General features: G+C 38.3%; 5 protein-coding genes across 33 annotated transcripts; 2 read left to right on the top strand and 3 right to left on the bottom strand.

Moving 5' to 3' along the window:
- Positions 1-264: 264 nt before the first annotated feature.
- arl14ep (ADP-ribosylation factor-like 14 effector protein) lies at positions 265-4,700 on the bottom strand. Its single transcript, XM_086071598.1, has 5 exons — positions 4,530-4,700; positions 3,565-3,760; positions 3,329-3,463; positions 2,274-2,314; positions 265-1,006 (listed from the first exon to the last, which is right to left on the bottom strand). The coding sequence occupies exons 1-5, from the start codon at positions 4,598-4,600 to the stop codon at positions 778-780; spliced, it is 672 nt and encodes a 223-aa protein (XP_085927724.1). The 5' UTR covers positions 4,601-4,700; the 3' UTR covers positions 265-777.
- Positions 4,701-5,923: 1,223 nt separating this feature from the next.
- On the top strand, positions 5,924-24,225 carry nr1h3 (nuclear receptor subfamily 1, group H, member 3). 4 transcript variants are annotated; one of them, XM_086071318.1, is made up of 12 exons: positions 5,924-6,092; positions 8,713-8,881; positions 11,943-12,023; positions 12,216-12,452; positions 13,764-13,784; positions 13,899-14,165; positions 14,275-14,480; positions 17,288-17,467; positions 17,766-17,865; positions 19,795-19,908; positions 20,025-20,119; positions 21,609-24,225. In XM_086071318.1, the coding sequence occupies exons 3-12, from the start codon at positions 11,981-11,983 to the stop codon at positions 21,753-21,755; spliced, it is 1,410 nt and encodes a 469-aa protein (XP_085927444.1). In that variant the 5' UTR covers positions 5,924-6,092; positions 8,713-8,881; positions 11,943-11,980; the 3' UTR covers positions 21,756-24,225. The 4 variants fall into 4 exon arrangements, with proteins under 4 accessions (XP_085927444.1, XP_085927443.1, XP_085927446.1 ...); XM_086071317.1 differs by having other exon boundaries at positions 8,713-8,908; XM_086071320.1 differs by lacking the exon at positions 13,764-13,784 and having other exon boundaries at positions 8,713-8,908.
- A 1,088-nt stretch (positions 24,226-25,313) lies between these two features.
- madd (MAP-kinase activating death domain) lies at positions 25,314-73,995 on the top strand. Of its 26 annotated transcripts, none has more exons than XM_086071856.1 (39): positions 25,314-25,646; positions 31,072-31,285; positions 34,384-35,025; positions 36,924-37,227; positions 39,097-39,228; positions 39,453-39,566; positions 39,669-39,749; positions 42,231-42,287; positions 43,005-43,177; positions 44,018-44,253; positions 44,346-44,502; positions 44,632-44,735; positions 44,824-44,996; positions 45,184-45,320; positions 45,676-45,806; positions 46,086-46,187; positions 46,517-46,558; positions 47,329-47,346; positions 49,185-49,244; positions 50,655-50,763; positions 52,449-52,635; positions 53,863-54,013; positions 54,229-54,432; positions 55,708-55,758; positions 57,554-57,657; positions 57,803-57,886; positions 58,132-58,290; positions 59,083-59,203; positions 59,396-59,458; positions 61,486-61,606; positions 61,899-62,004; positions 62,099-62,209; positions 62,279-62,386; positions 62,613-62,777; positions 63,373-63,445; positions 63,890-63,996; positions 68,418-68,487; positions 71,261-71,307; positions 72,611-73,995. In XM_086071856.1, the coding sequence occupies exons 2-39, from the start codon at positions 31,227-31,229 to the stop codon at positions 72,722-72,724; spliced, it is 4,977 nt and encodes a 1,658-aa protein (XP_085927982.1). In that variant the 5' UTR covers positions 25,314-25,646; positions 31,072-31,226; the 3' UTR covers positions 72,725-73,995. The 26 variants fall into 26 exon arrangements, with proteins under 26 accessions (XP_085927982.1, XP_085927972.1, XP_085927971.1 ...); XM_086071846.1 differs by having other exon boundaries at positions 45,184-45,437; positions 57,803-57,874; XM_086071845.1 differs by having other exon boundaries at positions 45,184-45,437; positions 57,803-57,883.
- A 45-nt stretch (positions 73,996-74,040) lies between these two features.
- bbox1 (butyrobetaine (gamma), 2-oxoglutarate dioxygenase (gamma-butyrobetaine hydroxylase) 1) lies at positions 74,041-106,986 on the bottom strand. Its single transcript, XM_086071872.1, has 7 exons — positions 106,547-106,986; positions 100,029-100,143; positions 79,236-79,434; positions 76,715-76,820; positions 76,425-76,621; positions 74,848-75,014; positions 74,041-74,771 (listed from the first exon to the last, which is right to left on the bottom strand). The coding sequence occupies exons 1-7, from the start codon at positions 106,946-106,948 to the stop codon at positions 74,620-74,622; spliced, it is 1,338 nt and encodes a 445-aa protein (XP_085927998.1). The 5' UTR covers positions 106,949-106,986; the 3' UTR covers positions 74,041-74,619.
- Positions 106,987-109,614: 2,628 nt separating this feature from the next.
- fibinb (fin bud initiation factor b) lies at positions 109,615-111,797 on the bottom strand. Its single transcript, XM_086071873.1, has one exon. The coding sequence runs from the start codon at positions 111,473-111,475 to the stop codon at positions 110,840-110,842; it is 636 nt and encodes a 211-aa protein (XP_085927999.1). The 5' UTR covers positions 111,476-111,797; the 3' UTR covers positions 109,615-110,839.
- Positions 111,798-112,810: the final 1,013 nt, after the last annotated feature.

Raw genomic sequence — 112,810 nt, 5'->3', positions numbered from 1 at the left:
ATCCAAACTGTGAAACACAGGTGTACATTGAAATGGCTGAATTATTCAGTATTTGCCACATCGAGGACTTTCCTGTGTCACAGTCTTATTACAAATTCTATTATTATGATCTTAGATTACAATACTATAATACTGTAGTACTGTACTGTACTATTCAAGAGCCAGGGAAGCTCAGATGGGGTTTGGATTTGTAATTGACATCTCTCATCTATTTATGTTATCATTTAAGCATCTTAAGAGAATGGACAGTGCCACCATCACTAATTTAAAAGTGGTGATAAAGTTTATTGACATGAATTGGCACAACAATAGACAGTAAACAAAACAGGCTTAAAAGTAAGAGAAGGCAAACCCAAATGAATCAAAATTCTCACTATATAATGAATACGCTTCCGTCCTGGGCATGATGTATCATGATGTCAAGTTGTATTAAAAAAAAAAAAAAAGTCCTTCGTACTCCCACGTGGGTAAAAGCTGCATTGGTAAAAGGAACGTGATTTGGTTCCGAGCATCCTTTCAGAATGAGTCCATCAATGAGATCCAATGCGACCCTGTCATGTAGCTAAATAATGTAAAAACTCCTATGTATGATGTAATGCAGTTCTACAGCACTGTAGGCCACAGCCATTAAGCATATGCAGTGTATACTTCTCTTTCGGTGGTGCCTTTGAAAATAATGACTTTTTGTACGTGTAGAATTGTTCATAACGCTCCATTGGATCTCATTAGATTGCGGCCAACTAGCGTAGTACAGTATAAACAGTTCACTTTGCTTTATTAAAAAGCAAACTTGTTGCGGATGATCTCTCCTCCCTCCACCTCCATCTGTTCATAAAGCCACTTCCTGTCACAGCGGCACTCGGATCCACACTTGCGTGAGCTGCAGTCGGGGCAGGGATAAAAACAACCCATGCAGTCCACATCCAAACAGTCGCACATGTCCTTGCCGTTGGACAACAGTCGACCTTTGCTGTCGTAAACTCTGTTCTTGCCTCCAAAGCTCTGCCTGCATGAGAGATAGAAAAGACATAAGTAACTGGACCGGGACTCTGTGATATAGCCTCTTGATTGCTCTTTTGAACTAAAGTACCGGTACTATTAATTTAGTTACAAGCACTCTTTCTACAATACAAAATATATTATCTAAAGGAATCAAGAAAAAACAAACAATAAAAAAAACAAAATATGAAAAGTACCGGTACTATTAATTTAGTTACAAGCACTCTTTCTACAATACAAAATATATTATCTAAAGGAATCAAGAAAAAACAAACAATAAAAAAAACAAAATATGAAAAGTACCGGTACTATTAATTTAGTTACAAGCACTCTTTCTACAATACAAAATATATTATCTAAAGGAATCAAGAAAAAACAAACAACAAAAAAAACAAAATATGAAAAGTACCGGTACTATTAATTTAGTTACAAGCACTCTTTCTACAATACAAAATATATTATCTAAAGGAATCAAGAAAAAACAAACAATAAAAAAACCAAAATATGAAAAGTACCGGTACTATTAATTTAGTTACAAGCACTCTTTCTACAATACAAAATATATTATCTAAAGGAATCAAGAAAAACCAAAATATGATTGCCTGTGATTGGCTGGCAGCGTGTACCCAGCATGCCTACGAATGAATGAAATTACTTCAACTTTTTCTACTTTTGTATGCTAAACTGAATTACACAGATTTCTGTCAATGTTCCCCACACAACAGACTCAAATTTTATTTTCAAAAAGCACTGAATTGCTCAAAAACATATTCATTTAGACTTGGATAGTTCATACTTTAGCGACAGTGGTGATGCAATAACATAGCAGTTTAGTAAACATTCTATTATCAAACAAAAATGTTACTTATGATATGTAACTTACGTTTTTATGTTTGTATGCACATTACAAAATGGGAATCCTTATGGGCAATCATCAAAATTGACTTTTAAATGTTAACACTGGTTTTATGATTGTTTGACCATGGATCAGGCGACTGTATTTGTTGGAGACATTTGAACATTTTAAAGGGATGATTTCAGATCAGGTGGTAAAATTAGTTAACCCCTGGGGAAATCTTCATAAACAAAAGAATGTCACATTTTGTGTGAGTTGAACTGAAAACATTGTAATTGGAGAAAATACATTGGCATTTTTTTATTTATTTTTTTACATTTCAGAAAGCTATATTTATTTGATGAGAAGAAGTGTATTTAAAAAAAACAACAACTCTGTTTTGGCAATAGTTGCATTATCTAAACCCAAAGAGTCTCACCTGTCAGACAGATGTTTTGCACCGCGGCCACCTCGTCCACCCTGGAACAATAATAAGCATCATTAAACATGAAATCATGAAATAAAAGACCGTGATTTGGCTCTAAACAGATGAAGCCAGATACAGCACACACGCCATCCTATTTTTTATTTTATTTTTTAAATAACAGCTCAGTGGCCTAGTGGTAGAGTGTCCGCCCTGAAACTGGGAGCCTGGGAGGTCATAGGTTCAATCCCTGGCCGGGTCATACCAACGACTCTAAAATTGGGACCCATTTGCCTCTCTGCTTGACACTCAACATTAAGGGTTGGAATTATCAAGTTATTCCCATATATATATATATATATATATATATATATATATATATATATATATATATATATATATATATATATATATATATATATATATATATATATATATATATATATATATATATATATATATATATATATATATATATATATATATATATATATATATATATATATATATATATACATATTTATATCAGCCGTTTATTTAAAAATAAAACTCAATCAAAATATGTGTATATTTTGATTGAGTTTTATTTTTAAATAAACGGCTGATTAATCGGTAATCAGTATTTTTTTCTGCCAAAAATCGGTATCAACATCGGCCTAAAAAAAAAAGCATATCGGTCGGGCTCTACTCGGGAGCATTGTAATAAATTACATGGGAGCCTAGTAGAGCACCTGTACCAAAGATGATATATTAAAAAAAAAATAATAACCAAAACAAAATCCAGCAGAGGAGAATTTTTTTTTCTGTAGAGTTGCAAATGCTAGAACATCTTCACAGTACTCCATATTACAGACATTAGATGACAGAGCTTCTCACCCCTTCTCACACTATCTCTAATAGACGAAAAATCTCCAACACTTACTTAAAAGCACACTGACATGGTTTTGAATAATAAATCTTCTGTTTTGGCTGTAAATCTGGGTCCATATGGGACAAATTATTGGTCCAGTGACCTCGCCTCAGCAATAGAGAAAGCTAGATGGCACCAGTAAACAAAATAGAAAACTTACTCTTCCGCCGCCTCTTTTTTCTTTGCGTAGACCAACAATCTCTCTCGGTTTGTCCCTCTCTGCCTGTGGTCCTATGTTATTTGTGATGCTGGTATCTTTAGGTAGTGGCAATGTTGCTCGTTTCCGTAGTTCAATCTGTCAAACATTTTAAAGAGGTCATTCATTTGACCGTAATAGAGAGGATGACTTGTTTGAACATTGTGAGTGAGTGAGGAAATAATATATTGAACCCGGACCTTTGAAGAGTCTTGCCCATGAGGGAACAAGGACGGCACAGCATCCTCCCTCAGAAACTGTTTCCCATTGTAGTCCCTGAAGCAGTCAGGTGAAAAATGCTCTGAACACAGGCAGGTGTTGGCAGTTGGGATGAAGTTTCTCAACCCCAGACTTTGAACCCATCTGGCAGAAAGTGAAGGTTTGCTCAATGGGAACCTGACAGGTAGAAAATTGAAAAGGTGGTTTTAAGAATATTGAAGCATTGCATCAGGGATTGTGATTCAATAAACTGTATTACAACAGGGAAATGAAGCAAACCTACGCAGGTAGTACGATTTAAAAGTATTTGTATAATTTCTATCAATCATTTCATGAGCTACATGGTGAAAATGTTACTTTTGATAATTGTTTAAAAAAATAAAACAATTTGTGCCTACATGAAACCGTTATCTAGCATGTTTATTTCAGTAGATATGTCATATATTATTACCTTGAATTTAAGATAGATATAGGAAGATAAGCTTTACTGTACTGATAAAACTGGCAATCATCTTCATGATCAATATTTAATTTGTTAAAAACAACACCTTACGTAACATTCCTTTTGGACAGTGAGCTATGCTCCTGTTTCGCAGAAAAACATTTAATGTCAGTTGGGCAACATAAAATTGATACGATCATTGAGGTCTGTCACATACGTTTATTACTCAATTCAAAGCAAATGGGATAAAGTACGTATGTATGCAGTCCTGAAGTTGTGATCATTGTACACACGACCAGATGATGACGTACGTCGTTGTTATGATAACACCTACTGATGTTAGCGTTACATGGCTACGTAGCTGTCATCTCAGGTGGAACTAGTAAAATCATAGCGATTACGTGAAAAGATAATGGACCGATATTCCCCTTTATATAGTAGCGACGCTGACGTTGAAACAAGGTGTGCGATTAATGCCTCATTAATGTCATGATACAGACTTACCTATAAAATCGTATGTCCGATCCCTTCACAAACTTATTATTGCATCCCAATGACGCACAAGTGACGGGCATGGTTTCGCTGTACCCTAAACGATGTCAAACAAACGGGTTTGTTTGTGCACAGAGACTCGTGTTTTCAAATCACCGGGTGACGCAGGAGTGATGTTGCTTTCTTCCTGTTTCCGCCTGCAATAAAGGTGTGTAAACCATGCAACAGTGACCTCTAGAGGCGTTTTTACTTGTCTGCCATCTGTATCAGTAGGCCTGTGTATAGTTTTGTACTTGTAGTCTTGTACTGTCTGTACTTTTCATTTCTAATGCCAACTCAAAGTACTAATTAACATTGTTACGAGTTGCAAGGAGCCAATCTCAGTTGACAAAGAGCAAGGAGGTTCACCCTGAACTGAACACCAGTCAATCGCAGTGCACATATAGACATTTCATATACTATGTAGACTTTAACCTAAAATGCATGTTTTGTTATGTGGGAGAGAGCCATATTATCCCAAATGAATCCACACAGTGGGAGTCTGGGAGAACATGCAATCTCCTCAGAAGGCTGGAACCCAGATTGGATTCCATATACGTGCTTAATTACCAGTACCACTTGCCCACATAGGCCTACGTGCCGCCGTCTTGTGTTCACTCACTGCACACCTGGATATGGCTGTGGCCGCCATGCTGGACAAACATTGTGTTGGTCCAGAACATATTGCGTGTCTAATGAAATAAAGTAATAAATTCTCCCTTTCTTGGGGGCTGAGACGATCATTAGTGGAGCTGGTTGATCAGCAGCTGCGTCCCTGGGTGTGGGCAGTGTCCTCTCAACTGGATGAAGATGTTGAAGCCTTGCAAAACCTCGTGATCTTAACCTCCAACATGGCAGGCTAACAAATTCTTTACCATGACTGAAAAGTCTATACGGTATATGTATATGGGAAATTGCAAATTGTTTCAAGAAACAGTGAAGACCGATGGATTTGTATCATAGGCTATAATGTACAGCAGGTTTGAAACATTTGATGTATTATTTATTAATTTTTAAGTGGGATCCATAAACTGGTATATGACATTTTACTAAATTAGAATATTGAGCAAATTATTATTACAGCAGTTCAATTCACAGAATAAAACTCATGTAATACATTTTAGAAGGCCAAATCCTACCTAATGTCCATATTGCAAATGCTTTTGATTGTTTATGTGATATTGTCAATATGGCTTTTACGTGATAATTATCATTACATTGGGAATTTTATAGGTTTCACTTTTTGAATTGAACTCCTTAATTACGATTTCCACGATATTCAAATATTTTCAGATTAGTTGTTTTCATACGAACAGGTGTTGAACCATGTGTTCTCTGTTGTTGTACCCGTTGAATATAAACGAGTTTTCTGCACTTCCTGTGTCGGCTGCGGGGCCTCTGCTGCATCATATGATGCAACTACGATGTTTAGCTAGCATGCTAACTAGCTCGCTTCGGTTGTCAAAACCGCTGTCAGTAGACATAAACGTCCAGTGCAATCTCAGTAAAAGAGGCGACAGATTCGCAAACTAACAGGCAAGTTTACAAATTTCCGCTTGAATCGGGGTTGCCCTTTGTCGTATTGGGAGCACGAAGTTAAAGGGGTTACAAGAGAGTTCATTTCGAATGCGGCTCGCTAATGTAGATGTTGGCGTTGGTCAGATTACCCATCAAACAAAACTCGCTCGCTTTGTGTATCTCATTTAGACAAATAATCGAACGTTTTAAGGCCAGTGTCAAAATTCCTTATAGTGCCTATGACAGTCATTATATTTGCCAGCATTTAGTTGCACTACATTTAAAGCTAACGCCCCAACAGTGTTTTTGTTTACTGTTATGACTTCTTGTTAACTTTGCTAGAGTTGTCAACATGTGGTCGCACAAAGATCGACACGTTCTATGGGAATATTATAGAATTGTCTAGCTCTTCAAAACACGTACAACTTAGTCGGAGTTTTGTCAGGTAACTACTGTATTTACCAAGGCCTACGCTCACTCTGCACGGTTACCTCTGCGCGATTGCGAAATAGCGCTAATGTTCCAAACAATATATCATCTAAGAGGCTGTAGGATAACTGTTAAATCAACTTATAACTGCAGCACAATCGAGCGACAGTCTTGTCTTAAATTGGACCCAAAATGCTTTGGTCCGTTTAAGTTCGAATCCGTTTGGTCCTTATAAGAATTAGCACCTGCTAAGTTGAATAATATGGAAGCAATACGTCTCCCCATCTTGAAAATATTTTCGGAGTTATTTTTTTTGTCAAACTTTTGTAATTACTCACACAGGGAAGTATTTTGTTGATTTTTGACTCCGAACAGTCAGGCACAACAAATTCTGTAAAATTTGGGTCAAGACAGATACGTTGCTATACAATAATAAACAGAACAGAAACAGAGCCAGGTCACTGTCAAATGAATCACCTTGGCTTGCCATTCAGTACGTTTTTTTGTACAAATGTATTAAAATGATGTAATTTGTTATGTAAATTGTGTATAATTATGTCTATAAGTACTGAATTTGGAATTTAACTTTATACCTCACCACCAAAGTAGATGTAATAAAAACAAATATTAACTGTTAACTTTTATAGGTTTAATTCAATAAAAATAATTTTTGTATCAGAAAGTGGATGGTTACATATCTCAATTTTATATTATTTTTATTATATTCTCTCACAAAAAAGGTTTGTTTGTTGGCCAGGTTGCAGTCCTTGTGATTGTCCAAATTCTGGCCTGCACCTCTGGTCTGAACTGACTGCACAGCCGTTTTTTATTTCGTACCTATTTGTGTGTGTACTAGTTTGTCACTTGAGGCATAATGTCAACAATTCCCTAAAACTGCTATATTCATTTAGATAGTGAATCATCATCCAGAAATATTTGAAGTTATTATTTTGTTTGTTACTCAAGCCTCTGTTTCTGGTCAGAGAAGTGAAAACGTTTTAGGAGTGTGTGAAATGGTGTGTAACAACGATGCACTTCTTCTTCCAGGCGTATTTGTGGGAACTTTGATTATTTTGTTGACAGCCCCTCCCTGTGAAAGCACTGATTCTTTGCTTTCGCACCAAGATGTTGCTGAGTATGGTTGTCCACTTTTGCTTCATCAAAGGGTGTGCCAGCCGAAACCATAAAAAAATAGCAATACTGTAATTTTCTTTTGCAGACTTACACTTTTTTTCCACAGAGTCATTGATAGTTCCGGACCATCCTCAAATTTCAAATGTAAAACACTGATTGACTTGTGATGCTGGTTGACCTGGCCCAATTTACTTAGTGATGAGACAACATCCTACTCAAAATACCTCTGACATTTTGACACAGTTAATTGTGTTCACAAAATGCAGAAATCTCTGAATAAAACATTACAATTGTGATAAAAAGACTTTGTTATGTCAACTCCAGGATATTAAATTTGGACATGGTTTAAATATTTGCAGTTGATACAAGCGCTGAAATAATCTGACAGTTACCCCCCCAAAAACAACTGCCAATGAACACTGGTGGATTGGATATAATGCTCCAGTATTTGAAATTAAAAATCCGTTATTATTTGTGGTTGTAGTGACTAGAGTAGATCACAATAATGTCACGTTTGACATTTAATACAGTCTGTCTTTTGTTTATTTCTTTCATTTTTAAATGCTTAATTCCCAGCACTCGATGAAAACAAAAGGTGACTGACCGATAAGATGGAGTGGACATTGGACTTGAACAGAAAAATCAGGGTGGGGATGACATAAGGTCACGGCAGTAGAAAGGTTTTATAAGCAAAAACAGAATTTTTCCAATGAACTTCATTTATTGGTTAACATAGGTATTGTGCGTGAACTATCAATATTTTCAAATGTATCACATCCAAGTGAGGTTAGTTGTTGTGAGAGTTAACACTGTCAGACATTTTATGAGCGAACCGGCTTTCAGGCAGGTGAGCTTTGTTTTCGTGTGTCAGTGGAACTCATGTCGCTGTGAGCGGGTTCGTGGGGGTGCTCATCATTTGTTGTCTGCTATGTTGTGTGTCTTTGTAAAATAAGCTGCTCGAACAGGAAAGGACTGGAGCACTGCTGGGGATTGAAGAGCTGTGCAAGTGACCAATAGTGACCTCTTGTGTTCCCTCCCCCTTCTTTTACCCTGTTTTCTTTCTTGTCTCCCACAGAGCTTTGGAGGAAGGAACTCATCTTCACCCCTTCTCTTAGCAAGTCAGCAAACTTGGGCCCAATAAGTCACAAAGTATTGGCACCCTCAAGCCTCATCAAGTCAAGCAGGTCCTCCATTGGCACAATGATATCGGCAGACTGAGACCGTGATGGACTAGCATGCATGAGGCGAGAAATAAGATATCAGCATCAGAGGTAAGCTTAGTCTGGAGCCATTGCTAACTTAAGCAAAAGGTGTTGTGATTGTCAAAATTTACACTTTCTTTTTTTTCTACAAAATCACAGTTTGATTTAATGCTACAATTTGCTAGACGCTTAACTTGATAGTTGTTGATGCTATTTTGTCCGAATGCTAAACTTGAATACTTTATGAATGAAGAGGTTCACAGCACAATTTGCACGCTTGCTTTTACTTTAATCATGGCTGAAAAGGCATTCTGCTTTCTGGCGTCACTGGTAAAACATGTTGACATATTTAATGTAAATATAAAATGAAAAATAAATAAAAGCAGGTATTCATGCTTTAATCCAAATAATGACATTTTTGACTGCCGGCAATTCTAATGTGGCCTATTGCTCATAACGATTTGTTTAGTTTTGTGAATAGAAATGACAAAAATGTTGACTTTTGTGAAGCCTTCAAGTGAATTTGAGCAGTGTATATTTAAATGATTTTCTTTGACGTCATAGGCCCGTGAATTAAAAAAAAAAACAGTCTTGCATAATATGGATTTTAATTCAGCAAAAAGTTGTTTCCATTCCTCCAAATAAGACTGTCTATATTGTAATATTATTTCAAGATTGATTTGCATGTTAAAAACTGCCCTATTAGTGTAATTTTTGGAAGTGATAGAAATGAAGATGAACTGAACTCTTAAGGAGATTTTTCAGGTGTCTTTCTACCCAAATTGTTTCATGTGAGGCCACCACGCAAATGTCGCAGATGCAGTTTATACTGTATTTTTTATCATAATATTTAAACATGTTTATAATTTAAGATACTTTAAACCCATATTCTTACAAGCTTGGTTCAGCAAAGCAAAGATCATGTCTGGGTCTGCTGGTTTCCTGAAAGCATCTACACGCGGCACATGACCAACTTTCATTTCTGCTTTTCTGCCTTTCTTTTTATAATTGTGGTCAAAGATTATTTAAAATTGGGTTGTGGTTAGTGTAGTGGTCCCTAGCCACCGGAACAATTTGCATATAATATTATTGATATTTAATAAAAACAATTTTTTTAGTAGCGGAAGACCCAACTCTTCTCACACAATCTTAGTGATCATCCCCCACCCCACCGCCTCTGGTGTCAAACAGTGACATGACATTAGTTTCCTTTCTTCTTGTGTAGGAGTCGATGTCGGTTGTCAAACTAGCTCATTAGTGCGTTATTGCCCACAACTGAGCTAGGTTGGTCAGCAAAATTCAACCCCCCAAAAAAGTATTCAAGAATAACAGAAAAAAACAAATGTAACTAGAATGAGTGAAATTTCTGCAGAAATTGCATGGGAATTCTAGTAGCTGAATGCTAATAGCTGATTGCAAAGATGAATGCTTATAAAGTAAATTGAAAGATAAATTATGTGAAAATTACAAATTATTAATTGTAGTTGAAAAATAAATGAATAAAAAGAACACTTGAACCCGGAAGGCGTGAAATTTTTAAGTTTATCAGAAAGTACCCTTCCATTCATTGAGATGGAAAAGTTAATGAAGCTAATATCCAATTGAAAAATGCAACAACAACAAAAATCACTCAATAGCGCCTCCAAGGCATGCAGTACCCTCCATTCATTTAGATAAAAAAGTACAACTAATGATATCCAATTGAAAAATGCAAAAAATAAATAAATCACTCAATAGCGCCACCTAGGCAATGCAGTACTCTCCATTCATTTGGTTGGAAAAGTGGAACTAATGATATTGATTCAATGTTGCAAAACGTTAAATAAAAAGAAGTTCCATCATGATTAACAATTTTGTCAATGAGGTGAAATTTCTCCAGTCTTAAAATATAACATCAAGGTTATGTTGTCTTCACCATCGCCAAGCAAGCTACTTCCAAATTGAAACGCATTATAAATACTAGTTACTAGGCGTGTTTAAAAAAAATAAATCAATTTGCCGATATATTGCGATATTACAGTGTGCAATTCTTGTATCGATTCAATATGCGGCCGAATCGATGTTTAAACATCCATTTTTTATGTAAATATTCAACAAAACGTCTTACTTAGGCTTCACACTTAAAGCATGGAACAATGTTATATATAACATTAAGCCTTAATATTTTTATTTCAATGCAGATTACAACCTGTTTGTTAAAAACAGTGTCTCACAGTTTCAGTTAAAGAAATAATCGTACAGTGTCCATGTACAAGTTTACTAATAAGCATTTTCTAAATTTGAGTAAATCGCAATAATCGACTTACTGATTCGTATCGGGATTAATCGTTATCGTTACGGGCTTTATAGTCTTATAAGGCTACATGGTAATTAGTAGGGGTGTGAATTGCAAAGTACCTGACGATTCGATCCGTACTACGATTCATGGGTCACGATTGGATTCGATACCGATTAATCCCGATACGAATCAGTAAGTCGATTATTGCGATTTACTCAAATTTAGAAAATGCTTATTAGTAAACTTGTACATGGACACTGTACGATTATTTCTTTAACTGAAACTGTGAGACACTGTATTTAACAAACAGGTTGTAATCTGCATTGAAATAAAAATATTAAGGCTTAATGTTATATATAACATTGTTCCATGCTTTAAGTGTGAAGCCTAAGTAAGACGTTTTGTTGAATATTTACATAAAAAATGGATGTTTAAACATCGATTCGGCCGCATATTGAATCGATACAAGAATTGCACACTGTAATATCGCAATATATCGGCAAATCTATATATATTTTTTTAAACACCCCCAGTAACTAGTATTTATAATGCGTTTCAATTTGGAAGTAGCTTGCTTGGCGATGGTGAAGACAACATAACCTTGCTGTTATAATTTTAAGACTGGAGAAATTTCACCTCATTGACAAATTTGTTAATCATGATGGAACTTCTTTTTATTCATTTATTTTTATAATAAAGAGAATGAAAATGACTTAACCCATTGAGCAACTATCACAATACATTGTACTACCATCATCATTGAGTCTTGCCACCTTTTGCACCCCCTCTTTACTTGTTTATTTTTTTATTTTATTTTTTACATAGGTACATAGATTTCGTTATGACAACCAGCTGTACAGAAGATGTCAGCGCTGCCTGTGACTGATGTCCCAGATGTTGGTCATGGTAAGATGTTTGTCCTTAATTATTTGACTAAGATAAAATGTCATCATGGTCTTTTTCAAAACATTATAAACCTAATTTAACTGTATTATGCTTGACATGTAGTATGACGGTTCCCTAAATTGACAGGCTCAAACATAAAAATGAGTTATTTGATGTGTGGAAAAGTAGTGACAGTTTTGTCCCACTGGCCAGATGAGAGTAAAGTTTTCGATGGGGCTGGGGAGCTGCAACTTAATTGCATGGTGGAGGAGAGCAACTGCAGCACCACAATGAAGCAAGAAAGTCTACTATCTCTTGGCGACCTGTCCCAGCCAGATGACTTCCCTGCCACCCCTCATAATGGCCCTTCTGCCACTGGGATGAGCAGCCCTTTACCAGTTGAGCTGAGTGATACCAAGCCCGATGTAGGCGATACATCCAACGGCACAGGTGACTGATCACTTAAGAAAATAGTTCCACTATACGGATTTTATTTGTGTAGTCGATATTTGCTCAAGTTTGATTGTTTTGGACATTAATTTGAATTTAGAGCCTTTATCTTTTTTATTTATTTAATTGAATTGAATAGCTAACCTGTATTCGTGCTGTGAAATGGTAGTAATATGTCATGTCACTGAAGTGTGAAATTAGTAATACGTTCTTCACAGAAGACTTACCTTTGTTTCATAGGGATTATTTAAAGGTGGCCGGCCTTACTTTATGATTAGGGGTGTCAGGTAATTAAAAATGTTAGTCGTAATTAATCGCATGACTTCAATAGTTACCTCACGATTAATCACACATTTTATATTATAAATGTACAGTAAAAAAAAAAAATCCCTAAGTTTTCATACTCTTGTTAACATAAAAGTGGAAACAAAAATGTTAAACTAATAGAAATATGGCAGCATCTTTTAGTCATTGATACAGTAATTTCATAATTCATAAAGTTGAGTTAAAATTAAAAACATGTACTATAAAAAAATGAGCGTGATATTGATTTGTGTTGAGGTCACAAGCTGGCATAATTGCATTTTGTAAGTCTGTGACAGCGCAGTGTATTTTTCTTTTCATATTAAGAGCTTTCTAATCTTTAACATGAAGTAGCTTTTGAAATTCTGCACATTTCTAAAATTGTAAAACACAACTTTACCCCAGTCTCTCCAAATATATGCATTATTATTAAATTTATTGCTGCTAATTTTTGACGTGGAAATGTCTGCTGCATTGCGACTGGAATTCCCCCATTACAGGCTTTCCAGGTAAGGGCTGGTCATTAATCGTGCGTTTGAAAAATTTGTGGCGTTGTCGTTGAATGAACTTTAAATCAACTCAAAATTAACACACTCATTTTGACACCCCTAATTATAATCTTATCTTTTTCCCCATTTTTATTCATGTTAAAATGAGTCTGTGGCCTGTTTTAAATGTGGCATCTGTGGTTTGTGGATTGGATGCAGTAGTAGTTGTTTTAGTTACTAAAGCATCACTTCACTTAAACATTGTTTTTGCGAATGCAATGCAACAGAAAAAAACATAGGTGTATCTGGTCTCATTCTTGTTTTTAAATATTGAGTTTGTTAATCGTACAGTGTGTGATCTTAGCAGAATCTGCAATGGCCGAGATCGGTTTCTCCTCCACCCTGTATTTTGACACTGTTGATATCATATGTCCAATATACTGTTTAGTTTTAGAAGTCACAGCGACAGTCTCTGTGGTGTTCTGATTAGTGTCTAATCAATTGTTACGACTATTGTCAGTTGACCATAAGAGAAGGAGGGGTGAGTTTCTTTCTTTTCTGGAATTTTCAATTTCCCATAAAATAGATGTTTTGTTTGTTAAAATGACATTTAATTGCCTTAACACCTCTTTTTTTTAATTGACGTGTTATGTAGATGGACAGCCAGTGAAGAGAAAGAAGGGTCCTGCCCCGAAGATGCTGGGAAATGAGGTGTGCAGTGTATGCGGTGACAAGGCCTCTGGATTCCACTACAATGTACTCAGCTGTGAGGGCTGCAAGGGCTTTTTTCGACGTAGTGTCATTAAAAGTGCCCAGTACTCCTGCAAGAACAATGGACGTTGTGAAATGGACATGTACATGCGACGCAAGTGCCAGCAGTGCCGCCTGCGCAAGTGTCGCGAGGCAGGCATGCTAGAGCAGTGTGAGTGTGTGAAATCTCACTGTTATTGTGTATATTAGCAATGTAGTATAGTAGTTATTCACTTTTTGACGTTGCATTAGTTGCAAACTCTGTCCCCTTTGGCACACAGGTGTGCTTTCTGAAGAGCAAATCCGTCTGAAGAAGATGAAGAAGCAGCAGGATGAGGAAACGGCGCGCTCGTCCACAGTGGTCACTCCCACTCCTCCACAGGAAGTCTCTTCACTGGATCCACAGCAGCAGGAAATGATTGAGAAGCTGGTGGCCATGCAGAAGCAATGCAACAAGAGATCTTTTCTCGATCGACCAAAAGTGACGGTAAGTTCATATCTCTGTATTTTATTGTAACAATGTCATTTGTTATTGTTTTGTTTCCTTAAGCTTCACTCACATCCCACCATACATGTTTCTATGTGCGACGTATCGTGGAAAATTCGGATAAATAGTGACACTTAGTTGCATGTTGTCATCGATGTTGATGGTCACAGACAGACTGTTGGTTCTGCACATGCAAATTCATAAAATCAAAAATGCATACTGCACCCTACGCCTTTTGTATCAGCACGGTTAACAGGAGCTTTCGTCTGACCGTAAAAGGAAATGGTTGACATGGTCGTCGTATGATTGGTGTGCCACAGGAGTCACACTCAAGTACTTCACATTTCGTACTATTTATGTGGCCTCCATGATAGAATTATGTCTCGCTATCGTGTGACATGCGTGTTCTGGGGAACAACGTCCTTGTAGCATTTTAGAAGAGAAGACAGTGGCTGTCATTAAACCAATGCATCAATTAAGGGGGTTGGACTTCTTCCGGCAGATACTGCAAGACGAGAATAGGCACAAAGTGTTATTTTGCTTTGCTTGTAATATATCATGATGTGCCAAGCTTGTACATCACCAGTACAACTTGTTCCTCCTAGCGGGGAAAACAAAAAGATTAATTGCAATATACATTTGTGATACACTGTCCTAAAGTCAGATGTACAATTTCCCTGGGTTAATGTAGAGCTGACAAATGTTATGAATCTGTATTTTGTTACGGAAATTGCTGAGCACTAAGTTGTTACTGCTAACACTGATTGTTCCGGATGTTTAAAGCTGCAATATGGAACTTTTTTTCCCCCAAAAAATAACTTTACAAGAAGCTTTTTATTTGACCATTTATGACTGAAATGCCTTCTAATTAGTAGATTGAGCTGTTCACCATGGGTACTCCTGCAAGCCTCTGGCCAATAGTTTTCAGACTGGATTCGGGTTAGAATTTCCCGCGCCCTGTCTGAGGATGTGACTTAATGTGCGTGGTGTGTATGTGAAGAACGGTATGTGCAGTTTCATTTTTCGTCAGCAGGTGGCAGTAGCGATTTGAAATGGAATATTCTACGTTCAGTAGCTTTAAAAAACAGACAGACAAACACACAAACTTCCGGAATGGCTACAAGACGTGGCTACTGTGACCTACAAGCTTAAAAGTATATTAACATAGTAGTATATTTAGTATTTATGATATCATTAATGTTATATGGTTGTTTCAGAGTCCTTAGTTTTGGTTTTGACTTTTGAGATCTGCACAATGCATGTTCTTGAATTAAAATAAATAAATAAATAAATCATTTTAGCTTTGCTAAAATACGACAGCGTATTAGGGCCACGTATAAATATATATTTTTAGAGGGCAGGGGCAATATTCTGAGAAGAAAACTGCAAATGTGGCAAATTTGCGAGAAAAAAAATCGTAAATTTGTGAGTTTATAAAGTGACAGATTTGCGAGAAAAAAACTCAGAAACGTACGAGAAATACACGTGGCGTAGCTATAGTCTAATCATGTGAGCATTTGTTGGTGATTAATGGGACACTGTTTATAAAATGAAAAGGCAGGCTGGAGACTGATTCATTCTTAAATTTAAACTTTACTCGTCATTGACCGCAGCTAGAGCGACAACACTTCCTGATCCCCTATCAGCTGACTAACACTAACCAATCAGATGCTAGCATACTTAAGGTAAATGCTAGTGAATGACGGAGAGCAGCAGATTGGACACATCAATTTATATACTTGCACACAAAAAATACTCAAATGTATGAATGTGTAATAATTCTGGAAACAAATGTACAAGTAAATATGCATTTTAGCAAATTAACTTAAATGTTTGATCGTACGGGTGTGGACCTTCACAAAGTGAGGCATCTGTCGCTGGCCAGTGGCCTTACACAACGCTTCAAAGAGCATCATATGGTTCATCTCTGCTAAAGCAATTACTATCTCCTTATATGGAAATCCAACCGAAAAGTACTGGCACGAATTTCTATAGTTTGGCAGCTCTACTAATGGATTATTTTTCCTTGCATCGTGGACGTCAGGCAAGATACCTAAATGTGACAAGTACTCTTAAATCCAACTTTCCTCTGGGTTCACTGTGTATCGTGCATTGCAGCTATGGGCTACCAAATTTTGCGACACCTGTTAATCCAAAACAGTTTTGTCAGATTGTGAGTGAGGCTTAACCTGATATGTGTCTTCAGTCTAAGAAAAAGTACCCCATCCTGGACGAGTAGTACTATTTCCACTTACAGTACAGATTGTGACAATCAGTGGTACTTCAACTTTATGTATCTCAGTTGATTCAAATGTCATACTCTGAGCATCACACTGTTGCTGTCCAACCAAAATTTGAGCTGTAATACTGTATAACGGGATGCCAAATTTTATGCTGAAGAAACAATGTATGTACAGTGGACCCCACTATTTGCGGTGGATAGGGACCGGATCAGCGAAAATCTGCATTTAATTTATGCTTGTTGACATGCATGTAGGGGTAGGAGGTAAATAATAATAGTAGTTATAATAATAGAAACATTTTTTAAATCCCTCAAATTCTTGAAAAAAATAAGATCATAGGCATTCAATATGTATTTCCCACAAAAAATGGGGAGAATGTGGGCGGGCAACCCAAAACCCAAGTAAACACCCCCCAAAAATGTAACAATTTTAAAATGAAAATACCTGAATCCGTGGGTGCCGTACCCCCGAATATGTGAGGTTCATTGTATCAGCCTTGTGGGTGTGCATATGACTAATCATTTGTGACTCTGTGTTTAAAAACAAAAAACAAAACAACCACAGCCATGGCCGCAGAATCAGGATCTACAGAATCGAGAAGTGCGTCAGCAGCGTTTCGCCCACTTCACTGAGCTGGCGATCATGTCGGTCCAGGAGATTGTGGATTTTGCCAAGCAGCTTCCTGGATTTTTAGAGCTGACAAGAGAAGACCAGATTGCTCTATTGAAGACCTCAACCATAGAAGTTTGTCATATTTCTATTTTAGATTTGTTGTTGTGGCTTTAAGTTATGAAATGTCTGTTTTGCTCTGTCTACAAAGCATTATTTTAAATCATCTCTTAGTTTCTCATGCACAATTATAATCATTTGCAGATTTTTGCAAACACATATGAAACATACTGCACTTCATAACATACATAGGCTTTTATAGGATAATTGTTGAGCTCAGTTATGCTATGAAATCTGTGTTATTCCCGATATATTAACTTTGTGTTTGTCTTCATTACAATAAGAAATTAACAATGATGTTTGTCTTCATCAGATTATGCTGCTGGAGACGTCTCGTCGATACAACCCTGCCATTGACAGCATTACATTTCTGAAGGATTTTAGCTATAATAAGGAGGATTTCGCAAAAGCAGGTACTTTTTAAATGGGTTGTTATGGACAATGAGTGATTACTAGTCTTTATGTCTATGATTTCATTCCTCTCATAAACAGTTCATAATGTAAGAAAAGTGCAAATAGCAATAGGTTCTAGTATAAATTAAGCCATTACTCTATTAATTGAAAAGTATACAAATTAAGAGACTTTTGTGTAACTTCGCTCAGACAGGTGCTTCCCTACAGAAATGTTAATATCATGCATATGTAATTGTAAGCAACGGTTATTTTATATATATATATATATATATATATATATATATATATATATATATATATATATACAGTGCTGCTCAAAAGTTTGTGAACCTCTTGAGCAATTTGGACTTTCCAATTGTTTTAATCTGATTTTGTTGTCCAATCGGAACCATTACATTTTATATGAAATATCACGTTGTAGGTGTATCAATTCAATGCATTGTTCTTTTTTTTTCTTTCTTTTTTTTAATCAGTTGTGTAGTCAAAATTTAATTAAAAAGAGTTTTTGGTCAATTCATGTAGGTGCAAAAGTAAGTGAACCCTGAGCTGCATTGCTTAAAACAAGCAGTCAAGTAGGATCAGGTAGGACAAATTGGTAGCTAAACTAGCCACTGAAATGAGAGGTTTAGCAAAGAAATTGTGTATCACTGAAACAGACACAAAACCACATCACTTTAGTCTCACCCAGGTGAACCCATACAGGTGGTCATGCTGAGAGGAAGAGAAATCTCAGGGGACCTCAGGAAGTGGGTAGCTATAAGCTATAGTCATCTAAAAAATTGAGCTTCATCATTCCACTGTGAAGCAGATCATCTGCAACTAGAGAACACTGAAAATTACTACAATCCTGCCTAAAAGTGGACGACCTTCTAAAATATCAGCAAGAACCACAAGAGAAATGATAATTCGGGTAAAAAGCCAACTCGAACGTCACATCAAGGGATTTGCAGACCTCTTTTGCTGCATCTGGGACACATGTGCATGCTTCAACAATAAGAAGAAAAGTCAATCGACAAGGCTTACATGGAAGGCTTGCTAGGTAGAAGCCTCTGCTCACAAAAAAGATCAAAGCTGCCCATTTCAACTTTGCCAGAGATTACCTGGACAAACCAGCTTTTTGGAAGTCCCTTCTGTGGACAGATGAGTCCAAAATTGAACTGTTTGGTCACAACTAAAACACTCATGTTTGGTGAAAAGTCAACACTGCATACCAGCAAAAGAACCTTCTCCCTACAGTGAAGCACGGTGGTGAGAATGGTAAATTCTGGTCTGGCTTTTCATCCTCAGGACCTGGACAACTCCACATAGTCCAGGGAATCATGAATTCAGAGGGATATTGTGAAATCCTGGAACATAACCTGAAGCCGTCCTTTGTGAAGTTACAGCCTGGTAGAAGATCATGCAACATGACAATAATCCAAAGCATTCCAGCAATACAACCAAGGAATGGCTGAAGAACAACAAGATTCATGTTCTGAATGTGCCCAGTCAAAATCCTGACTTAAATTCTTTCAAAATACGGTGGCGGGACGCCCATCCAACCTCTCTCAATTGGCTGCATTTTGCAAGGAAGAGTGGCAAAAAATAGTAAGTAAGTAGATGTGAAAGACTGATAAATCACTAAAGAAAGTGTTTGGATGAAGTTCTCATTGAAAAAAGAGGTGCAATGTCTGATTAAGTGAGAAGTTCACATACTTTTGCACCCATGAAATCTGAGTTTTTTCTTAAATCAACAACTTTTGCTCAAGAATGAATGACAATATTATCATTCTTTTTGTTCAAGTACATTATTTTCAATGTCAGCATTATAGATTGGGGTATGACTAAACATTTAATAAGGTTATTTTAATATTTCATAGAAAATATCTGACCATGCCTGCAGGGTTCACAAACTTATATATCTCCATATATCCCCCTGTTCTCAACAGGCCTCCAGTTCGAGTTCATTAATCCCATATTTGAGTTTTCTAAAGGAATGAATGACCTGCAGCTGGACGAGGCTGAATACGCTCTGCTTATTGCCATCAACATATTTTCTGCAGGTCAGATTTCATCCTGTCTGGCAGACATTGTGAATCTTTTAAGTTATTGAAAGGACATTGGATATGTTGTTGCCCTTTTGTTAAAGACATGTTTGTTGTGCTTTACAATTTTTTAGATCGTCCAAATGTGCAAGATCATGATCTTGTGGAGAGGCTGCAACAACCTTATGTTGACGCTTTGCGCTCTTACATCACGATAAAGAGACCAAATGTAAGTGCCCACTAGTTTATGTAACCTCTTCTCTTGTTACCCACAGTGTGTCAACATGACCTTGTTGTTGTCATCACAAGCACATTGGGTCATGACCGGGGTAACTTTTGGCTGCATGGGATGAAACCATAAAATCTTCTCTTACACAGCAACATACAGTAACAAAAGACAAGCAATACAGTAAATTTCGCGGAGAAATTTGGAACATGTTCAAAATGTGATTGCGACAAGAAAAACGGTATGGGAAAGTGTGCAAGTGGCTTTGCAATGTTTTGGAACACTGAAAGAAGCCTGCCGAAAAAGCAACACTCGCCACTTGCTCACACCCTCGCGAGAAGCCTGCGCCGCTCAGTGAGATAAAGGTTTGAAGGCTCAGGTGACAACTGTCATGGCTCACCTGTTTTCTGGGTTTGGTCATGTGGCAGACACAAGCTGCGTCCATAGGTACTGTTATGTCATTTTTGGTCAACATCAAATGGCAAAATGGCCGCCACTTGACATGGATACAAAAGAGTGCATTTTGTTGCTTAGTTTGTATTCCACAAACACATAATCAAAATACCGTGCAGAGATAATATTATTGTAACACAATTTTTTACTCGACTTTCCCTTTAATGTTCCACCACAGTCCTATAAATTGTGGTAAAGTGCCTAACAATGTGATTAACAAGTGTATGATATAGTGGTAAATCTGAAAATTCTGCATCCACTCTGGAGCTAATATGTCAATTTTGAATTGTTAGTTAGTTGGCCTATCACACACCTCACCCACAAATGTTCCTAATTTATGAGATACTGTATGCTATTAATGACTGTGTAAAAGTACAGGTAACCGTTTTCTGAGTTACGTAATAGTAGGAATGTAACAATATCCAAACGTCGCTATATGATATTATCACGATATGAAGCTCACGATACAATAATTATCACGGTATTGTGGGGAGGTTGGCGATATTAAAAAAACAAAAAAAAAGGTCACAATATTTTTTTTTTAATTAGCTCATATCCCCAAAAATGGCTTTGTACATAACAGAATGCATATAAACCACCTACAATCTCTAATACTAATAATCACTTAATATTGAGGCACTTCCTTGCTAATTTATGCACACATTGAGTTCCTCCACATATTGACTCTGTTCACAACGATATTGCGTTACCCTTCAACTGACGATTAGCGTGGATTTTAAACATAGAAGGGCCAAAACATACCTTATGAAAATGTAACTGCACTAAACAAACTTGCCACCAGGGGGTGGTAGAACTGCACAAATGGAAATCAACCTGACTTTTTTTAACAGATGTGCTGCTTTTAATATCGTGACATGACGCTGCCGATGACATTGTGGCAGTTTTAATATCACGATATTGCCATTCTCGTTACATCACTACATAATAGCTGAGTTCCTGGTTTTACACAAAAAAATGTGTCTGGATTTTGTTGACTTTTTCCGGTTGTAAAAGTATGCCTTTTGATTCATTTTCTCAGGATCACTTGATGTTTCCACGCATGCTGATGAAGCTGGTGAGCCTTCGTACACTGAGCAGCGTGCACTCTGAACAGGTGTTTGCCCTTCGTCTTCAGGACAAGAAGCTCCCCCCGCTGCTCTCTGAAATATGGGATGTCACTGAATGACTGCAGTCTCAATATCACACTCCTTAGCATGTTGAATCTTAAGACAGGCATGGCATCAGGCATGTTCTTGAACCGGTCTCATCTGCTCATGGACTACTTCCAGCATTGTGCTGTTGGGCTTTTTGCGGGAGTGTCTCAATGCCTTTTTGCTGTCAGACTCTGAAATGGTTTGTGTTCAGGAGGAGTTTTTTTTGTTCTTCCTTTTTTGTGGATGGAATGCTAGCTCATGGTTTTGAATTATTTTTCTGATTCAACGTGTTAAAAGTTGAGTGCAGTTCTATTTTCTATCCCGAATGCTCTTGGCATATAGCTGCTATTGCTTCATGTCATGATTCTTGCTATGCTTTCAAATTAATTTATTCCGTAGTCTTGCCATAGGTGAATTGGAAACTTGGTTAGGCGTGACTTTCAGCTGCAGTTTACGTTGTTAGGTCATTCTGCTGAATCCAGTCATGGAAAATGTTTTGAGGACGTACAGTGCAGAGAAAGAACAAAGTTGTAGGGTGTAGTTACTCAGGTAAACTAATGTGATTTAGAGGCATCCTTTTTTAGATCACTTGAGTGCCCAAAGGGATCGTTTTTATCAAGACTGATGCACACAAATTATTTATTTTCATAAGACATGTGTGGAGTGCACAAGTATCCACAAGATTGTACAAATAAATACTAACCCTTAATAATAGCAATCTATATACAGTAAGTGGTGTCGTCTAAGGGAAGAAGGGTGTGGAAAAAGATCTCCCAATATGTTGGATGGGTGGTACTACTGCCTAAAATTAACTTTATGTTAACATCGTTATAAATGTAAAAAGATAAGACATATGTAGAATACAGTTAAATTACCACTTCACACATCAAAAATGAGATATGCCACTTCCTTACAGAGGAACGCAACCGGTTTAAGACTTACTTTGAAATTTTATTCCACATACTCGAGAATAAGGTGGATGTACTAACACATTGTCAACACCTACTGGTAAGATCTTCATTAACCGTGTGACATGATAGCAGTGGCCAACAACCGGAATTTAGTTAGTTTAGAATGTTTAATAATGAAGAGATACTGACTTGCATGTATTTTGTTTCTCCTACGCAGTAAAGAATTGAAATTAAAATAAATAACAGCCTATACATTTAAACATTTGTTCATTTTTACATTATCTATGGGTTCCACATGCTTCAGGAAACTGAGCGGGAGATCATCTCACTGCACTGTTTCAATAGTATATATTTTTTAATTTATTAAAAAAAAAAATTGGGGGGGAGGTTACCAAATGGTGACGTATGAGGTTTTGGCCCGACAACAGCAATACAGAGCTACAGTTCCTGGCGATTTTTAAATGATGGAACGTCTGTACAGATGGAAATGTTCAAGGAAGAAAAAAAAAGACATTCATTTTTCACATAAGCACATAATGTATTGCACCACTTGCAGTAAAAGAGGCACTGTATTTCTCAATTGTAACAGGCAGGCCTGCTTTGGCTTGGTGATTAAGCCAATTAACATGATTTTTGAATTACTTCTTTGTTTGTTTTATAATGATGTCCTGGATGGTTAAAATGTGTTTATAGCTTTTTTTCCATAGACGTGTGCTTACCATAGTGGGAAAAGCATAGATGTTTCAAATATTATAAATTAAAAAACAAATTGATGGTTATGCTTTATTCAGGTTCATAGGCAAACAGGCATCGTAATTAAATGTAATTTAGGTGGCTTAGTCAAATTTTCCATTTGCAGTAATGCACTTCACAAGCCGACTATGATAAAGGTCTTAAATTGTATCTGTCCACTACTGAAGGGGGGTGGGGGGGGGGATTTCTTGTGCCACAAACTTAAACAAATCAAAATAAATTAGCAGTACTACTTAACTAACATAACACTTGAAAGTGAAAGTATTCACTGTCGACTTAACCTCCTAGAATGTATTTGACATTTAATTGATATGTAAAACAAATCCTTGTATTAAGCAAATGCTTGATTTAAGACAGTGGATAAGAATAGCTAAATTCCTGATGTCTTAGGTGTTAAAGTAGTCTTCAAGTTAGTCTGTGTGCTGTATGCACGCATTGACCCAATTGTACGCACAAAAGCACGTCTGTTTGGCTAAAGTACTGACTGTGCATAGCAAATTGTGTTGTTTAAAAATGTCATCTCTAATCTTGTAATGGTTCTTCTGTCTTCAAAAGATGTGGTTGTAAAGATATATATATATATATAGTATACATATACATACAGAGGGGTGCAAAAGTAGGTATGGAGCTATATAAAGAAAAAACATGTTGAATGCTTAATTTTGCTTATGTAAAGTAAAAATAAACAGGAAAAAATACATCCATCATATATTATGTACAATTTTATACCTACTTTTGCACCCCCTGCATATACACAATTATATTTTAATACATGTAAAACTTGAGAATTGTCTGTTTTGTATGTAAATTAAATTAAAAGTGTAGTAAGAATCTGGAACTGGAATCACATTTTTGGTATAGTAATCATACAATTCAAATTAATGAAGTACAGTATTGTCTTATATTATTTTGAAACCTTTCCATGTACAGTTTACCTCTAAATTATTTTATCTCGTACAGATACATAATGAGTCCAATACATACACTGATGTGGACTAACCCCCCATAAAAACAATGACTTGATAATGCTGAGGTTATTGCTTATTTTAACTAGAGACATTTGAAGGATCGATGGTAGGCCCAATGCAAGTGAGCATGAAAGACAGTTTTATGGCGTAGCAAAATGTATTTTTACTGCATGTACTTTTAAGATTTATGCACTTGCTAAAGCCCGGCAGGCGAAGTCTGGCCCACCATGGACCACATATGGTGCTCCATTCTTTATCCAACACACTGGGCATTCAAGAGTCAGAAAACATTTGATACAAACAATCCGCCACACCCCCAACCGGCCACCACACATACACACCTGAAATTGGTTATTAAATGTATATCTTATGAATTTAAAAAATGTATATTATTCTTTTAGCTCAACAATTTGTAAATTGGAATAATGCAAAAAATAAATAAAAGTTAAGCTGTAATAATTTAGCATTTTTTTTGGCTATTAAATGTATATTTTATGAATTGTTTTATTTATGTATTATTATTTGGAAATTGGAATAATGAAAAAAAAGGTAAGCTGCAATAATGTAGCATTTTTTTGGCTATTAAATGTATATCTTATGAATAGTTTTTTTAATTATTATTCTTTTAGCTCAACAATTTGTAAATTGGAATAATGCAAAAAAAAAAGTAAGCTGCAATAATTTAGCATCCCCCTAAAATTAATAAATTAAAATTATTTTGACTTGATTTCATATATTCATATTAGTTAATTGAACGATTGTAAAAATAAACAAACACTAAACCATTTTACATATATTATTTTACCATTTGTATGTACGAAATAAAATATAAAACAAGATTATATACATGTGTTATTTTATCGCGTATTTTTTTCGACATTGAATTTCAAATAATATCGTTTGAATGGGGCTGAGCTAGTTCCTTAAGGCTTGCTGTTGCTTCCGTTCAAGGACTCAACCTCGCAATATGCGGATTGCGGAACTCGCCACTCGGATGAGGATGAAGAGGAGGATGTTGTGAAGGAAGGTTGAAGCTGACCGAATAGGGAGGTGTGAACGCGCACTTGGCATCCATTTAACTATGCCGCCTCCGTATCGCTCGACGAAGCCGAGCGCTTCAAACGACGTCTGTTCCTTATTTCTTTAAATGCATTGAACGAGGCAGAGGACGATTGAGACACTCGACTGCTCCTCTTTGCTTGCCCGAGGAGGGCACCTAGTACGCAGGCCGTCTGTCACCAGCAGCTGGCGTCGCAGCCGCCGTTAGCAGCTAGCCGGCTAATGTAAGCAGGTAAGGATGTAACTTGTCAACGATGTACTTCATATTGCCAACGTTTGCGGTAACGGTGTGTTTTCACCACATTGCCCTCGTTGTACGGTTTGCACAAGTATTGCAGATACTCAACGATAACGCTACTAGTAGCAGCTAACTAGCTAATCCATTGGTGACGTCGGTAACCACCAAGCTAGCAGTGGGGGCGAGAGAGGCGAACACAAGTCAAGACACGAGACCTGTCAAATATGTTGTTATTGCTCTTTTAATATTATGATTGATAACACCCGTAAAAGCTGCACTCGTTATTCCATCAGAACATCTTATTAAAATGTGACAACTGCCCCCTCGGTGTTTTTACCGCAGTCTATTTCATTCGACATAATACATACATACGTGTACTGTGTTTTGCGTTCAGATACTTTAAGTTAAGTGGCATTTGCAGCTTTAATAGACATGTCATCATGACTGGTCGATTATTTTTAGATGATCGATTTCAAGAGCAAATTCTCTTCAGTGCTGTTGGGAGTTATCGTCTTACATAAACTGCATACTGGGTGATTTAACTGTAATTTAATAAAGAGGAATAAACAGACCTATGATTTGCCTGGATAATTATTTTGGACTTTTTTCTTGAGGAAATCATTGATGTAGAAATGATCTGTACCGCCAACTGTCACTTTCATAAAACATTTACCAAGACCAACATTATTCTGTCTTCTAATTACTAGTTGCTGATTGTAAAACGGCCACAAAAGGGCTACCAACGGCGCGAGTATCGATAGTACCTTGAAACTAGAAAAATTCCCGCGGAAATTTTGAATGGGCCTGCTAACTCTTTTCAATGAGCCGAACAGTTTAAACTTTCAACCATTGAAATCGGTCAAGAAATGTGGAAGTTAACCATAATCAAGATCAAATAAAGTATCTTACTGTCCCTTTAAGAAATATGCACATTCACGCACACACATTTGATTTTAACCAACATTTCAATGAGCTGAACAGTTTAAAATTCAAACCATTGAAATCGCTCAAGAAATGTAAAAGTTAACCATAATCTACTAAAAGTATTACTGCCCCTTTAAGAAACATGCACATTCACGCACACACATTTGATTTTAACTAACATTTCAATGAGCTGAACAGTTTAAACTTTCAACCATTGAAATCGGTCAAGAAATGTGGAAGTTAACCATAATCAACAGTATGTTACTGGCCCTTTAAGAAACATGCACATTCACGCACACACATTTGATTTTAAGTAACATTTCAATGAGCTGAACAGTTTAAAATTCAAACCATTGAAATCGGTCAAGAAATGTGGAATCTACCATAATTAACAGTATCTCACTGCCCCTTTACAAAACATGCACATTCACGCACACACATTTGATTTTAAGTTGTGAGGAGACGTCACGCACCAACACTCCATTGATTTGTATAGGATTACGCTCACCTCAAACAAAAGCCTCTCGCGACTTAACGGTTGAAGATGCAGATTCCAGAAATGGCTCGTTAGAACGGCAAGGGTTTGGGGAACGCGAGCATGTTCTCAGTTTTTTAATCGGATGAAAAATGACCAAATGAGAGCAGGTTGAAAACTTATGATTGATCGAAAATGAAGAGGCAAAAACGGCGAAAATTACATTGAAAAGAGATCAAAAATGTGCGACTTCTCCTCGCTTAAAGTGAAAATAAAGGTACTAAATGGCACCTTAGCCAAATAAAACTTAGTTCTTCAGAAAGCAGAGGCTTGTGGCTACAAAATGTGCGAATTTGATGTCTAGTGAGCAAAGATTGTGGCCATGGTGACGAGTTGAAGTGAAACTTTTGGAAATATATTTTTTGGTTCCCAGCACTCAGACCTTAATTAGTCACACTCTAAATAGGCGACTTTCACCCTTTGCTCACTGTCTTTGAACCCGCACAGGGGGGAGAGCTTTCATTCCTTAATTTTTTTTTTGACACTGAGCTAAAGATGACAAAAATTCCAACAAAATGAGCTAATTTTCATATCGGTCGGCTAATGTATGCGCGCGCAGCGTGTCTTTGAAAAAGGTGCTTGATTGGAGTTGATCTCTTTCGGATTCCCATTCATTCCTATGGGACTTTATTTGGGAGTTTTTTGGGAATAGCGTCGCCATGGTAACTGGGAATTCTTATAAAAATAATAGCGCAGCGAGTCAGATCGAGCCGCATCGTTTGATACCTCTTTTGTCCCGGTGCGATCTACGGTTCGGGCCCTATTTTTGCGGAAAAGTCGCTGGAAAATGATATAAAAACTAGAAAAATTCCCGCGGAAATTTTGAATGGGCCTGCTAACTCTTGCAACTCTTTTCAATGAGCTGAACAGTTTAAAATTTCAACCGTTGAAATCGCTCAAGAAATGTGCAAGTTAACCATAATCAAGATCAAATAAAGTATCTTACTGTCCCTTTAAGAAACATGCACATTCACGCACACACATTTGATTTTAACTAACATTTCAATGAGCTGAACAGTTTAAAATTTCAACCACTGAAATCGCTCAAGAAATGTAAAAGTTAACCATAATCAAGATCAAATAAAGTATCTTACTGTCCCTTTAAGAAATATGCACATTCACGCACACACATTTGATTTTAACCAACATTTCAATGAGCTGAACAGTTTAAAATTTAAACCATTGAAATCGCTCAAGAAATGTAAAAGTTAACCATAATCAACAGTATGTTACTGCCCCTTTAAGAAACATGCACATTCACGCACACACATTTGATTTTAAGTAACATTTCAATGAGCTGAACAGTTTAAAATTTAAACCATTGAAATCGGTCAAGAAATATGGAATCTACCATAATCAAGTCTCTCATTGCCCCTTTACAAAACATGCACATTCACGCACACACATTTGATTTTAAGTTGTGAGGAGACGTCACGCACCAACACTCCATTGATTTGTATAGGATTACGCTCACCTCAAACAAAAGCCTCTCGCGACTTAACGGTTGAAGATGCAGATTCCAGAAATGGCTCGTTAGAACGGCAAGGGTTTGGGGAACGCGAGCATGTTCTCAGTTTTTTAATCGGATGAAAAATGACCAAATGAGAGCAGGTTGAAAACTTATGATTGATCGAAAATGAAGAGGCAAAAACGGCGAAAATTACATTGAAAAGAGATCAAAAATGTGCGACTTCTCCTCGCTTAAAGTGAAAATAAAGGTACTAAATGACACCTTAGCCAAATAAAACTTAGTTCTTCAGAAAGCAGAGGCTTGTGGCTACAAAATGTGCGAATTTGATGTCTAGTGAGCAAAGATTGTGGCCATGGTGACGAGTTGAAGTGAAACTTTTGGAAATATATTTTTTGGTTCCCACCACTCAGACCTTAATTAGTCACGCTCTAACTGATGCAAGAAAGGCGACTTTCACCCCTTTGCTCACTGTCTTTGAACCCGCACAGGGGGGAGAGCTTTCATTCCTTAATTTTTTTTTGACACTGAGCTAAAGATGACAAAAATTCCAACAAAATGAGCTAATTTTCATATCGGTCGGTTAACGTATGCGCGCGCAGCGTGTCTTGGAAAAAGGTGCTTGATTGGAGTTGATCTCTTTCGGATTCCCATTCATTCCTATGGGACTTTATTTGGGAGTTTTTTGGGAATAGCGTCGCCATGGTAACTGGGAATTCTTATAAAAATAATAGCGCAGCGAGTCAGAGCGAGCCGCATCGTTTGATACCTCTTTTGTCCCGGTGCGATCTACGGTTCGGGCCGCATTTTTGCGGAAAAGTCGGTGGAAGAATAAAAAAGAAAAAAAATAATAAACCCTTTTCTAGGGTGGATAGTAATATGTGCCTGCTTGCTCCGCAAGCAGCAGCTTCGCTGCTGCTTGCTCCGCTTAGCAGGCCCATAATAAGAAAAATATTAAACCCTTTTTTCTAGGATAGTAATATGTGCCTGCTTGCTCCGCAAGCAGCAGCTTCGCTGCTGCTTGCTCCGCTTAGCAGGCCCATAATAATGCCTTGAATTGGCCCCATACCGAGTACTACTACTTGGCCATCAATAAGTATAATGCACCCAATATGCATGAAACTATCTTGGCATCCAGTATTGTCAGGCCAAAGAATGTTGCACCACTTGAGCTGGGGTGGTGGGTGATGCTTTGCTGAAGGGCATCTTTCTTGACAGTAGCTAGCAAGCAGACTAGCATCTCTCCAACACAACAACTATTATCTATTTTTACATGTTTGTCAGCAGTGGGACTCAAACCCGTGTCTTCCAATTCCTGGTTGACACGTCCTTCTGTTTATCAGATCCAGCCCTCATAAATCGGAGACTGACACGCCCACTTTATATCATAATTCATTGGAATGGATGAGCGAGCTGTCATTTTTGTGTGTCCCCCTATCACTTGTGTTTTCTGTGCCTTCTGCCTTGTATTCCCAGATGTGGCTGGTCAGACTAGTGGCAGGGTTATTTTTAATATTAATTTGGGACACTTATTTGGTGAATGGGGAAAGCTGGTTGGCTTTGCTGTATGTGCATTACTGTACACTACATGCTAAATGCAACCATTCTTGCACACAGCTTTCCAAAATATAGGACAGCTAATCATGTTGAGTGTCTTTTTGAAAATTAATGTCGATTTTGCTGCGTGCCTTTTGCAGTACTGTAAAGTACTCTGTGATCTCAGTTGTCCATTTTTTTGTGTGTAGTTTAGCAATGAGTTCTGTAATTGGTTGCTGATAGCCATGGAGACGAGTTTTGTTTGTACAGCTGCCCCATTGTAAGTGTTTAACAACCATAACGTCTGTTCTACAAGAAACACAAAGGTTAACATGCTTACAACACAATAGAAAAATTAAAATCATTTTGCAATTTAGAGGTCTGCTGTGTCTAGGTAACGCATCGTCAGTTATGTGTTTGTAGTGTAGACTTAAAGGAGCGCAAAACTCCACAAAGGCCTCTAAGCAGCTCACATTATCACTTAATCTCAGAAAATCCCTCAAAACACGTGCTTATATGGTCAAAACTGAAAACTTCTTTGAAATACAAACAGCAACAGGCTGAAGGACAGATTTCCATCTCGTCTTTAGTACAGCTACAATATTTTAGTTGTGTGGATTTATATAGTTTCAGCAAAATCCAGGCCATATTTACTAAAATGCCCACTGATCTCTCTCTCGCTCTCTCGCTCTCTCTCTCTCTCTCTCTCTCTCTCTCTCTCTCTCTCTCTCTCTCTCTCTCTCTCTCTCTCTCTCTCTCTCTCTCTCTCTCTCTCTCTCTCTCTCTCTCTCTCTCTCTCTCTCTCTCTCTCTCTCTCTCTCTCTCTCTCTCTCTCTCTCTCTTTCTCTCTCTTTCTCTCTAGATATATAGATATTTATTTACTGTATAGTGTTGTGGCCAAAGAAGGCCAAAATAGCCAAATATAATAATGTAATTTTACCCGTTTTATTTTACAGGTCCGACCAAGGATTTCCAGAACCTTCAAAATGATTCTAACAACACACTGTCTCATAATACAATTGAAATCTCAACTTGGATTGAAATCCACTACTAACCAACAAGTGACCATTCGTCACGGATGACGTGAAATACAAGACGTGGTCGATCCAATATGGAGAAAAAGAAACCGTGCCCGCGACTCCTTGACTACTTGGTGGTCGTTGGTGCAAGGTGAGGATTTTCTTTGTCTTTTGTTGATAACTGGGTCCAAAGAAAACATGGACTACAATTAAAAAAACGAGAGCATTTTGCCCTTAAATAAAATACAATAATTTACAGGACATGCTCAAATTAGTTTTTTGTTACACAGCATTTAGATGCGTTAGCTGAAGAAAAACTGTAATTGGAAAGCTGACATGAGTTAGATTAGTAATGTGACAAGGGGCCACCATCTTGGTGGAATTTTCTTGAAAAAAATAAAACATCTTATTTGCACTTTAAACTCCTCTCATAATTCCATAAGAAAATAGCTGTGTCTGAAGTGCAGGACCTATTCTTCTGCCAACACTGCTCTTCTCACGGATGTTTAATTTGCAATATTTTAGTTGAGTTTTTTTGTTGTTGTTTTTTTTTAAGAGTAAGTGACACAATTTAAAACAAAACAGTAATTTTTAATGAGCCTATTCTAAGGACACAGGAATTTCGGCCCTTTTGGATATTTTTATCTGATACTTGTCAGCTAATTGAAAAAGGAGCTCGCTGAGTAGTAGATATTTTTAGTAGTCACATCTTTTGCATGATACTTTCCTTAATGCTAATAACAGTTTTCAACCATTTATAATTACTATTTTCCAAGATGTTTTTGTCAAGGCTACGAAAGATCAGCTTTATAGTAAAGTAAATATAGTATCAAATAGAATTAACTATGTAGCACCAAACTTAATAGTTGCACACAATTTATTTGCAAATTTCAGCCAAATCCAGCCAGTTGTTCCTGTTCTGTGTTATTAGTGAAATCTTGTAATTCTATTACAAATTGCCATGTTAACCAAATGCTGACATTGTCAGCTATTCTATATTTTTCAAATTATGGGTTCATTTGTCAAATATTTGAGTAGCTTAGCATAATTGTTTTCTAAAAAAAAAAAGAACTTAAAAAAAGCAATTTATGCTAATTAGAGCCTTTCAATGAGCATGTTCATAAGAAATAAGTTCAAAATAACATTCAGCATTGCCAACTACACAAATGTGTGAATTTTCTCAGATATGTGCTGAGAAATAATGCAGTAGTAGTACTGTTTTATTGCAGTTTGAAGGTGCTTTTCTCATCAGATTTTCACTCGGTAAATAACACCGAAAAGTGTTCCCCAAAAATGTGTTTTTACCCACACATAAAAAGCTCAAATTTGTTCAGAATCCTTTATCCCAATTTCAAAATTCTTGCTGCATTGTACTCCGGTTGAAGTAGTCTTCCCTACCAGACTGCATTTGTAAATCCTGTCACAATGCTAATTCTATACATTTGTCATTCTTGTTGCTGATATATGCCTTCTATAACCAAAGAAAGACAGATTGAGTTTTCACATTAGACTGTTCCATAATTTCACCCCACATAATGATATACAGAACCTTCTCCTGTTTGTTCGAATAATGTTAATTTTTAGATTGTATTTCCCTCTCAATTTATAACCCCCATCTTTCTCTCTAAACATTTTTTGAATATTTTGTGGTAACATATTATTTTTAACTTTATACATAACTGTGTTGTCTGAAAACTCACTATATCAACACATTTTAAGAGTTTTGACTGAAAATAGTGAGCGTGTGTAATCAACATACTCAACCTTATGTATGATTCTTATTGCCCTTTTTTGTAAAGTTATTAATGAACTGATTGAATGTATGTAATTATTAATTTTCAACGCAGTAACTGAAATATGGCAGATTTATGTAACAGTACAAAATGCGGAGCGAATTGTAATCAAGTATCCATTTGACTTTATTCAATACTGCAATGTTTTTTGATAATTTGATATGTATTTGTTTGTGTGGCTTCCAACTAATTTTCTCATCTATTATGACACCCAAACATTTATTTTCTTGAACCTTGTCAATCTGCAGCCCATCAATCTTTATGTTTAATATTACTTTTTTGTTCTGCAATTCCCAAACAACATTAATTTGGTTTTATGTTAATTTGTTGATAGTTGTTCAATGATAAACTGTTCATTGTACCAACTATCTATAGTATGTTCACTGTAACGTTTGGGGTTAAGCGTTAAGTTCATGCAAATGATGTTTGATGTTCTGTGTTTAAATCGGCAATAATTCCTTACGTCCCTTGACCACATCATAGCTCTCCTTTGATGTCACTACCATTTTTGAATGAATGCCTAACTCCACACAAATGTTAGTTTTAACAGAGTCAAAGTCACAAGTGCTCAACCTGACCCACTCTACTGCATACTGTGCTAATGCTTTTGTTAATATGAGCACAGCTCGGGTGCCTTGTTGTACAGTTTGTTGAGCCTCGTGTCTAAAAAATGTGTGGGTGAACTTTGAACTGTGAACATATGCAAGCTCCCATAAAGGGCTAACCCTTTAAAGCCAAACATACCATATTAAATACAAGACATTTTGAACCCTCTATTTCATGAGTATAATATTTTTCCCCTATTAAAACCCTGACGTATATGATCTAACACATGCATTGCACGGATAATCCATTAGAGGGCAGTATCACCCAGCTGATGGCTTTTCCAGCGACCTTGCAAGATCGCCCCAATTGAGAAAGGAGAGACACCCATACTAATTAATAGTGGGAAATGTTCTTACTGATTTTTGAAAATATATGTTTGATACGTCTGTTTATTAGTATATTTTTGGCAAGTTATAAATACACGAATTTAAAGCATTGTGACTGGATGTATCAAATATGACACAAATCAAAAGTCATATGTGGAAGTTGATTTTCCGAAAAAATTAATAAATAATTGTTTGTTTAAAAGGACCCATATTCAACTGAATTTTCTCTCTTATATTTGATGGTTCCGGCTTTATAGGGTTAAAGAATGGATTGTATTGTACTTAACATATTTTCAGTTGTGAAAGCAGCACTTCATCACCAAGGCGGCAAAAATATTCTTGTCAATTACTGTGGCCGACCTGTGCATGTAGCACATGCAGTGGACACATTGCCAAGACTTAGACTTTTTCCTCTCTAATGTATTTATGTATGTATTAAATATGCTCATGCACCAGTTAGGGTGAAGTCCAGTAATTGTGTTATGATACATTACAAATCTTTTGTTTATCCATGTCTCCTCTAGGCAACCAAGTAGCGATAGTGTGGCCCAGACCCCTCAGCTTCTCCGCCGATATCCACTGGAGGACCACCATGGCTTTCCACTCCCACCAGATGTGGTCTTCTTTTGCCAACCAGAAGGCTGCCTTAGTATACGTCAGCGTAGGGTTAGCCTTCGTGACGACTCTTCGTTTGTCTTTACACTGACTGACAAGGACTCGGGAATTACCCGCTACGGAATCTGTGTCAACTTCTACCGATCTTTTCAGCGCGGGCATCACCGTACCCGAACGGACAAGAATGGCCAGACAGAAAGCGCAACACAAGGAGGGGACACCACAAGTGAGGGGTCTGACGGCAGCACTGGAGGCCAGTCTTCTGGGTTATCACCATCTAACAAAGCTGAGTTAGCTCCTCAATCTACTTCTGGAGAGGAGATTGAACCACCAACTACTGAGCAAAACACTGGGAAGGCTGCACAGCTCAAGCAAAATGCCGCAAAGATGGCTGCCAGGAATCGTAACAGTACACTGACCTCATTGTGTATACTCAGCCATTACCCCTTCTTCTCCACCTTCAGGGAATGCTTATATATTCTTAAGAGGATGGTAGACTGCTGCAGTCAAAGGCTAACACAGCGTGCTGGAATGCCTCATACTTTTCAAAGGTGAGAAATGTTTGATTCCATGCTGTGATTTTGGTTTCTAAGTAGGGCTATCAAAATCAGTTGCCCAGTGACGACTACGTTGATGATCAAAATCACCGACAATTAGTTTGATAGTCATCGTTTTTTTATATTTTTTACTCTCAAAACTGCTTTGTTTCACGCTGCTCGTGCTGGGAGTCTGTAAAGCACATGCACAGTAGTGGTAATCCGGGTCATCCGTGATGTCTGCAGAAGCACTGTGGTGTAATGCAGTGGCTAATGCATAGCTAACCGGCATTAGCGTTTAGAGACTCTTTTAAGTTGGGGCACATTTTACTAAAAATGCTTCATGTGATACACATCTGCCTTTCATGGCACGGCAGTGAAAAACGAGCATCTAAAAAGGAAGCACGTTGTGGCTGATGCACAGGGGTGGTGGCTATCAGGAATTTCGTGAGTTTCCCAAAGCCAGAGAAGAGTTATAAATGTGTAAAAGTATTTAGTTTTCGTATTTATAGTGCAACTACTATATGCATACTAGTGTAGTCTTCATTTATAAACATGTCAGGATTCAGGAATGTTGGTATAAGCTGCAAAGTTTAATAAGAGTTGAATCATGTACCTCTATTTTGTCTTTACGTTTTAATACATTAAACTATTCAAGCTGTAAGATAATAATGGTTATATAAGAGCATCTGCTTCCAAAGGCTATATGCTGCCAATTATATATGAACCAATTAGTTAACTAATTGTGACTACTATTGGTGACTATTTGAGTAGCAAATTAATCGTTTGTGGCAGCCCGATTTCTAAGCTACGAGGATTTCAAGTTTGTCAATTTGTTTTGGCGAAAATATATTCATTGTTAGAATGACTTCCATGTCCACATCTGAACAGAGTTTGCCTTCATCTTACAGCGTGTTGATATCACTTTAGCAAGTGCATACATCCGCATCCTCAATCTACAAGTAGTTTTTTATTTTTTTATCCGTTTTGTCAGGACATACAGGTATATCTAACTGTGGTATTGAAAATTGTGTTTTTATGTTGTTGTTTTTTGAAAGGCAGACTTAGTATGGGAATCTAATGGTGTGTTTAATTTTTGTCTATTTTTACTTAATATATCATAATTGAATGATTTTCCACAAATGAAATGAATTGAATCAGTTGACTTGAGTATCATTTACCCTCTTGAAAGGGATTTTATTACTGGAATCATCATGCATAATGGACTGCAGCATTTGTGGTACTCCTATTTAGCTCACAAGTGATAGCAATTTTTGAGTGACATAGTGTTAATTATCCTGTGTGACTGTTTCCTCCCAATACATTTTACTCTACAGTCTTCATTAGTGGTAAAACCACCAAATATTTATTTAGAGGATAGCTGATGGTTGGATGAAATGTCAGGCAATGACAGAGGAGGAGAAGAGCCATCATATTATGGCTGCAAGCGTTTTTTGCAGTGATGCCACTAATAGATTGAGGTTTCTGGTTGCCTTTGGTGAAGCTAATGATATTTCTCTCGCTGCCACAGACACAATAACAACATGCTAGAACGTGCTTATTGACATGCTTAGTGCTTAATATATGCTGTACGTACACATGAATGCATGCACGTATACACACACATGAAGATGAAGACTATCAGTGAAATCATGTGCATCTTCACTTCTTGTTTAATTTTCTCCATCAGATACACTCGTGTAAAAACATGCAAAGCCAAGCACAGGATAGAAAATTGTCACTGTTGCAATACTGTACTGATTAACTAAAACACAAATATGGGTTTTGAATCTAGAGATGTTCGTGTGGCAATAATTGTACATCAAAACGCCGTCATCTCCTTGGGCCATGTGCTTCAATTTGCTTAGCTGACATACTCATATTTCTCAAAAATACTATCATGCCTTCCACAGAGACACCATGTGGCGGGTGTTCACTGGAGCACTCTCAGTGGAAGAGAAGGGGAGCCAGCTGTTGGCTGACCTTCGGGACATTGAATCCTGGATATACCGGTTGCAACGTTCCCCCGTGCCAGTGGCAAGCCAGAGGCGTGTGGATGTGGAAGTACTGCCTCATGAAATGAAATTGCCCCTCACCTTCGCACTGCCTGACAACTCCCGCTTCTCGATGGTGGATTTTCCGTTGCACTTACCTTTGGAGTTACTGGGTGTGGATGCCTGTCTTCAGGTTCTCTCTTGTGTCCTGCTGGAGCACAAGGTAAGAGCAGATCATTTGGTCCAGGATTTTCAAAACAATATGGCGTTCTCAAAATGTATATTCCCTTTTCCCCGTTAAAGTCCACTTGCACGTAACAGTTCTTGGATGTAAATAATTTGTCTCAACCCACAGGGCTTAAGACTACGACCAAACTAGTAGCATGTGCGACCTTTTTTTTTTAAGTGAGAGTAAGAATTTCATATTTTCACACTGGCGCAATTACATACGTTATAATGCTCACACCAACACAGTCACAGACATTTTGGTTAAAAGTCACCCTCTTTTTCAGTCTTCTGTAGTTTCCACATTTTGCTTACATTGATCACTTGTCAGTGCAACTTCAAGGTTCTCCAGCTAACTTAGCTTAGCATAGCTTGTTTCAATGCTAAGCGGACAGTGTGAGTGTAAAGTGACGTGATTATTTTGGGACGTGTATGAAAAATTGATTAAGAGCAGGAGAGCGTGACAGTCACGGCCATATAATTTTTTCAGGTCAGCGGAGAGGTGATTACTCGAGAAATCGCTAGTGCTTTTAGCAAATCAATCAATAAGCAGGCTTGGGGACATTTACTGGTGTTTTGTAATGAGGATACAAAAAAATGTAAGTGGGTTCTGTTACAATCACTGCTCCACCGCTAAGGTCAGCTTTACCTGCCGTTCCCAATCAGCCACAGATTTACTATTTTAACGCCGTGCTAACAAGAAAAACAGCTAAACTTGTCACCAGGAATAAATAAAAAAAGTTTACATTTTTTCACGTTGACATAATGTATCATGATGATCATCGTATTGTCATCATATCATATTGGTTCGTGTGTGCGTGTGTGTACTTGTACATACTACATTGTGAGGACCAAAATATGTCTTTAACCAACAGATTGAGGACATTTTTGTGAAGTGAGGACATTTTGGCCGGTCCTCACAACTCAAGACCTCTTTTTGAGGGTTAAGACTTGGTTTTAGAGTTTAGGTTTGAATTGGGTTGTGGTTGAGGTTAGGGTAAGGAATGGGGGTAGGCAATCATTTTTTATGGTTGGGGTTGGGGTTAGGTGAAGGGGCTAGGATTATGTCTATGGATGTCCTCACAATTATATAAGTACAAGTGTGTGTGTGTGTGTGTGTGTATCTGTCTATCTAGCTGTCTGTCTGAGGTGTTGTCTTAAGGGACAGTTTGAAAACAGCTGATCTCATGCAACTAAGCAGCTGTTTTAAATGGCCTTAAATCCATCCATCCATCCATCCATCCATCCATCCATCCATCCATTTGAATTGCCTACCATTTAATAAACCCAGAATGATCAAAATTGGATTGTAAAGATGACAGGCCTTAAATAAAGAAGGTATTTTTGGTTAACTTGGGCTGTTGCATGTTCACGTCATAATCAGTGAGTACATTCTCCATTAAACTATGACCTATGCGGACTTCATGTTAAATGTTGATTTGCTGATATTGTATGCTTTTTCAGTATTGTACATGTTGTGTTTATTATCCCTGTTATTACAAGCTGAAATGAACTGAAAAGTGACTCCTAGGAAATCGTGATTTATTTTTCCTTGCCCAATGCCCACTCATTGTGACAATTTAAAACAAACTGAAATAGGACTTGACTCGTAGGAAGTTGAGATTTATTTATCCTTGCCCACCATGACACAAAAATGGTGAAGTAGGTCCATTAATGTAAATTACATGCATTAGTTAAGGTCTCTGAAAACTTGTCATTTGTGGCTTGTTTTCATGAATTATGATTAGCAAAACTTTTTTTATTTTATTTAAACGGTTGTTTTTGCAGAAGATCTATTTATGAGCTATTGTAGGCTATTGAGCTGTGCATTGAGATGATGTTATTCTTTTATTCTGTTCTTCTTCAGGTTATTCTCCAGTCAAGAGATTACAATGCTTTATCCATGAGTGTAATGGCATTTGTGGCCATGATCTATCCTCTGGAGTACATGTTCCCGGTTATTCCCCTACTGCCAACATGCATGGCCTCAGCTGAACAGGTACAACACACACAGTAGTTACGCTATTGGTATTTGAAATGATAGGAAATTAAATAAGAAAGAGCATTATTTGATTCAGATCGTCTCATACACACCATTCCAACAGCAGTTTTATGCACATGTGCATGCAAATGTTGACAGTTAAAAAAAAAAAAGAAGAAGGAAATATTGTATACTGTATTCTCTCTGTCAACTTTATTTTTTATTTTTTTTATTCTGCACAGCTTCTTCTTGCCCCTACTCCCTACATCATTGGTGTACCAGCTAGCTTTTTCCTTTACAAAGCTGACTTCAAAATTCCAGATGATGTGTGGCTTGTGGATCTGGACAGCAGCAAAGTAACTACATTAACAATAGGCATTCTCTTTTGATGCCTAATGACATTTTGATTTAAAACTATCTAAAGAAATGGCATTGCTACAACTGCAACTGTTTTTCAGGTTAAAGCCCCTACAAATGCAGAAATTCTACCACCTCTTCCAGAGCCTGAAGCTGGCGAGCTCAAGAAACATCTGAAGCAGGTACTTTACTTGGGACATGCCCTAAATTTACCAGCATCACTGTGGAACCCATATATTTCTTATGAGCCAACCAATGTTGTTGTTTTTTTAATTGTACCTAATTTATTGATTTGTTGCTATATAAGTCAATAAAAAAAACTCTCTTCCAGCCGTATGAAGAGTAGGGGCTTCCTTCCCCAACAGACTTGTATGTATTTTGTCTAAAGTGTGAAAGCAATGGAAATAGGTTATGTTGTGCACTAACAAAAGCAAAACAAAAAACTGTTTTCCGTTCTTTTTCTGTTTTCTTTGCATGCTGTAGCTTTTGAAGGTAAATTCATTTCTTAGAAACGTGTTATCCAAGAAAAAAATGGTATTGCTGTTAAGAGTGGTTGTGAGATGATCCCTCTAACCCCTCTAACAAAACACATCATCAGAATTTGGTTCTGATTCATGGAAACAGACACTTTGTATTCCTAGATCAACCTTATGAGCACACAATTAACCCATTAAGGCCGGGAGAGCAGATATCTCATTTTGTTGTGTTTTGAACAATTCTTGGTCTCTTAGCTGATGAAATGCATTCGAATATGCACACGATAGAGTGACGTGGGCCTCATATTATGTCCTGGAATTTTATTCGAGCGTTCATGGTTGACGCAGATTCACGGGAGTTATTAAATAAATGACGCGATTGACGACGGCGGGGGAGAGATTCGAATCAGTCTAACGAGTCGACAGTGACATACTGTTAAGAAATATGTTTGTAGATAATGAGGATGTTGAAAATTTTGACGGCTTTGTAACGGAATGGACGACGAATAATTACTCCAATTCCCCGAGTTTATTACAACTGCGCTCCAGTGTTGAAGGTAATACACCCGCAGATGCGACATTTGTTTGTTGATTTTTAATAATATATATATTGAGGGTTTATAATAATAAACTTGGGTTTGTGTGAACACCACAAGTGTAAGCTCTAAAATGTTTTTGAAATTATGTTTCTATCTGTTTCAGGAGCTGAGATAGCAATTATTTTTAATAATGTAGAATTTCCAGGAAAACGCCAGGTTTTCGGGGGTGACTCAAAAGTCACCCATAAGTTTTAGAGGCATGTTTTGCCAGGCACTTTAGGCCTTAATGGGTTAACTTAACTCAACTCACATAAGTGTCCCTTCACATCCTTTTTTGATTTGAACAATCATAGAAATCATGCTCAAGGAAGACCTCTTCATAACTTCGGTCAGAACATTTCTATTTAAAGTGATGTTAACAGAGGAATTGTGGTCTAACGCTGCATACCAACCACAAGTTATTCAGCACATTTTACAAAATGAACATAATGTATTCTTGAAAATGATGTGGAATTATTAATTCAGAACTTGAACTCGTTAAGAGAATGCTTACAGAGGTTATTCAAAGCATGTAGGTTTAGGACTTTTGACTTAACTTTCCACATTACTTTTTTTTCATTACACAGTCAGTCAGTATTGACAATCCATGTTATGATGAGTAACATAAGAGATTATTGAAAGATTATTAAGACAAGCATCACTTGACACGTTCCATTCATGTTGATTTTGGCCCAATGCGAGCGATGTACAATATCTACCTTGAATCAGAGCCAGTTTGATTGCTTTGTGTTTTTCCTTGGTCTTTCCTTGTGTGTGGATGTGTGATTGAGGCAGGTGTCTGTAGGTGTGTGAAGCCTCTGTTAGAAAGAAGGAACACTGATTATGGTTAGAGATTTTGTAAAATTTAGGACACCAAAGCAGAAATAGCTTTTGATGTAAATGACACAAATATTTGCACCATATACTCCAATTATTTTCATTTCAGATGAGAATCTTTAATGTGTTCTTGTTATACTAGCTCTTACATATATTTTGGAACATGCTATGAGGTAACCTTTGAAGATCTCTTTTGAACAGGTATGACCTATTTCTAAAAAGATCTGGTGGTGTCTCATCATCCCATCATAACCAAGGGTCAATCCGCTTAGTCACTATTCACATCACACTACCTTTTCACCAAATTAGTGCATCCGAGGTGTATCAATAAGTAATTTTATTTGCCTGTGCGCATTCATACAGTTGTTGAGGCCCGGTCATTCAGATAATTCGATACGTGGCCAGCCTTTAGCACAGTAACAGTGACTTTCAAAGTGCCTTAGGCAGTCATTGTTGTGTTAAAACCGTACACTCTGTTGCCCATTTTTGTGTCAAACGCGAGACGTCTGTGTATGATAACGGCAGAACTATATCTTCAGTATCACATTGCAAAAATACAATTGTTTCATTAGTTTTACCAAGATTTATTGGCCCTTTTTGTCACCAAAAAGTAAAAATAAATATCACGAAACAGTGTTTGACTGCTGAATGGCGGCACGGAAAAGAAATGAAAAGGGCCATGATTTTGTCATGTGCTGTTCGAGTGACACACACTTATCACCTCAGGCCTTCTTGTGATTCTCCCAACATCTCTCTTATATCCCCTTCCTAGTGTCTGGTTGGGTTGACCGTGATCACCCAAAAGCAGATCTTCTCCTGTGAAAATAAGGTTACTTATTTATTGTCCTGCGGAATGCTTCTGCATCTTCTTTCACATTACTTTGCTCATGACGATTACTTTTCTCCTTTCTCAAGAATTGAGTTAAATGCCTTAGAATGTTTTCCGGACCTCTTAACGTGCTTTTTAGCCCTGGCTTGAGCATGACTGAATATGCGTGCCTTGATTCTTGCATCAGTGAGTGTCCTGGTAACCAAAAGCAGAAAAGGTGAAGCAGATACCTTTTAACAGACATTTCAGCAGATCCAGCAACTAAATATGCCATTAATGCTTAGCTATAATACTGACAACTCTGCAGCAGGACATTCAGTACATTCTGTCCTCCTAACCCTCCCCCCTCCTCCCTATTAATGACACACCCACCGCAGGCATCAACATGCACAGATATAAGAGGGGGGTTCCTTTATTTGGTATTATTTGTTATCAAAAACATTTGCTTTTGTAGAGATCCTAGTAAGAGCAGTTGTTACAATTTCCATCCATTACTTACATCCATTTTCTTAAAGAGCTATCCAAATGATCTGTTAAAGAAAGTTAGTTTCTCAAATTAATAGATTTGCTTTTGTAGTGGGTAGATGGTTGTGGAGAAACAATTGTAGTGTTGATGCCTAACGTGGGAGTGGCTCATCAAACTGTTAGTTTTTTTTTCTTCTTTTTTTTATTTTATTCTTGATCTCTCACTCTTTATCTCTCTGTCACTTGTTCCAGGCCTTGGCGAGCATGAGTTTGAACACCCAGCCCATTTTGAACCTGGAGAAGTTCCAGGAAGGTCAGGAAATGCCACTGCTCCCCCCTGGACGTGATAAAGCATCACCATCATCCACTGAGTTTAACCCCCTCATTTATGGCAATGATGTGGATTCTGTGGATGTAGCCACCAGGCAAGCCTTTTTTTTTTTGGGTTAATGTTGGTTTCACATATTTGTTAAAGGTATTATATCACGGTATTTTAAGTCCTTCCACAGTTAAAACCCCTTATTGTGCGGACTTAAAAAAACAACAAAAAACTATGCTGATACTCCAAATGTTTTAAGAACAGCTTCAAATTTACTTTGGGTGCACCTTATTTAGGCGTTTTTGGAAAAATTGCCCTAATGATAAGGGGTTAACTATAGGCAATGGCATATAATGATTAAATCTTACCTTTGACACCATGGTGATGTAATTCTATATGAAATATTCGGTAGTTTGTTGGCAATTTTATAAAAAAAAATGTATATATTAATTTTTTTACAAATGTCAACAATTACCTTATTTTTTATAACTATATATATATATAACTTTGCATTTATGAATTTATTTAAATTTTCATTTTACTTTATAAAAGATTATTTACAGTAGAAAACTTTAGGGAGCTATTTATTTGCTTAGTTTTTAATTTAGCTCCCTGCAATTTTTGTTACATTTAAATAAAGCTGTCTGTTCTTCATATGTTCAAAATTAAAAGAAAAACCTTCAAAGTGTTGAAAATTTTAAAAGTGGTTTTAACAAACAAGCTTAATGGCATTTCAACATATATTATATATATATAATACAATATTGATGCTAATATTTTCTTTTTTACTGCAAATTAATATTGGCTTGAAATATCAGTTATTGGCCTTCTTGACTACTAATAATCACTATTGGTATCGGCCCTGAAACTAATGTACTTCATTTTGAAAGAAATAGCTACAATATACTGAAATACTTTAATCCATACATTTCATCTTTTTTAACAGGGTGGCCATGGTACGGTTCTTCAACTCTCCGAATGTTCTCCATTGTTTTCAAATGCACACGCGGACCTTGCGCCTCTTCCCCCGTCCTGTGGTGGCTTTTCAGTCGTCGTCTTTTCTTGCATCTCGGCCAAGGCGATCTAATTTTGCTGACAAGCTTTCCCACACCCAGGCAGTGGAGTTCTATGGCGAGTGGGCTCTCAATCCCACTAATCTAGCATTTCAGAGAATACATAATAGTAAGATGATCTACAATTTTATAGCTTGTTTTTCCTTGTTCATTGCATTGAAAAAGACGGTTAACTGTACACCCTGCAAACTTTGGTTTCAGATGTTTTTGACCCGTCCTTAATTGGTGATAAACCTAAGTGGTATGCTCATCAGCTACAGCCAGTAGTTTACAGAGTTTTTGATGGGGGATCCCAGCTGGTTGAGGCCATGGCAAGTCCATTTGAGGATGAGAGCAATGACTCTGACCCCACCGACAGGTAAGGATGAACATATTTATTTTTGGTTTACATTGAGACAGTCTGGAGTTCTTTGTCATAGATTACAATACATAGAATTTGATAATTTGATAGTATTATGCTTTAACAGATAATGATTTTTTTCATCAGTGGTAGTGACAGTGAGGCATATGATGACTCCAGCTCATCCTATTCCTCACTTGGAGACCTTGTGAGCGAGATGATTCAAGGAGATATTCAGGGAGACACACCAAGTATGTTTTTAAGTTTATTAAAATTTCTAAAGCTTAAAGTCCATCCAGCAATTGGTTTTCTATATCACCATTTTATTTCCCAATGTAGGCCAACAACCACATACCCATGCTGCTCTGGGTGATGCAAGCGAGGTAGAGATTCAAGAATTCCAGTCCAGCGGAGATGGTCCCGGCGAAACATCCGATGGCCAGCCCCTTCGCTCAAGCTCCAGCACAACTGCAAGCTCCAGTCCCAGCACAATCATCCAGGGAGTCAACCATGTATGTTATCACTACTATTGATAAGTTCCTACCTATTATTTGTGCAAACCTTTTCCCAACTCCTGCTTTATTCAGTAATCATGTTGCAAGCAAGGTCTATCTAAATTTATTTTATGTTTTTTTCTGTAATTCACATTTTGGGATTTAATCCATTTTTGCAATTATTTTTTTCTTCTTATTAAAACAGGAACAAGGGGAAGCACCTGATAGTGAGGTACCAGCCGGTTCTGTCCCACAGAACCCAGTCCTCGGAGTCAGCAGCCAGCTACCTCTCAGATCGACAATTGAAACTGGCCTGGTGGACCCAACTATAAAAAAACGAGAGTATGACAACCCCTATTTTGAGCCTCAGTATGGCTTCCCCTCTGAAGATGGTCCTGAAGCGGAAGAGCAAGTGGAGTCATACACCCCTCGATTCAACCAGAACCTCAATGGCAACAAGTGTGTTAAACTTGTTCATCACTTGAATGAACTAACTCTTCATTCAAATGGGCTCTCTGACCAACCATGCAATGTCAAAACCCAGCATGTCCAACTAGTTCTCCATTCATGGTGGTCTTGAATCTCTGGCGGTGTGATTTTGTGATAGTTATTTTGTTTTATTATGTTTTTCCATATTGCATGTAATTGTGCTTTGCTGAGGAGATGTAAAGAGTGTTTAATGTATTTTTTTTTAAAGGGCACAGCGTCCTTCACGTCCGAGTAGTCTGAGGCTGCCTGGAGAGTCTGATGGAGAAGGTGACAGCTCACCAAACTCAACCATTTCCAACAGCAGTAATGATGGATTAGGGGGACTGATGTCTTTTGCAAGTGAGAATATTTTCATTCATATAATTTGTGCTATTTTCATATGTTTTAATGCTTTTTTAAAATGCATGTTTTGACATTTTGGTGCCTTCTCATATTCTGGAAATTTTTACAAGGAAGATCACTTTTCCCTCGCCTCACCCCTCAAGTCCAGTGGAAAGAATGACTTGATTGTGATCTGATAAAAGATGGCCAACTACCACAACAGTGAACACTTTTGATGGGAATAGTTTAAAACATTTAATAGTTGTTGATGACAACGCCTTCATCTATCCATTTTAGGTAACCTTTACAAGAATCATGGCACCAGTTTCAGCCTGTCCCATCTCGCGCTACCAAACAAAGCTGCAAGGGAGAAATCGACACCTTTCCCCAGCCTCAAAGGTAGAGTAGCACAGCCAAACACTTTTTTTTAAACACTCTGAGCCAACAGAAAAATATTTTTCTTAGGCAGTATAATGATCAGTTGATTTTCTGAGCCCACCCCATGTAGTATTTTTTTCATACTTTGCTTAAATCACATACCAAGGATGACAGAATAATGATTTAATTTTAATAGGTATGACAGTATAGCTATAGTACACACATGGTTTACTATACTATTGCTTTTAAACTTGAGCTATATGAAAGTGGAGGTTTTTCATCATTTGAATGACAGTTTTTTTTTCTTTCTGCTTTTTTTCCATCTAAATTATTTTTTCTTATTATAAAAGAATATTTAAATTTTGACATTGAGGAGGAGCTGGACCAAGCAGGTCTGTAGAGATTTTATTTTTATAGCCTGACTTTTCTGTCCTCCCTCTGATTGCTAACAGTTATGGCGCTATTTTAAGGAGGGTATTGAGAATTTTAAACACAGTTTTTCTCTCCAGTCTGTTAATGGAAGAATTCGCAAAACAACTCAATTTGTTGTTGCTTTCAAAATCCGTGCATGTCTGGTGGTTTTCAATTTTATCATTACTGGGTCACTCGTAAAATCAAAACATAGCTACTGAATTTGCAATAATTCATCTTGCTACCATTAGAAGTAGGATCTGATCGTGATCACTTGTATGCACTCGTTTCTTAATGCAAGATTTGATATCAAGAGAATCATTCATTTTTATAGAAATGATGCACAGTTGTGCTTAAATCACATCACAAAGTTAAGCAAGTACAAAAAAAAATATTTCAAATTTTTTTTAAAAAGTTGTTTGAATAAAAGATTTAAAAGGGTGTTTATTGTAAATAATTTATTTTTATATTATGAGTTTTATTTGGATCTGTGGTTAAATAGTTGTTTGCCTCAATAGCCATTCGTTGGCCATTATGATTGGACAAAGCCAACTGATAATGTATTTTCTGTCCCAAAGATGAAATTACTTTTAGAAGAATATAAATTCTGTTGAGGTTGGGTTTTCCAACTGAGAGAAAAAACAGGTGTAGCATGGTGCTCAATAGCTCCAATTCATGTGGAATAGCTGCCATAGAAAATGCTTTGTTCCTTTTCATTATGGTGTGTTTGTGTTTTATCTTTGTTGTCCAGATGCACCTGACAGCCCGGGTATGTCATGTCTGTAGTGTTAGTTTGCATTTTCCCTTTCCTCTTAGAAGGCCCATACCTATCTTGGTTTGTCAGTGTAGGACTAAGATAGAAGACCCTGTGGTGTGCTGATTATCCACACCTTCCTATTCCTTCCATATTGACTGGTGGTGGTGGTCTACTGGTCTTATTGATAACAGTTAACCCTCAACATAGCCATTTAGAGGTGCACATAGTCAAGGCATTTATTTTGTGAATGGCACTATTTATGCTGAGACAGTTAGATATTTGCCAGCTACATTATTCCCCCACATATTGGTGATTGGCTGCTTGCATAATTTTTTTTTTAATGTCCTACAATCACTACAAAACTCACCTATTCACTGTTTTTTGTGCTCAGGCAAAAGGCATAGAAATATTGCTTTGGCGACATCTTTGTGTCAAATAGTTAAGGGAGAATTATGGATTGCTTATTAGCTTTGCCCGCATCTTGGCGCCAAGGAACTACCGGTATATGAAAGTGAATTGAGGAGCTTCATATAGTGCTTTGTGCCCATATCGTAGCATCTGTAGGCAATTATACCGGTGTCGGTGCCAGATGGGATCGGGCTGCTGTAAATTATCCGGTTGACGTCAAACATTGAAAAGAAAATATTAAAGATGTAATTTAAATAACAAAAGGTATGGACTGAAATTGTAAAAACGTAAATACACCTAAGAATATAAAAACAATGTATATTGAATAAATAATAAAATAGATTAAATAAATGATAAATACACAAATTAATTTACGGAGATGGGACAAATATTATCAGTTTAGATTGCTAATGTGTTCCTGTTATAATTAAGACTGTTTTGTGATGTATTGTGATTTGTGAACAGCTAAAAAAGAAACCAAGCCAAAGTGAACACATCAGAGTGCGCATTTCTTTAGCGCTGCTGTACTGATGTCATCGGCAAGTGCGAAAGCGCGTCAATCTATTTTATTATTTCATCAATCTTAAAGTATTCTGCTTTTATATTCTTAGGTTTCTTTACGTTTTTACAATTTCAGTCCATACATTTTGTTATTTAAATGACATCTTTAATATTTTCTTTCCAATGTTTTGACGTTAACAGCATAATTTCCAGCCAATCCTGTAGCGTGACGTCATCGGTTGGCGACCCCAATAAAATCTGGCAGCCCAATCACATCTGGTACAGACACCGGTAAACCATTTTCAGGTCTTAGCCGATTATTGCTTTTTGGCAGGGTTCAAGCCTATCCTCCGCAAATAGCAGCGGAACACTGTACATCATCCGGCTAAGCTCCATTTGCCTTTGAATGACATTCATATTTTGGGAATTCACAGCGATTTGCCTATCAATACCACCTGAGACTATTCTTGTGTTTTGTCTTCCTGTGTTTTGTATGTGGCTCCCTAATATTTAGTGTTTCATCTTCATTTTAAGGTCACACTACATATTTGTCAAGATGACAAGTTAAATAATAAAGCTATTTTGAGTTTCCGGATGCTTTAGAGTTTTGTTCAATAGAGCATTAAATTGTAATTATCATCCAGTGTGTGCATACAGGTTTATACTGTAGTTTACACTTTACACCACATGTACAACACGTACATTGTGCAAATTCTACTTGCTGTGTTATCGAACATTTTCTGGGATGATATCATCATCAAGACATCATGGGCTATCTTGTATTTTTGTGGTTTTTTTTGCTAGTTTTCTTCTGTTTGGACTCATCTTATGTGTGCATGCATAATGTTTGTATGGGTTGATGTTCAGACTGGTTGTGACTGGGCCGGTATCCCCGTCTCTGTCCACACTTGGCAGTAACTAATTCTGGGTTTTGTGTGCAGTATTTGGGCTAAATTCTCTAATGGAGATAATATCAGAGGCCGGCCCAGGGAGCGGAGAAGGTGGGTTCTGCCCTTTTCCAGAGTGAGCCGCATGCTTCTCTAAGCCAGTCAACTACATCTCTCCACATCCTTTGCTCGTTTTTCCCCCTGTGTGCACCATCAAGGTTTCACTTTGTTGTCCCTTAGACTATTTTCACTTCACGCTGTGTATTTTATTTACTTAGCCATCAATCACAAACAGTTTAAAATTGTGGGGCGGATTGAAGCGAAGTACTCTGCAATAGATAACCACAGAGTACCAGCACCAAACACAGAACAGGATAGCGCAAAAACAACTTCACTACTCGCATGGTTCGTTCCCCCCGCCCCCCTGATTCTACTAACTCGATGAGGTTGGGCCTAATCATGCACATAGTAGCTACATTGTTATGCAGTTGCTAAACCTCGGGTACAGGACCACAGGTATTTAACAAAAAATAGAAACCTAGATTTTGCTTAGTTCAAGGTTGTTGAGCTATTTTGTATTTATTTCAGGAATATCATACTACTGATGCATTTTTTTGTTTATTGTGAGATTTTATGTACCGGTCCACACGAAAGCAAAGTCAATATACAGTTTGTGTTTTATATATTTATTCAGTTGATTTTGTGTTGGTTGTCTGGACTCATAGTTAGATATTTACTAATTGGAACATTATAAATTCCATCTTCTAAAATCAAATCAGTAAGATAAAACATGCAAACAGACACACATAATTCGCCATATCTACATACTTCACATTATGTAATCTTAAAGATGCATATATGCATAGCAGAAGCACAATTACACAAATATTTATTTTGGCTGATGTGGTATTCTGTATTGTATGAACAAATAATATGAGCTATGACTCACGGCTCACGCTTGATGCTTGCCTTTGTCAATTCTGCAGTGGTTTGTACTCAAAGCATGATTGACAACCCTTTGAAAGACATCAACCACATTGCGGCAGTTCAATTGACTCAGCTTGTGCTCTTTTGTTTTCTAGCTGTATTGAATTTAGCAGTCCATCCTCCTTTTCTGTTGGGCATGTAATTGCTGACATCGTTTCTACACAGAATAGCTTTGGTCTCATATACACATACAGTATGCTCCAATCCAATGTAATGCCACCACCCAAAGCAGAATTTAGCTCTCCTCCTCCTGTGCGCGTGTCTATTTTATGCTTGTTTGTTTTACCCTTCCACTCTCCTGTTGTAGTGTTGCTCTTGCAGCTTCAGTTGTAGACAATAGTTGACAGCAGATTACTAGTTGTGTTGCTTCTCTAGTGATGGAGTGGAAAAAATCAGCTACTTAAAAACGCTGCTGTTCTGGTACAAATGTGCCTACCCCGACTTCCTTTGAGTTTGACCTTCTGTGCAAGTTTGTGGTCCTATTTTGATGGTTAACTTTAGTGTTTCAAGATTGAATTGTGTTCCTTTCCTTAATAGGCGCACGGGCACCTCGGGCACTTGTGGACCAGAAGTCTTCTGTAATCAAGCACAGCCCAACGGTGAAGAGAGAATCACCCTCTCCTCAGGGTCGAATCAATAATACGAGGTATTCTTTAAAATATGCACACTTCATCATAAAAGTATTACAAACCCACTTTCAATATTGTTATGTTTGTTAATGAACAAGATCCTTTACATACAATGGTGTTCAAAATTATCAACCCCAACTGTGGTGAAGTGTTTTAGCAAGTTAGACATTTTTTTTATTATTATCTTGTTTCTAATCAGATTAAATAAGGGTCTGTACAACGAACAAATGCAACTTAAATGAACACAATGCTTTTTGTAATATACCAATAAATGTTGTTTTTGTGATTTCCTCATTGACAAAATTATTCAACCTTTAGTCACATTTGTACTTAAGTTGTACAACCCACTTTGGGATTAGTAACATATTTCAGATGTGAAACATATCTTGACGCCAAGGTTCTTGCAGCCATTTACAGGTATGGGCAAAGGTCTCCAGATCTTTCATCTTATTGGGGCTTGTGTGCTTCAACTGTCTTCTTCACGTCCCGCCAGAGATTCACTGTTGTTGTATTTATGTGGGGCGATGGCCACTTACGATAGATTTGGAGGTATGATTAATGGAATTGTTGTCCTGTTGAAAGGTCCAACATCTCCCAAGCTTCAACTTTATCATTGACTGACTAAACACATTTACACCCAAGATCTCCTGATAGATCATTGAATTCATGGTACCGTGCAAGCGGTCGAGATTCCCTATATCCAAAGAAGCAGAACAGCCACAGATGATGACTGTTCCCACGCTTTGGGTCACAGTTGGTCGGGTGCACTTTTCTAAGTTTTCTCAGTTGGTCAGGTGCACTTTTCTTTATAAGCCTTGTTCTACCTTCTCCAGACAAGTTGTTGATGCATAGGCCCAAAGAGTTCAAATTTTGTCTGGTCGCCCCAGAGAATAGTTTTTCACAACCTTTGTGGTTTGTCCATGTGGTTGTTGGCCTACTGAAGTTGACTCTTCTTGTAATTTGAAGTCAGTAGGGTGAGCACCTGCGAGTTCTAGCATGGAAGCCTTGAGCTCACACTGTACACCTTTTGGTTTGGGTAGAAAACTGAGTACCTCCCTCTGACAAGTGCTATCATAGTTCCTCAGATGTCATCCGGGATATTTTTTCCCAACAATGGGTTTCAGATATTGAACAGCAGTCACGGACAGCATCCACTTTCTGCCATGCCCAGGTAGCGTTTCTACTTTTATCTATAAAATTGCCAATTATGCTTCTAGTTTTCTCTTGAAATATTTAATGTATTTCTTATCATTTTATTCATATCATTGCTTATGAAGAGAAATAAGTTATATGGCCTCTTCTCTTGACCATTCCCTGGACTTCTGTCTGGAAAGAGGAAGAGTATCACAGTCCTTTTAAATTTGCTTAATTGTTGACCATTAAGGTTCTGTTGGCACCTACTGGTGTTCTCAATACTTGATTAAATACAATTGCTTGAAACTCTGTTTTAAGTGCCAAGTGGTAATATTTAAGGGGTTGAATAATTTTTTCAGTAAGCAAATAACTTAAAAGGACATTTGTTTATTGCACATCCTATTGTTGTAATTTATGTTGTGTATTTGACAAGTTCTTATTTGATTTGATTATAAACAAGAAAAAAAGCAAATGTCAACATGCCTAAACCACTTTACTGCAGAGGGTACTGAATAATTTTGAACAACTGTATCTGTTGAATACATCTGAGCCTGTGCTATCAATACAGTGAAAACCAGCAGTTTTTGAAGGAGGTTGTGCAGAGTGTGCTGGATGGACAAGGTGTCGGCTGGCTCAACATGAAAAAAGTGCGCCGCCTGCTGGAGAATGAGCAGCTCCGCATCTTTGTGCTGAGTAAACTTAACAAAGCCAGCCAGACTGAGGAAGACTCCAGACAGGAGATCATACGAGATGTGGTAAGAAGATTGTTTCAACACCATCATGGGGTTTTTGTTGGTGTGATACCATTTAACAAAAATTGCTTCTTTTTTTTTCATTACTAGATTTCTATATTTCATGTTTCATCACAATATTGGTTGTTGATGCTTTCTTTTTCTTTCTTTCTTTCTCTTTCCTTCTTTCTTTCTTTCTTTTTTCTTATTTATTTATTTTTTATTTTTCTTATTTCTTTATTAATTTTTAAAGTTTTTGGCTGATTTCAGTTTGCCAGGATATAAATATATATTTTAGCCTTAGACGCTTGTAATTAATACTATGATCGACGCCATTTAAATGTTAATCAACTCTACAAAACACTTTTTTTGTTCGTTTAACCCATTAAGGTCTAAAACCTGGCAAAACATGCCTCCAAAAACGAAAACCTGAAGTTTTCCTAAAAATTCTATAAAATTGTCTATGCCTACTAAATAATTGATATCTCAGCTCCTGAAGCAGATAGAAGCATAATTCCAAAAAAAATTCAGCGCTTACACCTGTGGCATTCACACAAACCTAAGTTTATTATTGTAAACCTTCAATATATATATATATATATATATATAATTATTATTATTTTTTTAAATCAACAAACAACTGTCGCATCTGCGGGTATATTTACCTTCACACTGGAGCGCAGTTGTAATAACCTCGGGAGATCGAGTGGTAATTATTCGTCATCTATTCCATTAGAAAGCCGTAAAAAAATGTCAACATCCTCATTGTCTATAAACATATTTCTTAATTGTATGTCACTGTCGACTCGTTACAATGACTCAAATTACTCCCGCGCCGTCGTCAATCGCGTCATTTATTTAATAACTCCCGCAATCCTGTGTCAGCCATAAATGCTCAAACAAATTCCAGGACAACCTACGTCACCCTCCCATGTATATTCTGATGCCTTTCATCGGCTAAAAGACCAAAAATGGGTCAAGATAAAACAAAATGACATATCTGCTCTCCCAGCTTTAAAGGGAGAAGAGCGCTGGAGTGCTCCCAGCTCTAAGGGTAGAAACGCAGTCATGCGCTCTTAATGATAAACATTTATCACCTTATTTATTTCAAGGTATTTTACTGAAAACCAACATAAAAACAGTATAACACACTGTAATGTGAATCATCTGTAATCACATCTCTTTTTGTTATGTTAAGAAGCAGTTCTTGCATGTGCTTGTGTATTTAATATGAATCATCTTTGTTTTTAGGAAGTGAACAGGAAGGTGTACAAGGGCATGCTGGACATATTGAAATGTACAGTATCCAGTTTGGAGCATTCCTACACAAATGCAGGCCTTGGAGGAATGGCCAGTGTTTTCAGTTTATTGGAGATAGCACGCACACATTATCAAACCAAAGGTAAGTATCACAGAGAATTGTTGTGGTTTTTCTTTGGATATTTTACTGGTAAATACAATTGATGTTCTAATTCTTAAAGATGTTTTGGCTAAAAAGCATGGATTTGTGCCATTAACAGCAACCAAAGCTTTTCACTTATCTAGCTAAACTAATAAACATTCCTCTAACTTTGGTGAACTTCGTTTGTGGCCCCTTTAATTTTGATAACTTGTTAGACCCTGAAAAGCGCAAGCGAAGCCCCACAGATAGCGCTGGCAGCCCGGGGAGTAAAGAGAGTCCTTCTGGTCGAATGGAGGCAGCCAGACCGCAAGGTCTTCTGACCATTCCTCACCTACAGCTGCCACATCACACAACGGGCAGAGGTTCCCGCCATTTTGACTCCCGGAGCCTGAACGAAGAGAACTTTATTGCCTCGATTGGTGTGTACACCACTCCAGCTTGGTTGCATGTGCACAGTGAGATTCCCCGAAAAGCTCATCAATCCCAGAACAAATTCCTCTCCCGTCTCCAACCATTCCCCCAAAAAGTTACATTCACGACAATGCAGGAGTTGCAATATTCCACACATTATTGTTAATTAAATTGGCTTTCAGGTTATTTGGACAATTCTATAAGCACCTAAGATTATGCAAATAGTGCTTTTTCACATTCATATGTCGACATGTATAAAAATAAACTTCAACATAAAATAACCATAAAAGTGTGCAATAGTAAAAGCAAATAATGTTTGGAATAGTGTGTAGCTCTGTGTCCCTGCTCGGATTGCGTTTGTCTTGCCTTCCCAAAACATTTGTGTCCCTGTTTGCCACCTCTCGAGGTCTGTCGTCAGCCTCTCAGCACCTTGAACGCATGTCTTTTGATTTTGTTTTTTCAATACCTAAATCTGCAGTAGTGGCCAAGGTCAACCAGTCATGGGCATCACTAGAAAAACGGCGGCTTGCTTGTGCCTTTACTGCAGATTCCTACAACACAAAAAAAAAAAAAGGAAGTTCCTTTTGCTCTCAGCATGGATTGTGGAAACAAACTCCCAGGAAACAGTCCCAGTTAACAACAAAATGGATGTATTTGAGTTTTCCAATGGCCAAAGCACAAAGTACAGTAATTGGTTTGAAATACGATTTTGTGGCAATTTTTTTTCTGGGCCTGTATACCGGGGACACAAGTAGCTTGACACCTCTTGCAACCTTGCAACCCTTCTCTTCCTGTTTAGAAGTTGCACCCTCAATTCTACAGAATGCTGTGAGATGTGCATCCCAGCTTTTGCGACTGCTTCCATTTCACCTTGTGGCTCGTCAGCCCCATCAACTACATTCCATGCTCTTCTCCAGTTAGACAATGTCTCGCTCTAATCTGTTTACTGGCGAGCCAGACCACTTCAGTTTATGTGAGCCAGAGCACATTCAGACGTTGGTGTGGCTCTCCAGGTGCTCTGCGTGTGTTGTAATGTTACCATTGTAGCTATCTCACATTATGGACACAACTTGAAAAGCTATGGCTGTTTTCATGTTGTTACGCAGCTACGTGCAAACATTACAAACATTATACTGACGTCATTCAATAGTGTCATATTTTTTCAAGTTTTATGTTTAACTTTATTTTATTTTGCTTTCAATGCTCATCCACCATACATACTTTTTCAACCTGCTCTCTGACTATCTGTCTTTCTCTCCTTGCTTGCAATGCATCTTGGGTAGAATTGTGGAGCAAGCACCAGGATAAGCAAAAATCTATGGAAAAACCACAGAGTAAGAAACTTCACACATCAAAAAAAGATTGGGGTATTAAGTTGTTGACTCTTTTCCCACCCCTCTCTGTCTTTTTATAGTCAACTATGTCTTTATCTCGGCATATAAAAGGGACTTAAAAGATGATGCATAGGCCATTAGTGTGATATAATATTGACTCGTAAAGTCATGCAGCACAACAGTTTATATACAGTGCGTTATTGAGACCATTTTAGTCAATTTCTTATGGTTTATTGTCTATAGTCTAGGCTTCATAAATCACATTGATGGTCTGAGCAATAGATATATTTGAATTCAAATTGAAGCCTGTTTTTCGCCACAATAATGGCAAATTCTATGCTATAGTTTCCAGGCTTAAGACACTTGAAGGCATTTATAATCTAAGACCTTGCATCAAAATTAGCATAAATACACATGCTGACCTTTCCTTCTCTTTATTCTTTCCAATGTCTTGCTTTTTTTTTCATTTTATTTTTTAGATATTACCGAAGCCGTTTGTAAATGTTTCATTTTTTAAAATTACTAAATGTGTCATATTTCGCTGAAGGTGACAGACTAATTACACTTATTGTTTCTCAGTTTGTCGGCATGCCTAACTGCCTGTGTCTGTGTGTTTTTGAGCCACATCGGCAGCACTGACAAGAGTTAATGTTGCGGTCTGTGATGGAGTGTTACACTGCTTCACGCTGTTGCAGTTTTGTTTTCATTTGTGATTGTTTTTCACAATTTACTGCACTTTGGGCCTGCTCCCTCCTTGCTTCAGTGTCTGAGCCTCTTGAAATTTCTTAATTTACACTTGAATGAATCTGTCAGTTTATGTACATTCACCAGTCACGTGAATTCACAATTACACAATTTAAGGAAGGGGTAGGGAACCCTGGTCCTCGAGAGCTACTGTCCTACCTGTTTTTGATGTCCCCCGCCTCCAAAACACCTGATTTAATGAACAGGATCGTTATCGGGCTTCTACAGAGCTTGCTGACGAGCTGATCATTTGGGTCAGCTGTGTTGGAGGAGGGAGACATCAAAAGCAGGCAGGACAGTGGCTCTCTAGGATTTGGGTTCCCTATCCCTGATTTAGTGCTTTCAATGATATCCATTTATTTTTTTTCGAGGGTGCTGTTCTTTTAAAAACAGCACCAAAAAAAAAATCATGTGTAAATGGAATTTATTTTGAGATTTCAGCTGAGTTCATAATTGAGCACAAATCACTGTAGCAAAAAATGGGAAGGAGGATTTAAATGATTGGCATCCTTTTATTTTTTACTTTGTATCAAATATTGTCCTCCTATTTCTCTAGAATGTTTGTACATTTTTTCACCATCTAACTCACTGATGCAACCCTGCACAGATTAATAAGCACCATAGAACATGGATGGTTGTGTAATTTTAAAAACAGTTTTAATTCAAGAAAAACAAATAGATCTAAAATCATGTATACATACATTTACCAAGTAAAGACCTATATTATACAAATATTTTGTGCCAAGAATATCCTTGAAATCCTAATATTGCCATGACATTCATGTCCCTGGTGAATGTAATAAAAACTCTGGACTCAAACAAAATAATGATGAACAGTGGAAGTTTTCATACCAGGTCAGCTTTATGTTCTGACCAGTAGCAGTTTATGCACCATAAAGTGCCAAAAGTTTGCATAAATGAAATGAAGAATTTCTATATTTTTGCTTGTGTTGTTGATGTGCAGTGCTGGCTTTTAATCGGGTGACTCGCAACAAGGTAAGATTGAGAAAGACTAATTGACCAAAAGTCTGACAGTTGTATTTGTCCTCAGGGGCTGAAGGAGCAAAGCAGCAGCGCCCCCAGGTGGCTGATGCAGAGGAGAAGAAATCTCAGATGAGTGCTGATAGTGGTCTCAGTGTCACCTCCGGATCTCAGGTTAGTGTATGCGGTGTACATAAACTTGAGTGAATAGAATCTATAATGATCGATAATAGAATGTTAGCCGGTGTAATCTGTGATGTTGCCTGACTGAAGTACACTGCTGTCATGACTGCTGATTTTTGTCTCCTCGTCTTTCTAGAAGAGTGACACAGAGTCTGTAACAAGTTCCGAACCTCCCATCTTAACAAGGAGTACCAGCCAAGACTCTGAGGCGAGCACAGTGGTAGGGCAGGACCAACTCAAATAGTGCATTTTGCCTTTGTCTTGTTTAGCTCTGTTTACTTTACATCCTAGATGACAGTTATGGATCAGCTGATCATTTATCCTATTTTGAGTAGTTGTCTACAAAATCTCTGATTTTGGAATGTTAAAAGAGTCATATGTAAAGATGGTAAACCCACACTAATCAATAACTAATAAAGTTGTCAACTACAGCATTTGAATGAATTTATTTTTGTGTGTCTGTAGATAAGTAATAGCTCTGGAGAGACTCTGGGTGCTGACAGTGACCTGAGCAGCACAGTGGGAGATGGCTTGGGTGGGAGAAGTGCTTTACATTTAGCCCAGTCCAGAGGGACCCTCTCTGACAGCGAGATTGAAACAAACCCTGCTACCAGCTCTGTGTTTGTAAGTTCAGGAATGATGGCTCAAATTCATTTTTGAGTCAAACATTTTGCCTTAATTTATTTTGATGTTTCTTCATTTTATGTGTATGTGTATTGTGTATGTTTGTGTAAAACCAAGATTGCAGTTAATGTAGTGCGAGCAGTTAGTCTTGCCCTCTGTAACAAAGAGTTGATTCTAGAAGACATCACTAATGGAAGTGGCTGGGATTACAGTACATTTGTTTTTATATATGCAAGGAAAATAGGAAGTAACCCACAAGTTTTGCATTTCTGTCAAACATTTGAAATCTTGGCAGAAACAGAGTTTAACAGTCTGGAAACTATTTTGATGTTATAGTATGAAATAGCGCCTGCCCATTTTTATTAGTAGTCATTTTTAACACATTACAACATATTTGTAAGAAATATGACATTAAAACAAATGGTCTGATTTCTGTTGAGTTAAATACCGAAGGACAACGTATTGTAAAACAGTCAAACAGTCTGTATCTTATATCTTTAATATTTTAAGCACATTTACTGTATGTACTGTGTATATTTTTGAGTCATTGGTTATCAGAATTTTATTTTGCAGAATATTAGAATCCGCCTCAAAGAAATTAATTTCAGTCATACCCTAGTTTGAAGCGAGTTCGGAAATCTAAATTTCCTCCCAATTCAATAAATTCTACCTCATCATAAAAACTGCTTTCAGTAACATCTGCAAGTATGATGCAAAACGATTAAAAAATAATAATAAATTAATGCAACCCACTTAAAATGACATTATTTTTGATAAAATGTGTTTTACCAGGGAAAGACACACACACTAAAACCCGGCGCTAAAGAACACGCATCTGCAACAGCAAAAGGGATGCCGACTCAGCCAATGGAGGACATCAGTATGAGGATCTATCTTTGTGAAGGGCTGATGGGTATGTTCAGTGTGTGTTGGAATCACTTCTTTCAATCTGATCATCCCTGTCCCTGTTTGTGTTCTCGTTGTTTGGTCTATACTCTTTTTGTTTAGTTTTTTTCCCTTTTCCATTAACACTTTTCAATAATGGCCTAACACCCTCCGCTTGTCTTCCCTCCCGCTTCTTTTTCCTCCTGGGAAAATCTTCCAGGCCGTGATAAGAGCTCCGTTTGGGATCAACTAGAGGATGCTGCCATGGAAACCTTTTCGCTAAGTAGGGCTTATCTCTGTGTGGCCGTTTTTCCTTTGTATAGGGTGCAAATGTTGTTGACCAAGTCTAGTGCTTAATTTAATAGCTGGTGTTCTGTGGCTTTCTCCACTTGATCACTTATCTTTAAATCAAAGCCATATGTTGTTTTTGATAAGGAACAGAAAGCTGTGAAGTATGATTGTCCTTTATACCTGTAGTTGTTGCACTCTAGCAATCCATATGTTCTCTTTCTCCTCCTTCTTACCCCTTAAGCTTCACTATGACAGATGCAAATTAATAATGTTGTAAAATGATTATTAAATCAATAATGAAAAACGTAAACTAATACAGTGGATCCCAGCAAACTTGTGGTTTCGGACCCGCAGATTTTCTTTCAACTTACAGTGCTGCTCAAAAGTTTGTGAACCTCCTTAAGCAATTTGGCCTTTCCAATTGTTTCAACCTGATTTTGTTGTTCAATCTGAACCATTACATTTTATATGAAATAACAGGTGTAGGTTTATCAATTCAATGCATTTTTTTTTTTTGTTTTTTTTTTTTATCAATTGTGTAGTCAAAACTTAATTAAAAAGAGTTTTTGGTCAATTCATGTCGGGGCAAAAGTAAGTAAACCCTGAGCTGCATTGCTTAAAACAAGCAGTCAAGTAGGATCAGGTAGGACAAATTGGTAGCTAAACTAACCACTGAAATGGACCAATGAAATGAGAGCTTTAGCGAAGAAACAAAACCACATCACCTTAGTCTCACCCAGGTGAACCCATACAAGTGAGGTCAGTCATGCTGAGAGGAAGAGAAATCTCAGGGGACCTCAGGAAGTGGGTAGCGACAGCACGTCTATCTGGGGAAAGCTATAAAGTCATCTAAAAAAATTGAGCTTCATCATTCCACTGTGAAGCAGATCATCTGCAACTAGAGAACACTGAAAATTACTACAATCCTGCCTAAAAGTGGACGACCTTCTAAAATATCAGCAAGAACCACAAGAAAAATGATAATTCGGGTAAAAAGCCAACTCGAACGTCACATCAAGGGATTTGCAGACCTCTTTTACTGCATCTGGGACACATGTGCATGCTTCAACAATAAGAAGAAAAGTCAATCGACAAGGCTTACATGGAAGGCTTGCTAGGTAGAAGCCTCTGCTTACAAAAAAGATCAAAGCTGCCCATCTCAACTTTGCAGAGATTACCTGGACAAACCAGCGTTTTTGGAAGTCCCTTCTGTGGACAGATGAGTTAAAAATTGAACTGTTTGGTCACAACTAAAACAGTCATGTTTGGTGAAAAGTCAACACTGCATACCAGCAAAAGAACCTTCACCCTACAGTGAAGCACGGGGGTGAGAATGTTAAGTTCTGGGCTGGCTTTTCATCCTCAGGACCTGGACAACTCCACATAGTCCAGGGAATCATGAATTCAGAGGAATATTGTGAAATCCTGGAACATAATGACAGAATGCTTATGCTTAGGCATCCACATATTTGCCTATGATATTGAAACATTCTGCAAAGTTTTTTCTGCTGAGTGAGAATGTGCATCTGCTTCCTCTACAGTAACTTCCAGAGGATACATGGGGTCGTTTGGTCACATGGTGTTCTGTTCTTACAACTCTATTACATGAATGTGTACATACATTGGAACACAGTCATTGTTACATTAAATAATTGTATGAAAAGTACCTTTAGGCTATAGTTATAAAATAAGCAGATGAGCAATAACTAAACGAGAGAACACATTTAAGACCTTTCCCTGTATGGTTGGCTTGCACACTGATAGGGGTGCAAATGAGTCTGTTGTGCGCCGTTCATAACCACAAAACATAGCCTATAGGTAAAAGGAAACTCCCCTGTATTCTCTTACCACCAGCCACCTATCCGAGCCACTTCGCAAAAAGCCAAAGGGTTAGACATGACACATAAAATGAGTTATTTGAACTTTGAACCGAGCCATGTGATTATCCATTGGTGACCATCCTGGAGAATGTGTCAGCATGGAGCTATGCATATTCTGAATGATGTGATGCTTTCGTAGGTAAGGAACGCTCCACGCTGTGGGATCAGGTGCAGTTCTGGGAGGATGCCTATTTGGATGCTGTCATGTTGGAGCGTGAGGGGATGGGATTGGACCAGGGACCTCAAGAGATGATTGACAGGTTTGAAAAGTTGAATACGGTATATAAGTTTTTGGCTTTTTGTTTTCTCCCCCAAGCTTGAATCAGGATTGATTTATGTTTTGATTGCTGATTATTTGTAGTTTGGTTAGCTAGTGAGCATGTTTCCAAATACCGCATAGCTGACTAGTTAAACCTTTGTGGAGGACTGCACTTCTGTGACTGCTATTTCACTACTGAATATAATTCTTGATAGAATTGCTGTGAGACATTAAACCAAATTTAGCAATCTTTCACAGTGAAGCAAAAGTATGTTACTGCTCTGTTTCAATAGATACTTGTCACTGGGAGAACATGACCGCAAGCGTCTGGAGGACGATGAGGACAAACTCCTGGCTACACTACTGCACAATATGATTGCATTCATGCTCATGATGAAAGTAAGAAACTATGCAGTATTTGCATCAGCGTGCATAATAGGTACGTTGATACCGTCTTACATTAAACATTTATTCCCCTTAAATGTTTTTCTAGGTGAGCAAAACTGACATCCGGAAGAAAGTGAGGCGCTTGATGGGCAAGTCCCACATTGGCCTTACTTACAGCCAAGAGATCAATGAGTTGCTGGACAAATTGACTCAAATGGTCAGCATTTGTCTCTTTTAATCTACTTTTTGAACTGTTGTGCATCACTTTTTCATGTTGTACTCTCAGAATGGCCGTGAGCTGTCTATCAGGCCCTGTGGAAGCCGTCATATTAAGAAGCAAACATTTGTTGTACATGCTGGTACTGATACCACTGGGGACATTTTTTTCATGGAGGTTTGCAAAGTCTTTAATGTTATGGTCTAATATTACATATCGTCGCTGCTATGTGAAAAACACTTATTTTTACGTTGTTGGGATGTCTGCATTCAGTTTCATCCCAAAAATAAAAAAATGAGGAAAAAAATGGACATAAGTGTTTTTTCACATAGCAGCGACGATATTGAACTTTTGCCTTGATTGTAAAGTATTATGTTTTACATTTCACTCATGAATGTCTCAGGTATGTGATGACTGCATAGTCCTTCGCAGCAACATTGGCACAGTGTACGAGCGCTGGTGGTACGAGAAACTTATCAACATGACTTACTGCCCCAAGACCAAGGTCTTATGTCTGTGGAGACGTAACGGCCAAGAGACTCAACTCAATAAGTTCTATACCAAAAAGGTAAATACAAGACGTTTTGAGCCCTCTATTTCATGTGTATAATATTTTTTCCCATTAAAACCCTGACGTATATGATCTGACACATGCATTGCACGGATAATCCATTAGAGGGCAGTATCACCCAGCTGATGGCTTTTCCAGCAACCTTGCAAGATCGCCCCAATAAGCAAAGTGCGCATTACGTTTGCGCTTGCATGAAAATCCAGTAAAACATTTTTTTACTTGCCCTCATTTGAATGGGGGAGATTAGAGTGATGAACGTGTTTGCGTAACTGAACACCTTAAAGCTTGCAAGCATTGTTTAAATGACTTTCAGCCTTAAATGACAAAACGACATGTGCACTTGGTGTCATTTTTAACTGTTCTAATTGAGTTTATAGGCAAAAACACCAAAGCTCCAGAAGACGGAAGTGTGAAAGTTGATTTAAATGAAAAAATATATATATATTATTTTGTTTGTTCAAAAGGACCAGTAAATACTCTTATTTACAAATAATCATAATTTTCTTTCATACATTTCATGGTTCAGGCTTTATTTAAGGATTTTTTTTTTTGTCTCCCCTTAAGATAAACTACTTTCCTCTCTGCTTTCTAGTGTCGTGAACTCTACTACTGTGTTAAAGATAGTATGGAAAGAGCTGCAGCCAGACAGCAAAGCTCCAAACCAGGTATGGGTATGTGTTTTCATAGTAGCTTGGATTTATGTGTGTGAGATGGCCCAGGTAGTACAGAAAAGAAGCATAGTTTGCACTAGTTTTTGTAAAAAAGCTCCCACTAGCTAGTCAATTCAGAAACAATCACCTAGTCCATGCAGAATAATGAACACACACAACAGTGTTTCCCACACCATGTTAATACTTGGGCGGGCCACACAAGTAAACTGGCCACCACCCAAGTAGATTTTAAGAAAATGTAATAAATAAAAATAAAATATATATACACTCAAGTAGATTTCAAATATGTGGGAAACACTGAACAATCTCAGATTCAGCTCATGAATCTTTGTTTTATGGTCAACATTTACAACCAGCCAAATGCAACTAAGCCTCTTAATTTTGTCTTTAAAACGTTTGAGTCCTAAATAGCTTTCAACTTTGTACTGATTTTGTTAGGTCCAGAGCTTGGTGGAGAGTTTCCTGTCCAAGATATGAAAACTGGTGAGGGAGGGTTGCTGCAGGTCACATTGGAAGGAATCAACCTGAAGTTCATGCACAGTCAGGTAAGTAGCACGTACCACCGCAGAAAGAGGCTTCATACCTCACTCAAGGGCATGAAAAGAAAACTCACTCATGGTAATGGAGTTTTCATCCCATCTTACTCAATGCCTTTCTGCTCACTACTTTGCATTTCCTTTCACGTTGTGACCGTCTTCCTCTAGTGTTACATGCTAACTAGCTAGCTAGTAGTCCAAAGGTAGTAATGTCTGGTAGAATGTTTGATTGGCCTCTTGTCATAGTAAGTCGATATTTTCCTTAGAGGAAGAACTTGTCTCTTGCGTTTTTTATTTATTTAGCTGTTTTCTTTTATGTTAGTGTGTTTGCCTGCATGCTTGCATTTCCCAAACAATATCAAGTATAAACACATCCCTCCTCATGTTTCTTTTCACATTTGGGAGATAAAACTTGTTCATTTACTGTGTGGGAGGAAATTAAGTGTTGATGTGTATGTTGTGCATCAGTGGTAAGACTGATGACCTTGATCAAAGACTTTTCATTAATAATTGGCTATTCAGTAGCAACCTGGACATTTTAAGTTTGGACCCTTAAACATTGTCATGTGTTGTCTTCATATCTACACAGATAGTGAGTTACAAATTAAAGGAGAAGCTTTCATAAAGCGCAATCAAAAAATATGGCGGCCTCTGCTACTTTTGCACCTGTTGCCAACGTCATGTGCAATTTGTTATAATGATTCACTATGCAATTTAGCTCCCGCTATTTGGGATTTAATAAAACAATCCTCCAATGACAGAACAAAGACAACGAAAACATCTTCATTTATAACAGCATCGTATCATATCTAGGGTGTTCTACATCATTAATATAGTTTAGTGTTATAATCCTGCATTCATTTTAAATACCAACTAATGCACATTTGGAAGGAACTACAATTTCTCGCTTATTCAGGCTGATTGATGCATTACCAATATTGACATTTTAAGTGGATGACTAGCTCTTTTGATTCGTCTCATAGATTATTACATAATCATTCATTCCGTGTCACTCTACACAAATGACCAGAACTTCCCCAGTGACACCTCTCCAATTTGCCTGGTTTTTATTCCATTAGTGCTTTATAATGTCAAAAGAAAGATTCCGGAGTTTGAGCCTCGTAGCGCAAACGGTTTTCGAGTTATATCCCTTAAAAGTTTGGGTGACACGCACACTTTTGGGATCTGGGAAAAAGGAAGGGGGGGGGGGGGGCAAGAAAAGGTTTCCCCCAGGTTTCAAGTGCTCGGGACACCATGGGGATAGTAAGTCTAGTGTATAATGGACTGCTGGTATTGTGTACAATGTACAAAAGGTTAATTTGCATGTAATTACACTGCGTTTTACATTGATATTATGCTTGTTTTAATCTGTATTTAATAATGTGGGTCTGTTTTTACTACCAGAAACATAATCAAAAGTTTTTATTGGATCCAAATGTTGATGAAAGGCAACTGTTGATGGGGTAAAAAAAAAAAAGAAGCTCATTCCGAACCTCTTGTGCCAACATGGCCAACCAGTGGCCTGAAGTCGGAGATCCGAAATTGTCATTTTGTCCCGTAGCTATATTTGGAGCCCACCTGTACCCCCACTAAAGGCCTGAGTGCCTTGAAACTCTCTAAATACATAGTAGAGTTCCCAAATATGATGATACATTAGTTGAAACCCCACCAGCACAAAACATTCCCAAGAAATAGACAGCCAAAATGTCATCAAAGTGTATTGCGTCATTTAAAAAAAATCCACTTTTAAAGGGTTCATATCCCTATAATATGCTATTTTAAGTGCAGATTCTGATAGGCAGGGCTAGAATACATACATATAGCAATTTGCAGGTCTGTACCTACCTTAAAACAAAAGATACGGGCCTCCAAATATGGTCCAAAATGTAGTATAATTCCCGGATCCCAAATTTGGGCGTCACCCAAACTTTTGAAGTAAACTCAAAAACCATTTGAGCTAAGAGGCTCAAACTCCGGATTATTCATTTTTTTTTTTTTTTTACATCATAAGGCACAATTGAACAGATGCCACTGGGGAGGGTGTGTGAATTGACCCATGTGTGTACTTACTACTGACATTCCAACAGTAAAAGCATTTCACAGATGAGATTGGAAAATGGGCATTTAAAAAAAAAAAAGATCTTTCTACATTATTTGAACTTTGAATTCAGTCTTTCAAATCGTTTGCTCTAGTTTTTTTCCCTCTAATTTGTCACTTGTTTTTTGTACCCAATGCTGATTTATCACAACAATTTTAAGGCTATGTTCACACTGCAGCTCAATTCCAATTCGTATGCCCGTTTGCGACATGTATCTTTTTTCATGCAGTGTGATCAGTACAATTCAATTTTTTTTTTTTCAAAATCCGACCCAGGCTTCTTTTGTATGTGGATATGAATCAGATATGTATGCGATGCGTCTGCACTGTGAACGCTCATTTGCACGCATCCGACCTATACATCATCAAAAGGCCAATATGCGCTCTGTCCTTTTTATTATTATTATTACCAATTGTTTGACTTTAGGGAATCTTAAAACCGAAATTTAATTCAGTTATACCTGCCCGTGTTCACATAACTTCACTCTGTCAATTGCGGGTGTTTTGTTTTTCACATTTAACGTCAATTTGTGAGTTGTACTATACGACGGCGTAATAGAGCCATGTATAAATTATTTTATTTTTTTAAAGGGCGGGGGAAATATTCTGAGAAAAAAACGTGTAAATTTGCCACTTTATAAAATGGCAAATTTGCAAGTTTAGAAAGTGGCAAATTTGCGAGAGAAAAAACTCAGAAAGTTACGAAAACTACACGTAACATACTACTCGACGGTTTGTGCCAGTACTTTTCGGTCGAGTTTCCAAATGAGATAGTGATTGCTCTAGCAGAGATTAACCATATGATGTTAAGCATTCGCTCTATGTAGCGTTTTGTACGGCCACTGGCCAGCGACAAAGACGCCTCACTTTGCGAAGGTCCACACCCGTACGATCAAACATTTAAGGTAATTTGCTAAAATGTATATTTACTTGTACATTTATGTTTCCAGAATTATTACACATTCATACATTTTAGTATTTTTTTTTGTACAAGTAGTTAAGTTAATGTGTCCAAGCTGCTGCTCTCCGTCATTCACTAGCATTTACCTAAAGCATGCTCGCATCTGATTGGTTAGTGTTGGTCAGCTGATAGGGGATTAGGAAGTGTTGTCGCTCTAGCTGTGGTCAATGACAAGTAAAGTTTAAATTTAAGAATGAATCCGTCTCCATCCTGCCATTACATTTTATAGACAGCGTCCCATTAACCACCAATGAATCCTCACATGATTAGCTACGCTACGTGTATTTCTCGTAAGTTTCTGAGTTTTTTTATCGCAATTTTGCCACTAAAAATATATATTTATACGTAGCCATAATACACAGTCGTAGTATTAAGTCCCTCCTTTACCGAACCATCATGTAAACAAAAATTTTAAAAAAATAAAAATATCTATAAATACACATGAAAATACGCCGCTCGCATTGAATGTTGAAACATGAAACAATTTGAGCAAGCACAGGCTGTTGCTCTTTGACCGTCAGAGGTGAAGCAAGCGGCGGTCAATGAGTGCCCTCATGAATTTGTTGTGCTTGTGTGAGCGTGCGGTGCCAGCCCTTGTTGCTGGAGGAGGAGGCATGGAGGGCTCTGGGGGATGCAAAGCAAAAGGTGAAGCCAGCTTTTTAACAGCCCAGTCAAATGGTTGCTCCGTTTTTTGTCTCCATAACAGTTAGGGTGCCGCCTTGGCTGCGTTCTTGACTAGGTTCTGTATGAATCTCCTGTGGACAATGCCCCACCCAGAGTGTCGTCGAGTGTTTGTGCTCTTCTGTCCGATAATAATCCAAACCATTTCTCTCCCATGCTTTCTCCCCCTGCAAGGAGCGGAAGGTACACAACCTCTGCTGTGTTTGCTTCTTAGCAGTAACATTTTATGGGTTCCTTTTTCTTTTCTATTGTTGTTGTTGTTGTTTTTCTATCCTGTGTCCTTTTCTCTTTGATATGAAAATTCCATGTATGCATCAATGGGCCACATTGCTTCTAATGAATACCGTTCTGTTACCTTTTCAACCCGATTGATGATTTGATCTCTGATGTGACTTGCAATTCCATCATCAAGTCGTTTTTAGCTTTGAACAGTCCCATTGCATTTAACCGTTGCCCATGTATCATGGAAACTTCTCATATTGTGCTTCATTATTATTTTTCTCTTCTGTTGCTGTTAAAAGCTTTGCATTCCACATGTAGCTTTTTTAATTTACCTTTCATACTGAATAAGGCAAGTTTTAACCTGTTTTTTATTTATTTATATGAACTTTGAACTTTCATCCAGCCAGTATTGTTAAGTTAATAATGTTCTGTCTTGTGTTGTTTTTTTGTTTGTTGTTGTTTTTTTAGGTTTTCATAGAGCTGAGTCACATAAAAAAGTGCAATACAGTGAAGGGAGTCTTTGTCCTGGAGGAATTTGGTAATTACACCATCTATTGATTGTAGGCCTGTACTTGGCGCGGCAGTAACTCAGCTTCATGGCAAAAAGCTAATAAGGTTTCACTAAGCTGAATGTGAGCAGTGGACTCGTGGACACAAAAATGGTGCGCAACTGGACTAGGGAGCAAAATAGGATTCATTCTGAATTATTATTAGAAATAAACAATGTATTATCAATCAATACTTGATCAATGCTAAATGGTTCATTGTAAAAGTGCACAGTAGATGTGGTAGAGTACATTTTACTCTATAAAGAGTCTATTTTGTCTCACTCTAAAAAGAGTCAAATTTACACTTGGAAGAGTGTAAAATTTACTCAAAGTTGTTTTTAATGTGTATGAGAGAATTTGCCTATCCCGTGAAAAAATCCTATTAAAGATTTTTCACTCCAAAAAATTGCACGGAAGAGGATTAGGGCCTGTGAAGAGAAAAAAAGGTTGGCAGGATTCTGACTATCTCAGAATTCTGACTTTAAAGTCAAAATCCTGCCAACCCTTTTCCCCTCCCTCTTCACGGGCTCTAATCATCTTCCGTGATTTTGAAAGGAGAAATTTTGACTACATTTGAAGTAACATCACTTAAGGGTTGAGGAACAAACCCACAATTTTGGGTTGGGATCTACTCCCTGTGTCTCCTACTGTGTGTTAGTATATCGCTCGTGTCAGCTGGAGTCTTCATACCAAAAACGATGGTCTGATTTTGGATATTAGCAAGCAGTAATAGCTCAGGTGGTAGAGTGGCCGTCTCCCAAACTGAAGGTCGTGAGTTTGTTCATCAAACCCTGTGTAACTTTTTTTTTTTAAATAAACTAGTAAACTGTACTCCCAAAAAATCATTTTAAAATGTACTATGAAAAAAAAAAACGTTACTATGTTTTTATCATAGAATAGGACAATTCTCTTGTGCATAGTAAAAAAGGCTTTAAGTAAAATTTACGCTGAATATTTTTACTCTCTTCCAAGTGTAAATTTTACTCTGTTTAGAGTGGGACCAAATAGACTCTGTTTATAGTAAAATGTACTCTGCAAAGTTTACTGTGTACTTACATATAAAATATATTGATTTTGTGGTAAGATTACTATTTAATCTATTTTAGGCTGTGATAAACGCTGCACAAAAAAAAAAAAAGTACCCTTAATTAAAACTCCAGCAGATGTTTCTAAGAATGGGAAAGCAGGGAGTTAGCATATACACAGTAAATTTCGTAGAGTAGGTTTTACTCTAGAGAGACTATATTCGGTCCCACTCTAAACAGAGTAAAAAACTTTTACACTTGGAAGAGAGTAAAATACTAAAAAAAAAACATCAACAATCAAACGCTCAAGAGTTGAGGATCGATCCCACAACCTTCAGCATGGAAGACTATGGCTATGGCTAAGGCTATGCTAGACTTATTGGTAGCTAACATATTGCCGATGTGTCCCAAAAATGGAGGTAACGAGGATTCCACCTGACACCTGCGATATATTGACACCAAATAGGAGTGGCCTGTGTCAGTGGTTAGGTTGGCTGTTCTGTGATTGTTCCTCAACTGCTGAGTTTTTTTCTTTTTTGTGTGAATATTTGACTCTTTTCCGAGTATGACGTTTAGACTTGGACGAATATAGTCTTTTCCAGAGAAAAATGTACTGCGTGTTAGTATTTAGTACTGAAATGAATGACTGTAGTTATAAAGACGTCTCTTTAGTCTTTACGTCTTCCACCCCAATTGATTGAATACGGCATTTAGCTTAATTCCTGCGCCTCAACGCAGACGTAAGTGGAAACGATGTAGTTTCCCGATTTTAGTTCGAGGATAGTATTGTCTGAATGTCAGCGAATGGTGGAGTAAACCACATATGAGTTGCCCTTATTATTGATATGGGTCCAGGTTTACTGAACGCACGAAGAGGCTACTACGTAGGTTAGTGTTGTGAGCAGCAGGCAGAGAAATAGGAAATCGTTTGCGACGGTTGAACTGAAGCGCCAGGCTGAGTTACTGCTGTGTCTCTGTGCTGATTTTGTAATGTTGCCCTCATCTTTGCCACTATGAAAACCTTCATTCTCCAGCAGGTAAAGTGTTGTCACCTTTTTATATCCCGACAATTTATGCACACACCATCTGTGTTCTTTCGACTCCTTCATTTTCCTGTCCTGTGCTGCCCTCATGAGTTGTGTTTCATTTTTGGGAGATGGCCCCCGGACTCCGTCTCTCATTGGCCATTTACACCGCAGCAAGGGCAGAGCGTCCTAAGCTGTGTTTTGTTGTTTTGGTTTTGATTTTGAGGGGGCCGGGAGAAGAGGTTTAACATGTCCTTCATTTGTTCAGCCTCCTCTTCTCTGCTATGGGTTCAGTTACTAATGAAAAGTCAAAATGTGTTGGGCACCGCGTAGCTGCTTCTTCGTCATGTCCTGTCACATTCATTTCATTGGGGTAGAGAGAAAAGTTGGCTTATTGAAGTAGCTCTTTGCAAAGTCACATTATTTTGGGGGGGCTGTGTTTTGTCCTTAACAGTCAAAAGTGGAGATTTATTATAGTTTATATTTAATTACACGTACACACACACAAAGCACATTTACGGTAATTGGTTAAAAAAAAAAAAAAAGTTTTTTTATTTTTGTTCATTTTTGACTGATGAGGGGACATCACAACCTATTTTGAAGCCATGTTCAGATTTGACTTCTTTAACACCCCCCAAAAAAAAACATACAAAGAAAGTGACTCAAGTTCTTGCTGCCCTTGAATTTCTCTTCTGTCTCTTGCATCGGCATAGTTCCTGAAACTAAAGAAGTGGTGATCCATAAGTACAAGACCCCCATGGTGAGTGAGTCTTCATCAGTGTGCCAGCGCAACACTGCGCCTCTCAAGTCACACGATACTGAAAGTAAACCTTGAAGATTACAATGTCAATTAGTCGTGGCCAGTCACACTTGCGCCTTTTGCAGTGGAGCCCAGCTATTTGCGGGCGGGCGGCCCGGCCCGTGAATAGTATAATTGATGCCCGTTGAATTGCATTGAAGGAATTTAATGACATTTTTTCAACCCCCCAAATTCTTCATAAAACGGTCATAAACCTCCAATATGTGCTTTCACTGAATTAGGGTTGTTGTTTTTTTTTTTTTTTACAATTTATCTACATGTTATTTAATTTATTTATTTTTTGAGCATCTAGGGGCTATATTAAGCATTTCTTCCCCATGTGAAATTGTCTTTCTTTTTTTCTTTTCCTTTTTGTCTTTCTTTTTGTCTTTCTTTCTTTTTGTCTTTTTTTCCCTTCTTTTTGTCTTTTTTTCCCTTCTTTTTGTCTTTCTTTCTATCTTTTTTCTTTGTCTTTCTTTCTTCTTTTGTTTTCTTTTTTCCTTCTTTTTGTCTTTTTTTCTTTCTTTCTGTTTCTTTTTGTCTTTCTTTCTATCTTTTTTTCTTTGTCTTTCTTTCTTCTTTTGTTGTATTTTTTCCTTCTTTTTTTCTTTCTTTCTTTCTATCTGTCTTTTTGTCTTTTTTCCTTCTTTTTTCTGTCTTTCTATCTTTTTTTCTTTGTCTTTCTTTCTTCTTTTGTTTTCTTTTTTCCTTCTTTTTGTCTTTTTTCCTTCTTTTTTCTTTCTTTCTTTCTATCTTTCTATCTTTTTTTCTTTATTTTTTGAGCATGGATTGGGGCATTATTAAGCATTTCCTCCCCATGTGAAATTAGGAATTTTCTTTTCTTTTTCTTTTTTTGAGCACGTATAAGGGCATTATTAAGCATGGCCTAGAATAGAATTTAATCCAATAGTGTTTCATTCATTTTAATTAGATTTAATTCTGTCATTAAAGTATGTTTATGAAGTATATATAGTGTAATATTTTTTTATGTAAAAAAATGGGGGCGGGGGGTGTTCAGGAAACAAATTAAACTCTCATCTCAAGGCACAACTGTAATCATTTTTATTGTCGCATAAAACGACTTTGAGTTAAAGAACGGAGGAATGTCACCGTTTGTTGATGTCAACAAGAGCCCATTTCCTTGAAAAGGATTCTCATCAGAGTAGTAAAAATGATGATTTCCATTTCCAAGGATGTCAGCTGTGATTCCTGATTGGGCAGGTGTCTTATTTCCACCTAACCTGCTCCTCCTGATGTTGTGCAGGCACATCAGATCTGTTACTCGGTCCTCTGCCTTTTCTCCTACGTGGCAGCTGTGAAGGGGAAGGAGACGGACGGAAAAGCCAAGATTCTATCGCCACGACCCCTCCCGAGCTAATGCACCCCCATGTAACCCCCCCCCCCCCCAATGTGCCTCTACTTGAGTTCCAACCCTACAGACAATCCCTCAGTGACATGGAAGCACACCAATCAGTGTAAATATATTGGCTTGTTTTCGCTCCTCAGTGCTCTGTGATGTCGTGTAAATACTCGTCCACAAGGAGGTTTGTCCTCGCCTTGTCTTCTTCTGCTCCGCCATCAGGTGTTCTTTAGAACCGAGTGCATGCGGGTCCCATGCGCACAGCCCTCCCCCCCTTCGAAACTTATTGTGATCGTGTGCTTATTTACTGTGACGTGTGACGAACGTGTTCTCGTTCCTAGCTCAGTCGGTCGGACTGATTTGCTGTTCTAGTTCCACCTCATTTGTGCTCTGCTGTTGATCAATAGCATGCTACTATGACCATTCAGGAATAAATATTATATATATTTACATATATAGTATTTATTTAATATATGCATATTGCTGTATTTTTCTGAAAATAAATGCCCCTAAATGTTGAATTGCCTAAATGTGCAATGCTAAGTTGTTAGCCATTTCTTATCTGGCTTTCACAGGGTGAACAATGTCAGTGAGAACGAAAAAATTGTTTTTCTTCTTTTCTGTCGATTGACTGTGATACGATGTCAGCGTGACGTGATTGTTTGTCTCGTCAGTGTGAACTGTGTAATCATTCATGTAGAAAAGCGCTCCATAAAATGATGAATGTGACCCTCAAAGTCGACTCGCATCAACCCCCGTTAGTTAGTGTGTCGACGCAAGCCATTAGAATTCAGGCAGACCTCAGTAGTAGATTTGCAATTTTGGCCTTGGAGTTAAGGGTTATCACGTGGCCACATTGCAGCCGAGAGAGCGATCGATACTTCATTTCATTCTTCCACAAAGGAAGTTCACTCATCGCTAATCATAAATACTGATGGAAGTGTGACAGCGTTTTCTGAAATGTGTTCATAGTAAGGATTCTGATTGCTCAACTTCAATTTTTTGTGTGTGCGTGTTCAGTTGTCCACATCCAGCAATACATTGGTCCAAGCCTGTATTTTTAGCCATAAAGTGTATACAAGTGAATAAATTCCACTAATTCCACCTCATCTATCACAATAAAGCCTGAGTCCAAAATTCAGTGTGGGACTTGGACGCCGCTGTTTGGCATCGCGTTGACTGGCTACTGTCTTGTGAGGAAAGAAATGCCAAGTGTGCGTATTGTAGTAATTGGCGTATTTATGAACTATGTACAGCTTTAGCCATCTAATAAAGTGGTCCAAAACGGAGCCCCGTCTTTTTGATTCTTTGGAAAAACGTCATTGGACGCAAAGTGCTGAAATATTGTTTTATTGTAGATGCAGTAAAACAAACACTTGGTGTTGATTTACTTACAACTTTGGCTCCACAGTGAGCATGTCTTTGATTTAAGACAAGTGGAAAAGGATCAAAGGCACATCATACATCCAAAAATGATCAACCAAATTCATCATTGAGCTTAATTTACTGTATTACATAAAAATAAATAACATGTCAGGCGGAAGGGAAAGGCTCTTTGCATTTGATTGGAAGAACAGATTTTATATACATTAAAAATGAGTAGAAAACCCCACCTGGTGGGATATGGCAAAACGTGGTTGGAGATTTAAGCTCTGTGGTGATTAGTTTAATGTTCATGTGAAGCCTCCAGAGGGAGAACCATTTCAAAAGGAAAAACAAATACTTGGAATAAAAAATCGCTTCATACTTGAACAAATTATTCACTTTGAAAATATTTTTCTAGACGTCCTTTTAAAAGTTTGATAAAATCTGAGTTTATAAATAATTGCATTGGCATGTTGCACTGAAGTTTAGAGAATGAAACTCAAAGCTCCTTTTAACTGTCATTATTCGTGGCGTGACCGTGGGTCGGCCTAGTTGACGGAGCTGCGGAGTACTCTGAGGCGGGACATGACTTCATCCCAGTCCAGGTAGGCGCCCTCCAGGTGTCGCACCCTTTCCGTGTTGCTGACGTAGCTCTTCCGGCCGTGCAACAGGCGCCAGTTGTCGAACGTCACCATGTCGCCTGGAATGCAAACACAAGCCAAATGAAATGTTTTGTGAAGCAGAAGCAGAGCTCGGTGAAGACGGTTGACGCTGACCTGGCTCCATCTTGTAGGTGACCACATTCTCGGGTCGCTTCGTGATGTTCACGTAGGCCTTGAGCGCTCTGTAGAAGGGCTGGACTTGATGGAGCGGGAGGTCCAGCACTGAATCTCTGGTGGCGTTGTTGAAGTTTACCCTCACAACTTGACCCTGATCATTAATGCTGATCACAAAGACAGACACGGGAGATGACTTGAACAACTACAATATTCAGTAGTCACCCCTTATTTAGCTTACACGATAGGGGTGGACGATTAACCGAAAATGTTATCGCAATTTCGATTGTAGGTTCTCTCGAAACTAACGACTCATGTGCGTTTACAAGTTCCCTACGTTGTCCTACGTTGTGAAAGGACAATGAATGCACCATAAAATTAAACGCACACATGATAATTGCACAGGATAATTACATGCAGTGTGTATTTAAATCCAAAACATGCTTCGTTTATAACATCGCGAGCCTAGCGCTAATGCTAATGCAAGCGAATGGAGGATGCAATTCAAATGCTAACAGGAAGTTAGCATCAACTTCGGGAGTAATAGTCATTCAAATAACGAATATTCACACACAAATGCTGTGGAAACACGTGCCCACCGATAAGATAACACTACTCAAAAGCACAAATTCTTCCCAATTTGTGAAAAACGAGTTATTTTAAGAGAATTCAATCGCAACTCTCTTCTGTTCTCATTGTAAGCGTGTTCACCATGGATGCACGGCACCACACTGCCCCTAAGAGGCCAAAACGCGCAGAACACCCAGTATTTGTTTTGCAATTACTGTTTTAGTATACAGTATTCAAAATTTTCTTTATTTAATTTAATACAATTGTTATTTTCCTCAAAATTCAAGGATACAAATATATCCCCATACCAACACACATTTCCACATGACATAGCACGAAAATCCCTGAAGTCACAGGTTAGCCCACTAAATCCCCAGACTTGTGAAAATAACATAAAATAAAATAAATATGATAAAGAGGGTAATATAATGCTTAAGTTTGAAAATGAAGAATGAAAATGCAAGAGGCTTGAATTTCATGTATTTTCAAGGTTATGTTATAGTAAAATAATAGTATTCAAGAATAAAGTGAATGGTCGTAAGGCTATCTATGATCATAGTTTAGAGTTTTCTAAAAAATATTGTTTTAAATATTCAATGAATAATCGTTTTTTAATTGCTATTTCAATCCCAATCAAAATAATTGTAGTTATTATTTTTCCGTAATTACTACACGATATATATATCTATATATATATATATATATTTAAAAAAAAACAGCGCTGTGACAGTGTAAAAAATAAACTGATGATGTCATTCAGTCAAATGAAACGCTAAGCGATTATCTTGATGAATCCTGGCAGCGTCAGATTGTGAAGCTGTACCTCATCAAGTGACAACACTAATAGTGTCGGCCAGCAGATGGCAGTGTTGCTCTTTTTAATTTGTCCGCTCAAACTCATTGCGGTGTACAGCATTGTCTCATGTACAGCATCTCACAAAAGTGAGGCGTGCGTGCGTGTGTGTGTGTGTGGGGGGGGGGGTGTTTTGACAAGCCGCCTCACTCACTCAATAATGCTCTTCTTGGACTGCAGCATGAAGTCACAGTAGTCCGTCCCCGTGTCGGTGAAGTCCACCAGGAGCGAGGCGAGCGTGCGTAAGGCCTCTGGGTCTTCGCGCCGCAACTGCTCGGCCGTGTGGAAGCCGTCCACCACCTCGCTGTCCCCACCCTCTTGGGCCTGGCTGATGCAGTGCAGGAACTGCACCTACGCCCAGCGCACAAAGATCGCACCCACTTTACTACGCCGACCATTCGCTGCTGCCTCGAATTGAAGCAGGTCACTGTCGAAGGTACTCACTCCAGGGGCGAAGTGTAACGCAGGGTAGTCTGTGTGGAGGCTGAGATTTCCTGAGGTATAGGCCACGTTATTTGCCATGTACTTGTCCACAACCTGCCAGGTATGCCTGAAGACAGCAATAGGAACGTGAAACCATCAAGAGCACTCATCGGTGCGCGTGATGCCACGAGTCCATGCAACGCGGTTCTCGGAAACGGCGATATATAAGTCAAATATAATAACGTCATCATTCCGCACCCGTCGGCGGGAACGCGCAAGAACTGGGACGCGGCCCACATGTCGCAAACAGGAAACGGAAACAAAGTTGATGTGAAAACCAGGAAGTGGGAAGTCCCGCCTCCTCCGTGGCATATACCCCATTGCAATGGTGGGTGTGATCTGATTTGTCTGTTTCCTCTGTTAGCACCATCGAGCAGATGTTATTTGTCTTGAAAAAAAAAACTCACTCACAGACTTGGTACTTAGTGGGTTTTTATTCAAGACAATATAGCACATTGAGTGTAAGTAAGTTCTATACGTCCTAAAAAAGCACTTGGGCTGTAATTATTCATCCCAAATTTAACCTGCCACTTGGTTTTAGGTGTTCTTGCCTTAACCAGTAGAGGGCACTCATGTACTAAACATTCCTCTAGAAGAAGACAGGAGCAGGAAGTTATTGTCGCTAACAAAAGCGGCTCCACTCGTTTACCCAATGATTATTGTTGAAGCGCCATCCGTAAGTGACTTTTAAGACACTATTACATGTGTAATGTAGATATAATGATGTATGTGTGAACTAAATGGTAGTTAGTGTTTGCTTACCCTAAGTGGTAATGATAAAGCACGCTCCTGCTAATCGCGATTGCTAACCGTTTAGCATAGGATTCTTTTGTTGGTGTTTAATAATGCATATTTGTAGAAGATAATAAATAATGAGTACATATATCCACACAATTCAACTTTGCATTCCAACCTTAGTGGATTAACAACAACTAAACAAAATGATATATATTTAATTTATTTATTTTTAAAAAGATTTGATAATGACAGCACTAATTTGAAATGTTTCCTCTTTAGCAAAATGCTACAATCCGCCACAGAGTGATTATGGAAACCAGGCCAAGTTATTATATATATATTTTTTATTTTTTAGCTATACTACGTTTCTGTATATTTATTTCCTATGCAAGCAAACGCGAACACTGTATTCTCATTCATCCGGGCCCCTTCATTCTCAGGACATTGAATTGATTGCGATCCGCCAACAGCAGTTGTAGAAGTGGAATTACCCTCGTCGATATTCCATTCAGGTGTGGCAATGGATTGTGGAGGCATCTAAAAGCCAACAGTGGATGTTTGTTTGCCGTTACTTGCAGGCTAAATTGGGTCACTTTGGACAGCCCGTATCTCACTTCTTTGCTAGCAAAAAAAATGGTTTGCAAAGGTCTGGCCAACGTCTTTGCAATATTTTTCAGCCTTGAACAAAACCTGACCAAATACCAACACTCGCTGCGCCGCTCAGTGAAATACCACCTGGAAGGGATGAAAGGACAGAATTGTACGCGGGAAATAGTTGGTGTCGTAAACCTCTTCTTCTGTTTAGAGATGTTTTTCTAACCTTGACACAAATGACCTCCCCTCTTTCAAATCATCTGTCTTCTTTGTCCACAATGTGTTCCTTTTTGTCCTCAAAAGAGCGGGCAGGTAAACAGCTGAGCTAGCTCGTCGTCTATGTCGTGACATGCGCCTGCTCAGTGGTTGCTTAGATGTTTTTTTGCTCCCATTATATACTCTAAATCAGTGCATTCTTGGCATTAGATCCTGACGGTATGAAAACCGATCATAGTATTAAAATTGCCGGTCCATTTTTGAACTATTTGGGTAAATAAAAACGTAATTTTCCCCACTGAACACAATCTATTTTATTTTTAAATATTTCCTCCTTGTAAATGTTGTATTTAAAATGTTCCCATGAATTGAATGATTTTTAAGACCGCTTCATCAAATCGTACTATGAATCGAGCTTGTGAGGCTATAGGCTGCTCTTAAGATGCGTTGAGAACAGCAAGCACGTGCTAATGAGGTAATATTCGCTCCCATATTGTGACGATGAGAAAAAGACCGCTCGATACTTCCAAGTCTGTGAGCTCATCCTCTGGCAATGAAAAGGCAGCGTGCTCCAAACCTCTGTTCTGACTGAGTGCACCAGGTAATTCCTCCGGTTTAAAGCAGCTGGAAAGATTTGGGCTCGCCTTTCCCGTCTGTGTCTTCGCGTAATAAACCAAAGTGATGAACTCCAGTGAGATAAAAATCGCCAGAGGACTCGCTCTTAGCTTTTCAGAAGGGCCCCAATAAATCAATGCAGCGGACAGAACGCACATTTTTCTCACCATCAAACTTGTAAAGACAAATGTTGTCATTGTTTTCGTGTGGTTGGGAAATAGCTACAAATAATATATCAGGTTTGATTTAAGATCACGCTCATGTGGAAAACTAACCATTTGAGCATTTAGTGGCCGTTGACAGGCACGCAGCGTCTTACCCGTAGAACGTCAGCCGAAGATAACCGATTCTCTCGGCGAGTCTGGCCACGTGGCCTTGCTCTGCCGGAGCCCCCTTCAGGTACACGATTCCAACACGCCTCAGAGCCACAAGCCACGCCAGCGCAGCCTTGTCATCATGGAGGATGTCCTGGTAGTTGGCGGTGGGAATGCGCAGTTTGCTGTCCCAGTAGTAGCGCTCTGAAACGAGAGCATGACAGCCATCATGTTTATTGCCATGATAGTGTGCAAAACAAACACGGAAATTCACCTTGTACGTCACAGTGAAGATTAAATATTGACATGAGGTAATCAAGTCAACATTCGTAAGACAGTAACAGTAATAACTAGAGCTGCAGCCCAGGCCACGTTGGGGTACTGTCACATTGGAATTCTTTATCTTCTTTTTTTTTTTAACCGGCATTAAACCTTCAACATGTATTTTTGTTGTTGTTTTTCTGCCAGGCATGAATGATGTGTTCTAAGTCGTGTTATCACATATTTATGGACTTGGCACACGGGAGGCAACGAGCGACAGCGGAATACGTACCTCGTCGCCTTCCATGTCTCAACACACGGGACGTGATAAGCAGCCGCGACGGCGGCAGCAACAGACGTCGCTCTCGCTTAAATTGGAGGGAATCTAAACGTTTTCATTGTAAACACGTAAACAAGTTTCACTATAGTACATTATTCCAGTATGACGATCCACCCATTTCCTTTATAATTTTATTATTATTATTGACGGTTACAAAAATGGTAAAGAAAACTTACCAGACAAATTTTTGTTGACGTCACAGAAATCATTGCGTATCATACACAATTATAGTTTATTTTATTTTTTTACAAAATGATAGTCAAACACTGCTAAAATTAGCTCATCCATTTTGCTGCATGCCCCGCCCCCGTTCATTGGCTCACCAATGAAACCTTCGCTGATTGGTTGTATCCCCCGGCTACAGCGACAAACATTTTTCAACTTTCTAGTATTGCGTCGCAGGCCTACGCGTGCACGTCTACGTGTACGAGCGCGAAATTTCACATGCACAAATGTCGCGTGTCGCCCAGGGGGAGGGGGGAAAGTGATTTTGGCCTTGTCGCCCTGCTTCCATAGGAAATGAATTGAGAGCAAGCAACGTCGCCTCCCGTGTGCCGAACCCATTAGACCATCAACGTATCATCATTTTTCATGGCAAACAGCTCATCGTCATGGCAACAGCATTCGAAGATATATAAAACATTTGTTTTTACTTTGTTTAAACACCCATAGTTTCTATAATGTCGAGACAAATTTGGAAGAAATTTTGGAAGAAAATTCAAAATGTCAGACTTCTTGGTAGATTTTAGATTATTATTATTTTTTTTTTGTTACTGTTACGCCTCAAACATCTCATATAGCTTGGTGAAATAGCCAACAAGGACAGCTTTGTTAAAACGTCCTTGGGGGCACTAAGCTGTTGTTTTTCAACACTAATAAAATATTGATAATTTCATCAGGTGTGATGAACGTGCAAAGTTTCATGTTTTAGAAATCAGCTCAATTTTTCTAGGCAAACGGTGCGTCGCCACATCAACAGCATTCAGGGAAAGGAAAAAGTTTTGCTTTAACTTTTCATCTTGAACATGTTTAGATAAAACGCCCATAGATTCTAGTCAATTAGATTAAATCCGTGGGAGAAGGTATTTCAAAACTAACTAATATTAGACCAAAAATGAAATCACTTGTCCAGATGGTACATTCACTGCTGCTGGGTAAACATTGGATTCCTGGAACGGGTTTAACCCATTAAGGCCTAAAGCGCCTGCCAAAACATGCCTCTAAAATCTCAGAAAATCATATATTCAACAATATTGTCAATGCCTACTAAATAATTGATATCTCAGCTCCTGAAGCAGATAGAAACATAATTCCAAACACATTTCAGAGCTTACACCTGAGGCATTCACACAAACATAAGTGTATTATTATAAACCTTAAATATTTCTTAAAAAAAAAAAATCAACTGCGGTTATTTTACCTTCAACACTGGAGCGCATATTGTAATAACCTCGGGGCATTGAGTGTTAATTATTCCTCGTCCATTCTGTTACAAAGTCGTACAACGTTTTCAACATCCTCATTGTCTACAAACATATTTCTTAACGGTATGTCACTGTTGACTCGTTGCACTGATTCGAATTCCTCCCGCGCCGTCGTCAATCGCATCATTTATTTCATAACTCCCGCGAATCTACGTCAGCCATAAATGCTGGGATAAAATTCCAGGACATGCTAGGAGGCCCACGTCACTCTCTCGTGCATATTCTGATGCATTTCATCGGCTAAGAGATCAAGAATTTGTCAAAACAAAACAAAATGACGTATCCGCTCTGCCGGCTTTAAAGGTAGAAGAGCGCTGGAGTAGGGGTGGGAATCTTTGAATGTCTCACGATTCGGTTAGATTCAGATTTTTTTGGGTGCGCGATTCAATTCAGAATCGATTTTCGATTAAGAAAGATTTTTTAATTCAAACTGATTTGATTGACAATGATTTTTGCTTCAATTTATAGATGTTAAAGGAATCATAATAATCTACTCCAGTCTGACTCACTAATGCTAATTAGTGCTCTACTCGCGGCACTTTTAACACTTAAAAGAACAGCTTCACGCTGAAAAAAACAAAACAACTTATATTGGAATAACTTGATCGTGACTTTTTCCTTCTACTCTCTAATGTGGCTACAACTTAACAGTGTATCAGACCGCGTGGAACCACACTGCCCCTAAGTGGCCAAATCCGGTACAACATGAACAGCGCTCCCAATAAAGGCACACACAAACAAAGGGAAGACAGTATAAAATAATTAAAATCAAATCAATTTTGGGACATTTCAAATCGATTCTGAATCGTACAAAATGAGAATCGCGATTCTTATGAAAATAGATTTTTTGGCACACCCCTACGCTGGAGCGCCCCTGGCCGTAAAAGCGCGGGCATCCGCTCCTGGCCTTAATGGGTTAAAATGGTTGCTTCAAATCCTGCTGCAAGTCCAAATTGGGCAAAGTGGGAAAAATGGACCCCCCTTACTACTACATCTTCATGTACTGCATAGTGTGTATGCTTCTGACCTATGTGCATCTTGACTAGACTTAACTCTATTCCATATTCTCACCATAATTTTGCACAGCCTCATATTTTCTGAGCAAAACCTTTTCAACATTACAGTGGGGGTATAAGCAACTACTTGTATTTACAGTATGTGGCTCTATTGAAAAATGCAATGATGCTTCCGCTGGAGGTCAAACTGGGACACATGTTCTGCTGCAAATCCACATCGATACAGTATACTGGGACATGCGCTAGAATTAGGGTTTCATTGCGATGACTCCTTACAGTGAACGTGATTGGCTCTTATTCACTAAAGTCAATCACATTCCCTGAGTCGTTTTAAAGCTGTGATGAGAAACGGTGTCAATTCAGAGCTGCCAAAGATGGCAAGTGTGTAATTGCCTGTGATGGGTCAGCTATTCGCTTCTAACGACATTTTAGGACACATCCAAGTTTATTATTCCAAAGCCACAGAGAGAGCTTCGTCTTCCTTTTCATAGGCCCCACAGCAAGCAAGCACAGATGGTCTCCTTGAGTTCAGTGGTGCATAACAGGTGTTGTACAAGAGAGTCTTCTCAAACTTCACCACCAACGTTCCTGGAGTCCATTTCTCCTTGTTGATCATTCCCAACAAATGATTCAGGCAAGCGTAAACCCCTCACGGGTTTCAGGAAGGAGGAACTTTTTATCCCAACACTTTTTTGTTCAAATATGAGGGTGGCCACTGGAAGATGCTGATACCCACGTGAATAGGGACAAAAAAATGAAGAGGGCTAACAGGGAGTAGTATTAAAAAAGACATTACTCAAGCGAGACTGGACTCAAGATGACAAGCGGCTCCAAACAAAAGGAAGAAGAGGAACGATCTGGTGTGGGCGCAGAGTTGAGACTTAAGAGATGATGACCAAAAGCTCCCAGGTGCTCAGACTGAACGTGACAGAAAGGCCATCAAGAAATGTCAAGGTGAGTCTCAATAAGTGCAGAAAAGAAAATATGAAGTCATATGAATGTGTTTATATGTAATGCATCAAGAACATATATGACAAAAAAATCCTTCCCCTCATTAAGAAAATGCTTCAAAAGCTGCATTTTTCTGCTCTGACGATAATACAACTATTAACGTGATGAACGCACTTCATTGATAAATGTAATACAGTATTGATGCAGCTTGAACAATTTCAAGCTATATTATAAAACGACTTTCCCTATTTTACCGTTTTGTGCTGAGGTAATGAGGCCTGGGTCATAAAATCCGCCCTGCAGCGGCGCTGATGAAATGGATAAGAAGCATCCTCTTTTGGAGCTGCGACGAGCAGCCGAGCGTGCCCAATCTCTTAAACACGCATCACTACCTTGAGAGCACATTATCATCCCCCAAGGGTGAACTCTCAGGTGCGTAAGGCCTGCAATATACATTTAAGCACACGGCTTTCCAAATACAACACTAACAATGTTTTTTTGTTCTCATTTTAAATAAAACCATTCAATACGGAAGTGTAACTTGATATTGATTGTGCTTCTCTTCGCAACGCATGGCATTTCGTAGCCTGCTACGGAAAGCAATTGAATACGACAGGCACACTGAGACAAGTCAGCAAGCTTCTTTTAGACAGACAAATGGAAAAATTCCTCCCGCTGCTATACGCCCATCTGGTTACACTCCTTTTTCCATGGAGCCGCTCTCCAGCAACTTCCGTCTAACAGCTGCAAATTGTATTTTCGGGTAAGCGGAGGATTTAAGTGCCTAGACTTTGTACCTGGTTGACGTTTGAAGCTCCTCCAAATCTTTTTCGTACCTACTTCTTCAGAGGCTTTTAGATGTCTGCATCGCAATCACACTGCAGGGGATGGGCACTGTTGGAATCTTAAGAATCTAATTCTTAAGAATTGTAGTGCTCATTGATAGGAAGGTAGATGAGCCGCATCGGTCAAAAACATAACTACTAATAAGATCTGAACAATTCTTACAAATGTCATTATGATTTAAATGTTGGCTTCTCATGATCATAATGTTAGAATGAAAGAAAAACGATTAATGTGCGGTGTGTGTATGCAAATTCTTACGCAGTGAAAGCCCCCTGAATGCACCTTTGTTGTTGTTGCAGCAAATGAGTGACATCTTATTTGGCCTTCTCTTAACTCTTTGACCGCCATAAACGTTATAAAACGTTTAGTAAAAACCTACGGAAGGGCGCCGAGGACGTTAAAAGACGTTCACTATGTTTTTTTTTGTTTTTTTTGGAAACGGGTGGAGGAAAGCCTTGGGTAGCTGTGCTGAAAGTATCAAGCAGATCTAGTTAGTAAAATGACTCGTTTTGGCCCCTAGATGGCAGCGATGACTCTCTTTGCACAAGGTTGGGTGGGCCGCCCACCGTGGGCGTCAGTAGAAGACGTGTGGCGGAGCTAGAGTGTTGAGGAGACAATGGCTGATGATGCAACAATGGCTGATGAAGCAACCGGTTGCAAGCAGCTCACGCTTGAGCATTTTTTTCAAAGACGGAAAGCATCGATCAATACTAAAATGTGCATTAATGTCGACGATGATGATGACTCCGAGCTTGACGCCAAAGTTGGAAGCCTTGACGCGACCGTTATGATCACGTAGTAAGCCTCACCGGCTAGCGCGGCTAGCGCTGCTAACGCCGGAAAACGCGCAGCACAACCGACCGGGTATTCGATCGGGCGAAGGAGAGTTGTCGAAAAGCATCGACCAATGCACATTGATGATGATGATGATGGTAAATCCCGAGGTTGACGCCACAGTTGGACGCCACAGTTGGACGCGGCCGTTATTCTCACGTCATAAAGTCTCACCGGCTAGCGCTGCTAACGCCGTAGCTGCACAAGCGGACATTTTGTCGGACAATGAAGAGTACCCCGAGTCCAATGCATATTCATCGGAGGAGCGGGTACAGTCTGATCACGGAGAAGACACTGGTTCTGGACTACGATGCCACCATGAATGGAGTGGATAAGATGGATCAGAACATCTCTTACCACCCGGTATAGCAACTGAAGGACATGAGGAAGCCAGACGTAACACCACCGTAACGTAACCGTAGCATGATCCTGATATTAGACTTGATGGCAACACACACTGCAGTATATACTTGCTATTCCCTGGAAAAAACGGCCTGCAAGAAAGTGGAGCTTCTGCACGCGAAGAGGCAATCGCAGTGAAACTATGTTGTGCAAATCATGTTGCGTCTCCTTGCACGCAGGGGAGTGTTTCACAAAAAGAAAAACTGTCGTTGAAACATCCACATAATTGTAAATAGCACCACAGTTGCACACATTTGTAAATAGTTTGCCAAATTGTTGTCAAATTGTTACACTGTTGAATGTAAATAAACATATTTTGCTATCAAAAAAACTATTTTTCATTCTTGGTGGTAGTGTTTTATAGAAGTAAAGCACTATTTAGGTGTTTGTGGCATCATTCATGGACAAAAAGAAGTGTAAAATTCACTAGAGTGCATGAAATAATATCGTTTCACTAAAAGCTTGATTTCTCCGTATTTTGGTCCAAAACAAGCGCAATCGGATGAAACTAACCATTTTCTATTGTTGATTACTAAAGAACGGAATAAGGTAGAAACAAACTTTTTTTTTCTAATGAAAGATGAAAGTTCAATCTTTCATTTGGTAGTATGTGTTTCCATAGTCCAAACAGAACATTTTCTGTGGACCTTGAAAGATCAGTCAAAATGCTTAAATCGGCTAGCACTGACAGCATCCCTTTTCTGAAAACGTCTGGCAGTCAAAGAGTTAAGCATGCTTTAAAATGTTCATTGACACTTCAGTTGGAATTTCAGAGCTGCCAAATGTTACGGCTCATCAATATTTTGTTTCAGAAATCATACAACGTTAACTCTTTATGCCCATAACACTGATTGTTGGTTGGCGAGCTAATGTAGCCAAATATGATGCAGGATCTCGGAGGTACAAGTTAGCTACCCGTCCGGTGTCAACACAGCACACTCACTAATCATCACCTCCACGGTATCGAATGAGCTACACTTCTGTGAAGCATTGTTATCATGGAGGGAAAAAAAACTAGAAGAAAGACGGAGCTAAATGCTAAGTCATTGACGCGTAATTACGAAACCACCAAAATAAGTGACTGGTTGATACAGTGCACTTGTCACTTTGGGTCAGGCTGGAACCACGTTATAGAGTCGAATAACCAACATTGAACATCAAAATAACAGGCAATTATATACATTGTATAATGAAATACAACACGAACTTCGTTTTAGAAACATTGCCAGCTTATTGCTAGCAATCATGAGAAAATTCCATTGACGGGCTAGATTTGATACTAGGGCTGGGAATCTTTGACTGTCTCACGATCTGATTCCGATTTTTGCGATTCGATTCGGAATCGATATTCGATTCAGAACAATTTTAGATTAAAAATGATTTCTGCTTCAATTTATAGATATGCAAAGAATTGTCATGATCTACTCCAGTCTGACTCGCTAATGCTAATTAGCGTGCTACTCATGACACTTTTGTCACGCAAAAGAATGACTATTCATACAAAACGCTTCAGGAATGTATACAAAGAAGCATCTTAACATTAGTGAACGACATATGCAACAGTGTATCAGAACACGTGAGACCCAGTGGCCAATTCATGTACAACATGAACAGTGCTCTCAATAAAGGCACACACAAACAAGGGCAAGGCAGTGTAAAATAATTGAAATAAAATCAATTTTGGGACATTTAAAATCGATTATGAATCATACTAAATGAGAATCGCGATTCTTATGAGAATCAATTTTTTGGGCACACCCCTATTTGATACAATGGGTTACCACACTACCCCAAAAAGGCCAAAGTGTGCACAGCAGGAACAGCAGTTATTTATTTTATTTGTTGTTTTATATTGCGATTATTTTAATATATAGTATGTAATATATAGTAAGTATAGTATATGTATAGTCGCTAGCTGAATAATTTGTTTTGTTGTTGTTTTGAAACAATGCATAATCATGTCCCTTAATCTTGATTTCAATATCAATCAAAAATGTTTTTTCCATAATTGGCCAGCCCAAGTGACTGTTGTGACTGGCAGACATCCCTGCGGAGTGTCTTCACATTCCATTTCTGGCTGTGCAGTTCAAAGGGTCAGGAACTTTCTGCTTGTGATAACAAAAGAAAAAGTGGGCCAAAGGCCAGGCCTGATTGTGACAATTATTACTCTTGTGAAACTGGGTCTGGATGTCTTGTACAGGCCCAGCAGTGGTTTAAGATGTCACCAGTGACAAAGAGGCTACAGCTTTACTCACTGTGTGCTCATATATATAGCTCCGCTGAAGAACCAGCTGCACTTCTGCAAAATTCTCGTTGGGATACGCAGCACGCACATAGATTGTCGAGGGAATTGTACTTGCGGAAGACAGGTCAAAGAAAAGATGATTATAACTTTTTTGTTCATGGAATAACTTCCTCACAAGGACGTCTTGTCAGCAGATGGTACGCAATGAAAAAAAAACCCAGTCTAAATGAACAAATGTTACATTAACGCGTGGAGTCACGGTGGCCATTGTAAGTAAACAACACGACTTGCATCATTGCAGAGCTGCAAGTAATTTCCTGAGAAGTGGACTGTACTCGGGGCATAGAAAAAAAAATGACTAGACATGGATTAAAAGCGAGGCACGACTGGTGATTAAAGCTCACGACTGTTTTCGTCAATCTTCCAGCATTAAGAAAAAACACGGACTGGAAAAAGCTGGAGATTAAATCACCCCTCTTTTCCTCCCATCTGGGAAGGACTGTGCGTCAACGAGGAATCAACTGTCTCCTGCATAGTTTCCAGCTGTGGTGGACTGTGAGGCCATGTCACAATTAGCATGCATGTTGCTTGTCGAAAAAGCCTTGAGGATGTATGTCAGTGTATCGGTGCTCCTTTGTGTAAAAACACTAAGGGTTTGACAGGAAGGATTGTGGAGGTACATGTTTGAAGTGACAGCAAGAACCTGACAAAATTCTATATGTACAGTCCATAGGCCCCTTCCACCTAACATGTAGTCTGCTACAGTGGCTCTTCCAGAAAAGGAAACCTGAAGCTATGGATCCGATAGCTGTCAGGCGGCTCAAGGCAGTGTATCGCTCCCCTCATTGTGTCCTGTTCAAGCCTGGAGGACTGCGCCGACACCGCTGCAGCCTACAAAGTAACTTTGTTTTGACTTGAGTGAGTTTTATCACAAAGCTGCCATCGTTTCAATGGGCCATCCATTGGAGCTCCAGCCAGATGGGACCAACGATACTGACAGTTTAAAAGAAAATCTTAAGAGAAAAAAATACTTATAAAGTAACGTGTCGGACTGACACAAAAAATATCTTTTTAGTTTTTCTAATAAAATAACCTGATACAGACGCACAACCTTTTACCCAGGGGTGGGCATTTTACGAAATTTTGCTGGTCAGTCAATCGTCGTTTTTTTAAAGATCAATCATCCATCATCACTCTGTCACCACTATTTTAGGAATGACGGACAGAAGTGGGCTTTCTGTCAGGCATCAATTGTCAATCCGGCTTGCACTGACTGACGAAAACTCACTTCCGTCAGTGCTGCTTCGTCATTTTTGTATTCATTTACTCCCAGCCGTTTTCACTGAAGCAACCCCCCTTAGCTCCCGGCTGTTTTACTGGATTTTGACTCATTTTGCAAGGTCCATTTTCATCAGGAAAAAAAAGTACATTTGTATCAGTTTCCGTTTTGCAGCAATTAGCATTAGAATATAGCGAAGTTTCATCATTATTCACATTCCTGTTGAAAACACTGTCAAAAAGAGCTTGTTGCAACATGGCCCTGGCTGATCTCTTATACTCTGCTGCCACCTGCTGGCCATTTTATGTAATAATTACCATTGCTTTAAGCCACCTCTTCAGAAGTAGGGATGCTCCGATCCACTTTTTTCATTACAGATTCGATACCGATACCTTGGGTTCAGCATCTGCCGATACCAATCCAATCCATACTAAATTGTCTTTGCACAAGCACCGGCGGTGGACCTTTGCGAGAGAAAGAGCTCGTCATTAGGGACGAGAACGTACGCGCGCCCTGGAGATAAGCCTCTGCGGATCGGGACCATTTTTGACAGATACCAGATCCATTTTTTTCCCCAATATCTGGGCCGATACCCGATACACGTATTGGATCAGAGGATCCCTAATCAGAAGCTGCATCAAAGCCTTCTGTATGCTCTTGCATAAAATAAAATAAAACATTAAAAATGTTTTTATAAATACGTTTTTGGGAGTGAAGGACAATTTATTAAAAATCGTGTTTACACGTTTTTGGGTTTGAATGAGTTCAAAGGTTCTTGTCATTCATCAGAAAAACGGGTGTCCGTCAGTGATGGAATGCCCACTTCTGCTTTTACCATACAACTTCAAAATACCTCAAACCAATATTTTATTGAAGAGATGCAAGTAGAATGAAAGGATATAAATGAGACTCTCTGTCTCACCTTTTTTAAAGGTTGGCTTAGAACAGAATTTGGAATTGCTCCTGCCACCTTACAGTGAAGAGTTTATTGAAGCAGAAAATCCGGTTGATAATTGAGTTCATTCTGAACAAATGATTTTCTGCAAGTGCGTGAAAAGACTTCTTGAGAAGAGAAAGCGCTCCCACTTCAAAGTATCCTGCCAAGATGCATGTTAGTTGCTTAGCAATTCGCTCTACAACATCGGCTTAAAAGACTTGAGAATTCATTTTACACATTGACATTCAGAGAATGGATCCTCTCAATTCTCAGTGTTTCAGAGCCATCCATTGCCGGTCTCAAACACGGATTAAAAAACAAAACAAAAGAAAGGGTGGCTAGTGTCAAGAAAAACTTTGCCAAACAAATCACGCAAATGGCTGACAAACTGAAAGTCACCACAACATTCAGTGAATTTATTTGAAAAAGTATGAATAAAACGTATTTGCAGACTACAATGAAAAAAAAAGCTAAATGCTAAATTCTGTCAGTCAGCCTTCCATTTTCTATATTGCTTATTATTGATACACTTTGGACTGATCCTGAGTCATTAGGAAGACATATCAAATATTGTATTTGAAGTATTGTAAATATTGTATTGCATATTGTAAATATTGCAAGTATGTCCAAATATTATTTACCGTATTGTCACGACCATAAGGCGCACCGTAGTATAAGGCGCAGTCACAGTTACTGGTGCTATTTCTGTGTTTAACACACACATAAGGCACACCGCACTCTTGGGCGCGCGCACGGTTAAACATACGCTAGCTCAAAACATATGGTAGCATGCTATTATGCTAAAACATATGCTAGTGCTAGCGCATGTTTTTAAAAAGGCAGCGAACGGAACAAAACTGAGTTTGGTTGAAGTAACAATGTAAACAGGGAGTTCAGTTCTATTTGAAGTATATAACAATGTACTCGCGTTGCTTTTGATCAATCCTAATCCACAAATCAGTCATAGTCCTCATGATCTTCTGTATCAGAAACAAACAACTGCGCAAGTTCTCCATCAAACACGCCGTCTCATTGACAGAGTCAGTCTCGTTGTCGTGTCCTTGGAAATAATGCCGGCTTTTGTGTTCACCCAAGCATTCACGATCCATTAACAAATTGTGGCATAACTTGCACGGTGCTGCCTCCCAGTCTTGGTAAGGCTGTGTTCGCCAGCCTCCTGGAATGATAGCAAGCTCTGCGTTCCTTTGACAAACTTTATTTTTCCACAGCAGCTGAGAGATGTGCGCATTTGAATCTGGTGTCTTTAGTATGTGGTGTGATCTGTTTAGCTACACAGTGTAGACTTGCACTACTTCAAAGTGACTTTTGCGATGTCTGTTGCTGTAAGTGCAGGGGGAGAGGGAGAGGAGGTGCTGGAGAACTCGCCACCAAATTGATTCTTCCATGCTCTCATATCTGTCCTCAGTCAGGTCCGCCTTTTCTTGTATACAAGCAATGTGTGTCAGATTTTGGACCTTGGTCCACACATAAGTTGATTTTTTGAAAATTTAAGACTTTAAAGTGCGCCTTATAGTCGTGAAAATACGGTACCACATTTGTTCTCTATATCCTTTCAAAGTTCTCCTTTAAAGAAAGCATAAAGAGACATGCAGTTCCCTTTGCAGCACTACAGGCCAATCACATAACTTGGAATGTATCCCAAGAGACACTGAACAACAACCCATTACAAATCTGTAGATGGTAAATTGAGTGATTTCAGCGATCTTTTATCTTATAGCCCCTTAGTTACCTGTGCAAAAAAATCAATCAATATGTACATGTATATTTTTATTTCACGAAAATGCAGTCATGATTAAGCTAAAAATGGCAAATAAAGTAATAGCTGGCTTTGAGAAGAACATGCAAGTTTTCCATCGTTGAACCACCAAAGCTAAGTTTGCAAGATCCTTTGTGTCACCAAAATTGTGATGACACTGAAGACAAAATTCAGACCAGATGGGGGAAAGAGGAAACCAGATAGTCAGCATGATGAATCAGCTTTTACTTCGCTGGGACATGAAATCAGTCAGGAGACTGAAACAAGGGAAGTCTGTTTGGGATAGTTGCATTGAAGTTAGACTCAGTCCATATGAACAGGCTTGGGAAGTAACGGAATACATGAAACCAACGTGAGAAAATCAAGATACAAAAATAAGTACAAGTAAGTGTATCCGTTACAGTTACAGAGGGAAAAAAAACACGCAGTCAGATTACATATACTTTTACTTTACAAAACTAATATTTTTAATTTGGGGAGAGGGACGGCAACATTTGGCAAAACAAGCTTTCCTGGAGTTAAGTAGATAACTGCTCACAATATAGCTCAATGGGCCGCCATTGGTTATCCCATGCAAGTTTTTTGTTGGCCAGCAAGTAAATGAGGCAGGCTTAGTGCGCGTTGGTCTTAGCACAATCAACTTCAAAAGTAACTCCAGGGGAATGGATGGTGACTGTTTTGGATCGTATTCACTGGAGGACTTACTCATTTTAAATAACATTTACAAAGAAATGTGTGAGCTGTCAAAATTATCTGGACTGTTAATAAACATGGAGGAGCGCTAAAAGCTAGCGGGCTAGCTCTATGCCTGAAACATGTAAGTAAATACTAAACTAATTCCCATCATGAATAACCCAAAGCTTTACAATTTATATGCCATATTACCAATATCAACTTTAAACGTCACACGTACGAGTGTAGCTATATAAAACGAGGGGTGGGCATTATTCTTTGAGCACTATTCTTTCTTACAAAATGTTGGTGTTTGGCAACGTCATGATGCATTTCTGTCACCTACTGATTAGGGAGTCTGGACTAGAATGTCTACTATTAAATCTTATATTAGTAAAGTGACAGGATTTCCCAAAAATGAAAATCTATCAAAATGCAAAGTCTGATCAGAACGCTTTAACCTTAGTACAATGCAGCAAAAAATTTGAAAATCGGATACAATTTTGCAAAGAAATTGAGCTTTTTGTGTGGGGGAAAAAATTGCCATTTTGAGAAATGTTTAGCAGACAAAGCTTCAGTTAAAAAATATCCACCAATTTTTTGAGTAGGCCAAAATTCTGACACATCCATGGGTCAAATTAACGGCATGTTTCAAATTGTGACAATCCGTAGTATGGCACCGTGCTACATGGTGATGCCTCTGTTTTGTCATGCTGATGGGTCACTTTTTTGTTTTGCCTTTCAGAGTATTTTTGCCATGGACGTGAGCGGTTGTGTACAGAATGTACGCTTTAGACGCGTGATAGCACCAATAAAAAAAAATTTGGGGTCTTCATAAAGTGGGTACATTTGGACATTCAGCCCATTTTTGCTCCCTGCTTGCCTATCCAGTAGTACCCGTGTTACACAATGGTGACACTTTTCCTAAAAACTCAATGTAACTAATGCAAAAGGAAGATTATTGGTGGAAAAAGCAGTGTTGGCAGCAGAATAGGTCATGTATGTAAGCAGTAAATGTGTTTTTTTCTGAATTTATTTGTTATAGGGGATTTTAGTGGCATTCAAGTAAGTACTCATTCCATGTTTTATAGAAAATTCCAGAAAGGTTACAGCCACTTGTTACTTATATGTATTAAATAATTAAAATAAACAGTATATTCTCTCCATCAGCTTTGTCTGCCTAAGATATTGAAATCATATCTATAACAATCTATATTTAAACTTACATTTTCAAATGTTCTCTACCAAGGTCACAATTTACTGTCTTATTTCGCTCTCTTATCTCTTACAATGCATAATAACATTCTCTCCTGTTTCCTCTTGTTCACAGTTATCACATCTACCACTATGCCAATTTAAGTAGCGTCCTGTTGAACCCACGGTGTCCAACCATTAATCCTGATACAATTGTTTCACATTTTCGCTTAGAATATGCTCTTCTCATTCCTCCAACCTTCCTGAATATTAGGGATGTAACGATAATGGCAATATCATGATATCGCGATATTAAAACTGCCCCAATATCATTGTCATGTCACGATATTAAAAGCAGAACATCTGTTTAAAAAAATTCTGGTTGATTTCCATTTGTGTAGTTCTAGTACCCTCTGGTGACTTGTCTTTTAGCGCAGTTTAATTTTCACAAGGCATGTTTTGTCTAAAATCCACACAATCATCAGATAAAGGGGAACCGAGTCAATATGTGGAGGAACTGAATGTGTGCGTGCATTAGCAAGTAAGCGCATCAATATTAAGTGTTAATAGAGATTGCAGGTTGTTAATATGCATTGCTGTTGTGTACAAAAGCAAAGTGCACAATGAGCTCATTTTTTACAATATTGCAAGCTTTTTAATATCGCCAACCTCTCCACAATATCGTGATAATTATCGTATCGTGAGCTTCATATCGTGATAATATTGTATCGTTTGGATATTGTTACATCCCTACTGAAAATTGCGTAAAACCACCTCCCAACCTTTTCTTCCTCGCACGACGTTTGCCACCTTCTCATTTTCACAATTGCATTCATCTCCATTGCACTGCACTCTACTGCCATGTCTACTTGACTATTGTCTGTTGTAGCTATCTTTGTCTGATCTGCCTGTTCATTTCCTCTGATTCCAATATGTGCTGCCACCCATACAAATAGTACTCCAATTCCCATCTTGTGAATTTTGTACAATGTTTGTTGTATTTCCACCTATATATCAGGCCTGCTATTTGGATGGTTGTATTTTAAAGTGATTAGTGATGAACTGGAGCTTGAGCATATAACTGATCCCAACGGACTCGTTTCCAATAAGATTGCTACCATTTCCCCTGCAAAAAGCCATACCCCCCACATTGATTATTTTCCCCACTTTGTCATGAAACTCGGGTACAATAAATGAAACTCCTACCTTGTTACTTGTGCTCTCCGATGCATCTGTATAGATCTTGACATAGCTATGATATCCCTCAATGTATTCCTGTACATTAGGTAGTTGAAGTGTTCTGTACTGGTTTTTCTTTTCCAATAATGTGATCTCTACCTTGGCATCAGGTATTATGCAAGGTTATATTGCTGGTCATGATAACGTTGGAAAGATATCCAAACGACACATTTTCTCCTTTCCCTGCATGTCTTTAAAATGTCCTTTCCTGGACTATCCTGATTATGGCCCTGCAACTTCACCAATACATGACTGATAACTGTGTCCTTCTCATTTCTAAAGGCATCTCTCCCATTTCCATTTGTAAAGCTGCTGTTGGAGTCGTTTTAAATGCCTTTGAACATAATCGTAATGCCTGATATTGGATGCAAGGGTTGTGGATTGAAGCTAACGCCTCTTTATTACCTTTCACTGGTCATGTGGAAAGATTTGAAAAACTTGAAGCTAGTAAATCAAATTTCCCTCACAGGATGAAGTTGATCTATCTACAGTTTCTCACAAAAGTGAAAATAATAGCGGCAACACAAAACATTGACACATTGGGCATTTTCACCTAGGGGTATACTCACTTTTTTTGCCAGGGGTTTAGCTTTGGCTGTATTTTGAGTTATTTTGATGGAACAATATAATTAAACTGTTATATAAGCTGTTCACAGTGTAATTTCTTGAGCGTCGTCCCATGAAAAGATGCAATCAAATACTGAATGTAAATGTTCCAAACTTTAAATAATAAGCAGCAGATGTGTCAGCGTAGGAGGATGGTGATTAACGGCCATCGGTTATGTGAGCAGAATAAATTAGAGTGTTGTAGCTGTGATTACTTTCCATAAACATTCATTAGCATTATTTCTGACCTTTAGGCATGTATTGAGTCATTAGTCATAATTTCAACTCCAACTAAATAAGCATGACACGCATAAATTTTACAAGTTGCCATAGGTTAAAATATTAAACACATCTGGCAGGGGGATTTAGCAAATAACAGGCAGATTTATGACAAAAAATGGATCATTACCGATAAAAGACCTGCATGACGCACACCTTCAGTGAGGTAGACATAATTGCTCTGCTTATGTGACAACGCCCTAAAGAGCACAAGCGCCACATCAGAATTCCAATACTAACAATGAACAAGATGTGTTGGACACATTTGATAGAATATATTGGGTAACTCAAAGATTCATCTGCAGCTAATTAAAATACCATTAACAATAAATAAATAGAGCTCAACTGATGCAGCACTAACGTTGAAGATGACAACATATCCAAGACGTGTGGGTGTGATATGAGCAAAGGTGACAGGAAAACTTGGTAAATGCCATGCAATTAGTCTCTGTAGTATGAACATAACTAGAACTGAGACTTAAAAAAAAAAAAGCCCCTCAAAGATTGCATTATTAAAACCTTCAACCAAAAACTGATTTCATCTGAAACTCTAAGGTAACGTTCTGAAGAATAGGAACATATACTGTAAACTGGAGGTAGAACAGGGCCTCCATGGCCCAGAGCATTAAAGTTCCTCAGTTGAGGTAACAAGGCAGTAAGTCTTGAGATTCCAGCTAAGACATACGGCATACGAGCTCTGGGATTTGTTCATTCCCAGGAAAGGAAATAATGACAACGGTGGGCTTGCGTTCTGGAAGAACATGCAGATCTTTTGTTGACCCTCACTCTAAATCAGTTTTCCATGTGCCAGAAAGGAGGTGCTCCCAAGACTGACCTCCTCTTACACTGAAGAAATTGCATGCAAGGAGACTAAATCTCAAATCAGTTTTAAACAAACGTCTGTGCATTTAATTTAAAACCTAATTGTATTGTGTGATACACTGCCGTTGTCGCTAGGTAAATTGTTTGACACAAAGCAGCATTTTAGTGCATTAAGAAAACATTAAGCTGAGGGCTACAATTTAAAGGAGTTTAACTTCTTCCTAATCCTTTCCAGACAGGCAGTATGCTGCATTTCAGTATGGGATATTTATATTGTAGATTTGTCATTTCTTTGTTATTTTTGGAGTACATGTTCAAAATTCAAAGATCAATCTATCAATCAATTAGCGATGACATTTTTAGTGTGGTAAAAAAAAAAGATAATGTTAGGTCGAAATGTCCGCACTTATCTGGCATATTGAAATAGAAAGACCCTTTCACGCTAATGATCCAAGAAAGCTTATATTACTCCTGTCTTGGCAAGTGTTTCTAAGTGGTTACATACACAACATAATATGTCATTATAATGTAATCGTCATCTAACGAGGGATTATTTTTTGATTGATTTCATGCATGTGCCTGTTACATTTCTTCCCTTTTCTATGTATTTTATGTAATTTAATAGGACAGAATCCATCATGATTTATAGACCATGAATTATTATTATAATCCATCATGAATTAACAATGACTATGCCATGAACTTACCATGAATTGTTTTAAACACATTCCGGAAGGTACCGTGAGAAATTGTTGACAAGGCTGCTAATTTCATTAACCTTTAACCAGACACTCCCACAGACATTGCAGCCTCTTCATGAGATTTTGAGAACAAAAAAATTCAATTGGCACTCAACTCAACACAGTAGCTCCATTAAGGACATCAAAACACAACAAAAATCCCAACCACCATATAGAACAGAGGAGGGAAAACTACTAAAAAGAAACTGCTGAAACTGCTAATTTTTAAACAGCCCTTCTATAGGAAAGCAATGTCAAATTATAAAAAGCACATTTTTCCCATTTAATAAAACAATCAACGATAACCACAATAACATGTTCTCTTCTATCATTGACCACTTGATTAACCCACTACGCTGGAGGCCGGACTAACTACATACATAACATGCTTCACAATACCAGTCCCAAATCTGTAGGCATTGCTACAGCAGACTCTTGTATGATAATTTTGCGTAAATTACGTACACTACTGTATTAGTTTTGATTATGATTATGTGTGATTATGGAGTACAGTGTATAGTATCTTGTTTGTCTATATTTGGACATCAAGTCCAAATAAAGATGACTGCTATACTCAGCTTTACATTATTTTATTTTTTATCAGTATCTTGGAGAAAAGGGGGGTAAGTGAGAGAGAGAGATTGTGCCAAAATGACATCTTTACTCCAACAGACAACCTTAAAAAAAATGTTTTTTTAATTATCTTTTAACTGTGATCTAAACATGATCCCACACATTCATAAAAAATAAAACTGGATTCTACCATCTTAAGAAAATAGTCGGGGTCTGCCTGTTTTTCTCTAGCGAAAACATGAAACACTAAAGCAAGCTTTTATCTCAAAGGTCATTGATTACTGTAACGACCTGGTCTTAAAAATAACAATGAAAAAAAACTATTAGCAATTTACAATTACTGCAGAACTCAGCAGCTCGTTTGCTGATGACGACCAGAACGAGAGATTATTTGGGTTTTAGCCTTGAATTGGTTTCCTGTGTGTTTCAGGACCAATTTTAAGGTGTTTTATTACTTTATAAAACCCTTTGTGGTCTGTGCCCTTTTTATTTAGCTGATCATTTCAACAGGTGGAGACCCTTCGGTCCTCTGGCCTTTTAGGAGTACTGTACCCAGAGTCAAAACTAAGACCGATGGCGAGGCATCACTTCAGGTCTATGGCTCTATTCCGGGGAGTGGATGAACTCAGGACCTCGGAGACCCTTAACATTTTTCAAAGGAGGCTCGAGATCCACCTTGTTAGTTTAGCTTTTAAACACTTTCGGCATCCTTGTCCTTTATTGCATATTATAAATGCTTTGCACTTTTCTTCAACTGAATGGTCCTATACAAATTAAGTATTGAACAGATAGACACTTGCCAGATACCATATTTAGTTACTCTACATGAGGGCAATATATCACGCAAGATGTTGCACGTGTATCCGAGTCCTATGAGTGTATGTATCAATCATCACTATTGTGATGCTGCCCATATTCATTGTTAGATTATGATAACATTTATTGTATCGTGACTCACGAGTGACTCTGAGACTTCCAGCTGGAGTTTTGTCATCTTAACATGAGATTTAAGTCACATCCCATAGTCCCATTTGGAAATAATCGAACTTGAGCTTTTGTTTTCATGCCCAAGCCTGCCAATAATAGCCCAACAACATACGGCAGTCTGCATAGCCACAGAAACAGCAGCAGCAGAAAGGTCAAACATCCTCCCAGACACCCCCTAAAAAAAAGAAGAAGATGTGTAGTACTTGCTGAAACAATCCCCAGAGGTCCGGTTATCATATTGACCTCACAGTGGCCTTTCCAGTGAGTATATTCGCTTTAAAGACTTTAAAACAGGCACAATCTGGCCCGGGTTCGCTCTATGAGAGTCCAACAATGAATCACGCATATGTGAGATTATGAGGAAAAACTCTTGGACAAAGCTGTTTAGCATTAATTTGTCCACATTTCACGTGTTTTTCCCCAGCGGAAGGAATCTGATTCTGGCTTTGAAAGAGAAATAATTAAACCTCAAAAGTGTTGAGTGCGTCATTTTGCAATGCATCTGGCTCTTTGAGCCAAGCAGCATCTTTGAAGACAGCTCAAGTAGTAGTTGAAATCTAGAAGTGCACTCAGCTGCAGCTGACAATAGTGCAGTCTACCCCAAGTTGTTTGTCCATAATCAGCCTCACAAATAAACACATAACTGCAATTTAAACATAGCCTCCATTGAGGAGTCAATGAAGGGGTTCACACACATGCACGCGCGCACAAACACACAGCGACCAGTCTGGAACAGGAACAACAGGAACCACTCAACCCTGTGGGTCCTTCAGGACCGAAGGTAGAACACACAGTCCGACTAGAGTCCACCCCCGCTCCACTCAAGTGCAAGACCTTGTTCCGAAGCTCAACTTTTTCTTTTCATGTCTGGCACGCACCACAGCAGACTGGATCAATGTAAACAAAGTCCAAAGCTAAATCACTTCTCCTGGTTTCATCTGAAGGCTTTATAAGGTGTTGCTTCTTTAACAACCTACGTATTAGGTTCGAAAGTTTAAAAAAATAAAATTGGGAAGATTATTTGTTTCGTCAGTTTGGGTCGATTTTCAGACACTACCACAATGTTGATTTACATTTGAGTAAAAGTAAATCCTACTTTTATTGAATGCCAGTCAATTGTTGAAAATCAATAAAAATCATCAAGGTGATAAAAGTGGCATTAACATTCCAGGGCTGAAAAATCTAAAACTCTGACTCATACAACAGGGTGACCTAAGGTGACTATGACTATGCTCTTTTCAAGTCATAAAAAACGAGCAAATACAATGACTGATGCTTTCAAATCCAAATAAAAGATTGAAAATACCAACTCACCATTGAGGAAGAGCTCTTCTTGCATGGCTTGTCTGGCTTCAAGAGAGAAGCAGCGTTTCTTTAGCCATTCTGCATCAAACACACTAGTGTGCTTGTCAGGCCACACAATGGACAACTGTGGAAGAACCAGGCAAAGTTAACAAGACAAAAAAAAAAATCCCATTTGGTTTCTTTGACATTTTTATTTTTAATTCACACATGCCTATAAACACATTAAAATGTTAAATCTTTCATGACGGTTTTGATGCGACCCCTTCCTTTTGGAAGACTGCTTCCTTTTGGCAACAGACTGCTGTATCGTCTTACTGCTAATGTGCAGAGCAGACTTCATTCAGAGGTCCACAGCAAAACATTTTGGCGCAGCTGTGAGTATGAAGTGGAGTTAACCTTGTCAAGCAGAAAGGAAAAGAAGGCGAAAGGAGAGCAAACAAGTTTTATTACAACTACAATAGGTTTGAGCCTTTTTCATGGTGGCCAATATGCGTTACTGACAGCGACAAACGCAAGAGCCGGACACCATTGACAGCGGGTAGCACTACCGGTAATGAAAATAAAAAGTGACACATGATACATTGCATCATTAATATTCAAGTATGAAAGTGTTCTAACGTTTAAAATATATAAAATGTTGATTAACATTCAAATAAAGTGCAAACATTGAGACGCTTTATTATCTAGCTTAAATTCACACTTTTTAGTTGATGACATTTCAATTCACAATTAGATTTAATATTCACTTGACATGGAAAAGGAAAATTATAAACTCAGTATGTAACTAGTAGAAGTGGAACAATTAATCAATTAATAAACAATTACCGGTATAATCATTTAGAGTGGCCATGTTCAAATGGCGGACTGCGGTCAGGGTCTGGGCTGAGTTAAGTTCTCATGCAGACCCACAGTCAATTGCCACTAAAAAAAAGTACAAGTTGAACTGAAATGCTTCTATCCTCTATTCTAGTGGTTGAGATGTCAAACGTTAAATATTCAATGAAACTTTATACTACCCAAAGGCTTAAATAAACAACAAATCTTTCACTGCCGTAAGATTTAGGCACAGTCCTGGATACAGTGTTGTTACTAAAAAAACACGTTATTGTAATCTGGTTACTTTCTTTCAATAACGTGCAATCTAACGCGTTCATTTTTCCAAACCAGTAATCTGATTAAAGTAACTTTCCTAAGTGGCTGTACGTTACAATTTTTTTATTACCCCATAATGTATTTAGAATGCAGAATTTTGTTGTCCATTTTGAAGAGAATTTCAAGGAGAAAATACTTCTCTTGCATTTGGGAGTGACGTCACATCGCATGTCACGTTTTCTCAGCGGAAGACGCAACGCCAGGTCACGTATAAGAACATGTGTGAGCGCTCGCAGTCTGGCCAAAACAACAGACACTACCGTCACGACGTCAACAATGGAAGAAGCAGGAGGAGCTCCACAAACGGGTGCATTTGCTCATTGGAAATACAACCATTACTTTGCATTTTTGTCCACTAAAGATGACAAAAACGTTGCAAACTTTGCGCTGGCCGACAGGTAAGGAGACAGCCAGCAGTTCAACAGTTACTTTAGCCCCCGCCCCCCGGCACGCAAACAGATGAAGCTGGATTTGAGTAATGAGAAAGGGGGTGTACTTAATGAAGTAACCTGGACGTAATGTGAATGCGCCGATTTGAAAATATGGCAACCTGTTGTGTTGACATGCTGTATATCAAATTACGTCAACCAAATGTTTTCATGTTATATCACTGCAGGATTTATGTTGGTTTGAAAACACTTACACGTAACCACATTTCAGCCATATTTACCCAATTTGTGAAAATATTGGATCATTGGTTTTAAATTTGAACTTATTTAAATTGTCTTAAGATCAAATGTACAGTAGGCACTATGCAAACTATTCATCAATCAAAATGAATTGAAAACGTAGTTTGTACACACACAACACACTTAATTCGTTACACTAGAAAAGATCCCTATTAGCAATAATGCTGAGCTGCCGCACAGAGTGTCTTTCTTGTCATACCTTGAGAAAGACTATGCCAGAGCAAAAAAAGAAAAAGAAAAAAAAGAAGGCTATCTGAATGACTGTAGTTCAGCTCTGGTACTTGAGAAAATAGACAAATGTTATAGTTACAGTTGCATCCAGCCTCCATGTAAATGTTATCGTTACAGTTTGTAACCAACCTGCAGGTGTAACGTGTTATACACCAATTTCTGGATTGTAAAACCAGAGAAACGGAAACAAAGAAACATGTTCATGATTCAAGTTTATGCACTTTCATTAAGTATTATTTAAGTAACCGGTTATCATTCTTATGTTGAGGGAGCAAAGGGCGGAAATTGGTAAAAAGTAACAGATAGTTACTTTAGCAGTAAAGTAACTAGATTATCTTTTTGAGGTGTAATCAGTAATCACATTACTTTTTCAAGTAATCTGTGACAACACTGCCTGGATATTTTTATAAAATTATTAGTAGTGTATAAAAATGTTAATGTTTTTTCTTCAGATGTGCTAAACTAGTGTTTAAAATGTTCAAAAGTTATTTTCTACTTTATTTCAAATATTGTAATTGGTATCCTTATAGTAATTGTTTGAATAAATACAAATAAGAAGAATGTGAAGTTCTAAGGTGTGAACTTTTATCCCATTGTTTTTATTGGTGATTTAAGTTTTTGCCACGGTGCTATTTCTGTACCGATATCAAGTTAGCTTATGCAGATGGTATCAAAGTCAAAATTGTGGCATCCACTTCTATGTGCCATGACCAGTCGAGGGCACACCCAGCCTCTCTCTCACAAAGTCAACTCTTGTGAGGATAAGTTGTACGGAGAACGGAGGGGTGGTTGGCCAAACTAAAATATATATTTTGGGGTTGAAACCTTTGTCGTGAGAAATCCTTTGCAACCAGACACCTCCAAATTGCCATTTTAGTTCCCAGGTTTAGAGACCTTCTTTAACTTAAAATTAGGGATGTTCGATATAACTTGTTTCCAGATTGCACCAATAGAGTACCAACACCTCTTGTTGTACTTTATAATACATCAAATTTCATTTAACACGATGAAAAAAAAATTGTGAACAAAACCTTTTCGTCTGACGCATGTGACTTGCCGATGTGTCAAACCGCTGCAGTATAGCACCAACTACTGCCGAGGAGGACTTACTCCTTGTAAGAATGTTTTGCTTTAAACATCGATGGCTGATATCAGCAGCCTTCACAAGCACCCATGACCTTAAAATAAAGTTACTACCGGTGCGATTCCACACAGTTGTGACAGAATCCTTCTTCGTGGGTTTTGTGTTAAAAGGCAATTGTCGGATGTTGTGTTTACAGCTTTGTTGCAATTATGAGTAAAATATTGCCAAATATTTTAACATCCATACTAAAGCAACTAGTAAAGTGTGGATTATAAACAATTGGAAACATATATTGGTTGTGTAACTAAATTTACATACACAGTAGCTGAGATAGCAGCACTGTTATCATCTGTTTATACTGTATCAAAATGGACTAATTAAATATTGACTAATTAAGCATTTACTCCAGACACACACTGCAGCTGGAAGAACCAGTGACTCCTGCTTAAGTTGACAAATGTTATTTTCCACAAGCAACTGAGCCAAAATGGAGCAGTTCCTGGACTAAAATAATTTCATTAGTGTTGGGAGTGTATAATGCAAATTAGCTGAATTATAATGTAAAATACAGAACGGCTTGCTTACTGACACATTTTCAGAAATTGGCAACAAAATATTTACTTTGTTGTATAATCTCTATAATCATTTGAGCAGGCACTCCAGAGACCCAACTATTTGTATGAAAACAAGTCACTTTCCCATAATAGGTCCATTTGAATATTTTGCCTTGTCTCTTGTGTTTGTATGCTTTTGATTGTGCAGAAAGATGAAAATCCTCTTCATATTCAGCTTTTGAGCAGATGTCTGAAGTGTTTGTGACAAAATATATTGTTTTCTGAGACTGTTCATAACCTTGACTTTAACACGTGTTGTAGTTGAAGAAAAACAGCCGACTGATGCAGCCATCTCAAAGACTCATCTCAAGTGTAGTGCGCTTTTGATTAAGTCGATTTTTGTTTTTGTGCAAAACAAAGCCAGTATGCTGCATGTACATAATATGTTCACAGTGGGACATTTTTCCTCACATTTACTTTATTTGAAAGACTGGATTCATGTTGATCAGTCCAGATATCTTCTGTGGTGTGACATTTCAGGAGAAAAAAAAAAGAATTGCTGTGCGGATTGGTAGCAAAATGTTCTGTACCTTGGCCCATTGAACACTTTAATGGTTTCATGGAAAAAGCAGTAGTGGCACCCCGACCTCTCAAAGACTGTGCTAAAGGTGCCAGTATCACGGTTCAACTGCCTCCCAGATTAACTTGCTCCCAATTCCATCTGTGGCCATTGGGATGATGCTGGTCCACCAATCTTGTTCTTGCTGTCCAGACACTTTTATTTATAAAAAATAAATTTAAAAAATAATAATTTAAAAACCATCTGAAACACAATGGCTCAATTGCTACTCCTGATCTGATGCAAGAAATGCAATTAAACTTTGTGGGGAAAAATAAACATCTGTCCCATGTTCCAGTACTTTTGCTTACATGAAAAACTGATAGCTTCAGTAGGTACCGTTATCTAAGTTGTGCATCAGATCCTGATTAAAGTATCTAGAAATAAAGCATAACGTAGCGTAAATAGCTCAACTGCTGCCAGTCTCTTTAGCCAAATTCATCAATTCAAAATAAGGCTTCACTGTTCAAATACTTGTGGGGTGAAGTGTACTCTACACATGAGTAATGATTCAAAGAGAAGTAGTTGAACAAGTGTTTTGTGTCTTATTTATCCATTCATTTTCTATAGTGATTAACCCATTATCCTGTTAACCCATTAAGGCTTAAAGCGCCTGGCAAAACATGCCTCTAAAACCTTTGGGTGACTTTAGAATCCCCCCCCCCCCCCCCGAAAACCTAATGTTTTCCCGGATATTCAACAATATTGTCAATGCCTACTAATGGATTGATATCTTAGCTCCCAAAATTCCCAAAAACATTTCAGAGCTTACACCTGTGGCGTTCACACACACATTATAAAACTTCCAATATTAAAAAAAGAAAAAAACTGTGTCGCATCTGCGGGTATATTTATTTATATTTTGCGCAGTTGTAATAACCTTGCTCAGGTCTCAGGGAACAACCAATCACAGCGCGGCTTCAGAAAACAGGTGAGCTGTGATTGGTAGTTGCCTGAGCAACTGTGATATCATCTTCAGTCGACAGCCAGTGGCAAAATAGAAATAAAAACGGCTGGATTTTGCTTCATAACATATTCCACAAATGTAATAGTAATCAGAATGTCATCTTTAGACTAGTGAGGTCACATATAACATTATTGTCAAGAAATGTTTAAGCTTGACTTCCCCTTTCAGGGTCACGGTAAATTGGGGCTTAACCCAGCTGACCTTGGCCAATAGGCAGACGACACCCTGGACTCGTCGCCAGTCAATCAACGGGCTTATATAGAGACAGACAACCATTCACACTCACATTCATACAGCCGCTGCGTTTAATCTAAATTTGCTTGAGTCCACGCATTTCTGTGGACCTCTTAGTGGAACTTTACTAGGAAAACAGACACTTTTGCTCATTAATTAAGAGAAGCCAACCAGTACTAGCTCAATGGACAAGTCCAGCCACATAAGGAAGTCATCATACCAAAATGTAATCTTCACCCGGATTCTGAAACGTATCCACATATTCTTTGTCTGAGAATGTAATGTTAAAACAAATGCAGCTGAAAACTCGAGTAAAGACATCTGGTGGTTTGTAAAGAACACTTTATAAGAAGCAATAAATCACTCCATAACTTGCTTGCCCCATTAGTTTTGCAACACAATATAATGAGATTAAATACAAAAGCTGTCTCAAAAAAGTTGGCTGGGTAAAAGGAATGAATGTTATCACATCGATATTACAGTACTATGTAGTAGGGATGCACCGAAATGAAATTTCTTGGACGAAAACCGAAACGCTGAAAACTATTTTATTCATTTTTTAATTATCATTGCATGTATTCTAATTAACTAAAATTATAATATTTAGCACGGGCATTTTAACAAAGCGCAATATAAATTGAAATTCCGTCCACACCACCAGACATCAGAGACATGTTGGCGAATGGTACATCAAACACCAAACGCGGGGTGAGCAACTGAGCATTTTCTGGCGGTGCAATTGCACTTTATAGTCAATGTACAGTAGTTTGCACCGGTGGGCACGGATGCGTGCGGTGCGGATGCAGCGCACTTAAAATCGGCACATTCACATATTCACCAACGTTTAAAAATAAAAATGTCACCACAACATCCTCTTTTGGCCATATTCTTTCGGCTTGAATTTTATTTGAAAATGCATATTTGCGGTGGCCGAATATTCGGTGCATCACTAATACATATTATAATATAAGTTGGAAACAATACTTGGTTGGCCTACCTTGCTATCATTGGTGACCTCCACAACATTAATTCCTGTGTGGATGTCCAGGTCGGACATGAGCAGTTTGCGGGCCTGAGCTGATTGCAGAGTACAGAGTGAGCACTGGCAGTTGTCCCTCAGCCACGTGAAGGGATACAGGCTCTGCCCTCCATCTTCCCACTCAACCTCCACCAGCCGCTCTTCATCCAGTGCCCGGGCATGTCTCACAGAGTGGCTGGCCACAGAGAGGGAGGCTGAACCCAAAGTCTGCTGTCCACGTAGCTGCACCAATGTCAGACGAGCAGATGGTGGATGTGGAATTTTCTCTGGTCTACGACAAAACCTGACAGTCTGACAGGTAACGGACGAGGTGCATCTCTGCAGAGCAGACCGGGAAACTCGGGCCAAGGTGCTCAACATTTTGAAGGCTTCTCTTCCAAATGACTCAGGACCACCAACTGTGGAGTAATTTAACATGTAAACAAAAAGAATGAATGAATGAAAAGAATTAGCAATTGTATTAACATAGTTTGAGTTTGTCTGTTTGTTTTGACGTCAATGGGAACAAACAAAACATATTTGTTAAACAATGACCCTCTTTGTGAACAAACATTGCCTTCACTGCCAGTAGACATTTAATTTTACAAAGTAATCTTTAGACTTATCTTTGTGGAATGCTGTCAGGCACGTCTCCACTAGCCCATTTCATTGCGTGTTTCTTGGCTATGCAGCTTCCAGGTTTTTTTTTGTCCAATCAGATTTCAGTTATGCACAATGCTTCACATGGGTTGAATTTCTGTTACTACTTAGGAACTTACGACTGCCTAGTTCCTTCTGTTTGCTTTATGTTAGGTTTTTTTCCGTATCTTAAATCTGATTCAGAAGCTAATGCCATTGCACATAATGTACCTTATGGCCACGAACCAATAGAAGGAATGAAACTTCTTCTGTTCATGAACTGTCAAAACAAAAGGAGAAAAATGAAATATGTTGCACGGTCATTGACTGAAAACCAAAGATGATAACCCATCTTCCAAATCATTAACAATACCTTCATAACTATTTACTTACAAAGTATAAATGCTAAAAGATTCAAATGTAAAGCAAGGCTCAATTAATATTACTACAAATGGTAATACCAAATGAGTCCTGTTCCTGTACTTCCCACTCCCTCCTCCTGTAAGCTGATCTGTGTAGCCCAGTTAAGCACCCCCAGAATGTATTTTATTTTATAAGAGACATCCATCTGTAGTGAATGACCAAACCCAGACACGTGGATGGCAATAAATGTGACGTCATTTAAACGACGTTGAGATGGCCATCGTGTGGGATAAGAAGAATTGTTAGGAATATTTAAATGTTCTGACGAGACAAAACTACAAGAAGAAGGCTCGCCAGGAGCCACAAAATATCAGCTCCTGTGTCCTTAACCAAGACGTGACATCACTTTAAGCGGGTGGATTTGATTTGCAAGCACACTAAACATAGTAACGCAAACAACCATGCGTGGACAACGTGTACATGGTCGTTACCCTGAATTGACGCCCACGTGACGACTCACAACGTTGTACAAAACAAAGGCCAGAAACATAAAATCAATAAACATGAGTTTTATCGAAGAAATGTAAGGATTCCGATTGCGTGCTAGCTAGCTAAATGACGTCATCGATTGCTCGTCTGGTCTTTACCTCCACGTTCACTGCTCGACTTCTTTGTTGTTGTTTTTGTCGATTGTATTCAAGACATGAAAATACATTGAACACACTGGTTTGTCTACCTGTATTTAGATTTCCTCGGTCCTCGTGGCTCAGCGTCCGTCAACACAAATGTCGGCTGTCAATGTGGAAGAGAAAGTAGGCGAAAGGTCGCAGAAGGAGGCAGTGCAGCATGACATAACCACAGCGCCGGTGTCCTCAACCCTTGTGCCTACTCAGGCTATTACCATGATTTATTGTCGTATGATAAACTTTCACCTTGATTTATTGTAATATTACATTGCGCTTTGGTCATATTTTAACATTTAAATCCACAAAGAGTGTGCTATTGTCTAAAAACGATCAACTGAGCGAAAGGTTGATTTACAGGGAAATCAAGTCAACGTTTTATCGTGTAACCAAAACATCACTGTGTTCAATCGGTATTTTTATTATGGTACGTGTTCCAAAGGTTAATTATTGTAACTCAGTCACAGAGGTGACCTGTGCCTTTGTGACAACCAAAGCAACAGGTATTTAATCGTGAATTACACGATGACAGCCTGACAGGCATGATAGGCAATTTTGTTCAATCAAACCGGACTAAATATGTAATTATTCCATATATGCAGCAAATAAATCATTAAAATGTACAATTAAAAAGGTGACATCTATTTTAGGACAAGTTAAAAAGAGTTGGTGATCATAAGCATAAAATATATGGTTTGTATAAAAAAATAAAATAAAAAAATAAATATTATATTTTTAATATTTCTGTGTAACCAAAGGGGACTTGTTCATAGTACATCTACTTTGTAAGTTATGCCTACATCAAGAAAATAAATACATATAAATACATAAATAAATAATGGAAATATGTTTTAAATCATGAAACTTTTTATGTTTTTAATTTAGTGACTAAGATGTAAATTTCTGTTATCAGTACAGTGAAGAATACGTACGGAATGAAGTGCTTTGTGAGGCCGACTGTTCTACACCCTTCCATCTTTGCTCATCCTATACATTCCAGTGAGCAGGTTCTTCCTCCACAGCACTCATAATTACAGGGCAAACACAGTGTGTGTTTAATTTAAAGCAGACCTCTAAACCTGGTGAGAAAAAAAAACATTGAAGGTAACTTCGTCAATATAGAAGATGTGGCAGGTGGCCGGGCTGTGTGCCCACTGATCATAGTGCTCTGTCACACTGTGTTAAGTGAGCAACGTGTGCTTGTTCCAAACAAAAGAACAATGAGACCACATTACTCGTAGGAATAACCAAAACAAAACACACCCGTGGTAAAAAATTTAGTCCTATAGAGTATGAAACCCCACAAATAGCATACTGTTAACAAAAAATAAAATAATACTTCAAACACAAACTCTTTATTTGTGAAAACACAACACGATCTGATAATGTTGTCACACAATTTGGTGTTTGAGGTTGAAATCCTTGAGTGCTGCCTGCAGTCTTTATCTATATACGGACAGTATATTACAATACATATAAGCTGCTCTATTTCAAACTTGGCATGAATAAAGAATACACATTAAAATATTTTTAAGATAGATACTGGCACTCAACATATTTACTTATTACATAGCTTCAAAACATACACTGTACATTATATTGCCTCCTGTACGCCTTGCATTTTGAGCTAAATATTTAGCACCAGAACAGTAAGGAACTGTGCAATGTCTGCTGGCCTGTTATGAATTTCATAGGTATAAACATAAATTGGAAACATAAATACAGAATGACAGTAAATATTTACTGTGGTTTGGATTTTTCTTTTCAATTGTTTATCCGTTCTTTCTGATCCAGTGAATCTGTCAGAGCTGAGCACATGTTTTGCAAAAGGGGTATTTGGGATACTCTGTGATCATGCTCTTAATTTTGGTACAATCAGAGGTGCTGCCAAGGATTTGAGGCCTTCAAATTATACTTTCAAAATGAAAATTTCCTGTGTTCCTGTCAGTAATGAGCCCATAAAACAGTCAAGACTTTCCCCACATCAAAACCCCACCTCCCATGATACTGCTAGGTACCGCACAGTACCCAGTTGTGGTCAAATGGACCATACTTTCCATGCATGACATCTTGACAACCTCAAAATGTTGGCAATGGTTTTTCATAAACCCCCACAAAAAAATATTTTCATCTAATCTTTTGTTTTTAATTAACTTGGCATCAAATGTCGGAAAACTGTACTTGGTGATGTACTTTCCACTACTGCCTGTTCTGTTCCCAAGATTAGAGGCATTTTTTTATGCACATTGTCAAAAAGCTAATTTACAATATGTTTAAGACTGCGGTTTGCCCTGATGTCCAACACTGCACATTGCATTGCTATTCCTAACAATTAAGCCTACATGAGAAGGGCAACATATTAGACTCCCAATATGATGTAGTGCCGTTTATGCCGCCACAGTACAACCACAGTAATAAATAATATTGTTAAATAAATCACTCAAAACTCAATATTAGTATACTATCTTTTTTTTTATAAAGGCAAAATTCAGCATCTAATTGATTTTAATCAATATGTTGTGGCCGGTCTAATTGCGTTTCCTTTAGGGCACACATCATAATAGTAGGAATCAAATGTTTCATTCTCTCAGTACTTCATGTATTCATGCTTCAGTCGACTAAGTCGTGTGCCGTGGCTGCGGACGATGAGCGAGAGCAGCTCGTGTTTGTCCCTCAGGCCTAGAGAAATGTCCAGTGTCTCCTTCAGGGTGTCCCGGGTGCTCACGATCATGTTGAGGAAGTCGTCGCCGAGCCGGTGCTCGTCTTTCAACTCGCTCTCCTGGCTCTGCTTGAACTTCACTTCCAGCTCCAGCAGGGACTTCTCGGAGTTCGTGAACGCGTCACTTATCTGCGTGGTCTCTCTCCGCAGAAATTTCCCGTAGCTGTCCTCTCCGTCCAGGTCGTACGAGATGCTCCTCCCGAGCCCCTCCAGCACCCGGGCAGAGTCCTCAATCTGCCGTCTGATGATGGTGAAGTCGTCCCGGATGACCGAGTCCTGGTCCTCGTCGGGACCACACTTTCGCTCATCGGTCATTCGGAAAAGCAGTTGGCATTTCTCCGGGTCGTCGTTCTCCTCGTAGTCGCCGTCCGGCACGAAGTAGTGGTGAAAAGTGCCGTTCGACATCTCTGGCTGGAGAGGTCCGCTGTAGTAGGCTCCACACAGACGGAGCGTCAACATCCCCGCACACAGCAGCAAGTGCGTAAAAGCCATTCTGTTGTCCATAAAAAGTCACTCGCACGCAAGCAATTCACTGTGTTGCGGAACGGTCCGTTATAGACTACCTAGTCCAGTCCACACGGAAGCATTTCGAACGGCTTTAAACTTACAAAGCTGCTCACTTTACTTTTGCGTCGCTCTCCTCGAAGTGTCCCCCTCTATGCCCAAACGCCAAAGTGTTGTAAAAGTGGTAAAGTGTTCCCTCAGTGGTGCCTGGCAACTTCCACCACGCCGCTGGAGTAAGAGCGAGCTTCTGAGTGGAAACCTTTCAACTTCCGACTTTGGTTGGTGCCACAAACGCAACATCTGGATGGCTGGAGTTTGCATGGAGTAGCGAGCAAGACGCGCAGATTTTACCTCAGCTGGTCTCAGGTTACATGTCGTCACTTCAGGGCAGCACTCGGGTTGGAGGGTCAGTCTGCTACTACAGGAGCAGTTGCTGGCTTTCAGTGTTGTAATGAATTACACACACAAGTGGCTGCATCTGATTTTACTTTGACACACTGCCAACAATTTTTTTTACTAAAAGATCGGGAAAGAACGGGGTAACCCCCCCTTTACAAACAATGTATTTTTTCTTGTACAAAAGTACAAAAATGTACACAAAAAAATAATCCTTAACTCATTTAAAAGCAGGGCTGGACTGGCCGTCTGACCTAAGGGGCAGATGCCCGGTGGGCCGGCCTCTTTTGGGGCCGATGCAGTACTTTTTAATTATTATTTTCCTACATTTTACCACAAGAGACTGTCCCACAATTTAGAAAGACCAGTCCATTAATCCATTTCCAATATAGATAATAAACTGAAACATCATCATCAGTGGCAGAACTTACATGTTAGGCAAGAGTCGGGCCGGGCCAAAGTCAAAATGCCAGGGCTGACTTTTTTGTGTGCCAGTCCTGTTTAAAGGGTAATTACATCACAACTATATAAAATCATGTAAAAGGGCATTATAAACACCATTGCGGAAATGTGTTTAAAGTAGCACTAAGGAACTTTTCAACCTTTATAAAATATTTTCATAACTCTTCTCATGAAACTTCGACTTAAAACTAGTTGAATGGTACCTTTGCCATGGCCTGAAGGGGTCTGTATCATTTTTACTGGCTCTAAGCAACTTTGAGGAGGATGGTAGGAACACTACCACAAAAAAAATCTACAAATGTGCTGACTGCTTCATGGCATATGTCACTTCCCTCTTTACCCATTCGTTATGATGTCGACGCACGATGCCTGCTTTCCTGGCAGAAGCTGCAAAACAACCGAAAAGTTTTGTCTGAGGAGACAAAAAAGAAAAAGGTAACTTACCCGGATAAAAGTACAGTCAAGGATGAACATTGG

The sequence above is a fragment of the Leptonotus elevatus genome, chromosome 3, assembly GCF_054856555.1.
Source record: "Leptonotus elevatus isolate MCC_2025b chromosome 3, RoL_Lele_1.0, whole genome shotgun sequence".
In the NCBI taxonomy this organism is placed as follows: Eukaryota; Metazoa; Chordata; class Actinopteri; order Syngnathiformes; family Syngnathidae; genus Leptonotus; species Leptonotus elevatus.
Note: the sequence above shows the minus strand (reverse complement) of the source record. Positions and strands in the feature narration are given on the sequence as shown.

Bases quoted from the DNA above. Each gene is read 5' to 3' on its own strand.
- madd (XM_086071844.1), top strand. From the start codon at position 31,227: ATGGAGAAAAAGAAACCGTGCCCGCGACTCCTTGACTACTTGGTGGTC. The intron at 39,567-39,668 runs GTAACTACATTA...ACTGTTTTTCAG, and splicing joins TGGATCTGGACAGCAGCAAA to GTTAAAGCCCCTACAAATGC. The intron at 44,997-45,183 runs GTATGTTATCAC...TTATTAAAACAG, and splicing joins TCATCCAGGGAGTCAACCAT to GAACAAGGGGAAGCACCTGA.
- bbox1 (XM_086071872.1), bottom strand. From the start codon at position 106,948: ATGTTGAGCACCTTGGCCCGAGTTTCCCGGTCTGCTCTGCAGAGATGC. The intron at 76,622-76,714 runs GTGAGTACCTTC...CGCTGGGCGTAG, and splicing joins CGTTACACTTCGCCCCTGGA to GTGCAGTTCCTGCACTGCAT. The intron at 74,772-74,847 runs GTCAGCGTCAAC...TTTGCATTCCAG, and splicing joins CACCTACAAGATGGAGCCAG to GCGACATGGTGACGTTCGAC.
- nr1h3 (XM_086071318.1), top strand. From the start codon at position 11,981: ATGTCAGCGCTGCCTGTGACTGATGTCCCAGATGTTGGTCATG. The intron at 13,785-13,898 runs GTGAGTTTCTTT...CGTGTTATGTAG, and splicing joins TGACCATAAGAGAAGGAGGG to ATGGACAGCCAGTGAAGAGA. The intron at 19,909-20,024 runs GTCAGATTTCAT...ACAATTTTTTAG, and splicing joins CATCAACATATTTTCTGCAG to ATCGTCCAAATGTGCAAGAT.
- arl14ep (XM_086071598.1), bottom strand. From the start codon at position 4,600: ATGCCCGTCACTTGTGCGTCATTGGGATGCAATAATAAGTTTGTGAAG. The intron at 2,315-3,328 runs GTAAGTTTTCTA...TTATTGTTCCAG, and splicing joins AAAAAAGAGGCGGCGGAAGA to GGTGGACGAGGTGGCCGCGG. The intron at 1,007-2,273 runs GTGAGACTCTTT...TCTCTCATGCAG, and splicing joins GCAAAACATCTGTCTGACAG to GCAGAGCTTTGGAGGCAAGA.
- fibinb (XM_086071873.1), bottom strand. From the start codon at position 111,475: ATGGACAACAGAATGGCTTTTACGCACTTGCTGCTGTGTGCGGGGATG.